The 133,434-nt window shown below is 34.8% G+C and overlaps 3 protein-coding genes across 9 annotated transcripts; 1 reads left to right on the top strand and 2 right to left on the bottom strand.

Annotated features, from left to right (window-relative positions):
- Nucleotides 1-16,990: 16,990 nt before the first annotated feature.
- On the top strand, nt 16,991-38,689 carry LOC137920591 (uncharacterized). The gene is made up of 8 exons (XM_068763886.1): nt 16,991-17,238; nt 31,383-31,515; nt 32,273-32,395; nt 34,084-34,223; nt 34,586-34,780; nt 35,625-35,662; nt 36,938-37,012; nt 37,582-38,689. Exons 1-8 carry the CDS (start codon nt 17,191-17,193, stop codon nt 38,054-38,056), a joined length of 1,227 nt encoding a protein of 408 aa, XP_068619987.1. The 5' UTR covers nt 16,991-17,190; the 3' UTR covers nt 38,057-38,689.
- Nucleotides 38,690-41,100: 2,411 nt separating this feature from the next.
- On the bottom strand, nt 41,101-44,189 carry LOC137930241 (uncharacterized). The gene is made up of 4 exons (XM_068773487.1): nt 44,043-44,189; nt 42,990-43,271; nt 42,374-42,531; nt 41,101-42,013 (listed from the first exon to the last, which is right to left on the bottom strand). Exons 1-4 carry the CDS (start codon nt 44,187-44,189, stop codon nt 41,698-41,700), a joined length of 903 nt encoding a protein of 300 aa, XP_068629588.1. The 3' UTR covers nt 41,101-41,697.
- Nucleotides 44,190-45,530: 1,341 nt separating this feature from the next.
- Nucleotides 45,531-85,689, bottom strand: Imp (IGF-II mRNA-binding protein). Of its 7 annotated transcripts, none has more exons than XM_068763999.1 (9): nt 67,473-67,581; nt 66,163-66,351; nt 52,859-53,032; nt 52,165-52,551; nt 51,557-51,800; nt 51,310-51,468; nt 50,683-50,910; nt 50,204-50,458; nt 45,531-48,995 (listed from the first exon to the last, which is right to left on the bottom strand). In XM_068763999.1, exons 2-9 carry the CDS (start codon nt 66,255-66,257, stop codon nt 48,897-48,899), a joined length of 1,641 nt encoding a protein of 546 aa, XP_068620100.1. In that variant the 5' UTR covers nt 66,258-66,351; nt 67,473-67,581; the 3' UTR covers nt 45,531-48,896. The 7 variants fall into 7 exon arrangements, 6 of the variants coding, with proteins under 6 accessions (XP_068620100.1, XP_068620109.1, XP_068620136.1 ...); XM_068764008.1 differs by lacking the exon at nt 67,473-67,581 and adding an exon at nt 66,455-66,709; XR_011107475.1 differs by lacking the exon at nt 67,473-67,581 and adding an exon at nt 49,376-49,508 and having other exon boundaries at nt 48,912-48,995; nt 66,163-66,710.
- Between the last annotated feature and the right edge of the window lie 47,745 nt (nt 85,690-133,434).

Below are 133,434 nucleotides of genomic sequence, written 5' to 3'. Positions count from 1 at the left end.
TTCAATAACTAATCTTTCTGTTTCAGCTCCATTAATGCGAACTGATGTCCTGTACTAGAAATGTACATTATGAATCAAGTGCCACAACTAACCATAGTTAAAAATCGTAGGCTTATATATCAAAATGGAATCTTACATGCAATGATATCTTAAAAGTGCAAATTATATTATTGTGAGTAATGTGCTATTGGTTGCACATTACCTTACTTAACCGTTCATTTCAAGTAAATATCTGACATTGTTAATGATAAGTTAATTTTATAATCGCATGACTTAAAGGTTTTATCTAAGTAATACTTAAATCTACATTTCTAGTAGAAGGAATGTAACCGCATCCGTTAAATGTTACGGAAACCATTGTACGTATTGATAAACACTTTCAGTTCTGAAATATAATTTTAAGTTAAGTTTTTTAATCATTAGCTATGCTTTCTTGTTTTAACTTGAAGCTAAAATTGAGTTAAGCATTACCGTTAATTTATAATTATAACATTTTTCCTTAATCATTTTCCGGGGGATTTGAAAAAAGCATTTTGTGTTTGTTTGTACATATTCCTATTTTTACATACAAATCCTTGTGTAGGAGATTGATTTAAGTTTAATTCGATCCTTGTTTAGTTTTAGCTAATTAGGTTAATTAGGTTAAGATAATATTATTTAGTACATTATAAAATAAGCTATCGTTAATATTTTTATCTATTGTTAATCATTTCCTGCTATCATTTATTACTTTTGTATTATTGTAAAAATAGTCACTGAAACATGATAAAGACAAGAAATAAAAATACAAAAAATAAAAGTAACATTGTAACTCCTAACTTTCGATCCATCTTTTTCGTGTTTAGAATCTAAAATCAAAAGTAAATTATTAAATAAATCTTTATCATTCAAGAGTTTTATTACTTTATCATAATGTGTGGAACTTGATTTATTGACTGATATACATGGTTTATCTTATATATACATACATACATATATATGTATGTATATATATGTATATATATATATATATATATATTATAAAATGAAATCGAAATACTATTATCGTAGTATTGATATTAACACTGAAACTAGTAGGAAATTGTCACTCATGTTTCACGCTTTCTTACAAAAAAACCTTACACGCTAGTTGCAATTTTTTATTAGAAAAACTGTACGTTTTTTTTTACTTTTTTATAAATAATACCGGTTGATAAAATTTGTAATAATATATTTTATTTATGTTTATTTAAGTATTAGTTTTTTTAAATGTAACCCATTTTTCCGGGCGCGGCTCACCTGATATGAATTATGATATAAAACATCGCAACTTAAAAGCGGTCAGAAAAATATTAGGCCCCTTGTACTTTATACTGGGAACGATTATGTCGTTAATACAAGAAACCAATAGATACTTTATTATTAAGAGAGACACTTAAAAAGATTCGATCATTCATCAACATGTCTTTGCAAAATAAATGTTTGTTAGCTATGATTTTATTCGTGTTAAAAATTGTAAATTTTCATTCAAACACCCACGCCTTATAGAATAACATAATTATTTTAGTTTTAAAAATATGTCTCAAAATACGACAAGTGCGTGATTCGCCCAAACAAATCTTAAATTACAACTGAAGAAGTTACGTAAGTTAGTATTAAAGTTTTAAAATAATGTTATTTTCACAATTAAATGGTATTTTATATAAAAAAATCCCTTATTTTAAATTGACAAATATTATAATTTTAGTCAAAATATAAATTCAATTTACTAATACAAACTTAGTTTTATTTTTTAAATATCAATTTGTTAAAAACTTTATAACAAGATGGCGCTGATGATACCTGAAGCTCGTTGTAACTAAGAACAACTAGGCCATAGGAATCCGCGAATGGGGCTATTTATTTCACTAAATCAGGAGGCCGCCAAGGTCTTGAAAATGACAAGCGGCTTCACAATAGGTTCCGCTGGATATAACAGCGTCTAATTTTTAATCAAAAAAGATCTAACTTAAATATGTACATTATAAAAAATAACAAGGAGAAACAAATGTTAGTGTAATTAGTAAGAATATTTTACCAAAGACATGTAAGTCTTCCACCAAACAAATACGTGCAAGCTTTTTTGTGTTCTGGTTTGCTGCCAGCTGCCATCTAGTAATCCAAATTAAAAAATGCTTTTTCTTGCTATATTATCATAATATAATTTATTATATCCGAAACATGCGCGAGCTGCACGTCCATCCCGTTAAAGCTTCTAAACTACTTATGCTATATTTATAATCGGCATATCTGATACCTCAAAACGACTGCGCAAGAAATTACAGCTGGAATCATCCATATAATACTCATCTCTCTAATTTAAGATACAAAAATAATTAGTACTATAAACTTAATCGATTCAAACCGCTAATAGTCACGGAAATATTTAAGAACTTAAGTAGATTTGCAACCATTTTTCTCTAAAACAATCAGATATCTTATATTTAGTACTATCAATAAAAATATAATTGGAACATAAAAGTGATATTGTTTGGTAAAATATAATTCATTAGCAATACTTATTTTCTAGTTCTACTCCGTCGAAATTTGCGTAGTTTTTATTTTATGTTTAACTTTATCGGTAAAAGTCTGCGTTTGGCTACCAGAGAGTAGATTATATATACAATATTTTTCAGGTTTTTATTGTATGTTTCTCTTGAGATCTATAGACGCTCATTGCAGGACATAGGCCTTCCCAACACATCGCTACGGAGAACGGTGTTGTGATGCCTGCATCCTGCGAATTATCGCGACATTGACTATGTCGTCAGATCACTTAACGAACGGCCTAACAATGCCGCGTCTATCGGAACAAGCTCGCCACTCAAACCTTCGGGGTCCCAACGACCGTCGCCTGCACGTGCGATGTTCCCAATACTTACCAATACAATATATATATAAAATATATATATTGATGTATCACTGTGATATTTATATTATAACAAGTAAATAATAGAGTGACATTCGTTAATCGTGGATTCGATACCAGGCGCTTTTGAAATATATCGCATCACCGCTGTTCAAAAGTTATAATGGAAAACATCGTAAGAGAACAAATATCAACAACTAAACTACCTACCTATAAATAAACTATAATGATGTAATACGATATGTCATTGTTATTGAGAAATCGAATCCTGACAACGGTATATATGCCTTTTTTACTATAAATAATAGTTACATTTTTGTGTGCAACTCTGTACGGTTATGCAATTTACACCCGTGTAATATCTCTAAATTATCAGGTTATAAATTTAAAAAGTTTTTTGAATAAAAAAACTTGTAAGAAAGTTTTACTTCAATTCAAAGATTTTAATTGGTAATAAAGCTTGTACGTATTGCTTTACACTATTTCTCTAAGAAACTTGTATCTTAACGTCACAAAGCTAATAATTATATTAAAAAAAACATTTTTGTTTGATGGTTATGAAATGAAACACCCGTGAAGTGAGATACTAAAATATTCTTTCCAAATCTAAAATAATGGAGTAGATAATCTCTAGTATTGAAAATACCGTCAGCAAATATAGAAACACAGTGAAACGCCGGCTGTCCAGAACGGGCCTGATGTACTCGTGAGCGAAGTACAAAGTATAGAACTGTGAAGGTATGCTCAAGAGCCTGTTTATCAAACTTAGGGCTGGAAAATCCGATGCAGGCATCATATGGAGGAAGAGTGAAATGAGCACCAGTCCCCCTGTAACGAAAACCTTGGGACGGTAGTCTGAAGTCTTCATCGTTACTAAATCAGCAAAGGAGTAACTGGAATAGAACAGGCTCCAGAAACGCCATCCCCAGCAAAACATGAGCAGTCCGGCGAGCACTTCTTCGGGTGACATAACATCTTGGTCGGTTTAAAAGAATTATCAATTTTTCGTTTTTCATTTAATTCATAAACATTCTTCTATTTGCATACTAATTTTGACACTTGACAACAATAAATTTGGCATTTGCGTTTGACATATAAGTCCTATATCGAGACAGAACGTTGACACTCTCATTAAAAATATTACAAATGCTAAACATTATAATACTAATCTAAATATTTTTTATAATAATTTTCTTTTGAGTTTATCATACAAAATAAATATTACATAATTATTTAGATAATAAACAAGTTAAGTACTTGAGACACAAAGCTGGTTCAATTTGCGGGGAACAATCTTGTATAATGCACATTTTGTGCATTAATAATATAGGATTGCCACTGCTTACAAACAAGATTCCAGAGGATGAGCAGGAGAGTCCACTACGTACTATAAAACCATACAGCGGTCTTCCCCCATATTATAGGGTATTTTCCCCATAGATATTTTTGAGGTAGGTCTATACCTGCGGCTGAAACGACAACGATTACGACAGCTTTAGATACGAGATAAGTAGGCAGTAAACTTCTGTTTCAGAAATATTTTTTCTTTGTTTTTTATCTGATTCTATTTCTACCATGAAAAGGAATATTTTTGAATACAAAATTCATTCATATTTATACAGTTTTTCGCGTTTTCATAAGATGGCTTTAATATGTACAAATTGAAAATGCTAGATTACATACTCCTTCATTCTAGAAAAAATTGCATCAGTTATGTCTTATTGAAATCGAACTTAAAAACTTACAATACCTTTGTAACGCCTTAAAGTACGGAAAGTGAAAACTACGAAGCGAAGACGTTTATATACTGCCTGTACAGAAACAAATATATAATGACTATTCCTGAATTGATGTCATATGATTAATTAAGGTCCCAAAGTGGAAACCACCTGAATCCAATCAGTCCTGTTGGAAATATATAAAAGAAGCCTTTAGGCAAGAGATATCCAGAGGACATCGTATGGTAACACCATAAAGGTGATATTCACCGACGTAATAAGACATATTTTGTACATTCCCAGTCAATTTTATAAACATCACGCTTCAGCATACTTATGTATGCAGTACTTGCACCGTAAGCACGCTTTTCACCTACTCTGCGATATACCTTAATATCGCGGTAAAAAATTAAACCAAGTTATGCATTATACTTTTCTCTAGACTACATAAAAATAATTCCTTTATGTGCCACTGCGTTCGGTATTGCAGTACATTCTCACGTGTATGTATATGAACACAGCATAGACAAATAGGAGGGATAGACTTGTATGCTCTATGGCAAGTGGGCGCCCACAAGATGGCGACTCAGCGAGTTTGAGACAATTGTAAAATTTATTAGCGATAAGGTAATAAAAGTTATGTTCCTCCAAGAAGTGTTTAATTAACCTTTCACATATAATGTATCTGCATTATCGTTCAATAAATTAAAAAATATACATAAGTTTTAGTTTAGGCAACCGTGTGAAAACCGAAATAATAGTACAAGGATGTTGTAGGCTCTTTAAAGATGAAAGAGTGTTAGGTAACCTCGTAGCTTTATGTTGAAGGTTACCATTATAAAAGAGTGAAAAGAGATAATGGGCTCTTCTAGGAATACTGTAATGACGTTTACAAGACGACGCTGTATATGATTCTATATGAGTAATAACGTAAATAAATTGATTAATATACATTTACTCTAGCTATGAGTTAATACTCAAAGCAGAATCTGATATAGAGTTTATATATTACCTGGTTAAAGTTAGCGTACGCATAATGCGAATGTTCTGCGGATACCGAAGGCAAAATATAATAATATGTGTTATTAGAAAAAGTACAAATAATTATTCCACCATGAAACAAATCTCGCAGCGATTGCTTATGTATAAATGCAATGTAATTTATTTAAAAAAGTAAACAAGTTTCTCCTCTACGATATTAGATTGCTGCATCCCACTCATTAAATAATTATCCCCGATCCTTTGAACTTTTTGTGGAATTATTCCGAAAGCAACAATAGATTTTTCATATCGCCTTTTGTAAACACTGAGCAAAATTACAGCAATGCTACTTACTTCATATAAATCCAACAGGAGTTACTAATAATAATAATACATCGAAAGCAAAGTTCTGAGCCAATTTAAAAGACTGCCGGACCTCGTATAGATTAGCATTCACCTCATTGTTCGACAAAGATTTTTTATTGGTTTCAAACAGAAAGCTATGCTTGGGATTTCTCTACAAGTTCGAACAAGATCCAGCAAATTGTCAACTTACATAGCCGACAAGACCGCCGAGCTCAGCGTAAGACATTCGGCCGCTTAAAAATGGTCTAATTGGAAATGTATATGAAAGTTCCCTATCTATGTTAAACACCCCACAGCTGAAATGATAATGATGATCTTGCAGCGGTAACTGCGGCACTGTTTGCACGCGAGTTTCGGCTAGTGCGACGTGAGGTCATATTTGTCCACAGAAACTGTCGGCTTAAATTAATTGTCAATCAATAACGCATTGAAATATCAATGATTTAATACATAAAAATAAATAAATGGAATAGTCGTCCCTTTCGGGTTCAAAGTAATTACTAAGATATTGCTGCCGCAGTGAGGGAGAGAACGCTTATTTTCTCTACGCACACGATGAAAGGTATGCGTAGGTTGATATGACCGCATGCAGCAGTAACATTTATTGAATTTAATGAAATATCAATAAAGAAAATGTCAATAAAATATATAAAGTATGGTTTGTTATATGAGTAAAGTCTTAAAAATCATATTCAGTATGTCATATTCTATTTAAAACAATGGTTTAAGAATTAATAAACAAAGTAATAATAATAATTATAATATATAATTCAGCAGTGCTTACCCAGCAATGGAGGATTGGGACTTGCGGTCGTAGGACGCAGATTTGGTGGCCGGGATAAAATCACGCGCAATATGATTCACAATTTGTGCATTAATTATATATAATTGCCACTGCTCACAATTTTCCATAGGATGGGCAGCAGCATCCTCTGTATACCATAGTACAACAATGCGATCGTCAATCGACCGGCCAGACGTAGCGATTACGGTCTATCCTCACATATATTTTTTTTGGGAAGGACTATGCCTTGCAGTGGGCGTCTTTGTGCTAAAACATCGACGAAGATAATGATAGTATTGCAAGAAAATCAATATTCGAAATTCAAATTACAATAATTTTTTTTAAAATATTTTCTATCTGTCCATGCACACCGTGTACTCCTACAAATAGGGGCCTGTCGCATTCCAGTAGAAAAAATAAACGAATATAACATATTTCAGAGCTATCACTTTATGCATAGTGATTTTAATAGATATAATAGGCTTAAAGCTTTTTGCTGAGTAACGCGCTATGCAAACATCTCTTTAAACCTTTACTAATCACCCTATATATCAATATGAGCGAATTTTCAAGTCAACCGCTAATTTAAACGTAAAAACTCTTAACGCGAGAAAAAATAATATTTTCAGTTACAATGTAATAAATTATACATTGTAACCGAAATGCAGCAAAGTTGACCTAACATTGTGTGGAGAGTGGTGGGACCACATCACTTTGTACTCGTAAATTGTTTTACTTCAAATATCACAATAGCTTTAGAAGCCCGTGCAGTGCAATGCTTATATTAATTTTTATTACGTGCATTTACTTTTCATTAAAATAAATTGAATTACATGTGTTCACAAAAAAAACATCGTTTAATCTTTATAATTTGAATAAGTGTTTAATGAAACAAATTTAGAAAATAAATTATGTTAATTCATAACTATTATCGCATTGTGATTTTTATTAATTCTCATTATTTCAACCACTTTATTTAAAACCTCCGTATATTTCCAAGAGAACCGGTAAGAAGCAACCCGCATCCAGCTTCTCCCATCCTATTTCATTATTCAAATTCCTAGCGTGCAAATAAAATATAAAGTAAATATTAAAACTAATCGTTCGTGTATCAGTTTTGTTAATTAAATATACTAGTATTTTTAATACTTTTAAGTGAGTTATAATACAAGAAAATTAAAAATTTCACCGGGCGATCTTATCGCACGGTGCAATTTCTTACATAAAACCTTAGTATAGCAATAGAAAAAGGATGAGTAGCGGGTAGTCGACGTGTACATACAAACAGACATATTTATTTTTATAAATACTTTTATTTATGAGTACAATTAATATGTACATTATAATGCGTAGTTACAAATACAACAATATACATAATATTCATTGTTTACGTAAATTTAAGAATTAACACAGTTAATCCAGCTCGTGCGATGCACGTAAAATGAATTCCATATGTCACTTCACTACAGAGCACTGAAAGAAAACAGGATTAAATTTGCTGTAAATATTCTATTCCGAGGCGAAAGCTTTTAAACAGTTAGCCCAAGGCGCCAATTAGCTAGGTACTAGCTACGGAAAATTGCGTTGCACAAATCTTGTATTTCTAGGTCATTCATGCCCGTTGTAGCTAATTAACGTCCAACTTCTGTTTTCATCTTATTATGTGCATAATCCTCATTTCTTTAGTCATGCGGCATCCGGTCGATGAGTAGAAGTTATAAAGTTTTTAACTAATAAAATATCAAGTTTTCTTACTTAATTACGCGAAAGTTATGGTGAGTGAAAATTTTATATGAGAACATTCTACGTTTCCTTTATTCTACGTTTTTATAACGTAATTAAAACCTAAACAGGGAAACTCCTCATCAGTTTTTTTTTTGGTAATTTATCATATTTCATAAAGTAAGTTACTCATAACAATCATCATTGTATTTGCTGGAGTTACTATCTGGAGGGAGTTTGAGAAGTTTCCTCAGAAGATAAGGAATAAATAGATCTGTTGTCGAACGAAAGTAATCGATATAGACCAGCGTATTGGCAAGTGGAAGTACTAGTGGGCAGGTCACGAAGCACGCAGAGCTGCTGGAATAGAGACCACGACCAAGCGCTGTCCACCCACAAGATTAATAGACGTTCTTGTGAGAGTTACGAGATGGTGCTGATAGACGCCTATTGGGTATCTATGAAAGCCTATGATCGGCTGAAGTCATACGGCTGAAATCACGCTTGCACACATTGGTCGTAAACCTTCGTCTTAAGTCACTGAGGGACATTGTACGAGTTCATGTTGGATTAGCACCGAGTAACTTAATAATATGCGCAAAAAATAAAATTTTAAAAATAAAATTTCGTTTCCAAAAATTAATATGCAATCAAAATTTAATCAAAATAGAAATAGCATTATTTTTAAATCCATTGCATGTCGTAGAAGGTAAAAAAATAATTTATAACATAAATATAGAATAAATTAACAAAAATAATTAGCGGAAGTGACTAGATAAAGGAATGATTGGAATCTAATTTTGTTTCATTTATACATATCTTAGCTTTAATTTATTCTCATGTAATAAATAAATCACTATTACGCAAGGTGAACATTAGCATAATAAATGATACTCGCAATTACTTTAAATTAATTATTAATAACAGAAATTACAAAGTTGACTACAAACAACTGTTTAAGTGAAGTTAGTTAGGCACCTGATATTACATTATTACACCTCACATCAATTTGTGTTAGTTGTGCAGTTGTGTAAGTTATATCCTTAACTAGCTGTTCCCAGCTCGTTTAGTGCAGCCTCAGGAGTTATTTGATCTATTCTTGTTCATTTTAAACATGCCAATTAACACTCTAGTCACGTTTTATATCTATAAGCACTATACTTCAAAAAACCATTTTTAGTATTTATTGTACATCAAAACTTTATCTATATATAAAAAAAAAACTAAAAAGGAAATGCAACAAAATTACATTGTTATTATCAAGAAAAAGAAACAATCTTTTTACATGTACAAGAGGCGGTCTTATCGCTTGAGGCGATCTCTTCCAGACAACCTCTGAATGGAGACGAAGGACATGAAGGAAAGGGCAGTGTAGGGTGTGCATAATAAAAAGAAAAAAAATGAAAACATTGAAATATACCACAAACATAAACAAACATTTATATAAATATACTTAGTCTGGCCATAAATACTGTTACTATTCAAAAAAAGAAAATATTACGTTTGAATTTGGAATCTGTCATTTTTATATGATTGCTTGATGTGTTTTCTTATTTTCGCGCCATTATATTGTTAAATATTTTGTTATATTAAAATGGAGTGGGGTGATAAAGAGAACCGAATCGCTGTGATTGCCTTACATAAAGTAGGTATGGAGAAAAGTGCAATTTTTAAAACCCTCCACCCGCTTGGTATTAGTCAAATGTTTGTTTACCGGGCTATTGATAGGTACAATGATACCTCCTCTGTTTGTGACAGAAAAAGATCTGGCCGTCCACGTACCGTTCGTGTGAAAAAGGTGATTAAAGCAGTTAGGGAAAGAATTCGAAGAAATCCTGTCCGTAAGATTTTATCTCGGGAGATGAAGATAGCTCCTAGAACCATGTCGCGTATATTAAAAGATGACTTAGGACTTGCAGCCTATAAGAGACGTACTGGTCACTTCTTAACTGATAATTTAAAGAAGAATAGGGTGGTAAAATCCAAACAACTACTTAAGCGGTACGCAAAGGGAGGTCACAAAAAAATTTTGTTTACGGATGAGTAAATTTTTACAATTGAGCAGTATTTTAATAAACAAAATGACCGTATTTATGCTGGAAGCTCTAAAGAAGCTTCGCAATTAGTAAACAGAGTACAACGTGGGCATTATCCCACTTCAGTTATGGTTTGGTGGGGTGTTAGCTATGAAGGGGTGACTGAGCCATATTTTTGTGAAAAAGGTATTAAAACGTCGGCACAAGTTTATCAAAATACCATTCTTGAGACGGTAGTTAAGCCTTTAACTAACACCATGTTCAATAACAAAGAATGGTGCTTTCAACAAGACTCGGCACCGGGTCATAGAGCTCGATCCACCCAATCTTGGTTGAAAACTAACGTTCCGGACTTTATCAGCACTGAAAACTGGCCGTTGTCAAGTCCTGACCTAAATCCATTGGATTATGATTTATGGTCAGTTTTAGAGAGTAAGGCTTGCTCTAAACGCCATGATAATTTGGAGTCCCTAAAACGATCCATTCGGTTGGCAGTGAAGAATTTTCCTCTAGAAAGAGTTCGTGCTGCTATTGATAACTGGCCTCAACGTTTAAAAGACTGTATTGCAGCCAATGGAGACCACTTCGAATAAACATTGTATATTTTTAATAGTTATATATTGATGTATTAAACTAACTCACTATGAAAGGAATAAATGTTACGTATAAAAAAAAAATCGTGCTTTTCTTTATAACAATATTTATGGCAAGACTAAGTAAATACGTATATTCATACATATATTTTACATGAAAAATACATATACAACATAAATACGAATAAAGAACAAATGCTACACAATATCCTATTTTGGAGGCCGCGGAAGTGCTCTTTTACCATATTTTTAAACGCTTATAGCGATTTCTGGTAATTCATTCCATAATCTGTGAGCGATGTAAGAAATTTATTATGTGAGTCACGTAAATAAAGAAATCTAGATTTATAGTAATATTACTCCCTCTCAGTTCTCTTTTATTCCTTCGAGTAGTTTTTTGATACGCATGCCCCTTCAACCGCTCTAGCGAGTAGAATTTCGAAAAGTTCTTTCTTAGCTGATTGGGCGAAAGAAATATTTTTCTTACACATAGATTGCCACATTTATTTAACTTGGTGTAATTTAGATAATTTTTGTGGATATGAGCACCAATACAAACAACAGGTTTTATATGGTTCAATATCTAAAATATACTACAATTTTTTTTGTGTTATAATAAATATACTGATCATGAAATAAGGTGGCAAGTAATAAAGGTAATATAACTTTGTTCGAAAGGTAATTCCTGTTCCTTTTGATGTGCGGTATCCGATCAGCGTTCCGGATTGCAATTCAGGACAAGTTTCCAACAAAATTACGGCGCCGTATGATAAGTCGAAGTAACTAAAAATCTAGTTATAGCCAACAAAGCCACTGATCATTCCCTAAGAATAATCGCCGCCCCCGCATTTTATTTTCCTATCAAGACAGATGCTGTCTTCGCCTACACTCAAGTGCATTTCTCACTATTTTTCATTTTTTTTTGTTATTTTATTTGAAAAATTTGTATAATAAAAAGTTACAAATACAATTTTCTTAATATTATAAATATAGTCGACACTTTAGCCCATAGACGCCCATCATCCATATACCATAATCGCCGCGGTTGGCAGGCGGGTTGGCGATCGTAATGTGGTACTATGGCACGCAGAGGACACTTTTGCCCTTCCTCTGGAAATTTGTTTATGAGCAAAGACAATCCCTTATAATGAATACACAATATGTGAATTATATATAACACTGTATTTCAGGATTCGTACCCGCGACCTATAATCGCCAATCTGTCTTTTACCGCTGGACTACCACTGCTTATTAAATATTGTACACTCCACGTAATCACAATAATTCATCGGTAACACAATATTGATAAATGAAAGCAATATTAATAAATAAACTAATAATCCATTGTGAAGAAAATATTCCTTAACCATTTAAATATGTACGAAAGAATAGATTTATATTTGAAATACAATTTAATTTGAATATCAATTTAAATTTATCTTGAAATATTTGGTACATGTACTCCAGCTGTTTATAATATTCAACTAAATGCTAACGAAATGAGTACTATAACTTTTTCATGAATTTACATATGCCAAATTTTCATACTTCTTTTCATTAGAAATACTTTTCGGTGAATCATTAAAACGTTTCCATTTTATTCATTCCTGGAAGAAATATATTTAGCTTAGAAAAAACACACTTTCACTTACATTTGTCGAGGCAAAAGAGTGGGTAGGTGCGCGCCGCCCACCATTTAATAATAGACACATCGAATATATCAATAATTAAATCTGTATAATCAAACTTGTTATGTGTATATAGAAACCTACGGAGCATCATGATTTGGAGCAGCAATCGTCTCGACTTTTATGTCAATAATTTGTACTTCCAAAAATATTACACAACAAAAGAAAAAAATATATACAAGTTGATTGGTTACAAATGTAAAAGCTTGAAACGGGTGAATGTATAATTAGTTTGCTATCAATTAATGTATGGTACACTCTATCCAAAAATCAATGCTTACTGAAATAATAAGTGATGCTTACTTAATTCGAACTACTTCATATTAAAATTAATTATTTTTTTGCCATCTCTCCCTGCAGACTTTGTACTGCTAGATGTTAATTGCTGTCGTATTCTAATAAAAAAGTTAATTAATGTAACATATTTGATGATCTTCAGGTTGATTACATGGGTGTGATAGCTATGGCCCCTTTCAAGCGTTTACATCTATAACCAAACGCCGTGTAAATATATATAATATATAAGATTCTCGTGTGGTGACTACAAGCACAAAATCGTAGCAGACCGGTGTTCGTAGCATTGCAGTCTCTCGCCTACGTCTTGTAGTGGCCGTAAATCTGTTGATATGGTAATAATGGGGAAAGACCTGAAGAACCTCTTCGTAATATCATATGTCAGTTGCTCACCTGACCAAATCGTCGATATCTGATCATCACGGGTTTTTCCTAGGTAATTATGTTCATTATAAATTTCGTTTGAAATAAAATGTTGAGGCCACATTTAACCACAACAATTCTAGCCGGCTTAGCACCTTCAGTGCCGCCAATTACGAAACGATTAAGTTAAGGAAACTCATGCTCTCGACACGTCCTCGACCTCCCGAAGCATGCGAGAACTACAGCTCAGCATCGAATCAAACGGCATCGCGAGACATATCAAATACAGTTTTCACCGACAATGACGGTGTGCTATATACTTACAATACCGCCACAAACCTTACAGGTGTGTAGTAATTTCAGTTGTATAAATAATTCTTACAATGTTATAATATTAACCGGGTGTCCTAAAAAAGTTACTACTCACTCGAAACGGAATTCTAAATTTAATTTAATACTCTTTGTTGTGCATAATAATGCAAGAAAACATATACATCTTTGCATAATAGTAAAAAAGTACACAGTACAGTTACAAGTCAATGCGTACAGAATCAATCCATAAAGTGTACATATAAACAACCTAAGAGTTAGGCGGTCTCAAATGTAACGCTCCGATCAACAGCTTTCGAAAGAAACCTGTCAAGCTAAACTACTATATTCGTCACACTCGTAGAAGCTAAGAAGCTAAAAAATAGCTGTGTCCCATAATTATGTTCGCATTACAAACAAGATAATATAGGGAAGGCAATACTAAAGTCCGCTATTATTTCTTGAAGTAACTGCTTGCAACCAACACTTCAGGAGTTAAATAAATACAACTCCATGACTTGGTTCCATCAGGACGAGGCCACTTGTCACACATCTGACGCCGAGGAGCGATGACATTGAGTAGCCACCGCTGAGTTCAGATTTGTCGCTTTGTGATTTTTTAAAAGGACATCTCAGGATCAGAGTATTCTATAAAACTTTGAAAATATTTGTTGAATAAAAGCAAAACACTCTAAAAAAAAAGGACGACAGTTCGAAGACTTTAAATTTGAAAGCATATTTTTTAAATCTTTCAGTCGTATGTAATAATGTACTCAAAGATCAGGAGGAAACTTGATAGTGTAATTTATAAAAACATAACTATATTACTCATTATTATTATTCTAAAAATCTTCAAACATGTATTCGTCAAAACACTACATATTTTTTTGGCTATGCACATATCATACAATGCCTCCTTGTGCAGGATTTCGCATTTCAAATCATTCATCGGAGAGCAATGCAGACTATTATCTGTACGAACTGGTGAACGCAATATTTACTCGTTTAATCATTTCAGTTTAAATAAAATCAAAAAGGCGAGACATTTGAACGGACCTGTAATATTTCTAATAACGAAGAGCAATCTAGATATAGATCCTCAAAAGAATTTAATTAACTTATAATTGACTACGTATTCCTTATGCTGTACTCCATGGAAAAACAACTTTATAGACAATAATAAGAAAAATAAATAGGATTTTTTTTCTACAAATATTACTGCTAGCAAAGGGAATTAATTATTCTGCTAGTAATGTTAATATTGGAGTTTAAGTTGTTAGTACTTATAAGAAAATCTTCAAAGCCGGCGAAATTGCGATGAAGTTGCATAAAGTTATGTACACGGAACTACCAATCGACTCTCAATCGTAATTTATTAAAAATCAGGTTTCATTATAACTGTCGATTACATTGTAGTAAGTGATTAGTTGTACGTCCATCACCGCACATTGCGGGAATCATTAAAGTTATCAAAGGACCGCCCACACTTTTTTTTTTAATACCTCTCCTAATAGAATAAAATATAACGAAAATAACATGTGAATAAAAAGTATCCCAGGTTTTCTTCGCAATTAATTCGATTCTTTTTAATCAAACGTCCCAACGTTCTCTCATCGATCACATTGTATTTAAACTAGGTGCGTAATTTTTACTAAACTGTGTGCGTGCACTTAAAATATGTCTATAATATAATCTTACCTGTAAAGTTTATCTGCTTACTAATTTTTTTTCTTTTTTTTTCTTTTTGTACGTTTTGGAACCTATATATTTGACAATATATTTAGAGTGCAATATTTTTCAAAACGTAGCATAATTCCTATACAAATACGTTGTCCAATCAGCAAAATATACATAACCTTCAGGATTTTTTGAAAGGTAATTTTGACCCAATGAAAAATAAAGAAAATAAATAAAACTCACTCTCTACCTCTTGTTTTTTTTTCTTTACCTGAATGTATATTACTTGTATATAGACAGACAAATTTCTAAAACACTTTTCAATTAAAAATAATAGCACTACAACTTTTAATCCGACCTGTTGCATTCAGGGTATGGAAACGATATTATACATTCATGTACACCATGAAATATTTCAAAGAAGTTATCTTAACATATAAAGGTATATTTCAATAATTGTTTAGGAACCCTACATAGCCATATTTTATTTATTTATTTTAGACAGGCTTTCCAACAGCATAACATAATATAAGTTTACATTAGTTCCGTACAACATAGTACAAAATTAAACATGTTTGCCTTTTACAGGCGTGCACGGCCCTAGCCATAATTATACTAGCCCATATCTAAACGTTAATATATGAATATAAATATTACATATGATTTATTCTATAGGGTATCTAATTGTTTGTATGTCTATCATAGTAAACTTTTTGTTTAATATGAGCATAACTTTGCAAAAGATAGGTGCACAGCGTTGTGCTTTTAGTTTGTTCCTCATTTGTGGAGCTTGCTTCGTAGAGCCGAGAATTTGCTGGGCTAATGAAACATACCATAACCCATCTTACTCGTTACTTGTATGTAAGAACAAAAACACCGAACGCTAGCGCGGTGATATTGTATTTCAAACCCGTAAGTAACACCAAGTTGTAAAAGACAAGTGTCACAAGGTATACCATTGCTTGTCTCGTCTGAAAAATTGACGAAAAATGTGAACTTTTAGTATTTCATCTTCGATTCAACACCACATTTGGATTTATTCTTTACCATGATGCGAAATAAAAATAAATAGTATTCGAAAGACGTTAAATCTTTCAATTCGCACTGAAGCTGTGGCGGAAATTGTTGCTTCTACATCCGGTCGCGCGGTAAATCCCCTGCGCATGACGATGCATCCCAACGTTACCGAATCTTGTTGCGGGTGCACGTTACACAGCACTTCCAAAAGATTTAATGGTGGACACTTGAACAATCGTTCCACTCTGAGATCGAATCCGCGACTCCCAACTGTAGACATCGCACTTTAACTACTTTGCAAAACGCGCAATTATATTCGCTTGCAATTAATAAAATAACTTATCTTTAAACTGATGTCATGATACTTATGTGCGTATTAATACTATTATCGATAATTATCGATTCGATATCTTGATAAAAAAAAAGATTAAATAAATCGCTCAGCGTAAATGTATAAAAAATAATTTGTGTTTATACATATATACGCGTAGAGCGTAGCATCGAGAAGCTATAGTTAACAAGTATATAGGTTGGATCTGAAGGCAGAGAGGCGACGCGCTTCCCCGTGACTTCGTAGTCTGACTCCGTGGTTCAGACCAGTAAGAGCTGTCGTCGGGTGTGCAAGCCGCGTGTCGTACCTTCTAATAGATAATAATTATCGAGGCAGATTATTATTGAAATATTTAATTTAGTTCAGTTATTCATAATTTCAAGTAGTGTTTTTCGTGAAAAAAAAGTTTTGTTAACGATAAAGAATGGGGAACTTCACGATGCTGTCGTTTCTGACGATCGTCATCACCCTGGTGAGTACCGTTTAGTTTTTTAAAAGTAACGACTGGCGAATTTTGAATTGTTACACCGTTGGCGAGAGTTAATAATATGCCATGCTCGACATTTCACAATATTTATTTACAATCTTGAAGATTAACGAAGTTTATTTCCCAATTCACTTTAACTGTTAGGAAATTTTGTTTCAAATGTATACTATGGTTGCGAAAACATTCAAAGCTTTTGGCGAACAGAGTTTTAACTTATTTGTTAATTTATTATAATATATTACATCTGTTAATAATAAAACCTTCCATATTGTTCTTTTTTACTAATTTATGCAACTATGGTAAAATTATGTTGATATTGCACATACGCAGTCTCAACCGAGGATATTTCAGGGATGCTGCTTTCAGCAATGATAACGATAGGGTCAAGCAATTTTTAAAAACAGTTCTTAAAGGTTCAAACTTACTAAGTGTTCCATCTGTGGTTAAAGATCCTAATACAACAATCCCAGCTCATATTTCTCAATAAAATTAAAAATATATATATTTCTTTTTGTGATGAAAAACTCTAAAAATAAATTTTAAGGCCTTCAGTATTGATTGACCACGTAAACCTATGTAATACCATTAAACACAGCTCTGTTTCTTTCAAAGTTATACCTGTTACTCATTTAGCAACTTTCTACAATTTGTTTGTCGCTCAATAATTAAAGATTGTTCATATCCATCACAAACTGCGCCTTTCAAATCGGAATCGAACCGGAGTCTAGCGGGTAGCGAACTTATTCGGTAGAGCCTTGAATCTAATTTTCTTTCTCGCAAATTTTTTATCCTGCAAGCTCCAATGCGCCTTCAAAATTTAATATTCATGTCCAAAACAGGTTCAGTAAAGCTTATTTAACTTGTATTATTATAGTGTTTATTTATACGTAAGTGTCAAAATTGATGCAGTTTTATATACCTGTAGAATTTTTCAAACAGTTTCAGAAATTAAATTATAATATTTAAAGGAATTTTTACTTTTTTTTTAAATTATATTTATATTGGGGTACCCGTGTTTAAACACTTTTACAATTATTTTCAACATAATCACTTGACTCCCTCAAACTCAGTGCTGTTTGGTGATTTACTATAATTTAAATTATTGAAGCAAAGATATATAAAATTCTATCAAAAAATTTCTGTCCGTCCCTTTTTTTTTGTTTTAATATACTTTTATATCTACAGTATATGAGCCCTTCTTCTCTCTGATAAAAATTCATTGAAGGTTAAAATATTCCTCTTTCAATATATATATATAAATAAAATGACTAAAACACTTTTAAATGGACAATCGCAGACCCCGTTACGACTGCGACATTAATTCCGATCTATTTGTCAGTTATTAAAAATACATCTTAGTTTAATTACAACTATTGCGCAATCGGCTTCATTTGCAAGCAGCAAAATTTGCAGAACCAAACTAAATTAGATGGTTCCAAAGCAAAAAAAGGATTGGATAGTAATAAATTTTTTATCTTCAAGTTACTTTTAAAGTAACTACAGTTGCTTCGAAATAGCACCTATTACTCGTGTGTCACGCGTAATAACAAAAGAAGTATTAATTTACTGAATAGCATGTCAATCCATAATATGTCTAAGGGTTCTGATAAAAGTATATATCCATTAGAAATCTATTCTAGATAGGACTAAAATATAATGCATTGTTGACGAGTATTTTACGTTAATGTATTTCTTAATACAATTAATTAACTAGACAACTTAGGCGCAAATTCATTGTAATTGTTTCGGGTATCTCTTACAGTTTACACAACTTTTAAAAAACAAAATCCTGCCCTACGCCGCTTTTTTACGCGATCATTACGAGTTGTAACATCTCATATTACGCAATGTACCATATTATATTATACTATATTATATACCACATATTTACCAAACTCTTGGGCTACGTAAGAGATTGTTAGACAGGAAACAAGGATCCCAGAAAGTGCGTCACGTTTTGGGCAATCACTAAATACAGATTTAGCGTTCCAATTTACTATCGTGAGAGCCGAGTCTCCGTTCAAATTTGACAGTTTCTATTAACGGATTATAATTTTATATGCTATATTTATTTAGCTCAATAATTACACCAATTAACACACAATACTGATTATAGGTAGCAACCAATGCAGTATTGTAGGACATTTTATTACAATTTATAATGTACATTTGATTAACATTTTACTACATTCGTTTTTATATAACTAACATACAAACGGCCTCTGTAAACGTCAATGAACGAGAATACAAATCAACTCTGTTGGATATATCGTTGAGCATAATTAATAATAATCGGCGTCGTGGTACCGTCCCGAACCCTCTTTTTTTGGTGAATCCTGCATGGGACACCCTCCGCTGCAAGGGCAACGAAAGGCATCTACCGTATTCCTACCGGCTAAAACCCCACGGTCTTCTTCAACGCCTTTTGTTAAAACTACGGGAACCCTTTCGTATACTACCGTAGTTTCAACGGTGGTGGCCTAGTGCCTTAACTCCTTAGACTAGAGCTGCAGTCACCCACCCATCATAAATACGCGAGATTAAGTTCGCGTGCCAACGCGGTCATACTTGCGGTGGATCACCCTGTATCAGTCGTCATGGTCCGTGGCCATGTTATGGGGAATGGAGAAGAGCGCGGTCCGACGTCCAGGTCTCCGACTGCGGATGGGGAGTTCAAATGTTCTTTCTCGCTCTCACCGTCCCAAAAACCTTAAACTTAAACAAAGTTGACAAAGTCACATAATGATACTCGTAACGCCATATCATATTATTATCTATTTTATAACAAAGTATTAACCAGAATCTTATACACATTTGCACATCATCGCGTCATCTTGTGTTAAACCAAAAAATAATACAGATTCTGTCTTTCATTACTTAGTTTCTTTTCGTTGCTAGACTTCGTACACCAATGAATTACTGAACACCTAATAATGAAACGTATCGAAACGTAAATATTGAGCAGTAGTGATTGTAAAGTATTATTTTCTGATTTCGTTTTCTTTTGTATTGAACAATTGTTTTTGATTTTTACATTTAATCATTTCATACTTAAATATTTAATAGAATTTTTCCGTGTAATTTTTCTACCTATTGCATTTTGTATTTGCTTAGACTTAAGATAAACATTATATTGTACTGAATTTAAAATGTGAACTTGCAATTATTTCTTGTGTATTTTTTTGACCAATAAAAACATGAAGGTATTTTTTTCTTCAGCGTGTAATATTAAAGAATAAATAATAATTTTAAAAGCCTTATAAACTAATTGCAATAATTTTATATTGATTGATACTTTGTATCGACGGATGTTTTTTTCGCTTGCAAAAGAGTCCCGAGTTATTTGAACATTAGTCAATTAGGCGACTTGTTTAACAAACAAGTTAATTGAGAATGCTAATTACAGATAGAGAAATTAGTTTGTCTTCAATAATATAGGTATCAGTAGCAGCGTTGCTCCTTTTTTAGTTTACTTTTATGTTGTTTACCGTTGTACCTTCTTTCGCCTGCGACGTATTTCATAAGAGAAATATTAAGAATTTTATCATTAACACTCACGCAAGCGTACGTAGACACTTGCATGCACGTATACTTAAGTTCTCGGTTTCTATCCATTTTAATGACAATTTTATTTGTCATCGTTATCATTACTTCAGTCGTAAGACGTCGAATGCAGGAACGGGCCTTTCTCGTAAATTTCCAATAAGACAGGAAGCGTTTTTCAGCGTTTTCCATAGACCTTGAGAAAGTCTATTTTCCTTATGGGTCGGACATCCTAAGCTTCGTTTGCTGGTCTGTGGTCTCAACTCTAGAATCAGAAGATCGTAAAGGCCATCAATTCTGCGTGTTATAAGGCCCGCCAATTACCGCTTCACCTTGCCAATCCGCTGGGCTATATCAGTTACATTATGAATATATTTTCTAGGACTAAGTATAGTTTATTTCTTCGAGTGCCGAAATCCGACGGAGTGCAATATTTCAACCTCGGGCAAATCTTTGACGCATTCCCTATTAATTGTCTCTACGATTAATATGATAAAACGCATCCACCACCAACGGTACTAAATCCGTTTTTACGGTACGATACGAGCGTTGAGAAATCGATTTAAAAGAACTAAAGGTTCGAGACCTTTACTTAGTAACGAAGTTATAATATGAATATGAGATTGTGTGGTTTATACATCATTCGATTTGAATAGTAAATAAAATTACATCTATATACGTGATCATTTTAGCCGTAGCTGACCCTTAGACATAGCCTCTCGGAAGAGCTACGTGGCCTGACCTACGACGTCACTGCAAAATGCAAATTTACATGATCCTTATTTTTGTTGTTAAAATTATGGAATTCTCCGAAGTAGATTTATTTACAATGTCCCCGCGATTAGAAGCTTTGTCGTTGATTTCATTAATATTCATCCATTTCTTCGCAGCCGATGCACATTATGAACACTGGCGAATGACGTTTGATCAAAAATATTAAATATTTAATATCGATTATACACGGTGACTGCAAATACATAGTAAAGCTGTTATTTACATCTTAGGCTTTAACAACTACTTCCAATCACTTAGTATAAAGTGATCACTCTAACACTCTATTGGTAATAAAGTTTTAGAGTGATCGGACCAATAAAAGTTAGTAAGCACTAATTATTTTGTATAGTAATCTGACCATCGAATTTTTTTTTCCTTGCTACAATATTACATTATCCGTTGTTTCTAAAACCAGGGATACCGCACTTTAATTTAACAGCAAGTGAGGTATATGTTGATGCCTTTGCGTTTTTTAAATTATTTTCAAATGATCATGTATCCGTTATTACTTTCTAAACATGGCACGTCCACCAAAGAAACCATTTCCACGCAAAATATAAACGTAAGTTATTACAACAAGAAAAGCGAGTGGCAAACAAGAAACGGGTATTGTCGTAAAGCGACAACACAAGCCGAGGTCCTCTCGTAGGGGCTCCTGCACCTAGTCACTCTATGCAGCGTCCGCTGAAGCTATCTTCAAATTCGGCGGCTCTCCGATCCGGCGGAATACAAGTATATAGCGCCCCAAGCTGCAGCTACCCTTGGAGCTTTTAGACATCGCTACCTTGAAAGAGATCTTAGGCTAGCGCCATCTGCACCCTGCTGCCTCAAACACAATCGTTTTCAATTGAATACTGTCACAAACAAGTAACATCGTAAAACCTGATATTAAACTATTATCTGTAACACCAGTAGATTAACCCAAAGCCGAGTTACGTGCTGTAATACTTTTGTATGAAAATAACTTGAGTATTTTATTAAATTACGAACTGCAACGGCGATGAGGAGAAAGCAAAAGCTTTTTCAAACAATGGAACGAAAGTATTTATACAGAACAATTTACTACATTCACAGTTCACAGTCAAAGTTAAAGCTAAATTTGCAATTATTTCGCATGGAACATTTATTTTCCGACTCTTTGTAGTTCTAGTAACGGATTACAATACCATTCCCGACGGAAGTGTCGACCAAGAGATATTCAACTACATACACGACACAACATATTTCTAAAGTACTGTCTAATATTGAAAGCACTTGCACTTGCACAAATCCTCTAGTTTTATTTAACGGCTTTTTATAAACTTTTCGTAAGAGAAGTAGTAAATATTTTTACACACTATTACAAGCAGCATGTACATCCGTATTGCTGGTTAAATAATGTTAATTTATGTAGGAAATAATTCGACATGCTATTCCCAGAAGAACTCAACCACTGCGAATCCACTTTGAAATGTTAGTTTTAAAGTAAAATGAAAGTAAATACACCTTTAATGTTTATATACTTTCAGTCCGTCTCTAGTCTTATACTCGTTATTAATATTCCCAAACAAGCTAATATTTGCTTGATTTTTCATTTACCTGTCCAGTTTCAAGTTAGTCCATTTTCAAAGATTTTTCATTTCTTTTTACTTAAACTTGAAATAGTACAACCTTATACTGAAAAAGTTACAGTACTTGCCATTAATAAGCGATTATTATAAATTCGTTCAGTACAAAATTAGGTCTTCATCGTAATTTGTGTCTTCATAGTTGTATGAAAGGAAATCGTAGTCTGCAGCATTGGGCTCTCGCCGTACAAATAGTAATTTGGTTTTCATTAAAGCTATACTAATCTCTAAATAAAAAATAAGGGGAGCAACGAAATCTATAATAATTTTATTAATAGGTTGGTAGCCTTTAGCACGATCATTCAAATTTTTGAGTAAGCTATCGCCGTATGGAATACCGATCTGCTGAAAAGAGCCGCAGATATTTGCACTTTTGAAACGTTTAATGTATGTATACATTATAACATCAATCCTTTAAACAAGTTAACGAATTGTATCTGCTCCAATAAGTGAGGTATAAACGACGCATGCTTTGAAAACATCTACATTTCATAGAGCCCTGAGTCTGAACCCTAAGGCCCACTAAGGCCCAGCCATGAGTTTGCCTAAGTCCTACAAAGACCCAGAGCTTGGCGATATCTCAATCCGATAAAATAGGATCGAAGCTCTGCCACATAAAATATAATATCCATAATAAACATAAAGATATTATAATATATATGCAGTATCCCATAAATGTGTGCCTCCTCCAAAAAAATTGCTTTAGTCTTAAAATAATAGATAATTTCCAAAAAACCCACTAATTTCTTTTCAATCAACTCATCGCGAGCGCTATAAAATTTAAATTGCATTTACAATCGGTATACTTAACACTTGTGATCAGAACTTCTTTTGTTAAAAAGCGATCTCGATAAAATCCCACACTTCGTCTTTCATTTTAATCCAGTTATTTCATTATCGTTACCATATATACCTAAATTATTTCCTTTTGTCTAGAAATTAGAGTAAGAATATACAAGGTTTTTCATTATTTATGAAATAGCCATTTCATTCGATATAACTAAGAAAATTTGATAAACACGGGAAAATAGAAATATTAATAATATCAATAGGCATTATAATTGAAGATTCCATTGGTAACAAAACCCTGAGAGTATAATTAAGTAATATTTTTTTTTAATATTGTCAATAACATTTTAAATTATCGTAATTTCAATTAAAGTAATAATAACCTAGGGCAAAATCTTTTTAGTGTAATTTAGAACCCTCAGTCGTGCAGTGTGGAACTAAAAAGGTTTCAGTTAGTTCCAGCAGGCCAACACTACATGATATACTTGTTGCATCACATCTTGGAAAACTAGAAAATGGTGAAAACCAGGGTCACGGCCAGCTAAACCTGAGCCGCCTCGTTTTTCTTCTATATGTCATAACTAGAAGAATCTGGCATTATTATTATATAACAATAAAGCAATAGATGTATCCGACGGTATTGGAACCATTATATGCTCCGAGTGCGCCGGCAGCGAAGGAGCTGCTAATCCGCAGTCAGTTACATGCAGGCCAGTGGGGTTTTGCACAGAAGTTTGCGAAGACCCCAACTTGCCGATTCGGCGCGGCTGTCGATCTGGTAGTTTATATCGACTTGCAGAGTTGTACGCCAAAAAACTCAAGTTGGGCTACTTCTGCGCTGTATACCAAGCATAGCTGCTGGCTTTAGCGGAAGCATCAGGGTACGCGACCAAAAAGTCGGAGAAAACCTCCGCCATAATGAGCGACTCGCGGTCCGCACTCGGAACTGTCGCAAGACATGATACTCTTCATCCTTTAGCGCTTAGAGTGATAGATAAAATAATGAAAGCGAGAGAGAACAGGATATATATATATATATATATATATATATATATATATATATATATATATATCTATATATATATATCCTCCATACATACACATATATATATATATGTGTATGTATGTATATGTATATACATATGTGTATATGTGTGTGCGTGTGTGCGTGCGCGTGTGCGTGTATGCATGTGCGTGTGCGTGCGTGCGTGTGTGTGTGTGTGTGTGTGAGCGCGCGCGTGAGCGTGCGCGTGCGTGCGTGCGTGTGTGCGCTTCTGTGATCTGGGGGTGGATCAGACCGTGGTCACCGGCTGACCTGTATTCAAAAAACTCTGGAATGATTTCAAAATCGAAACAGAGAGAAAGATAGACGTCGGCAATATCGCCTCTCTAATGAGCGACGACGAACGTCGCCCCGCATTTCTCAGATGTTGCAGTCAGAAAATCAATGAGGTATTAAATATAAATAAATAAGGTCGGGTAAATGTAAAAAAAAGGAAAAATAAAGTGAATAAACAAAAAGGACCATAGAAGACAAGGAAATTGTGTAGAAGAAAGAGAGGTGAGGTATTGATTGAGGAAAAGTATGAAAAAAGTTCGATAGAAATAGTGATGGAAGACAAATTAAAAAGAGAAAGAAAATGATAGAAGAGGATAATTAGCCATAATAAATAACTGGAAATATTATTAAATTATGACGTCTCGAATAAAGGGGGCCATTAGAAAAAAAATTATGCAAAGAATTTAATTGCGTTTATTTATTAAAGGTTAACTTTTTCGTCATCGTTTGCAACTTTTGACAACACTAAGTAGCTGTGGTTAATATTACCAGAAGAAGAATATACTAATGTTAAATGTTCGTGTATTCTTTCGCTTGATGTGAGGCCCATTTTCCATCCAACGATACGAGCCAGTATCTTCTAATTATTATTTCGATTAAGTAACACAGGGCAGCAATCACCACGTGTTGGCCCATATAGTGTATATTTTAATATAAACGATATCCACTATTCTGTTTGTTTTATGTAAATGAATTATTTTCTCACGTACACCAAAGGTAGCCGCTAAAAACACTTTAGTCATTGAATATAAACTGCACGTAAGGTAATGGCTGGTTTTATTTTTTCTATTACCGACTTACGTCTCTGGCTGACCGTGGGACATGTTTTGTAAAGTCCAACCGGAACTACTATACCGCGCTTAGAATTAATAAAATTAATTAAAAAAAAACAAGTTAGCTATACGTAACGCGTAATGCAGCTGATCCGTACTATAGTTAAAATTTCCATTTAGGATTTGTTATTACTAAAACAGTATACCAAGCAGACGTTTACGATGGCTTTAAAGGTGGAAAAGATTAATTTTTTTTCGTTTTTCCATAGTTAAATCAAAGCTATTTTTACAAAATTGATTTACGCAAATAACAAATGATTAAATAATATTGTAACAAAATTAAGATAGCTTTAAATTGTTTTAAAATTTATTTGAGGAATGCCAGATATTCGCGTTCGAAGTTGACAGTAAACGGCTATTTTATATATACGTAATAGTTATAATTCCATGAGCAAATATTCAGGCTTATTCAAGGTATTTTTGTACACCGAATATCGAATAATTTCAGTAACAAAACGATTACAATCACGAGTTCAATACAAAACTCAACGCTCAATAAGATCATAAAGATTTGGCTTAATTTACTTTAATTATGAATCTATTGAAAATGGTTTCTCTAATTTGATGGAATATTATTAATTCTTTATATCATATGATTATGCGATGGTTGAAAGTATTTATGTAATTGATACGTGGACAGCTAAACTGCTAACTTACGGAACAAAAAGCCACATTTATTTAGTTTATATCATATTAACGGTTCAGCATTAAAAAAAAATGTATCTTAACTATCGTAATACTATCGGCCATTCCGTTTCGTCTGTCCGCCGTCAATGCCCGCGGCGGCAGAGCTTCTGTTCTTTTTTCCTTGGCCTCCGCTACGCTGTAAGTCGGAGTACAGTACAACGGAGCGGCTGCTGTCTGACCTTGGAGCTTGATGGCTTTACATTCCGGTGAAATAAATAATGTAAATGACTAATCCATTATCTGGAGGGAGCCTTTTAGTTTAAATACTGCAAATAACCCTTAAACAAATTAACGAAACCGAAAAGGAAAAGAGCTTAGCAAAAAGTAAAACAGTGTTCTAATTAATTATCACCGTCATTTCCGCTGTAGAACGATCTACTGAATACAGGCCTCGCCGATACATTACTAAGGCAACAGGTTCTCTACTATCACAAATAAAAGAGTTCATCATTAACATTTTAACCGTAAAACGTCCCTCCATAGATTTTCAATAAGATCTGTTGAAAGCGACGTATCTCGTTTTGCAACGACCTTAAAAATATCAACAAGTTGTGAGGAGACATCCTACGCTGCGCTTACCGATCCGTGGTCTCCAGAACCCTAAGTTCTATTGCCCAGTTCAAGTGTTTTGGGCGAGAAATGTGTCATTCCAAGTTACAAAGTGAAAAATCAAAAGTTATGCAAAACAGAATTTTTATACTACACAATGGTATTTACAAAATGGTGTATAATGCACTGCACTGGGCAGGCATTATTAGTTATCATTAGTTGAACGGCCATAATTCGATGCATTTCATTGATTTCCAATATAAAGTAATAGAGTTTTCGTAGACGAGTCTTTGAAATATTTTTGATAAGACGTCCTTTTGATATCTTTTTATTACATCACACGACGTCTAGAACGGTTTTTAATTTTCGTTACGTTTAAAGATCCTATTGAAATAATAATATTACATTTAAAAATCAATTACAGATTTCACGTACTTAAACGGAGTGAAAAGAACCACTTCTATGGCAACTTCCTCAGAAATTTTACAAATATTTTACATTTTAATGGTTATAAATAGTTAAAATCTTTAAAGAAGTGAATGTAAAGCTCATTTGCTGTCATTAATGTGCGGTATCAAATGAGCCTGACCTCATTCACAAATCAATAGTTTCAAAAATAATAAATAATGTGATTATAATATAGCAAGAAAAGACCTTTTCAAAATTCGGAATACTACATATTAAAAGTATTAATCCTTTACTATCTGTTTCTGCAAACTTTATAATGAGAGAAGTTATTGAGCTTAAGCATTGTAATACAAAAAATAAATGTTATTTATTTCAGAGTTATCACTTTATACAGTTGGTTGGTAATAAGCAAAAAAATTAAAGTTTTTTGCTTGTAAAATATGCTTATTGTTTCCAGAAACGCAGAAACTTCTAAGTCCTAGTGACCTTGGAAAACTTTGTGAATTTCAGTACAAAATCCCGTTAAACTTTATATTTTATTCGTCATCGTATAAAATCAAACGAGGCACTCTGCAAGGCATGAGACTCTCCAGACAATGACTAGTTTTGAACTTCCGGCATCTAGAAAATTCTCGCAACCTCCAGTATGTCGTCGGTCCTCCTAGAGCGGCTTTATCCACGCAACGTACCTGGGTCGTGTTTTTTCAATTCGTTCACGAAATCTTCGATATTAAAGAGTCATCACTAGATTTTTAAGAACAACATCAATATTTGAACCCTATACGGTGTGTGAACTAGTCTATTCAAGAAATAGTATATCTGCTATTTCATTAAAGTTTTTCTTATTGAGACTGGACCAAGGAATATACTCAGAAAGAGAGCGAGAGAAATTGAATCTTAAAAGTTATTCCTTACAGATCTAATTCTATTGTCATACATATAATTTTTATATATCTCGTTTATATTCCTGTAGTTTTATTTATATAAAAGAAACCTGTGAAGCACACAACGTTTTGTTGTCACTACCAATCAGTTTATTGGTTGGTCCTATATAAAATGTAAAGTATCTTCGTCTCAAAGAGCTACAATGGCAACAAAAGGAAACCCTGCCCGTATGCATACGCCCTGTACGTTGGACGTAAACAAGGTTTTAAAAATAAAACGTTGGTCATTTAAAAACAATATGATGGTTACAACCTAGAATAACAGCAAAATTAACAACTTTAAATGACTTAAAGGCTTCCGCAACCCCTTTGTGAGTGAAATTTCCAAAATTCAATCTTAGCTTACCTCTTGTCGGCATAAGAAATATTTCTACAAAATTTCTAGCGTTTAAACTCCGTGGCTTTAGATATAGTCGTATAGTGATGAGTCAGTACATCGGTCGAAATTAAACAAAAAAGTTTTTTTTTACTTATTGGTGTTATTTAGGAATGACATTTTTATCCCAATTCGGAAAATTCCTTGGATATTTGCCTAAGTACAAATAAAAATAACCCAACTATAAAAAAGAGAATCTATGATCTTTCCTTATAGGTTAAACTGTACATCTTTTAAAGAAATAAATGAAAATATTGTATTAGCCATTGTTGTAACGTTAAACGAAACGACGCCAGTTATCAACAATTAATCGATAATTTTATCAACGAACACTTGTTAGCAGCACGCGTCGTAATCACGAAAAGATAATTTTTATTCCTTCGTTTGTAAGATTCGTAAGAACTACCTCGAAGAACGGTACAAGAAATGATAATTTTCCTTGCGTTACTATATACACTTCTAGTTATATGTATATAAATATATTTATCAGCACCCACAGCTGGACATAATCCTCTCCCATAAATTTCTGATAATACTGAAAAGAAACGAACTGACGACCACATCAAGGCCATCTGTCTACCCTGTGAGTGGACGTCTTACTGTGCGCTTATCTGTCCACATTCATATGGTACATACTTATGTATATAAAATTACATAATTGCGAAAATTTCTAACTCTCCCTCTCTCTCTCTCTCAAAAACGAAATTTAACTTAATAACGAAGTCGACTAATCGTTTTCTTATCTCATTTACACATGGAAATCTTGTATCATTTTTCTGATAATTTTTCCACTTTCTCTAAAAAGGGGGGGGGGCACCTACGACCTAAGTGTACATGCGGATCTTTGAACTATTATCTGTGGTCTTCAATAAATGTATCCGATTTCCCTAATCATTTTCGTAATATCATGTTAAAAATTATGATGATTTTATAACTGCGATCAGTTTCAACTAACCAGCATCCGAAATATTTACTGAGAAATGCTTTTACCAATTTTTCACCAAGTTTTATAGAATTATCAAAAGTAGGAAAAGAAAGGTATTTAATTTTAATATTTATGTATATACAACTATGTGATGTCTATGAAGTTACGCTGCTAGCCACTTTAGACTTTGTGCGGTTTAATCGAAATCGAGCTAAGGAAAATAAGAGTCCGTGAGCTAAAAACTTTTCTCCGGCAGATTGTATTCCAGTTGCATTGATGACGTACGCACAAAGAGGAACTATACCCATGTATAGTATTGTGACTGAAGTGTAGTGTATGTTGTGTGGTGGTAGAGTTACCGAAGCCAGGACAACTTCGTGGCCGAGAGCGACATGATACTCTTCGTTGAGGGACTCGATGTGAGATAAATATCATAGAGTAGAAACGGAGACAGGAATTTATTAGAATTCCGCTATAAGAGCGGCGAGAAGCGACGAATCCTCCGCAATTATCAAAAAGCGCTTCGATGGACCGGAGGCTGTGCGGAGCTTTGCATCTAAAATAGATGCCCTATCGATGTATATTTTTGCGGGGTACTGCACAAGGACTTTAAACTTCTCAGCGGGAGAGGGAGACTCGGATTTTGGCTTAGAGATTTTAGGGTTTTCTGAAGGAGCCACGACGTACATCGTTTTAGAGGAAGTAGGCTTGCCTCTCGGATAGAAGATGTTTAGTGTTTAAACGTCAGCAACTTGATGTTATTTAACATTGTGGCATTATGAATACCTTCGCTACCTGCAAAGCTTACCGGGTTTTCTGATTATTGATGCGTAACAATAACGTGTCGTCTCTTATTTTGATAATCAACTCCGCATATTATTACTGTTTAGCTATGTTCAATTAGGCATTATGCAAATGTAGCGAAGTAAATTATTCCAATATGTTTCCTTGTTGCTTATGCGATGGCTTACCTTATTTCCGCTAATTAATTATTTATTTTAACAAACTACATTATTTTAAAACTTTCTTTCGTATATGTGTACTTAAAATAAACATTACGTAATAATTTGTTTTTAAATAATCATATTCAGACATTTCTTATCTTTACTGGGCAGCAATGCAGATAAAAGCTAAAAATTCCTCGTGCTTAGTTGAACAAGCGATATTAAAAACTAAAAATTACAATGCGTTTATATACTCCAGAGAGGCATTCAAAGTAACATCATCGTCATCATCATCATTTCATCAAAAGGACGCCCACTGCTAGACGTAGACCTCTTCTAGGAATTTCCAATAGGTCTAGTACACAGTCTAGCACACTACAACCAAAATTAAGGTATTTATTTGTTTTGTAGATCATGTCCTCAATCTGGATAATAATGTCCGCCATCATGCTGTCGAACAGGGGCGACTGCCAAAAAATCAGTAACGCACAGTCATGGGGATCTAATTATATGTGGACGTCGGTCTACAAACAATACTTCTTGGGTAAATATAAATTTATAATTATTTCAATTGTATTAACATAATCTTCTCACATTAAGTATCTACATTGTGTATTATTTGCATTGTGATGCACTTTAACACACCGTGGTCAACGCTACCCTGACGATGGTATGTAAAAAATAGCGTTCAGCACTATAAATTTTTTAAATAATTATAAAGACGCCGACTGCAAAGATTGGCCTCCCCTAAAGACATTTATGAGGGATATACCATAACCGCCACGCTGAGGCGATTGCAATGTAGTGTTATAGCATACAGAGGTCGCTGCTGACTATCCTTAGGAAACTTGTTTTTGAGCAGTGTTCTGTATAATTATTGCACAATGAGTGAGTTGTATAAGATATCCCGGGAAAATCACCCGTAACCTTCGATTATAAATCAGTCCACTACCGCTGGGCCACCACTGCTTAGATTAAATATATTTTAGAATATTATATTAATAAATTTCAAAAAATTAGTCACGATTGCATATCGAAAAGAAATCATTGTGATATCGGTTCAAGTTTAAAATTATTTTAATCATATTTGAACATTACTTGTACTTATTCATCCTTTACATCGATCATAAACCACAATCTTTAAGATATGGCTTCTTAGCGAATAAAAGCAATTGTCTAATTTCCTGTTTAGCATGAAAATGTTGTACAGGCTATGACAGATGGGCTAAGTTTTGTTCATGGTTTAAAAATAACAATCATGTCACAAGTAAACGAAATTTATTAATAAAAATTTGTTACAGATGGTCACTGCGGCTACCAGGTAGAATCGAACCTGACTCGCACTCGCACCATTTATGCAATGACTACCGCTACTTTGTGCTTCTCCATTACAAGCATCTTCACTTCTGTGTTCCTATTTTTAAGTATAAAGTCAAAAATTTCATACATGTATTAAAATGGTATTCACATTTTTCAATGCCTTTAAAAACCGGTATTTTCTTAAAAAAATATCTCCTACACTTTTCAATGCTTGGTGACACCTGCTGTTATTCGGTACGTGGTCTAGTTGCCAAAGTGATCCAGGTGGAACTCAAAGGGTTCACGAAGGGCTGGCCAGGATTTTACTTATGCCTGCCAAAAACTAAGGGTTCATAATTCATAAGCGGGGAATTACAAATTTTTAAACCAAAATGTTGGCTCGTTTCCATTTATTGTAATTAAAATAATATTTTAAGAAGCACGGCGACTATTTCTGATAAAAACTTGCATATTCCATATATAGCATGAATTACATTATGCATGAATTTCACCAGAATTAACAAAATTTTTAAAATGGTCTGTGAGAAAAAATTGTGGAAACCTAGGTTAGAGGTAATTCTGCTTAAAAGATAAACTATTTTTGTCATTTGTTTGTATCAATGTAAAGGAATACAAATTTTTACTTTATATGTAATCTTTTGTTAGAACAGGGCTAAAATGTTAAAGTATATTGTATGGTAAGGTGAAAAGAAAACAGCGAAATCGGCAACAGAAGAAAAATATATTTCTATATAAAGGGTAGTAGGTAGAAGGCCTGGCCTGATTTAACACCGCAGGTCGGTACTCCCTTGATGGTGGTGGTAAGCAGCCGCACGATCTCCTGGGACTGATCAGGCGGCAGCAGGTCGAAACGATAAGTGCCGGTAGTAGACAGGTTGTGTTCGTGCAGGTGCGAGGTACGAATAGGCCCAACCTCAATCACCGAAGGTTATTTTAATTATTAAACTAGCACCTGTGAATAAATGTAACAGTTATAATTTATGTGCAATTTGCTCCGCTGACAGTAAACCCCGAGACGGCTTGCGATGAAGGTAAGAAGCCGAAAACAATTGTTGTGATTGTTCACTGTCAGAACAGAGTTACAAAATTTAAAACATTGTAAAAAAAGAACAAACAACAACAATCAAATTGAAAAATAATAAGGAATCCATAATGATGGAACTATGAACACAGACAAAATGTTAAGCTCTAATTTATAGCTTGACGCTACTTAATATTAAAGTTTTTATATTATTTTCACCACTCCTTTGGGGTGCGAGGCGATATAAAGATTGTTTCGTGGATTCAAAAATGCTCCGAGAATGAAGTTAAAGAACCGAAACGAGAATTTGTAACGTAAATTCGAATTGGCCCGGCGTGTCAGACGTCACGTAGCTGGTGAACGCAACCGACACGAAGAGTGTGCGTCGGTAGGTGAGACGTCACCTAGCTAGTGAACGCGACCGAGGCCAGAGTCCTTCTCCCTGCCCATGGATCTAAAATCCAGTGGCTGGCGCGCGGGCGCATTGGAATATTAGCTACAAAAACAAAGGTCCGCTGAGCCGATGGCACGCTTACACGATCCCACGCCACTTGAGATGAACCGTGCCCCTCCAAGTGTTCAACATTTTTTTGCTGTATTTCAATTTATGTTTGTGTTTTTTTTTTAATTTTCGTTACGACTTATGGGACGCTAACATGCAACGTTACAATAGAAACAAGACCAAAACATCTCTCAGTGTTATAGAAATTAGAAATGAAATATCAAGTCAACATAGAATATTAATTATTAATTTGAAATTTTTTTTCACAGCTGTCTTTTATAAAAATCTGCTAAAATATGTAGAACTATCGACAACGCTCCATTTCGGCGTCCTCTCGCTTGGATTCCTGTTGGACTTGGTTTTTGCTTTGCACCTCTTCTACGATTTCTTCGAGATGACTAAATCGGTTGTACGTTTTTGTTTATACTTTTCAATAACATTAAGTGCCAGAAAAGGCTGGAACTTATTTAATGATTTGATACTTGGACAAGTCTTCAAAAATAGCCGTGGGGATGGTTATGAAATATAAAATTTTACCTAACTCTTCGTTGGCGCAAGTATAAAGTTTTCTTGAGTTGAATGCTTAACTTAACTTAACTTACCTTTATATCTATGTAAATAATAAAAATAAACTATTACTTATAATACTTAGCAGTAAAATTTAAACAGCACATAAAATGAGGATTTACTTCATTATTTCTTAGTTTAAAGTTTCCCGACGGAACTTAGTAAAGGAATTATTTACACAATTTTTTTTTTAATTGCTTTCAGAATAACAACAGCGCAGGCTTCCCCGGGAATTACGGACAGGATATTTTGCGCATTGGCATTTTTTTGTTCTCGATGATGGTACTAAAAGGCATAGCTGCACCTCTTATAAACCTATTGGTAGGAGGATTGTTGTTGCAGAACTTAACTCTTTTCGTCCTCAAGTATGGTGATAAGAAAGAGTTTAAGCTTACTGAAGTGAGTATTGTACCTTATTTGTACTACGTTCGTTAATTATTCAACACTTCTTCTAACTAGGAAACCAGCGAATTATTCACATCATAAGCTTTGCGAATTTTTTAAACTGATTGCTCTTTTTTTAAGTGTTGTTGAATATGCAAAATAGCCTTGCGATTAATAATTTAAGAATATTAATAAGCTTGAGCTCCAAATTTTTAGAAAATTATATTATTTTACATTGTTTTTCCACTGCCCAACATCAAATTGAAAATCCGACGAAAGTTATTGAATAGATGACTTGGGATATACCACGAACCATTACTTTTTGATTGCAATCAAAAAATTACTTTAAGCGAAGTTATTTAACAATCAATAAATATACATCACGTATCATCGATGTAGATCAGCTGTATCTATTTTTCACTTAACGAGGATTGAGGGTTAAACTTAAAATTATAACCATTAAATTCCGACAAAAAACTAAATGCAAATTATTTCCGAGTAAGAAATTCATGCCATATAGCAAAAAAAATCGCGCCAGTTTTATATTGTGAGTTATATGATTTGTTTACAAAACTAAGTATATATAAAAAATCACATGTTATGAGTGTCTCTAAAGAATTATAGGAACTGACTTTAAATTGATGTGAACACTCGCAACAAATATCTTCATATGTACATTTTTGTGACCGTTCATTATTCTATTTTCAAAGAACTTTTATTCATTTTTTATTGTTTTAGACCACAATTTTAATTGATCAAATAGTTTCTCACATTTCATAAATTTTTTGTTTGTTCTGTTTTTGTGTTTTATTTCCTCTAATTTTTTATTCACATGGAACATATTTTTGATTTTTTCCAGCATTCAATCCACAGTAAAGGGATTTTGAGCGCGTATGAGTAAGTTTTACAAACGCTATCAGCGTGGTTTTTTAGTCACAATTAATATTAATTTATCCGCTTTAGGTTTTTAACATCATTTCAGAGCAACATCAATTCATTATTGTTTTAGTTAAAAGAAATATATATATATATAAGCTTACGATGGGAGTCATAAGAAGGCTCAGGTCACCCAGAGTGCAATAGGGAGGGCTATGTTCGAAATTTCGCTGCGATGCGTTGCAGCCGAATGGTTCTCGAGTGGCAACCACGACTCAGTAGACGCGCCGTGGGTAGGTCTCTACTACCTACCACTAAGTAGACCGACTATATAGTTAAGGTCGCAGGAAATCGCTGGATATCAACGTGGCGATCATTAGGGGAAGTCTATGCGTCTATCGGCTGAAAAGAAGAAAATGAATGAAACCGCTTTAGGATACCGCAGTAAGATGGTGCTTTATCGGCAAAGAGCGTTATCGCCGCCATCATCGTTGACGGCGTACTGATATAACAGTGCGGCCGATACTCTTCGTCTCGCCACGCATATACCTAAAGAGAGAGAGAGAGATGCAGCAGTTTCGGCAGCACAATAAGATATTCAAATAGATTATTGTAATCAATAGGTTTTTATTTTTCGTTACTACTTATTACTTATTTTGTATGGCATCCCCACATGACGACTAACGCCGGTTCAGGACCAGTATCTCAGGTCCTGAAAACACTAAGGCTTAACAATAACAACAAAGCATTTTAAATTGATACATCTAACAGTAATCTTTATTTTCATACTGGATACATTTGGATACTGTGTATTCGGCAAATGAAATACAGGGCTTTAAAAACAACAAGCGCAGAAATTGGTTACAGCTGGCCACTTTCAGATATAACAGTGTTGACAGTTGTACCATAAATACGCCGTAATATGAGCTCAAACAAAATACTTAGTATTGACATTTGTAAAGAATATGTAATCTGTAGTTGACTATTAATTTAATAAAAAAACTAAAACAAATTACTTGATTATTTTCGAGATGGTAAGTGTACCCATTCATGAAAAAGATAAGTTTCAATTGGTTGGCTAACTCTCGCTAAGACCTGCTCGCCGTCGCTGCTGGAGAATGATTCGGCCCCAACGTATGTCGATCATCGCAAGCGATGTTTCACGCTCACGACCACTGTACTGCACAATATATAGTAAAAGTGATTAAACGGATGACGTTTTAAGTTCGCCTTTTAAATTCACAAGGAGCCCCGTTGATGATAGTTTATTTTTTATTATAAACTTACGTTTTTCAGATCCACTTGCCAGATCAACCCGACAACCAACAACCCGAATCCGACAGAGTTTTCGATGTTGAAGGATACTACCGGGTGAGACATGATTCTGTTTATGATCCTTTTAAAAACAGTCACAAATAATATTAAGACCCTACCTCCTACAGAAGAACCGGCAAAGTTGCACTAACAGAAAAATTGTGTTGTTGAAATAGAAAAATGTTTTAACATATGCGATTAAATTATATTATTTATTAATGAGACAACATTTTTCAAAATAATATAAGTACAATAAAAGTTAGTAAAAATATACGGGGGGGAAAAAATTACACTATGTAACGATATCTGCGTCGGTCTTAGGCGGTGTATATTGCTTCGGCTGCTGTAGTATCGACCGTGGTACGGACCTGATCAGACCAGCGCATGGGGCTGCGGCGTAGTGGGCGCTGTCTGTCTGCCTTTGAAGTTCTTCCAATTTGTCACCGCTTTACCTGGCTATGTGACTGAAAAATTCAAAAACTAAAGCTAGGGGAGATTATAAGTGAAATTAATTCAAATACCAGTATGTAAAACAGTAAAATTGTATCATATGTACTTAGATTTGAATGGTTATTCAACTAAACAGATGTTCATTAAATATTAAGTAAAATTTGTCTCTGTTATAGATGCCCGCAAATACCGCTGGACCCCTCATACCCACCACTATCATCGGACCCATCGTACCCACCACTACCATCGGACCCATCGTACCCACGACTGCCATCAGACCCATCGTACCCACCACCGCCATCAGACCCATCGTACCCACCACCGCCATCAGACCCATCGTCCCCACCACTGCCATCGAACCCATCGTACCCACCACTGCCATCGGACCCATCGTACGAACCAGAACTTTCGGACCCGTGGTATCTACGAGACCCATGGGAACTAATGTACCCACAAGGTCGATCAGACCTACCGGACCCAGTACCACCAGAACCTCACGCCCTGCACGGCCCAGCACTCCTATTGTCACCCGCGCCGAAATCTCGTTTATCTCCAGCGCCCGACACGAACGCTCCTCGGCTATTGCTTCCGGATCTAGAGTGCCGACCGAAACTGCGCTATAAATCTATCTTAAAACCACCCAGGACGTAACGTAACGGTACTAGTTTTCAACTCGTTGGAACATTTGGAATTTGGAAATGGATTTCTTCAAATGTCTTACATTCTGCACTATAGAATTTAGAAATGACTTAAGTTTATTTTCTTCCTAAAATGATATATTTAAATTTAATGTAATAGTTATTTATTTTACAAATATTTATCAAATATTACCACCCTAAAGAGATTGTAATTTCTTAGAAACTCTATTTTCAAATAATGTATTGAAAACGTTAATCTTCTAAATTATAACAAATTAATTATATAACATGTTATACGAATATTATATATTATCTCGATTATGAAATTATGCCTTTTAGTAGTTCGTAGCAAAAGAAAAATATTTATACCTGTATTTCGTCTAACCATATTCGATTTGACGTAGTTAATATTAGGATATTTAACCCGATTACGTTTTTACAATTGTTTGTCATAATCAAACAGCCATGTTTTAAAAAAAGGGTAACAAAATTATTAAATTCATGCGACAAAGTTTCTTTTAAATCTGTAAGACTATATGCACTAACGAATTTAAAATGGACTTAAATTAATTTAATTTCCAAAAATGGTACATTATCTATATTCAATACAGTAGACATTTATCTTATAATAGTTTATCATATTTTTCCATAAGGGACTATTGAAAAAATTAATCTTTTTAATTATACTAAATTAGGAATATTATATTAAAGTTGCGATATAGAAACAATATATAATAAGAATATTCTATATTATATCAATTATAAAATTATATCTTACTATACAACTTCGTAGTTTGTAGCAAAATAAAACTAACTAAGCACGGTTTTATTTAAATCTTTAAGACTATCTGCACTAAAGAATTTAGAATTGCTTTAAATTCATTAACTTTTCTAAGACGAAAATAGTATATAATATAAATATTCTTATATATTATTTCGAATATAAATTATTACGTAATCTAAGTACTTAGTTCATAGCAAAATAAACTTATTTGAAACTCTATTTCGACTATCCATATTAGACTACTTGTAGTAAATATTAAATCTTTAATCCTGTTACATTTTTCATTTATTCGCCAAACCCGTACAGCCCCATTACTTTCTAAAAAAGAATACTAAAACACGACACTACTTTAAGTTTACAAGAATAAAAATATTTGACACATAATAAATTATTTTATATGAAAAAAGTTGGTTTGGATAGTTTTAATGCAATCAAATTCCTAACAAAGAAGATAATTATTTCATAAGCTCATGAGTCCTATGGCTACCAAAAAGGTATTATTTCTTTACAGATAAATTCATAAAAATCAACTAGTTAAGAGTTCTTTTGGTAACAGCGCCATCTATTGAGACAGTCGTGCTCCAGTATGGCTTTCCAGTATACCAAATAGTTCATTAAAGTTAAACAGAAACGTGTTTTTACAACGGCTTTATTATTATCTAGAGACGCTACCACCATCTACAATATTTTCCACATAAAACTGTGTAGTATCCATATTAAAAAAAGAACGCAGATGCGTTGGTAGCTCTATACTAATTTGTTTTTAAGTGCAAACTAAACTCACATTACATGAACGGTTCACACGTTAATTATATTTTAACCAAAAATAAATTTGTAATGTATGAATTCCTACTAATTTAATATCGTTAAAACTGAAAGGTGAAAATAAATATTTTATGTCATTGTATTTAATTTAATTTAATCGCAAATTTTAATTTAATATTGACTTGCGCACATAAAACGCTCGAGGTAGTTTTAAATGAATAAACAACAATAAATTCCTATGTTTATTAGAAATAAATTATTACATTATACAACAAAAAATATAGATTATGTTAGAAATTGGTCATCAATATCATATCAAACAGTTTTCTATAAATCCTTCTTGTAGCTGGTGGAATAAAATATATTTAAACAATTTTTGGCGAAGCTGCAGCAGTAGCAGGAAACTTGCAATCGTGACCGGTCACAGATTTCAATCTTCTTTGAAAACGGGCTTTCACTGAACCAATGGTAGTTTTTCCACAAGGGCTCTTTTTTTCCTGAAATTAATTTAAATGTACCATTATATAAGCTGTTAAACTACGTTTCATCATATACATACATACATATATATATATATATATATATATGTATGTGTATATATATGTATATATATATATATGTATATATATATATATACATATATATACACATATACTCGTATATATATATATATGTATATATATATATATACGAGTATATGTATATATACTTCAACTCCATTTGCAAATGATCTCTTATTCAATGTCTAATTATTTAATCACACTTCTTGTCTTAAATAGATTCTATCACAGATATATATTGGCAAATTTAGTGCTGTATCATAATTATTTCAACAGATATAAGCCTCCGCCATAGATTTTCAATAGTAACGGTTTAAAGCGGAACGGATCAAGCGTCTTCCAAAAAGTTAACATGATCGTCTGTCCACCTTGTTGGTGGACGTTCTCCACTGCACTTGTTCGTTCGTGGAGTGCGTTCGAGATTCTGGAGAGGAGCTCCTGAATCTTTAGGGCACTCGGCGGCCATCTGTTCTGCACGCTATGTGGCCCGCCCACTGAGTTATGTCGGTTATTTTGATTCCGACTACGGATCTCCTTATTTTGGTCCTAAAAACTTTACCTTTTTTTCAACCAATTGAGGACTGTTACACTCGACCACCACCTTCGAACTTTTTTGCTTAACAATGACTCCTTTTTTGTTATTGGATTCGTCACTATCCACAGATGAGTCTGATACCTTGAAAATTTGTAATAAATTTATTATTGCCACCGATATCAATGGATGAACTCCGCACGTCTTGATTTCGCTGCTAATCAGGTTTCCAAAAAGTGTATGACTTTAAGAATATTTTTTCAAAACAGTATTAATGTCGAAAATAAAAGACAACAACGCCTCTCTAAAAAGCATTGCAGAGGTACCGACGAGTCGCTAATATGAAAACAACACGCAGTCTACCACCTGCTTCGCGTGGCCCGCATTGCCTTTTATAGGTGTAATTATAAAAGAAATTATTAGTGATATTCAAGATGTCAAAAAAATCTTCTGATCAAGTTGTAAACTCGCAGGAACTATAATTCGAAAACATTTTTTTAAAGAACTCTGAACTCTGAACCCACGCAAGTGGAGTTTTCGTTATATTCGTTCATAGCTGAACTGTACTCGCTAAAACGAAAGGAACTTTACTGTCAAATTTCATGTTTCCAAGTGTTATAATTCAATAGGTAACGTGATAAGTTAGTAAATAGGTTCATTTTAAAAGGGTTAAAGTATAGCTCATCTGCTACCAATTAAGGCATACTAGGTATCGAAAAATCAATGCATTTATAAATAATAAATTTTGTAATGATAATACACTAAGAAAAACGCTTAAACTCTTGCTTACATATTAAAATTAATTATTCTATGCTAAGTGTCCGTCCCTGCAGACTGTACTGCCATACGTTAACAGCTTGTTGCATTTCAATAAAGAAAAAAATTATGTAACATATTTCAGAGTGATCACTTTATACTGAGTGATTGGAGATATATGTAAAAAGCATCAAAGCTTTTCGTTGACAAGTAAACTAGCTATACATACATACACCCTTTTAAATCTTTTACACCTATTAACTTCTATGTATATAGATAATGCATAACGGAATCAATGAAAATAATTTTCTTGCCGGTATGATAGAGTAATGTTTAATAGTGTTGGGGGGCACGTCCAAGGCCTGTGGTGCTTTCAGAATTGTATCGACGCATAGGCGATTATCCTCGTTGGCATTGAAGATAAAGAAAGAAGAAGTGGCCGGCGGTAAGCAGCGAAGCAACGCACGTCCAGCCACTAACAAGGCGCAGAACAGCGCAGACAGGACTGCGATCACGGGAGCAAGGCGTAATCTTTCCACTGGAAGGCCGCACTGTGCCTTACGCTCGTCGAACCTGCAACATTAAAATTCTATAAACAGAGGCCCTTCATAAAATCATCATCATCATTTCACCCATCCGCTGCTGAATGTAGTCTGCCCATAGATATCCAACAAGACCGATTTGAAGCGCCCTGCTTCCAGCGTCATCTGTTCATAAAACACGTCACAAGAATCATCACTTACTTAAAGCCGCAAACCCTCACCGTGTAAGACTTTCCGCAGCCCTTAATTCACTGAACACGTTAGGTCATAAAAGCTAGATCCCCGCGATTAGAGACCTCTGAGGGAAACATATGTCTAGCAGTAGACGTCGTGAGGAGGAAATTATGATAATTATGATTATAGAAAAAACGGAATTAATAAGTAAAGTTACCAGTCGGCAACACCGCAGTTGTTGATGCCGTCGCAGACGACGCCGCTGGTGAAACAGTAGTCTTTACCGTCGATGGTGCAAATAGTCTCGTTCCTACGGCTACAACCGCCCCGCGGTGCGCTGCGAGCTACCGTTACTGTCACTTGGTAGAAATTTGCCTGATCATTGATGAAAACTTAACTTAGCGTTACACCGATAAGGAAAAAGCAATCAATACCCTGGTATACAAAAATCGGCATTAGCTGGCGATCTATCACATATTTTTTTATGAAATATACATAAAAATGTTGATGAAGTCATTAGTGTTATTTATTCGGAAAATCTGATAATATCTGATACATCGATACGTTAGTGTTATTTACTTCATAAACATATCAGCCGATAGGCGCCAACTGCAAGACAGGTCTTCCCCAAAATTCGCCATGACCTGTTTTGCGCTGCCCCACCTAGCGGAATTCTCGCGACCTTAACTACATCATTAATCCTTAAAGTGGGAGGCTCGCCCACGACAACTTTAAGTGATCCATTCGTCCCAACGGCCATCGGGGTATTGTATATATTTGGTAAATAGTATTGATATATATATAGCTAGTAAAGTAATGATGTAGATATTAACGTTCATATCAGTGTTAACGCTGCTGTTGCTAATGAAGCGAAATCGTATCCTCTCCCGCAGCGTCAGGATATAATACTGTGAGGACACGTCTCGATTGCCGACAAGGTCACACAGCCGTAAGCATTTGTTTCGTTTAAGAACAGTGAAGGCATCGCGGTTCACTGCACAATTTTTCACTATGCTGTTCGGATACCGAATCACCACAAGTAAGTTCAGTTCGAATGACTCCGTTGCCATCTCCACTTCACACCCGTAGTCAAAATCGTTCATAGTACGAAAGACCTGTAATATTAAAATTAGTCCTAGTTATGATATACAATCCTTTAATATATTTATTTTCAAACATACATCATGTAAAAAAGAGGCGAATACAGAGCTCATTTACTGTCTTTTATAGTACACTCTATCCAAAAGGGAAATAGTGTACTAGAAAGAATTGAAATGAAATATATTATCTCTAAAACCACTAATATAGTAAAAAAAAGCGTTAAAAAGGTTCATATTACTACAATATACCCTAAAATGAATTCTTGTTTACTCTCTGTACATGCAGACTGTATTGTCATATGTTTTATATTTATATTATCAGATGGCAAGGCCTGAATGAATTCCGAGCAAAAATTAATTAATGTAACATTTCAGAGCGATAACTTTATACATAGGAAACAGGACTTTAAAAGTTTTTTGCTGATATTTGTTCACCCACATTATAGCTATTACTTCTATAACCAATTATCATCTTCATTATTATACAAGCCGATTGAGGCACATTGCCAGGCAAAAGCCTCTCCCAATAGTTGCCTCGATCCAGTGACTTCCCGCGACCTCAACTAAGTCATCACAAGTTCACCTAGTGGGGGGCCTACCAACGTCTCATTGTTTGCGGCTCGAGAACCTTTCGGCCAATTACCAATCACACTGTATAGGTAGATAGACTACTTCCTAAAAGTACTCTATTCGTATAGACAGTACTATTCTTCCACGACTAGCAACTACAATATCCACATCTACCCACGGAACGATTCGAATATTTTAACATATTTAAGCTAATACCAAAGTTGTGGTGTCCGACATGCCCATGCCAAAAGACAAATCGAAACGGAGGTGTCTTGAGGCCGCACAGTCGCTGCTAATGTCTCGAGGACGGTATAATAGCAGAAGACCATCGCCAGTCACGGAACTCCAATATAAACAAAACATGATACAACTTCGAAACATGACGCAAACGACACAAAACTATACAACCGCGCTATTTGACGTATTTGTTATTACGCTTAATCGGCTATTACAAATTTTTCGAGCAACATTTAAATGAAGAAAGCACCTTATTATGTAAAATATGAGGAAACAAACGTCACAAATTGGAGATTTACATGTGAAAAATTGTAATAGTTACTACTATCAGTTTAGTTAATGTATTGAACAGTCAGACTAGTACAAGTAAAAGAAAAGTGGGATCGATAGATTATAGTACGAATGTGTTCATCATCCCGTATCTATATGAAACATTAAATGCCAAATATCTTTTGTAGAGGTAAGGTTATAATAGCAAAAAAAATGTTGCGACTTGATATTTATGAAGTTTGATATTGAAAAAATTCAAACATATCTTATTAAAAAGATTACTATGTAAAACAATACCTGTACCTGTACGTCAGCTTACCATGTACTAAATGGTACAGCACCCTGCGTCGATTACCTCGCCGCGGAAGGGATGTAAATGCCTCCGTCGGCCTATCCTGTCCGCGGAAATCTATAAATTTTTTTATCACTTTCCTTATGAAAAATATGTAATGAGATACCGGTTCGGGTTTTGCTTTGGAGAAACCCCAACATTTCACGAGCGGAAGTCTTACACACGCACATGAAATTATTTTTTATCATGCCTCATCATTCCTACATGAAATCTTAGTTTGCATGATTACATAAGACTTACTACGTAGGAGACAAGTGGGGACCACTCCAGATGGGCTAAGCCCACAATCCCACAGCAAGATTATAAATTTTATAAAAATATTAACTCCTTCAATGTTTGACTTACTTTTTATTGCCATTTCAGTGTTTCAACTTATTATTTTTCTAGTGTAATAATTGAAAATTAAAGCTTGCTCCCGAGTTAAAGGGTTAGGCGACGGTTTAGAGTTTTACGGTGGTAATCATAATCAGATTATTTTGAATTTTATTTATTTTACCAAAATCTAAACACAAATACAATAATTTCTTACGTAACAAATTTACAAAGAAAATGCCAATTACACATTTGTTTATGGTAACCTTAAACTAACAAAGATTAACAAATTCGCTATAATTCTAGACCGCGAATAATTTTAAACCAAACGGTAGACAACTGTAGACCGTGATCGGCTTCGGTCCCTCCAAGCAAAATCAAAAACCAAAGTGCAAAAATGAAAATAATGAAACCTCGGAGCTATTAGTTTGCAGAGATGAATGGTGTCTTGGCTGTAGTGAGTAAAGTAGAACAGTGTTAATGGTCAGAGTACAAAGTGTACTAAGGGAAGGAACTCAAATAAGGAAACGATATATTTTAATCATTTTTATTACGTTAAGAAACCTAAATTTGACAGTATTCCGTTTAATATGAATTAAAGTAGCAATCTTATACTATATTCATTTTTGTAATATTTTAAATTCAGTTCCCAAAAACATGCCCAAAGATAATTATCATATTCATTTAGTAATATTGAGGTAGTTATTAGTTTCAGAACTTATACCAATTAAAAATGGTTCTAGAGTAACAGTAAATTCAAAGAATTGTTGATTTATATAAAAAATTACAGAGTGAACAGTTACAGAAAAATAAAACAAATTGTATATTGGACCTTAACACGTTTACGGGAGAAGCAACAATAACAGCCCCTCCGATAGAAAAATACGAGCGCGCGAGACGCCCCCGACAACACGACGGGTCTCCGATTCCCCTCCAACGATCGGACTGCGGAAGATGCCAAGTAGGACACCACTTGCTCACATTAAATCAAATCTCAATCAAAAACAAACTTTCTCGCATTATGAGAAACCCATTATTTCAAACAATCAATCGTACAACACGGCACGAAATCAAATTTAATTCCAGACGATCAAATTGTAATTCAAATACACACTTGTGAAATCAATACAACGTAAATAAAAGAACCGTTAAAGGAGAATGACAAAAGTAATAAAGAATGTCTGCACGTAGAAGCGGGGATGCGGGGGCGCGAAAGCGGGCGGCGGTGTAGTTCAGTCTCGGGCCGCCACGCCCGCGCCCCCCGACTTAACGCTACTTCACAACGACACAATCAATAATAACTAAAACTATTTCAGCATTCTAACACGAATCAAATCATAGTAGGTACATTGACACTCGCTCTCACTTACAACTGGAAGGAATCAACGACACTCCTATATGTACACTCCTTCTCTCGCAGAAACGCCGCGCACACGCTCCTCGAGGCAACGCTGGCGAGCCTCTCCGCCTACTCTATGATGCCAGGAAACGCTTCCTCCGGCATTGCTTACTCCGCACCGACACAGCAATGCACGTTGGACATTGGTATTTTAAGCCGCCAAAGCAGTTGAGCTTCTTTTGCGCGGTAATGAACAAGGACATTTGATACTTAAAAAGCCAAGATTACAAATCAGTGTCATGAAGGGGATAATTCCTCTCGTCACTGATATAATTAATTTAATTAAGCATGGAATGTTACAAAATATTTGGAATCTAGAAACCATAAAACTACAATTAAACTTGACAAGTCCAGTCACTAACGGCTCATCACAGACCACCAAAAATCAAGTGAAATGTGATGAGGCGAATTGTGACATCAGATAGTTGGACACGAAAAGAAGCTATTGCCAATTAGAAAATATAGGGCTCGTGCTTGATTCGAACACGTTATAGGGCGTTGAAATTTGAAAAAGTGTAGTAAATGCGCCAAACATTGAGACATGAATAAATGGAAGTGATAAATAGCTAATGTGAAACAATAGCTACAAAAATGTAGTGTCAATGGAAAGTTTTAAAAAGACAAATCCAATGACGGTAATGACGAGTTTATCGGTTACTGTTACGGGCCAGAGGCCGGAAGGGTTAGCACAAAACAAATGAGAATTATGTTAATGTCACAAACTTGCAACAACAGATTAAGCAAATGACACGTTTGATGTCTTAACAACGTTAAACCAAAGTGCAGGAGGATTAAGTCGCTGTACCGAGAGATATTTACAATACATTTAATAATATGTGGAAGTAGTCTAGTGCAAATGATTAATTCGACGTGGGCTTATAAATGACGGCGGCGTCAAATGTATCAATTTAAACTACCTATAGTTTCCGTTCAGATTAAATTAATAACAGATCGAGGGGAATCTTCGATGTTAAATGGTAATGAACAATGACAGGGCACTATTTAGAAGCAATGAAATGACAATTATTTTAATGCATCTCATGGGATGTATTAATAGTATCCAATATTATCTTTGAAAATGTTGAATTACAAAGAAGATTTCCTTATCAATCACCCGTACTAACCTGACACTCTTAGTCTTTTAGTTGTCCTAAATGCGAACACTAACATAAAAAATTAGCTGCATAAATATTAAGAAAGGAAGGAAAAGACTATACTAGAATATCGCGCGGATGTTTTCTATGAAACAGAATACATATAATTAAAAAAAAAACATTTACGAATTAGTAAGTACGGGTGAAAGAATGATTCACAGAAATTGGCAGAAACATTAGATACCAATGCCTAGTAATGTTTACTTATATTTTAAACACTTCTAGTAGAAAGAAGTATACACTTAAAATTTAAGAATCCACCATTTGTAAAACATTCACGGCGATTAATGCCAAACTTCCATATATCACATTATAAATATAAATATCTAAGGTATTCTCAATTTCGACAAGATTCACTTAATCTTAATCCATCTTAGTTAAATATCTCACTTGGCACAATCGTAACACAAAACGTACACTCGAACGTTGATAATTTTGCGACGCGACAACAGTCTGTCGTGTCAACACGAGAGGACGTTATCAAAATAACGAAAAATTACAAAGAAAAAATCAAACATCGTCTTCTTCGCTTACAAGTTATACTCGTACCTTTTTTAGACCACGAGGATCTTGCCGTCCGATCACGAACCAAAATCATTAAGTGCACCTCACGGGTGGAATGCGAGCCGAGGCGACAAAGCGCAACACAAGTGTCGCCCCAAACTTAAATGAAGTCTAGCAATGGTTTGGGCAGCGGATCCGTTACAAGAGAAATTCCCGGCCGAACCAAACCATTTCCAGTGTCTAAAACAATGCATAACAAAAAACGTGCATCAATTGTTAACAGAGTATGTGGCACTACACCCATCGCTGTCGACACGCGTGAATCCGGTAGGGGAATAGGGGAGTACGTAAAAAAAATATTGACTATCGTTAACCATACACCTCCGCGATGTGAGCCGAGTGAAGTGGCATAAAAACGACATAACAACAAATATACTTTTTACGGCAAAATCGCTATACCGGCACTATCGTTAAATAAAAATAGTGTATATGAATAATATATAGCAAGTATACATATAATCATTAAATTGTCAACATACTATAATAGGTAATCCGGCATAAAATATGGTAATACATCAAATATTTATCAATATTAAATTACAATTCGCTACATTTATATAATTTAGGTAAATAGGTAAACAACAACATGTATGGGCGTCGCTGAGTTGTGAGTGCGATGCGATGCGGTGCTGCCGCCGGGGTGTGTAGCGGGGGACACGTGGATTGGCGGTGTTGGCGGTGTTGGTGGTAGTGATGGTTAGTGGTAGTATTGGTGATGATGGCGGCGGTGGTGGTGGTTGTGGCGGTAGTGGAGGCAGTGGCGGCGGCGGGATGACGGCGGCCTACTGCTGGGGCGGCGGCGGCGGCGGCTGCGCGGTGCGGCGGTGGCGGCCCGGAGCCGTCGCCTGCGCTACCATGTCGCGAATGCGCCGCTGCGCAGACTGCAACAAAGTATACACACCTACACTAATCCGTATCAGAACAGGTGTTCTTCCCAATTAACGGAACAAGCCTGGAAGCAAGTACAAACAATAAAAATAAACATTTTTTCTAAACAAAACAAAACCTTTTTCCCTTATTTATTGAACAGTCGCTTTGCTTACACAAATTCACCATTAATACACTCACTCATTTTTTTCACATAATCTTTCAAACCTTGTCCATTCACATGCATCAATGACCAACCAAACTTTTTCATAACTCACTGTTCGATCACATGTAGTTACAATAAATTAAAAATAGTTACAAAAACATTTTACATCATTTAAACGTAGATAATGCATTCGCCTCATGATGAAATTAAAAAATGGGAGTAACTCACCTACTATTGGGAAGCGTGAAATGCAATAACCAAGCCGTGATGGCAGTTTCTCACAAGGTATTTTTTTCAATCAGAAATTCTGGGGAATCCAGAGGCAGGGAACACACCATCCTCACCCCGCTTCGGGCGATTGCTACAAAATGTAAAAAATTATTATGCCACACTGAGACGCCATCCGAAGTAAAGTCGCCAATCAGTTCGCTCAGCGCCAGCAGTAACTAAGAGGTACTTATCTTATTTGTAGAGGCGAGACCAACACTTCACAGCATACTAAACGTCACCTTTGCATTGTAACTACATGTGTACAAACACCATTATTATTCCTTCTCATCACACACAAGCACTCAACTTACACATTCAAATAAACAACTTTATTTTCATATAAATTATATAAAATTACAATTAATTCATTGTTTCGCTAGGCAAATGGCAATGCAAAACCTAAAAGAGAACCATTGAACTAAAACGAAAATTAAATTATGTAATCTAGATATCATGACCGATTTGGAAATCTAACGAAACGCGATATAAGCCTGCACTGATCAACTGAAGGTATAATACAGCAATTGGCTGCACTAATAACTTCAATTGTTCCTTTACAAGGGGTCGCACCTACCGAAAAACCTTTCCAATTGAAAAAATATCTTATTTTTTATTCTTATTTTTACCAGTTGATCGCAGCATAGCTCCAACTACATACCGTGCTGTCCACTGAGGGTGAACCCACATGGACAATTGCTCTTCATGATGCTTACAAAATGTTTGCACAAACAAACACGCATATATATACACGTACGTACATACGCAAACATACTACACAACACCCACCTGCACGCTATAGAAGGGCCCGACAATGTGCACGGTGGTCTCGTGATCAGGCTGGGCCCCGGCCGGCGGCGGCTGCTCGGGCAGCTTGATCAATGAACCAGTAACGCGTTGCAGCTCGCGGACGTTCTGTCCGCCCTTGCCTATGATGCGGCCCACTTGCGATGAAGCCACCACTATCTCCACAGTCAGTCGCACATCATCCGAGCCAGACATGAATCCCTCTTCGCGCATCTTTTCAAAGATTAGATACTGCGCCTGAAAAAAACATGCTTTTTATTAACAAAAAATGATCATTCTTTTGAAATTGGTGATATTATCAATTAGTGTATCAAATAAATAGTAAGCACATTTTAATAATACAAAACCATAAGCCTAATGAAGTCAATAAGAAGCCTTGTCTTGAGCAATTTATTATGTCACAAAACTGGTCAAAATTTTTGTCAAGATAAAACCAAATTATCAAAGTAATTATGAAGTACCTTCCACTGAGCCTCTGGGCTGCCGACGATAGTCACTTTTCGCTCTTGCTGTGCCCCGGCAGCCGCTTCACCCTGCTTCTCTTGTTCAAGTGGAGCAATCTTCACAGATGCATTACTAAAGCGAATTATGTTGCGGATATGCGACCCCTTAGTGCCAATGATGGCGCCAACAGCGTTATTCGGGATGTACAGATACGTCGTCTCCTGCGAACCGACACCCGTTTCAGTCTAAAACGCACAAAATTTTTTTTGCAATCAAAATATGTTATTAAGTAGATAAATAAAAAGCAATTTTAAGGGAAATAGAGCTAAAATCATAGCACCAACTATGAAGGTTTATTAACTTTCTACTGAACTCTTATTACTAGAATAGCGATTCTTATACACCCCAAATCTTTTTACATAATTTTGAAATAAAGCGTTCACTATTAAGAATACAAGTTACACGATTTTTTTTGTTTTAATGTGAAGCTTCCCCCCCCCCCTCCCCCTTTTAAATTTTCTTTTTGCCCCCAAATTTACCATGTCACACCTGCTATTATGCACATTTCAAAAACATCCACCATGTAAAAAAAGTTGGGTGTGCATATATATCTCGTAATGTCATGCCACGTTGGTTGCACCAACCTGCGAGTCGCCTGCGCCTTGCTGCGCGCCGCCGCGGCCGGCCAGCGGCGTGTAGATCGGCGGCGGGTAGGGCGGAGGCGCACTGCAGAACCCACGCCCCGTCGACATCATCGCCATCGGGTGCAGTCCCGGGAACATAATGCTCTGCGGCGCCAACACCTACAACCCACAAACAAACACACCCAGTTACAAATTAAATATAAATATACTTGTGCTATTTATATATACAAATCAAAGTGTAACGCACCTGAAGATCATTCTCATAGCTCTGACGAAGCTTAGCTGATATTTGTGACTCGGCTTTGGCCATATTTTCTATGGTTCCCTTTACGGTGATAATCCGTTCTAAGTTAAAGCTATTGATGTCGTTGATGGACGAAACTGTTATCTTAGTATCGGTCTCCTGCATGATTCTCTTAATAGTGTTTCCACCTTTGCCTATTATACGCCCAATCAAATTATTATGGGCCAGGATTTTCAGGCAAATTTCACTGAAACGTAATTATTTTTATAACATAAGTATCAAACAATGGGAATAAATTAATCACAATTTTTTAACACATAGTATGCGGACGATTTGTACAGCCGGTCTATATAAGTAACGAATTTCGCATAATTCCACATTCATGTAAAATGCGATATGAAAAATTCAATTGATTTATGAATATTTTTTGTTGTATTATCTAGAAATATTTCTCTATGGACACGGAAGTGCGCAAGTACGTAGAATATACTTACCGCCGCATTCTATGGCTACTCTATGAAAAACATATTTGATCCATCCTGTAGTAAAGTACTGGTCGAGTTACGGCTTAATATACGATTTGACTATATTAAAATAAATTGCATACATACCCCTTATTGGTGTTGTTAGCTTCCTGCTGCATGACCTCAAGTATGCGTTTGCAAGCATTGGTGCAATTCTCAGGGTTGCCATAGATGGTGATGGCTTTCTCCAGAGAGCCGACATTGTCCTTACGGTGTACATCGACACGAGCGCGGGATTGTTGCGTGATAAGGCGAATAGTGCTCCCTTGGCGGCCGATGATGGCTCCCACCATGTCGCTCTGCACCAGGAGACGTAACGGGAAATCCGTGGGTCGGGCGCCGCCGCCAGCCGCACCACCGCCCCCACGCCCGCCGCCGGGTCGCCCGCGTCGCCCGCCGCGAGCACTTTGCTCTGCACCTTCCACCTTTATACGGTTTCCTTCCAGTTCGTAACCGTTAAGACCATTGATGACCCTGAAATGTCACAATATAAGTACAATACTGTACCAAGCAAAAAATTTTGGACATACTTAAACCACATTTCCCATGCCATTTCGTACTTAACCCACAAAAAATCAAACATATATTTATTATGAAGCACCCAAATATATTGTGATTCTTATATAAAAATATGCAAAAATTAGCAAAAATGATCATGCATGAGTGAAGAAGAAAGCCAGCCAAAACAAACAGAAAAACACAGAGGTTTGAAAACCAAAGGTTAACAAAAACCAAACCATAATCCATAGCACACTGAACAGTGGTTGCGCTCGGTACTCACTGCTGGGCCTGTTCCGGTGTTTCGAACGTGATGTACACCGCTTGGGTGTTGGCATCTCGGGAATGCGCTTTGTCGCAATTCTGCACGTTGCCGCCATACTGCGCTAGCAGAGGTTCAATGGTGTCGAAGCGTGCGTGCAGCGGTAGTCCACTGATGAGGACTTTTGATGATCGGCTGCGACAAGCGATGATGTATGAGAATCATCAAATCACAAAAACAATGTAATTATCGCCATGTTCGATTAGTTCCTGCATCTGAATACTAGATACCGCTACCGGTAGATTGAAACACAGTATCGACATGCTATGTTCAAACAATGACACCTCGTCTGATTTTTACATTTAATAGTCGGACCCTTCCGCTCCCTAAATTCAGTACCCATGAAGCTGTAAAAGCCTTAGGGCTAACAGCATTAACATCTTCAGAAACAATAGATATTTAATAGTTTATATTAAACGGTTAACTTAACCTCCGGCGTTTTATTTCGACACATACGATAAAATGGTTTTTTCGAGTCCGATTTAACTTTAACAGCACAGTTCATAGTGACTAAAGTGACAATATAGTAAAATAAGAACACTTAATAAAATCAAGTGTAAAACAATCAGAATTACCACCTGTTACCCCCGATGCAACCCAAAAATTGCCGGAATTAGCAACTACAAACTTTTTCTGGCAAATATACTGACTGTCGTCATTTCATGAAATATTCAATTCTATCATGAATACGAATGTAACCATTGATGATGTACTAAAAATTACAATATTTAAAAGTCAAGTGTGGCTGATGAAGCTGACCAATTATTGCGTGATATATCAATCCCCGCGATAATTACAACTTGGCAAGGCAATCATTAAACAACCGGTACAACATCAAGAGATACAAATAGTATTTTTTTAAGATTATTTTTCATTAGTACTATATTACTGCTTATAGTGCATTATATACTAAACAATTCATAGACACTACAGTGTTCAAATTCACTTCAGAACATGAGTTTTTCTGTTTTGTAAGTCAAATTTCGGCAACAGCACATAGCTATAAGTAAAGATGACTTTCAACCTTTAAAATATTTTTTGAGAAACCGCTTGAAAACGTTTAGAGATGACAGATATAACACACGATAGACACAGTACAATAGTAATATTTTAAGATAGATCTCCCTTTTCTTAGTTAAATTTATAAGTAGTCATCTCAATATCTTATTATACATTTAACGAGTTTTTATTTGATTCGCATGTGTGGAACTTCGTAAACCCATTTGCATGGTTGATATAAAGAAGGAATTTTACCATCTGCTTGTCACCGCAGATCAGTATTCCTAGCCGGTGGTACCTTTTACTACTTTTATTAAAATAAAAATAATCGTTGACGTTTAGCGGAAATGGTTTAGAAAATTCTGTAGTGTGAACAATATCGGCATGGAAGCGGCACATAGATGTACGACAAACGCTCGCCACACGCCACAAAATGGCGGAGCGCAGGCCGGAGGTGACATCATCGTGTTCGTCACTGGCCGCCCCCACCCCCGCGGCCCCTTCCCGTCGCCGCGCGCCATTCACAACTCCGTTGCACTGAGCCTCCCGACCCGCGTGACCCCTCACAGTGCATTTACCTACTTAACAATATCTATCTGCGAAGCGTTTACATACGGATACACGGTTGCCCCCTTTATATACACACGGTACATTATTACAAAAATCAGATGTAGTTTGAATATATTGTTTTATTTTATAATCAAATTTTAAAAGTTAATTACTAATGATAACAATCATATATCATAAATAATTTCGTATTGTGGCAGTAAAACCAGAGGTGCCCATCAAAACTGCAAATGTAATCGATTGAAGATAAAAAATCTACAAAAAAAATAATCGCGCCATAATTGAAATCCTAAAATTTATAAAACACCTTTCACAAATTGTACTGTAATCAATACAAATTAAAATTTATAACCAAATGCTTTGCTAAGCAACTCGAGAATGGCTTGGAACAGAGTTCTCAATTCTACATTTTATTAATTTTCTTGGTAAGAAATGTCTTCATTTTTGAGAGTTATTACTTACTTAGAAAGAAATACACTTATCACTGAATTGTTCCATTTATTTATCTTTCTTATAGAACTACGAGGCCAATTAATTTCAAGTATCCCACTACTCAAAGGCAGTGTTAAGCGAAAATTACTTTCATCATACTTATTACTATACCTCGCTTGTTCAGTCATGATTTTCATAATCCATATTTTTTTTGTATATAGGGTCCTTGACACAGGAACAATGTAAGTGGCGTTTTTGACATAGTCAGATTAAATAGCGTTCATTCATTTTCTGTAATGAAATTGCCTTTTGTCAAATTAAAAAATTGTTTTTATTTTCATTTATTATATACCTTAAGCGACTTTAAACCTAGTCGTGCTTGAAAAATGCGGCTTTAATCCTTTTAAATAACATTTATTTTTGTTATTAATGAACAATGATAATTTTAATCCCAAAACGTTGAGAAATTGAAAATAAAAATTGCCAAAGGACAAAATAATCAAAAGTTGTATATCATAGTTTGTTTTTATAACCGATATTGCGGGTAATTTAAAATTATACTTTTTTTAAAACATACTCATTGAACTTGTTAGTAAAAAAACATAAGAACACTGACTCTTCCAGTGTTACTCAAGCAGTTAACTACAAAAAAACTAAAGAAACCTAACAATAAATCTGAAATAGCAAATTAGATGTTCCGAGCGTAAAGATCGCAATGTTCATCAAACTTAGCTCGTCATCGGCGACACACGCCAGGCTAACTAAATACTGTTCCGTGATGTCGAGTAGAATTCTTATGAGTGATATATTGCGTTATCGAATAACAAAAGTAATCGGTGAGCGGATAATGGCGCTAATCAAAAGTAAATTAATTTAAAAAAAATATCGACAGAGGAAGGTAGTTACACAAATTAAATAAAATAACGTGAAGTGAGGAACACCTATCGTGATTATTTAAGAATGCCGGAGCTATTTGCATAAAAAACAAAGTTTAAAGTAGCTTGCTTATATTAGCTGCAATTTCTTTCACTTTTTACCGTTAATCATTTTCAGAACTAGTTGGAGCAAATATGAATAATTTCGATACCAGCCCCTTCGATCTTTAAAAAATATGGCGGCAACATACTGTGTTGCCAGAATTAAGAGCCAAAATGGGTTACAAGCAAATTTTTTTCCTTTATCAGCCGCTGAATATTAAAAAGTAATGGGTCTCCTCCCCCAATTATAAAAAATGATTAAATGTGAACATAACATATATTCAGCAAAGTGATAAGTAGTTTGGTTGCACATCGTCTCCATTTCTGTGCATATAATATGGCAGCGTCGCAATTGCTGCTTGAAGGCGAGAAGTTTTATCAGCGATATGGACGCGGTGACTCACGGGCTCATAGCCGCGCCACTGCCGGCGCCGCCATTTTGCCTTACACACCACGTGTTGGTGTGCAACAGAATTTATTGTTCAATTGCAGTATAACACAATAACCCCGCCCTTTGAGTTGAGTTTACAATAGATTGCGTGTAAACATTTAAATGACGATTAGGGTAATATTATTCGCCAACGACTTTGCTTTGAGGAATGTAGTGACCGGTTTGGTGATGAAAGTATGCACACATACCTGCGGTGTTTGCCCATTCGGTCCATCGTTTGTATTAGATACAGCCTTAACTCCCTTAAAGGAGTTCCATATCTAGCCTTCACACCAGCCATAGCTCAATTAAATTGACTAACTACTTTAAAATAGTAACTTATATTGAAAGTCGTATTCCGAGGCAAAGAACGAGCTGGCGCACGTGTATGTGCCGCCAGCGCGAGCGTCGTCGTATAACTGAGCCGCGAGCGGGGAAAGACGCGCACGCCGCGCCCGCGCCGCCCTCCCCCGCGCGTACAGATAAAAACTAACAATCTATTCACCCCGCTCAACTCTCGCTGCTAATTACACTTTGCGGCATTTCCCAAGGACTTGAGTAGCCTGCTTTACATTAAATAGCAGTCGTTCGCTTCCTCATATAGCTAATTCATAAACAGCTTGATATAAAAACTAAATAAATTATGTACAATGTACGTACATGCACATTCGTATTTTTGTTTTTAAAGAATGTTAGTACCTAAGCAACAGTTGTAAACGTATTTAAATTAGATTTTTTTGATTATGGTTATGTTGGAAAAGTATCCAGACAAAACGAAATAGGTTGTGGTTCCGTTATGACAGAAATATAGCTTTTACGCAATTGCACATAAAACATAATTAATAAAAAATCAACAATGTTACGACTTAGGAAATTGAATTTTGATCGTTATTAAGAAAGCTACGGTAACTTTAAATTCGGTCTAAAACTAGCCACCGCTTGGGTTTATTTTATGACAAAAAAAATTAAGACTAGGTTTGATTTGACCATATTACTAATTCCGCATAAAATATTTGAACAATTTGTAGACCAGTACCATTATTACTTACCGGTATATTTAGTATCGACTTTTTACTCACTGTTTTGCGAACGCATTTTTATACGCTAAAAATAATTATAATTAAGATTAACTGATCCAAAGAACGTAAAATAATTAATAATAATCTTTTGCCGCCCTTTACACCGCTTGTGAGCGTTATTGGAAATCATACGTTAAATAGTTAAAACAGAACATGTCTGCTTTTGAACATAGTTAAAATTTATTCTTGTACCCACACTCATGAAACATATTGTATCCCCGTGGCGGGGAGCTCGCGGCGAAACATATCATTAGGAATTAATAAACGAATAACGAACCATACCTAATATCATAATTGTAAAAAGTGCAAACCACTTAAGTTAGATAATTATCCGCTAACTTAATCGGTTTAATTTATTAGTTGTTCGTTATTCCTTTCCGCACACAGAGCTTTCCCCTTAAAAAAATTAGAAATTGTGTCACAGAATTTTTTTCGTATTTTTTCAAAATTTATTTTGTAGCATCTATTTTCCGTCTATTAGCTAATAAATAGAGCTTTTATTGTAAAAATTAAAGGACACCCACTCGCCAGCTAGGAAGACAATTCATGATACATTAAATCACAAATAAAAATATATTCGCCATAAAGCAAGCGTACAAATTGCCGCGCATATGTATATGCATTTCCGAGGGACATCACCTGCTCAGCCACATGCCACCCTTGTACGCTTCACTGTACTGAGCTCTTTTAACTTACAAGTTATAAAGCGGCAACAAAACCAAACCAATAAACATCTGCATCGTATGCCCAAAGCATATTGAGACTAAATGAAAATCTAGTATTTAGTTGATTTAAGTAAATGTGTGAATTCGGTTTTATTAAATTAAACATCTTCTTTAAAAAAAATGCTTAAAGTAGAACTAACTTATGTCTCCAAAATGTGCCCGAAAAAATGAAATCATTTCATTAAAAAAAGTAACTTTACATACTTCAGTTTCGATAATTTAAAATTATATGCACGACATAAAATGAGAATACAATAAATATGCTTAAAATTCTTACAATTCTATTAATATAACACTTGTAGTAACGATTATAAGTCACTACTGTGATGTGAAGAAGGATTTAGACTGTGCTGGACAGAAGAACGAAACTATTGTACTTAATAAACTAATCTATTTATCTTCGTTTAGTTTAAAACGTTAAGCATGACGTAAGAATGAAATAAATATTTTAATTCTTAAAATTGATAGTATGTTACACTTGTAATTGAATATACTATGATATCAAAAATAAAATACGACATAGGGACTTATTAGACTACTTGATAAGTCCACGGAAACCATTCCCAGGACTAAACTTCATAAATGGCTGCCCTACTCCAGAGCAATCGCCTACAATTAATCCTGTGGTGGCGGTGGCACGCGTTCGCGAGATCCACCTGCCGACAGGTGTAGGTAAGCCCGCTCCAATCAACTTCACTTCTATAGTGCTTTCTTGGTTTTCTTTGCAACAAATAAACGGGATAAAAGCTTAGCCAATAACAGCGAGGCCAATTTACTAAATTATACGTGAAAGCTTTTCATTAACAGTTGAATGAATTGCTCTCCTGTCTTTTTTTTTTCACTAATCAACCAAAATTTTAAGTATCTTCTCGTAGTATTTGTGTTTGTGCAGTAAAATGAAAAATTACTTGAAAGATTGGATGAGATATTAAAGTCGATTATTAATGAAGAAATTTCATAAATTGTCAGTTAGGGATGTTTGAAGTTGAGAACAAAAAAAGTGTAATGAAACGTAGTCTATGTAAATAAGGTTGAGCGAACTTATGACAAGTTACAACACACAACGCCGCCGGTTTCATTTCTAGCCATTCTATTGCAACGTATAAATAGCACGGCTACAATATAAGCTGGCTATTATTAACCAACCCCTACGTGCGAGAGTGCAGCGCTCGGGTAATACACATGAACGCGCCACTAGCGAACGGCACGCTGCGCAACGCGCATCCGCCGCCGCCTCGTAAACAACTCGTCCAATCTATAGCGTGACTCACGAGCAGTCTTTTATCCTCTTAGATCAAGTAAAAACAGGTTAAGATCCCACTACTACGGTATTTACATCAAATATGTACCGGCGTACGCTCATTCGAAAACGCAATATTATTAAACTCCCACTCTAGGGGTGTACCCGCAAAGCTTATTTATTGAAATAATGTTTAAGATTTTTTTAAACATATGTAAAAATAGTTAACACAAAGATGTCATACAAATTATTAGTTTTTCACTAATCTCGTCTAGATATCTCATCCGGCAAAATCTTATTCTTTATATATCATAACATACATACACAACTACATGAATTGTTAACAGTTATATTGTGACTTATTCTTATTTTTACACCCTGATTAACAATAAAGTAAGCTTAAAATTTGTATCATATGTGTGATAAAGTGGCTACCACCGCAAGTAGTGTAAACTATAAAGCTAGCCCAAACGTTTGAAGTGTGCGTATATGCACCAATGAACCGATTTCGTTAAACACATTCACTGAACTCTGCAATTTGCACTTACCGCCCGTACTATACCAAAATTTTGGTTAAAACTGATGAGCTGCACATAGCCGTTTTTCAGTTTTAGCACATTACGTTTAAAACTTAGTGTCAAAACTGGTCTTTCGTAAATGATAAAGGCGACTAGGTGGACCGACGACATAATTAAGGCCGCAAGAAGTTGGATGCAGGCAACGCAAGACCGGGTATCGGAGCTACCTTCGGGAAGGCCTATGCAGTGGGCGTCTATCGGCTGATATAATGATGAATTACTTGAAAACATCTACCTAATAAAATTCAAAATAGTATCAGGCCGTGTTATTTTACGTCATAATGCTATTTTCACCATTATATTTTTCATTATTCATTATTTATTAGTACAAGATATTCTCAGCTGCTAGATACTTTGTAATTATACATGGTACAATTAAACATAGTAGGCAAAACTTCTTACAGGCGGCTTTATACTTCCTAAATTTATCCACAAGCAGTAACAAAGATTAGAGTCTCAGCGTTGCATGTTTGAGCCTGCCCACTAAGCTGACGGGGAAAAACACAATCTAACACGCGGTACAGCAGTTGCGGTCTGTAGACTACTAAAAGTTTTCTGGAAGCTCTATTGAATTGACGAAGGAATGATACTTCAAGTTAAGGCACCGGTGAATTGTGCCTATAGCGATTCATAAAAGATTAGCACACAATTAAATTTCTGCTTAATGAATTTAGTACCGTGTAGTTAATATTTGCACCTTTCCCCTATAGAGGAGCTTTATAAATGGGTCACCCCATTTATAAAGCTCTCGAACCCCGTTAAGTGCTTAACGTTAAAAGCTTTACACTGCATTCTAAGTGTATTACTCAAATACCATGTATTTTCACTCTTCTTAGTGCAGTATGTGACTTTTAAGAGCACACTGAGCTACCCCATTTTGTAACCCTGGACACAACAAGCCCCGCCTAACTGAGCAAGGTCACTCCTCCATCACATCACATAAGCAGCTAACCACTTCATATTCTTCATAGCTATCGGTTTGTTCAAAATTTATAAAAAATTAGGTTAAACGTTTCAAAACGTCAAGTCTAGTTAAACACATTTGGATAATCATTAAGAAGGCTTTCCGGAGCGGGGGACTTGACATTTGATCCTAACAAAATAACCTTAACAAAAAGAACAGTGGATTAGGTCAGCTCAGTATACCAGGTGTTACACGACAGCTTACGATCAGCGCCTCATATACTAAAGTTCTGGTTAGGCATTGGAGATGATTATTCGTATAGCGGTCGAAACAAGCACCGTGCTGATCCACATTAATAGCGTATGCGTATTAGTATTAGCCTTCTGATAAATCAAGTTTTCGATGGCTAATTTTTAAATGAACTTACTCAAATTTGTTACCAAACAACAGTTTTCGTTGTGAAAAATGAGAAACGACTTATTGCTTCTTTATGCCCTGTCTGATTTGTGGAACCTTTAGCTACTTCATACAAACTTCTCTGTCTGAAAAACGCAGACTAGTAAAAGCATTCGAGACCCTGTCAGAAGTGTAAAAGTCGGAGGCACTTACATTAGCAAAGATTACCGGATAGTTGTGCTGTAGCACATATGCTTACTATTTCTCTCTCTTAAAATAGCCGAACCATCCATGGCAAGCGATAAACTCTACTAGCTTCATCGGTACAAGTCGATAGTGATTTTAAAGCGTTTGATAAATCTAGTCTTATTTGCAACAGGCTGTCGTCTATCAACTGGGATCGATTTTTGATTTTGGTCTTCGATCAGAGTTGCTTCCTTTATACTTTCCAATACAATATCATACATGTGTTCGTAATGCAGCAAATTCAGCTGTTACAAGATCAAGTATTAAAATTTGAAAACTACTTACGTAAGATTTATAAAAAAACAAAGCGGTCGTCACCACACTGATGGCGTAATATATATTGAATGAATTAAATAACAATCGATATTAGTGTTATGTGTAATAAAAAAACAATCGCCCTCAGAAACAGACTACCTTGCATGATTGTTTCCGAAACGATTCTAATTGTATTTGATGGTACGTTCCATAAATTTATAATAAATTTAGAGACTATCTATGTTGTTCCTCTTTAGATTTTATCCCTAATACACAAACAGTCATTAAGGTCATGTTATTAATAAAACAACCCATAATTGTTGACATTTTAAAAGTATTAATGTATGTCTAATTTTTTTTAAAACAAATTGCTAATTCGTTTACTATTATTTTACCTCAATAAATTCCAACTAGATTTAACAATTATTGTGCTAAATATCAAAGTTAAAACCATAATTTCAACATAGATTACAATACATCATCATGTGAATAGTGTAATATTGTGAGTTTCAAGACGACCATTCTCTGGATTTTTACTTCTTTACCATGAAAAGGTACACCATTTTTGATCACTACAATAAGCGAATAAAATAAACTAATATATTCTTGTGCCTGCTTTTTGATTTGATGGCGTGCGAATGAATTCAAGTTTTCCTCTGATATCACTAACGTTTGTATAAAATTTTGAACGGCTAGAACTCAATTGACAGAGATGTGACATGAGATTATGTCACATTTATTATTATTTTATAGAACCGTAATAGTTTGTTTTATTCTTAAATTATAATAAATATAGCCCGGGCTATGTACGCCGACAAAGTCAAATATTTAATTTTGTACTATACTATACGAAACCATTTACACGTTTTGCTGTTGGCGTGCCTATTCAGAACATATAATCAAATAAAAAATAGAAGCAGCGTAATTCAAAATTTAGGCGATATGACCACCGGAATGGGGACCCCGGCTGGTTATTGATGAAGCCCAGTGGCACACTTCGTTTAAATGAGCAATGATTTCATCACACCCTGCGCTCCCTTTCCATATTACATACTACGAACGATTCGTATTTAATTACTACTTGTTTATGCCAGCTTTCACCCATTTCGTGTTTCGAATTGCATAAAAAGTTTAACAGTTAATAGAAAACTTTTGAAACGCTTTTCATAACAGCATAGTCTAATTTAATATTTTGAAGAGCTTAAAAAAAGAGGTATTGTTTTCTCGCCAGACCGCACTTTTTAAAGTGTAAGGGGCAATCGAGTATAATTGACTTCAATAAAATGTATGCAAAGATGTTTTTCATTTTGTAATGGCTTAAGAAAATATAATATAAAATTTTGCAATAATCTCAAAAATGTGGCTCCAGTCTCTCTCGCTAAGTTAGAGTTACTGGTCATCTTCGTACACCTCACCATGTGACAAAAAAGGCAAAATCACAGGAATATTGATGTGTGTATCCCATTTTTGGCTAATCATCACTACATTAATAAGGTAAGTTGAGCATTTTATTGACTATCGTTTGAATAAATAGTAACATGGCATGTATATTCCAGTCCTGTATTCTCAAATTAATTCAAGAATAAATTGGATAAAATTATTTTATTGCATTGTAATGGCTAAAATATTTCTGCAAACGCAACCTGCATCTAATCATCGAGTTAAGGAACCAATTAAGGAAGAATTTTTTTTTTAATTTTTTCCAAACTAACTTTATTTGATCATTAAAATAAAGTAAAAAAATATTCATTTACTTGTGGAGATAAACTTAATAATGTCAGTAGTAGTCAAATGACGACCGTGGCTATTAAAGGTAACACTAAAACAAAATAATGTTATTGACATTGTGAAAAGAAGTTTATTTGTTTTACTATTATTACAAATAATCTTTTATGTATATATATTCGTTACTATTGAACGTCCCAGTCCAATATTTTTAAACATCCCCATAAATTTGTTATACTGCAATAAAATAAAAGCATGATCCACATAAACTTCCTTGTTTTCCAATTAGTACCATCTTCTCACATTTTCAAGTGGCATTATTCCTAAATTATTGGTTAACTTTTTCACACATTTATTGTCGTTCGATGTTATTGCCAGAATTTTGTTTTTTTTTTTGTCAAATCGGTATTCATACGATCATCGCTTTTCTTTTTTCATTACAGTATCGTTTTTTATAAAGCATTTATTCATTCCATTTATTCTTACAGTTCCAGTGTCTTTTATACCAGTTTGGTTGTGGAAAAAATATCAAACAGTAGTGAATGTTCTTTAGGATGTTGTTAAAGATGTAAGTGAGACGCCAAAGATAAAACGACAGAAGATCCTAAACAGTCAAAAAAAATCCTTTACTTTCATACAAATTCAAATGAAAACAATATCCAGAGAGTGAAGAGCACAACATTTACTGCTTGAATCCAAATCTGATGGGTTTTCCTTTTATGAAATGCTTGAGAAAATGGTGCCCATAGTAACGCACCATTTGTTCGTCAATAGCAAGTTCCCTGGAGAAAATCCCAAATTTCTTTTAATTTAAATTTATTTTATCCAGTAGAGGACGAATTTTAAAATTTTTGTCTCGTATCTCATGGATGATAAAGGAGAATTATCGTTAAATGTAAATTTCGTTTTATCGCCATTAAACTGTTTCTCGTAATACAATTTCTTACACATTGAACATCGTCTTCACACCAATATAATTTTTCTTGTGGCAATGAATTAGATATCCTGATAGCAATAACATGCCAATTATTTTTTTTAAACAGTTTGGAATAAAATTCAATTAATGACGATTATTTTGAGAGCCATATAACTTAGAGTTACAATAAATTCCAAAATATTTATATTTACGACTTCAAAAACTTGAACAGGCGATTTATCTTTTAAATTTTCTTGCATACTTTTAAAGATGTCATCGAAATGATTTGATGGAAAAGACTTGTGGAAAATCGACTTTTTTCCCATCCGATTGCAGATTTTTGGTCCTTTTTCGTTCAGATTTGGGTAAATGAAATTCAAACTCGCCGCGAACATCTTTCGTCGTTGTGTCTTCTAAAATATCTTCGTTAATGTCATCAGAAAGTCTAGCGACATTATCTGGCAGTTCGACTATATCCATCGGTCCCTCTACCAAGTTGGACCAAAATTCTTCATCCTCTATTTCTTTCAAACTCAAAAACCTTTTAATAAAAATTTAGTTATATATCCTCCCTCCCCAGGTCGTCAATTGACTATCACTGTTTTTTTCTTTTTAAATCTAACACCACTAATGTACATAGTGCATCAAATATTATGCATTAGGTAAAAGAAAGAGTATTATAATATGTTATAGACAAAAATTTAGAAAACAGTTATATTAACTGAACAGGAAAGATATCTAAACTGAACCAATACTAAAAAAACTAAAATTCATGACATGCATTTAGTTATCTTGGTACATCACCTTGCATACAAGCTCGACTCTTATAAAACATTTTTTGTGTATGCAACACATTCCAATGCAATGATTGTGTTAGGAAATTTCATTACTAAAATTATATTGCAATAAATAATAAATATAAACCGTAGTCGTCATTTGACAACCATGGTTGCTAATGGGTAAGAGGGCAATAATCCGCGCGAAGTGAGCAGTTTTTCGATTTTTTTGAATGAGTCGCATATTTTTTTCTCGTGTTCTATATTATTCATGACCGATTAAAGCTTATTTCAAGCCCGGCAATCGGAAATTTTTACAGAACTTTCGAATGTTGAATCGTTAAATTTCATCTATGCGAAATTTTCAAAGTTTCAAATAAGGCTTAATTTTCAAAAAGTTAACAATGAAATTTCGACTTATGTGAAGATAGCCTGTAGCGGTCATTATGTGAAACTAACAAACAGGCACTGGATTAATTTAAACGTGTTGTGTATAAGTAATTTGTACATATAATTTAATTCATAACGCATGGCAAGTATGTCGAGTAGCCCGTAGCCCACGGCTTTAAAATCATCATGACCTTTTTAAATAAAAGGAAAAGAAATTATTTTCAACAGTTTAAAATACTAGCTTGAAACTTCAGGTACACCGGTGCTTCATGCACGTACACGCCGGCGGCGTGGTTTATACGCCTAATAATAAATTTATTTCCTTTCTATTATGAACCCTTTAATATGAAATGAAGAAATCATAAAAAAACTGTAGAAGAATATTGACTATTATAGTTACTAAAACATAGAATACGATTTCTATATATTTGCGAAAATTCTAAAATAATTCACTGGGGGCAGGTATGGAAGTCTTTTTATTATAAAGACCTGACTATAAGGTGTTAAAAATAATAATTCATACCCAAAATTTGAATGATATTTTAACATGAGCCGCTGAGGAATCGAATCGAGCTTTAGGCATCAAACTACATCATTTTAACTTTTAAATTTCAAAATCTAAAAACAAACCTTTGATCCTGGTGGTCCTCTTGTTCAAACATTTGATCATGATCCTCTTGAGAGAGGCTAAGATCGCCAAACTGCTGTTCCAAAGAGTTGGACATTTTCACTGATTTGAAACGTTTATAAAAATTAAAAACACACTGACACCACTTAAAAGTTTACTCGTTTTATAGTATTTCAACGTATAACTAATAACTGCGAAGGTAAGATATTAATTTATTCGTTAAAGCGATACGATGACAACACCGATAGCGTCTGCGATGACGGCAGTGATGGCACAAATGAGAGCACTACGTACGGTACAATGTCCGCTGCGCACACGTGCTCGCTACAGACGCGGTGTTTATTTTCGTGTTACATAATAGGATTGGGGGCGAAAGAGGTACCGGCTGCGAATAGCTACGATGGACCGGCGGACAAGGGTAGCTGCGCAGTGCGGAGTAGGGATGGGACACGAGCGCGAAGGCACGTGTGCGCCGCGCGTACGGTTCGCAAGCTATCGAGATCTCTACGCGACTGACTGACGTGAGGTGCGTGGCTGAGCCGCGCGGGTACAACGCCGGCCTGACTCGTTTCTCTGTGCATCCATTTCATGTAGATTTTGTTTGAGAATGCGCGCGCTGGGCGTGGCTGCGCTGAGGCCCGCGGGGAGAGCACGCCGCACCTTAGTGACGCTTATTTATCGATTTTAAAGTTTTATCAAAGGGCTATTTGATGAAATTACGGTTACTATTTTGTCATTAAATAATTTATTATTTTTGGTAGTCGCGCAAAAATACAACATTTCTAAATTGAGTTGTAGACAGATAAATTGTCAGGTAATTATTATAAGTAGTTTCTTAATTAAGTTATAAATTTTAATTCTGATTTTAACAATGCTTTGTGATTATGAATATTTAACGTTATATACAAAAAAAAAGTTGAAATCAAGGGAGCAACAAAACTTCGTGAAGTATATTCGTTAACATAGTCGTGCGGCGGCGCCCCGCGCCCGTGCCTTTTCCACAGCGCTTGTCCGGGGCCCGCGGAGGGCGGTCGCCCGACACCGCCTACTTCGTCCGGTACAGGCGTCGCCCGCCTCGTGTCCCTCTTCACCTTAAAGCACTAGCGGCCGTTCGCACGCCCTTCGAAATCTCGCGAAGATATGTTTGAGAAGCAGGCAACGGCCGCCCAGCACCTCAGCCACCGTCACCGCTGCCACCATCACAGTTCACCTATCAAGTTATGACTACGGGCCACGTACACGACGGAGTAAATAAAGGGCCTCCTGGAAGCCTATCCCAACCCAACCAACATCTATAATTAGGGAAATATACCAAAACACTTATGCGCGACGAGATGGGAATGAAGCTCGCGAGTCAACTAGCGATCGCGATAACAATGTCGCACAACAAGCGCCGCGTACGTTCCGTTCGAGCGCAGAGAGTGAGGCCCGGCGAGTGAGTGAGGGCAGCGTGCGGCAGCGGTCGCGGCGTCACCAGTGATTCATCGCGGCCGCGGTGTCGGCGCCTCCGATCGCGGGGCGCCTCGTCGCTCGGTTCTCACTCACTAACATTCCATGCGTCTCTACTTTACTTCTAGTTTTTAATATATACATTATATTAAGACCTGATTTCCGTATACAGGAGTTTACAACTTGATATAAATGCTCTAACTGTCCAATTAAACTTTGAACCAAATAATTGAAAATAATTTTAAAAATGTGAACATAGCGCGCGTCCATCGAAAAACAAGGTCAACAAAAAAAGTTTCCGAATGTTTCCCTATTTCGACCGAAAAATATTTAATATAAAGAAAAGAACTATTAAAAAAGAATATTTCTGTTATTTATATAAAACTACAAGAGTATTTTTAGCCTGGCTCTGGGCTCGTGACCTTACAATTTTTCAGTAGTAGAGCCTTGAATTCGCAACGGTGATTGTAAAAGTATACATCGCCGAATATAGAGTTTAATATTTTATAATTTTTTAATTGCTTGTTATACTTGTTACTTGTTATACTTGTTATAACATTTATAATAATTTTCCATGATAAAAATCAAAGGAGTCACGAATATACGCAGGCTTAATAAAATAAACCTTCATTGCATTTTGTTTGTCAATTTTCGCAAATCTAAGCATATTATATCATTTTCTTCTATTACTCGCAGAAAATGTTTTTCAAAATACGTAATTGATATAAAAATAATTGTGCCATAATGAATGGCTTCGAACCATATTAATTGCTATATCGATTATTAGAATGTTATCAGACGTAGGATATGTTTTGAATACTTGGTGGTAGTTGTATCGTTTAACTTGATGCTATAAAATAATAAGGCGTGTTATATAAATTATCCACGAAATGTACAACCTACGTGAGTACAATGCTTTGAATGACATCACGTGTATCCCTCCAAAGGTCGTCCTCTTTACGCTCAGTGAAAGTAGTTTAACATTGTTGGCAAAAATCCTATATTGCCGGTCTTGTGCGGCGCGGCAATGCAACAGGTGGTGCAATTCATGGTGCACTGGCGTGTGCATGAATGTTCGTTAAACATTAATGTGTCTTCTAGTCTAACGGGTTCAAATCGTACAGATTGATCCGCTGAGCAAAGTGATAGATTGCGATATCAAGCAGCACGCGCAGGTCGGTGCGATATGCAAAGCAATGCAATGCGATGCGATGCAATGCGATGCGATACAGTACGGTAAGGTACGACGCGGGTCGGTGCGGTGCGGAGAGGCGCGGCGCGATCGTTACGAACGTTAGATGACATCCGCTCGCGGGCAACCCCTCCAAAATATGAATTAATTGGCGATCAGGTTTGAAGCGGGATAAAAACTTTTTATAATGATATTATTATTCGGCAGAGGGGCTAAATGAGCCATTATTGTCGAGCCAAAGACTTATCCAAACAGCGCGCAAGCGACTGAAGGAATTCCCGGGCTCTTTGTAAAGACGACTTGGCAGTATTTAGAGGTCACCCTCTCAGGCGCGTTTTGTGTGCCCCTCTCTTAGTATGAACCGTTAGAACATGAAGCAAAGCTTCTCAACACAATAATACTAGACTTTGCAATCATCTATACACAAATTAATGCAATTGATGTTCGTTAAGGATAAATGGAATAGTTGAGCGGTATTATTTTATTAAGCACGAGACCGGTCATTATTGCGATTTTTGGAAGAGGCGGCTTATAGCGCGCATTAAAATTCAAAGGCTGAAATGACGATGATGAATCATATTTCAAGCAGCGGTCGCGGCCCAGCGACAGGGACTCTATTCCCATTTGGACTCGTTTTTGAGCAGGGAACACCACTCTGGTTAAATTATGACACCCCCATAGCAAATAAACAAATAAGGAAACTAGCATATTTAAAGATCAAAACTCCAACATCTATGTCATCTACTAATTCTTACTAAGCATTATATATTATCTAAACTCAGCACCCCTTGGTCAGAGAAAAGGCTTACGTCCAAGTAGTTAAACAGCATATACAATATCCCTCCCTTATCCACGCCACAAAACAATTCAAAGTAAAATCAAATTATTTATGGTATATATTACATACTAATTCATAAAATTCGCATTAAAACAGTACTCAGAATAAGAAGAAACGGGGAATATGTTATTCAGAATTGATACTAAACAGAGTAACATGCGAATCATGTCGTCGCACCTGGAATGTTTTGATGTGATCTTTGGTGTTGTCAACATTTAATACCAGCGAAGGCACGCCATCGAATCCAGAATCCACGAACTAAAGGCTTATGCAGATGTGCTATTAAAAAAGAAAATGAGATTTAGTTATGAGGATTGTTGAGTGATTGTATGAATGTTGGAAGTGTTGTGTTGTCTAATAGTTGAGTGGAAGCGGATAGTAAAGGTGACGCGCGACGACATTATAGTGGGGCGCGGTAGCAGCGTCGCGACGCCCACAGCGCACCGGCTCTTGTTATCAGAGCTTATCAACGCGCCACCCCCGGCCAATCGCGCGGCGGCCACACCCTCTCTGCAACTGCACATGCACCCTGCCACCGCTCGGTGCCCACCCCTACACTGACAAAACTCTTACTAATAGTTTTATATTTCGGTGGGAATCGTGCTCTTGTTGCTTTTCCCTTGTTATCAAATATATATGAAGGAGCCAATTTAAAAAAAATCGCTTTCACGTAAGTTAATTGTATGATATCGACGGAAAAGTGTATTCAAAATAGTTTTTATAATCAAAATTCGATACCAGGAGCTCTAACGCACAATGCAGCTCGAGATAGAAAAGCGCACTACTAATTTTCACTATCAGCTAATCGTAATCAAAATCGGCATTATCTTTTAAGAACATTCCTAAGTTTTTTTAACCATTCCCATTTGCTTCTTAAGTTTTGGTAGATCTTTGGTAGGGAGATCTTATGTAAAATTAATATGATATATTAAGCCATACAAAAATATAACACCAAAAAATCGATCGAAATAAAAAAGTATTTAAGGTATAACCTAATCATTGAAAGGAAAATTACAAATCCTGCTGAAATGTGTTTAAACTAACTTTCGAACTACTTCAGAGGCAAGTCGGTTTTATAGGTTTCGTGCGAGAATGCAGCTACCAAGATAACCCTCATTTCATGCACAAAAGACCAGTCGTTTTAAAATAGTTTCATATGCGGGATGGCAGACTAATCTTCGATTAAATCGACGTCGACGTCAAACCTTTACAATCATAGAGACGTAACAAGAATGCTTTGTACAGTTATTTATTTCGGTTAATACTAAATATAAATTTTACATACTCCAATATATGATCTGTATCAATAAGCTACATCTCAAAATTCTAACAAACCAACACTACATATATTTTAAATAAGTCGAGCCAGTGGCCTGCACGACTAGTTCAATCATTGTCAAGATGTGACATCGCAGGGGTGTTTTGCAACGACACTCTCATGGAATATAACGTAATAAGAATTAGATTAGCACAATGGCGAATGATCCCATCTAATTCAGTGGGGGCTATGGACGGTTTTAAAGTAAGTAAACAGGTACAGATCGGATCTTGCAACAATCAATTCTAAGGCCCTTAAATCAAAAGCGGAAGCGGCAGCTGTCCTGTTTTCAAATTATGCATATTTTACCCTCATAAGACGATGCGTAATTTGTGATGCGTAAGTTGAACACAATGAGAAGATTTTTAAGAACGATTACCTGCAATAATAAGCAATGATTGAACATTCAAAGCTGCGCCGCTGGTAATAATTCACGTAACGTTATACGTTTGTCATGCGCATCTATTACATAATCGTATTGTAGAGTCTGCAAATCATCGATAAGCAATGAAAAGCAGCGCTTAACATGCCTCGGTAATGGTAATGCATCATGTAAAATTCTGTCCCCCCCCATTAAATAACGCCTATTGTTCTTTCCTACGGAATTGCAAAACCCGTTCGCGACTACTCCCCCCCCCTCACCTATGTCCCGGGACTAGGAACATGACTAGGTTTTTGAATATAGCTCAAGACTTACATAAGCGGCCCCCACCCGCGGTGGCGGCTCAGCGAAGTCGGGGGTCGAAACCGGTTGGGCACACTAGGGCCAACCCTCTCGCGAGCAGGGACCTGCCCAGCGGACCGCAGAGGAGCACCCGTCACAAATACCACTACATGTATGGTTTATTGCATAAATCGTTTGGCCCCGATACCAATACCAATTGAAAATACCTCAACTTAATAGCGTGAGAACCCTAATTCAATGTTAAATCCTTCAAAAATAGCAAGCATTATGTCTTACCAAATTGCAAGCCGTTTCCAATCTGTCCTTTTGAAAATCTTTAGAGAAAGCCCACCCTAAAGGTCCAGCCATGAACTGAAACGATGATATTAGTCAAACCACTATTGCAGATTTATCCACAAAGGAAAATTTTAATCCCAGAGTGTGTAAAATTTTATCAACATTAACATAACTATTGACACTAACCGCGTATAAATGAAATCATGTGAGATTCAAATAACAAAGATATTTTACAGCTATTATGTCTGTCTGTTGGGATTATCGCAGTTTCTTGATAATCAGAAGATAATACTCTTGGTTATCACACAAAATTAAAAACACAATAACTATGTTTTCCGATTAATTCACTCCACGCGATTATTTAAAAAGGATCTCGAGAGGAGTTGGGGCGGAACAGTGGTGCGCGGCGGCGGCGGGAGGGGGGGGGGTGAGAGACCTTTCTTAACGTCAACACACAAGGGTTGGACCCTACATCGAGAAGCTTTCATAAACATACAACGCTCACAAACTAGTGCCTTAGATACGTAGCGGGGCGGTTTAGCGCAAAAACTAATGCGTCCAACCACTTGTCCTTTTTTATATGGAACAAAAGTTATGTTTTAAAAACGATAATATATGTTAGTTAGCACAAAAACGTAAAATCTCTAAGGTTAGCTATATATAAATGTTGTTACAAAGTAATGTAGATTCATAACAATATGGTCATTTGTCTCGTGTTGCTCGGAATAATAATTTCGAGAAGAATTATAAGAAAACGACAATTGATTGCGTGTCACAGCGAGGCCACTTAAGTACGTTAAAGTGGCCAATCAAACGAGTGCCAGCGCGTCGCCCTAACTTTCAGATCATTTCAAGCGCCACATGCGGGAACAATGTCGCTCCGTCGCTTATGGCGGCAGTACATTTCCCCGAGGTCAAATTATCATCACTCGTATGATAAATAAACAAAACTATAACATTACTACAAAGTGAGCGGTGCTACTCATTAGCGCCTATTGGCTAAAAATATAACTCTTTTTATCTTTCAACATTAATACAAATAAAATCACTACAAAAGTATAAAAAGCATACAATTTTTTTTTATTTGAAGCACAATATTGTCGAAATTAAATATAAAATTAATCTTACGAAAACAGTATTATACAACAATGATTAAAATGTGCTTATTTCCATTCATTATTAATATCATTTATTTTATACAATACACAAACTTTTATTACAGTTATCTAAAAATAAAATTACGTTGCCTCGTAATCGATTACACGATATGACTCCGTTAAATTTTTACTTTGTATTTTTGACATGAAATGTACACTGTTAGGCAAATATTAACAAAAAAAAATAATTTTTTTAAAACGTCTGAATGCGCCTGGTCTCCTGGCTCCGATAAACTCAGCAAAGCTGATTACGACCGCACGGCGGTCCAAAATTCTTCCGATATATATATTTAACGATATTTATGCAACTTGTGATGATTATTGATGCTTAAACTGTCAATTAGCCAATACGTTTTACGATTTTACAATTACGTCACAACGTACGTCTAACAGCCATCAGGTTTAATGTTTTCATTACAAAAAAATTACACCGCCAGTTCTCCTTTATGCAGATCATATAAATATTGTGACAGTTCTTCACTACAAGCAATAATTTTAATTCCAATTCTTCTCTTAGCTTTAACTTATTTCGGAGAATATCCCAGTAAGCGACAATGCTCGGTGGACATAAGATCCCTTTTTTGTTTTAGAATACGCAGGATTCTTAGCCATAAAATCCTCCATCTCGCAAGAAATATATATATATACATAAATAAACTGTAAAGGATAATTCACAATACTAAAACTTGAGTACTTGCAACGGTGCAATGAACGTATGATAATGCGCCGATGTAACGTTCAGCTACCCGCGCCGGAAGCATACTAAATGCTTGCTAGCATTGCTCGTAAGGGCTGGAAGGCCCTAAGGCCTTGCAGACGTTATCTATCTGTACACCCGCTGGTGTAGATGCACAGTTGCCGCATATGCTAACGTCTTCAGTCTATAGCAAACATCATTAATTAATCTGTCAAAAAGCACGTAACTATATTTCACAAAACACGACCCTGCGTTACCATCATACCGCCCTATCCGCCCTCAAAATATTATGACAAAAAGGGCAAATGGATACAAGCAGTTTTAGCACAAAGAGGACGTTGTTACACTAATACTGTTTGCGTCACTATACTGAGTAATTTGTATAGAAAATGTTTAATTTGCATTAGATTATGTCAAATATCATTACTATTAACGCATTAACCTTATAGTCCTCAGCTTTTTTTCCGTTAGAATCTTTTTAAAGATTTTCTACTGAACATATTTTGATATATAGTCACGTTTTGCGTTTTTCTATGACAACAAGGGTAGATAAATGTATGTAGAGCCCTGTGAGGGCCATGTTGCATAGCATAACAATATTGCATGGAGTAGCGCTTCTACATTCAAAATTGTTTCGACCCCAGTACGATACATAGAAATCATTCTATTTAAAGTTCTATTCAGGACTCTTAACATAAGATTAAGCACTTAGACGCACAAAAAGAAAGTCAAAGCAGTGAAGGCACTACGGCCAAAACTTAAGATCTGCTTTAATTAGCCTGTCCAAGTGAATTGGAACAATGTATAAAGCGTGCCCAACTGCGCATGGCGCGCACGGCCGTGGCACCCGCTCCGGAGGAAATGAGCGTCTAGACCACTCGCGCTTCGTGTTTGCACATTCATAAAACTAGCGACATGCCACGACATGCTCGTACAGTGTGAGTGGCATCGTTGAAAAAGTAACTTAATTTTGAAATATTTTTAGTCTAGATGCTAAAATTATTTCTTGATTATTCCGCTTGAAAATAAAGATTTGAACGCTTGGTAGCACTAAAAAAGGCTTTTCCTTGGCTTTCTTAGGTATTAAGCGGTAATCCAAGCAGAACGCTCAAAAACTGAGTGCTACAAAATTGGAGTATACAGAACTAAGATGATTGATGATCAATCTTTGCTCCTGTAATTTCGATCATGAGCTTCCTAACTATTTAATGAACGTTTAAAATATATTCACACATTGAAATGTAGCGATGTCTAAGCTACCTTGAATTTGCTGGTAGGTGTACCGCTCTTATCAGACACTATCACAGGTCGTAGTACAATTTGGATGTTAGTTTCATTAATCGTTGTTGTATGACATCTCTCACGCGGATATTATCACCGAGATTAGTACGAGTAGGCGAGAGATGGTGTTTCTTGACTAAAAGCTAAAAGAAGTCTAGAACGAGAAGTAAATCAATCATTATCATCATATCAGCCGATAGACTCCTGAAAGGTATAGGGGCCACTGCGCAAAGTTCGCTACGATGACCAATCTTAATTATATCGTCCACCTAGGGGGCGGCGGCCTTGCCTCGTCGTGTCTACCGGCTCCTGAACCTTCGGTTCCCAACGGCCGTCAAGATCAATATTTTCATACTGTAAGACCATTTTTAGCTTTATTTTAAAACTAGCCAGTTTTTTTTCGGTGTCACTTACGTACAATAGGGTTGTAAATCTCAGCCATGGTCCTGCGGTTGATCGGCAGGCTTATAAAAACCCGTCATACAGTTACGGTCCTGATTTTTTAATATTTCCTCTGATCGTCGCGTTATAAAATCTGCTCGTCCCTTCATTTTCTGTTCTCGTTAATGTCTACATATATCTACGTAAATCTTATCTAAAAAATTCTTAACCTTTAAGGCATATACAAACATTTGAGAACTATTTCTCATGGGAATAAATGCGATAACGAACATGTTACTGTTGTAATAATATGAATCTGTATATCGTGTGATACAGGATCAACCACGCACATTTCTTCGAAATCGGTGTAGAAAAAAATCCGATGCAACAATCAGCATTGCTTGCGTCGAGTAAGTTTACATATAATGTCAGCACTATTAATGCAGTTCTTATAACGATAACGCCCATGTGCAGCCGAAGCGTAATAACAACTTGCCGAGCACAAACTTGCTCTAGAATAATACTTCTATTACATTCGAGAATACTGCCTGGCATCACAACTACCTAATTGGGATATAATAATTAGTTGTCACAACAACAACGTAATAAGCATCTCAAATTTGATAGAATTAACACTGTATAACACAAAACACTATTTTTTTCACTATTTTTTATTTATTTTCAAACTTCAAAATATAGACTTAACACGTAATGACATTCATTAACCGGGTTCATTAAATTCAAAAAATTCCTTGAGACTATTCCAATGCTCCCAGGACATATAATTATTTCCATAGAGTTCTATATGAACTGTAGTTCTCTTCAACAATTAATAAAAAAATTTAAGAAGAATGTAATCCCAATCAGTCACTTACCATTATTTCAGCAGTCGGATGTCCATTGCATGGGCATGCGGGCATAGGACTCCCCCGTATACAAATCTGAGTTAGGTTGATTAGTATTAGATTCAAAATTTTAAGACGATTAGCAACGTAATACTCTTTAACGTCAATTTATAAAACTTTTAATTCCGGATTACTCAATTATTATTATTCAATATGCATTATCTTTTACGTTTTAAATGAAACTATTTAATTCAACTAAAATCTAGTTATTGGAAAAGTTTTGACCAGATTGGCGAAAGTTCAGTAATATTTAAAATAAAAAACTGAGCTATTACGTAGACTGGAGAAAGAGACAAATAAACCATTCATGTATGCATAATGTTTAAGCGTTATCTGGTTTTCAATTATTTTCTTTGTTAAGTCCAAGGTCAGAGAAAAAGGTAGAGGTGAAAAAATATCCTGCGAGGAAAGACTAAGGTCTTTTTGAATGCTGCGATGAATTACAATTATGGCGGTTACTTCACAGGGCACCTTCAACTGACTAGAAAGGAATTGAATTCAATATTAATTAAAATACAGCAAACCATCCGTCTGGGACCATAAATAAATAATTATATTAAAAGGGACAGGCCTATACAGGCGAGGATGGAAAACATCTTCGAGATTGTCAGGGCGGAGTTTTGCAGCACGTGGCGGCAACTTTACGCCGAGTACAAGGGGCGCAAGAAGTAAAGGGGGCTAAGGGAAAAAGGGAGGATGGGGGGGGGGCTTAGTGAGACACCGGTGAAAGTGCGCGTGCGCAGCGCGTGCTCCGCGCTCGACCGACCGGCTCTCGTCACTAGTCCCAGCTGCATTTTCGTAATCGCAAAACCATTTATATCTTTTGTAAAGCATCCCCAGAATTAAATGTATCACCACAAAAAACCCTGTCATCTAGATTTATATAAAACAGTAGGTCTTGTACACAGCATGAAAGATTTAAAGTTGCAAAGAAAATTAGTTTATAATGAATAATCCACATTTAGAGACGCGGTTACGCGGTACTTACATGCGGGCTCGAAAAGTTAGGAGGAAATTGATAAGAAATCAATTTTACAGACAAAGACTTTGGAAGTCCATTAACTAGCTTGGACTGCTTTAGTCTTAACTTTACCAATTAGCACCATCGATTCTTAAGTAAAACAACGACCAGGTTCTGAAAAAGCAACAAATCTACAAGCAATTTTTGAGTCGCTTTATAACCTTCTTAAATTAAACCCAGCATCAGTAGTAGATTCAATTTTACCTTTCTCATAACCAATACTTTCTGAAACTAAGTTTTTTGAAGTACAAAAATTAAAGAAGTAAGTTCTAATAATTATAATAATATTCTAATAGTTCTAATAATTTTCAAAATAACCCCTATGCATATCTTACTTACAATAGATTTTTTGTAACATCATTGTAGGAAACAGTGAGCCTCTTACCGGTATTTTCTACCGCCACCAGTGGTTGGTGGTGCATAGTCGATACTAAATGGACTTTTATCGCCCCAAAGATAAAAGTTTATCGTGACTTTGTTGTCGAGTCAGAAACTTAAAAATTATACAACAAAATATTCATAACGCTAAAACGAAACTGGTTGGTACCAATTAGCGAAAATAAATCAATATGTAATAATCATATGTAATGAGAGAATAATTAAATTGTTTTTAAATATTCTTAATTGCTGGACAGATAACTTATTGCTACCCGCTCATTCATATTAAACATATGTATGTACACTCTTTTCCTTTAAGGTATTAGTGAAGAGAGTTATACTATTAGTTTGTCAGCATCATTGTTATTTGTTACATTATATTTATTGCAAAATATTGCTTGTCTGTCGGCATTTATGGCGCCATGGAGTAGGGCCAGAACTTTGGAAGTGCTTTCCCACGATATTTTCGGCACAGGTTGCTACACATGTTATCGGGTTGCGACACCGCCTGGATTTTAAAATGCTTAGACTGCCACTCAATGAAGTGACAAAACACGTGATGGCCCTTAAAATGGGATTTGACTTTTCACTCTAAACGAGCCAAACTGCGGCTCGATCAGTTGCCGATCTCAGATTATCGGAAGAATTTATAGAGCCCTCGTTAATACCAATTCGGAGAATTTTGTTGTCATATAGAAACCGGAGTTATAGATGGGAACATGTGGCGATAAAAGCCCCAGCAACGCTTCTTGGGCAAAAATAGAGAATACTCTCCAAGTGGCACGTAGCGGATACATACCACATAACGGTGTGGTGGAGGAAAGATCTACGCCGGCGTGGACATCGTGCCATTTCATTATAAAGCTATTGGTTTGGAGCTAACTTTAGTCTCTAGCAGTTGTTTCGCTTGAATCTGCAAGTAAGGATGTGGTTGGCATTAAAACGGCAGGATCAAAGTAACGTGGTGTATTTTGTTGGGTATGGCAAAGGATGTATATGAAGGTTTTTATTATACATGTAATAGCTGAGCCCTCAAGGGATGAACACTAGCCCTTTTCAGAGAATCACCAACTTATCGACATCTGAGTTCACCCAAACAACTGTATAGATCATTACTGAGAAGTTTCATTATACAACGAAATGTGTAATATTTTATCTCTGGGTGCCACATTTTTGGTGGTTGATTGGGAATGTTTCACTTCCGGAACTAGAGCCTAAGACTAGAGAGTCGAGTTCCCTGCATATTTAACGGGACAAAAATTGTTGACCCTACATGGAAAGAAAAAATCGAAGATAAGGAGAAAAGTTTTTTCAGAACAAGAAATTTATTGATGGATCGTTAAAAAAAAGCATCAACAGCACTGAATAAGATCACACTTTCGTCACTGCTGGGATTTCGTCATATGTTAAACAATATATAATACCATGTTTCCTATAAATTTCTGCAAATGCTTTAACACTGATTGATTTATGGAACGAATATAATAAATTACACTTCATGTGTTTTAACATAAAATACAGTTTTATAAATGAACCAAAAAATTTACAATCATGAAATTTTAAATGAGGACATCTCTGCTTGATGCATACTGACAAAGAATTAATACAATCATAGATGACAACGCTCAACCGTCCACTGATGCACGACGCATTCAATACAGAGTCATTCCCTACGCAGTTCTTAGGATTCCAAGCGACATGCAATTTGACATTAAGCGGTTACAATTTTCAATGTAGCTCGCATTTGGAATGGCGTTAAAAACTTTGAGAGTCGCCGTGTGTTTGTGGCATAAATCTTAAGAATCAATGTTTTTCACAAAGCCAATTATACGTCCTGTGTTCCATGTTGGGTATCCCATCTGCAATATTTTTAACACGAAGCATAAACATTATTTAAAAAAAAAATATGTTTTTTTGATTTCTTTACGACCGAATTGCTTATTCATACGGATAGTACGGCGTTGGGTTGGCTTTAATAAAAACAAAGTTTTAGCAACAAGAGGCTTTTATTATCAAGAATATCAAAGATTTGTGCTGTCTTATGTGTAAGGTAGTTTTTTTGGACAAAAGTAATACGTAAACTTTTAAACTGATTAAATCGTATAACGGTTTTTATAACTGCGAATTTAAATAATCGTGTATTGTGAGGCGAAATTATTCCAGTCTCAAAGATACAGAGCCCCATCTACCACATTTGAACGACACCCAACGACATCAATTAGGTTGTTCTAAAACATTCAGCCACTCACGTGTGTATACTGACGTCGCTATCGTGGACAGTTCACGTGTTTGCTGAATTTTTTCATAAATTTCAAGGCAATAATTAATGAGTAACGCAATGCACTTGAAGAGGTGTGTAGAAGGAGTATGAGGAAATTTTGTAAGGGTTAAAGTATTAAAGAAACAAACATGAACGTATAGATTCATATTTGTAATAACAATTGGAACATTCCATAAAATCTGTCATAACACAAAACCTTAAAGTCATGATTGAATACCCACATTTGTTTATATTTCTCCGACTTTAGGTATTTTCTAACCCAGGTTCAGTCATTTATAATTATGTTCGGAAAGTCCCCATGCGCATAAACAAAGGTGCGCACTCAATACAAGCAAAAAAACCGCTTAAAGAACACAAGTACAAAAGATAGTAAGTTAATTACTGTTAATTGATAAGCTAATTGCGACAAACTTTAGAATGGTGTAAGGGGGCTGCGATTATTATTTTAACTAAAATTTAGGGCGAAATGCTGATAATAACGTGGGCGCTTGCTTTTTGTATGCACACACTCGTCGCCCTTCACTTGAAATCAAGCTACACTTCAAAATTTGACAAAATTGGACACGTGTGTAGAGGTTAGCGTAGAGTTAGTATTTAAGGCCATTTTTAATGCAACCCGCATAAAAGTATGTAGTGCTGTGTCTTTTATACCTATTAATGGTACTCGAGTGTTAATGATGAAATTTGCAACTTCGCTGCCATCAGCGCCATCAAGCAGTCGCGGTTGCAAATGATTACACTACAGGAATAAAACAAATCCGCAAAATGCTAATTGTAACCTCTCGCTAGGCTAGTGTGCAGTAGTAATATAAACAGCATCGTCACTTGAATATTAAAGAATCAGTTTACTAAAATGTGTAAAATGAAATAGTGCCTAATACCTATTGCCTAAGGAAAAATCTCTCGCCACTTCTCGCCTCCGGCTTTGCCTGTTCTAATCAATCATTATCTACGCAGCAACGGATTGATGTGCACATATTGTACAAATAAATATCATCTCAGGCTAATTTTAATTAATAAATATAGTTTTTCATTTCTGCCATTAAGGGATATATTGGACCTCTTTGGAATATGCTGCAATGTTGTCACGTGTGCAAACATTTTGCGAAATATTGTATACATTTTCGCTATTTCAAAAAATGTAAAATACTATTTTTGCGATATGTTGGTAAACAGGCTTATAATATTAACATTTTAAAAAGTAAACCAATGCAGGCACACACACACACAAGAATGTCCAAAAGTTACTGATTTTCTAATGAAAACTTCTGCAATTTTTATATGGGAGTAAGCCAGATAGATTTTTGTTCAAGTTCGTTGTAAATATTGCTCATATTTATTTACGAATTGCACGTAATATAGTCGGATCAGTTTATATAGTGTATTCCTCCGCCAAATTTCTCTCAATTATCTATCTCGTAAAACATACCATGTACGGTAAACCCCCCAGTTGAACGGCGTGGAGTCGAATTATAAAGAGCGTTCCCACGTCCACGTCAAAGTAGTAACAGCAGCCGCAGTTGCGGGCGGGCGCGGGCCCCGCGAACAATACAAAGCCGGGCGGTAAAGGCGCGCGATGCAACAGGTCCTCCCGGCCCTCGGCGCCTGTTAGTTACTATTTTTTTATAGCATAGTCTCCTAACGAGCTGCGTCATCGTCTAATCATATGCCAAAAATATAATCGTATACTTTTAATAAGATGTTCCTTTTCTACTACAAATTGAAGGGAATTTAATATGTTGTACGAAATATTTGATATTGTTGGATGCAGGCCACACGCACACACTACTTCGAACCGATTCTTTCAAAAATCTACGCAGGTGGACTATGTCCACTCCTGTAGTGGACGTCTTACGCGTCTTTTTGGCTTAAATGCTGAATGATGGTGAAGAAATACTTAAAGTGCGAAAAATAATTCCATCAGTCTACCATTAAGATGCGAACTACATTAAGTGATACAATATAACAAGCGACCAAGACACATCCAACAATACAGTTTTACCATTTAATGGCGGCAATAGAGAGATTGGCTTATATAATAATCACTGATTGTCAATTTAGCTCTTTATCTATGTAAGGAAAACATTTGGTATGAGTAGATGCACACAAAAACTTAGTTTATGGATTTTGATCTTTTTATTAACCACTGCGAATTTTATTTTAATTATAATTAAAGACAATCAATTAATGAAAGGCAGTTGGAGTAATTTTTGATAATCATCACTTTGTAGCTCTTCTGTTTTATTACATTACTATAGCGCGCAAGCTGACTTCATGCAAAAGGCTTTTGAATAGCACCATTTTAGGTTAAGACTAACTTAATCTTTTAAACTGGACTTTGTTTCATCAGAATTTTTATATTAGTTTTCTCTTTAACCTTAAGGAAAGGTTTTATCGTTTATTTTAATCTAGAATCTATGTTAATTCCTAAAGAAAAATCAAAAGCTTTGGTAAAGACGCTTAATAAGTATGTAAATCAAAATTCTTTCAAAGAAAGGTTTTCGGTAATGGTATTACATATATATTCTGTGATGAAAAAGGATATTTTATAGTGATCGCAAAAACACAACGATGTCTTTACAACACATCGCTAAATGTATTCGTGTGATATTTCCAGACTGGTAAACAGATGGTTGGAGCTAGTTGAATTGAACAGCTAAATTCCTATATCATAACAACATAACCACTAAACATTTTAGTGCCCGTATAAAAATTATTCAAAGTTTTTCTGATTTTTAGGGTGACTGATTGTAGGAATAAAAGCTTAAAATGGATGAATGTATATAGCTTATTGCGTTTATTATATTTAATGTAACATATTTCAAAGCAATCACATTGAACTAATTTTTCGTTACATTGATTTAATTTTCCACTGAAATACGAGTAATTATTTAAAAGTATATTACATATGAAAATTATTTCTAATCGAATAATTTATTATTTTTGAGAGCGCGGATTTTTAAGTAGGATGTGCCCACATATATTAATTGACAACAAATGACCTGTGTATTTAACACTTCAAAAGTTTTACATCTATAACGAAACTGCCTATACATCACACCCTAGAATGCTTCTGTTCCTGTTTATACCCTACAAAACAGACTTATCTTTACTTAAGCATTTTGAGATAAAATTCTACTTATTACTAACTAATAAAACAACTGAAAATATTTAAAAGAACATAAAAACATCCAATGAAATGGAATCAGAAATGTATTTTTGAAATCCAGATAACGCGATGTAATAACATTAAGTTATTTATTACTCCTAAATCTAAATATTTGGCTAGAAATGGTCATGACGATGAAGTTACGGATAAAAGACGGGATGCATGTGTATTATCGTAAACAAGATTTTAATTTAAATGATTAAATCTATATACCTACGTTTTTGCCGTTTCATCAATAGGATTTGATGAATTGGATGGAGCAAAATCGCTTTATCTCGTTCCGTTGACCAGCTTTCACCGTTAAGCTTCCGGGTTACTAGCGCCGTTTTCTATATTAGATTTATCAGTACTGCATTTATTGCAAAAATTATTACATTTTTTACACAGATGTTCTTAAATATTACTTACAGGGTCTCGGCTCGGGCCGTTGCTCTGTTTTGACTTAATTGGGAAGCTGCCAAAACGTTCTTCAGCTCCGGGTTACTGTTCATAGATTAACTGGACGGCAAGGGCCCCCGAGGCTACGGCATGCCTTTAGCACTCATACCCGGAGGTGGCCCCGAAAGGGTCTTACTATTATAACTGGTAGTTATCTTAATTTCGGGAGTACTTCTACAGGCAACATAAAAACGGCGGTGGAAACTCCTGCAATTCTTAAGTCATTAATCAAGAATGCAGTTTGAGTGGCACGTAGCTAATCTAGAGTGGCCATATGATATGACCCGCCTCGATGATGGTTATTAATTTGATTGAAAGTTAAGTTCTTGAATCATCCGTGAAATTGAATGTCTCCAGTCGCTATAGGAAGGCAATACTTGAGTTTTACCTACAATTAGTGGTTTGGTATAGCCGACGAGCAGAAATGAAAACACTGGCATGTGATGTCGTTTTAAAAACTGCGGCAAGTTTGTAGGCCTGAGTATATATATATTATATATATCATATATAAAAACAGATTTTTTATATATGATCATAACGTTTCGCTACTACAATAAATTAATAAAACGTAAGCGTTCTCTATCAACCTATTTCACTGTACTCAGCAGCAGTACTTATGACACAAGCCGGTTAGTTGAATTCTAACATATTTTGCCCTATTTTGCGCAAGATTACTGGAACTACATTTCTACAGCCACAAATAAGAAGATTGAGAATGTCTTAGTACATTACGATATGATCGGAGTTTGTATTGTCCGTTGTTGTTGATTTTTGTTAATTATATTATAAATTATCTTGCCTGTGCGCGCTCGTTATAACATTCACAAAGGTGTACATTTTCACAGGCAAACATTATTTCGCTTGCGGTGTCTTGCAATATTCTTCTTCATTATAAGCGCTAAGGTCGGAGAAGCTGAGAATATTCCTTGGCGGATGGCGTCGGTGACGGACGTTAACTAATGGACGAGGCAATCTGTATTCTATAGTTGTTCACAGATACACACGGTTTTTTGTAGGTCTATAAATTATTTAATAATTTGTCAATAATCCTCTTAACCTTTTATAGCATTTTTCACGATAAAAACCTAATAAATAATTTCGTCGAATTTTTTTTGGTCAATTTAATATAGAACGGCTGGCTACAAAACATACATTTAAGGATTTTTATTTCAGCCATGTAATTGCCTTATGTAAATACTCATCTAGATAAAATATAATGTTTATACAGAAATTAGAAACAATTTTTTTTACATTTTCATATCAGCAACTACAACTATTTAATAATGTTTTTTCATAATTACATAATATACAAGATTCGCGAGTTTTATGCTGTTGTAGGTTTTCGTTAATTTTTTTTAAATAATCGCATTAAAAATGAATTCAGCGTGATTCTAATATTTACAGGTTATAGATCCGATAAGTGCAGGTGTTTATATAAGGCGGTGAAAAAAGGTTTTAAACCGGTCGCTAGGAATGTTTATCGCAGTCGCTGGCTTCGAGTAAACAAAGTGGGTAACCACCGCAGCGTTGCATGAGAGAAACGAACGTAACGCGCCCTGTTCCACTGTTTACAACTTATAGCATTTACAAACTCCCACGCACGGATAGAAATTTCTCAGATAAGCAAGTTGCGGTCCAAGAGCCCGCGCGCCGTCACAACTCGAGCGCAGTGCCGGGCCTCGTTCCTGCGTTACATGTGTGCGGCGCTACATTCGTAACCCGTTACGCGGGTGCAAGTATGTGTACGCAAGTCAACGCTCCAACGGTACTTGCGCCGAGTTGTAGGTTTGCGAATAAACAAAAGCTTCGGTTCAATTCCCAGCGATGTCCGCAGAAAGGAACTCTGCAACTGTAAAAAATATCGACAGCGTCGGCCGGTTTCGTGAACATACCTCTCGCCGTAGATTGGGGACTCCTGGCCCGAGGTCCCCGGAGACTCGTCCACGTCCATGGCAACATGCATATTCTCAGCGAAATACAGCTTGGAAACGTGACCTCGGCACCGAGGTGAAATCGCTACAAGAGATCAAGTCGCGCTTCGAGAGCGAACGATGCACACGCCGGCCCGGTGTCGGCAGTACTGTGAGCAGGATTCGCGAGCGACGCCCGTAGTCGGATGCCGAGCTGGCCCCCGCGCCCCGACGCCCGCGCGTCGCCAGGCAACGGCCGCACGTGGCCACCGGGCCCCCCGCCCTCGCGCAACCCATGGGACAACCATTGCTCCTTGTTCATATCTCTTAAAATACCATCGTAACGTCGCCTTTCTGACTACAACAACATATCATGTCATAGCTCTACGTAATTCGTTGTCACGTAGGTTTACCTCGAAAATGTTTGCGGCTCAAAATTATTTCATCTTGATTATTATTTTCCGAGTAAAAAACAATAATTCTTACACATTAATTCAATATTTTTCAAACAGATTAATGTACAGAGTCCATGTAAAGTATGTACAAGCAAAAATTGAGTTTTAATCTGTTGTAAAGCATTGTAATAGTGCCTCACGTTAATGTAATATACCGATTTCTTCATATGACAAATCTAAAAAATCAGTATTTTCAGATGTAAAGTAATTATTTACTGCTATTAGTTTGTTAATAGTATTTTATTCTAAGAATATTATTTTAAAAGAAAACTCATTGCAGAAACTTAATCTCGTCCTGTAATTTCATAACTGCACACTCGGCTTACTGACCTCAGTTAGTTAATCGTAGACGACTAAATTTAGAACTTACTGTTTGTAATTTTTACCCACAATTGTTAAACCAAATATTTAGTCATCGATTGAAATAGTACGAAATAACAGTTATTGTAAAGAGGGAGGGAATCGGAAACTTGCGGCGCTTAGGAAGTTTGTTGCGTGTCTTTAAAAGCATATGTTCATCATCATTTCAGCCGGAGAGTGTCTCTGTCGACTGCCGGACATTAGGCATTCTCTATAGAAAAGTGCAATGCAACATGATCCGATGGACGCGACCAGCCTTTTTCGACGTCCTTAAAACGGTCCTCAGGGCCCCAGCGTCCATCTGCCCTGCCAGCTTTTTGGCCTATCCACTGTCCTTGCTCCAATCGACTGTGCTATGTCGTGTATTCCCGTTCGTTTACATTTCTCCTCGTTTCTGATCCCTGATTGCGTAGATAAGTCCCGAGTATTGTCTTTTCTATGGTTCGTTGGGGTCTGTGTCGCTGAGCCTAGTCAATAATTGCACATAACTTTAGTTATTTTGTATAATCATTGATAAAATATCAATGATTATACAAAAATACAGATTATATAAATAAGGAGAGGATTTGTAAAAAAGTACCTTTTCCCGAGAAGACGACGAATATAAGATCTTGCGCGCACACAATAAATTGGTTCAGGCATCTTTTACGTAAAATAAATTTATGAATAACACTTCAAATAACAATATACTACAGTTATTGAGTGAGGGAGCACATTACGGTGTGATAACAGGATTAACCGACCGAAGGTTCGACCGAGATGCTCTCCGACTGTACAATCTTTTTGGAAAGAGACTTACCCGCCAAGTGTCCGAAGAATGTGTTGTTCAAGGGAGAAGCCGATCAAAATAGTGTTATCTTCCTAATTTTTACGCTATGTGTGGCGAAAATATTGTACTTTTATATATAATCATTAGTTACGATTCAGAAATTTATGGACATAATTTCGACCGCACACAAATTATAATGTATCGTTCTAATAATTTATTAAAAGTACCCAATCTAACCAACAATTAACAGAATAACATAAAGATAAACAGATAAATATGCATTTCTGAATCAGTTTCATAAAATTGATTCTGAAACGAATATTTATCTGATATTCAAGAAAAATGATTCGGGAGTTATTAATATGAGCGGTATATTCAGATACTACATGATAAATCGTTATATAGCAACTGAATACTGCATAACAGTGCGCACAGGCCAACAAATATTTTTATTTTAACAAATCCGTGCAAATTGGATTACTTTTAATTTTTCTAACATATTAGAGTGAATTATTCTACTTTCGCTGTATTGCTACATTCAGAAAAACAGGGAGGGATGTATCGCTCTTTTGTAATACAAAGCTTTAAAGCTTTTACACCATTGCCAATGGACCAGTGTAATGTGACCTCTCTGAAAAATGTTACGTAAATTTGTCTTTTTTATTATTTCTAATATAAGAAGAGCTAATAACTTCTGACAGTACAAAATTTAAAGTGACTCATAAATGAACAATAATTAATTTTATGATGTGTTCATCTCAGTTTTAAAAACCCTCGTTCTTTTTATATATTTAATATTTCTAAAACCATCGATTTTGGTTTAGGCTCAATTTATATTTACCATACAATAATTGACTACTTATAAGCTAATAAGCTGTTACATTAACCCTCTTAAGGTTTATACCTATAAAGAAACGGCCCGTGTATTATTGCTTTGTATATCATAATGCGCTGTCGTAAATCAATATTAGTTATTTACAGTTTGTAAGTGGATGTAACAAGAATAATTTACACATTTTTATTATATATATATATATATATATATATATATATGACATTTTACTATCGACGCTCTAATCGTAGTGAGCGCGCGCAATCGGCGCGTTTGCGTGCGAGCGATTCGAGAGCGGCGGGTGGCGAGGTGTCCCGACCGCATGCCAGGGCCTCCCGGTTTTTTTACCTGCGACCGTTCGCAGTTCAGGTAGCTGGCAACGGCCGCGCACAGCCTCTTATACGCTTTCATATACACATACGTTATGAATCATAATAACAAAACTATACTGTAAACCAAGACTATAGCAACAATATTTGTAACTTGCCAACTTATTTATTTTATTCATTGGGTAATTAAAAATCGTTGCAGCACTATGATATGTTTACGACATCTTCATTCGGATGGTTAAAATAGTCGATCTTTTTGACCTGGTCTAACTATGTTGCCCAAGTAGCATTTGCAGATTCCGATAATGCGAGGGCGGGCACAAGGCGCAGAGGGCGCCTAGCCTAAAACTGCCTGGAATATTTAGGTTTCGCGTGAAGCTCGAAAGCTCCTTCCCAGCTCTTAAATCGCTTAGTTGGGACGCTTCATAGAGTGCGTAGGCTCAAGGAGCCCGTAAACTTATTTTAGGATCGTTAGACGTTTAAGGTTCAACAACGCAGGTACTCCGCTTACAAGTTAGGTACAGACGAATGAAGAGGCAAGTCGTCTCGGAAGGCATTGCATGGAGGCCAACCGGTCGTATTGACCAGTAACAAAGTCTGGGATAGCAAAGTAATGTGATAGTTAAACCAAATCTATCATATCTGGGGGAACGCAGGAGAGAAAAGTCGGAATGAAATGCAAGATTGTGAATAGTAACAAATATTGTAAAGAAAGAAAAATTATAAAGAAAAAATTTAAGTCTAAATCATATAATTTTAGTGTAGGGTGTGAGCAAGGTGTCCAAAGCGGGGGCCATTACAAAAAAACTGGTCGTATTGGAAGTCTGTGGAGGTAGTCTGTGTCCAGCAGTGGACGTCTTTTGACTTAAATTAATAAATGATTATGATTATCTAAATCACAAACAATTTTCACGTTGTATTTTAACAAGTAAACATTTTTAAGAGCTCTAGCTTATTAATATAAAAACGTTTATAAGAGCAAAAAATATTTCTCTAAGTCTAGCTTTAAGATGTGAACTACACTTAACACTCGATCCAATCAAAAGAAAAGCTATTTAAATTTCATAATACATTAAAGAGTTCTTTAGAGCTTGTAAACAAACACCTATAGGAATGTTGATAAAAGTATTTTTCTAGATAATTTACTCGAACAGTTATTTATAATAGATTATTTCTTTCTACTTGATATATACTTTTGATATTCTTTTAAGACATTATTTAATTATAAAAGAAATTTAGTAGCATTATACAACAACCGTCGCGTACTATTTTATGCGAGGGAATTATTTGAAAATATTTTCACCGCATATCAGAATTTTTATCTTTTAGTTTGTTCAATAACATCTTATAAACAAAAGGTTATCTTTACCGACAGTTAAAACAAACTCGCTGGTCACATCCGTTGTGCAGCGACACGTGACATACTAATAAGCTATTAATGGTTACCACGTAAAGCTGTAATGTATATTAAAAATAAATTTTATTAAATTCAAATTCATAATATCTTTTACTTGCATATTTCTATGGTTAAATTTAACATTGTAAGTAGTAAGCTACCACTGGCTCGGAATGCTGATATGCTGAGAAGAGCCGGCCAGACGCTCGATAGTTGCTCTTTTCCAATGAAATTTCCCAAAGTTTGAATATTCATTATATATTAATATTCAGCGACTAAGTCTCACACATTTCGAATGTATATTTATTATACCGCTAAGCATTCACCCCGCTAAGCCCAACAAATTCTGCATTGTCTCCGTCAACATCCCATTGCTGTTAAGACTTCAAAATATTCGAGCTCTATGCAGTCGAGTGGCACTTCTACAAACTTTGAGAACTGCTTTCTCCGTAGTCAGGGAGAACGACGACGCGGTTCTCAGAAAGAGGTTGCTACGCAACCTTCAACCTCCACCTTGTGGGCGGTGGTCCTTGTTTTTATATCCCCCGTTAGGAGAAATGTATTTGAAATAAACGAATTTGATATTTATTCTGGGGTCACAGAATTTAATTTCGTTTGCCACTCCGCACAACATTGTAATAGCAAAGTATTTTTCACTTTTACTTTTCGCTAATGTTTTTAATTCTTTGTTTTCTGTTGTGCTCGATACTTTGTACTTTCAACAGCCATTAAGTTGATATTAAACAACTACATTTGTTAGTATAAGATTTGCTTTGCTTTAAAAAACTTAATATAAGCTTTGTAATATTTCATTGCAATATCTGGCACTAAAACGAGGTCTCCTCAGTTCAGGTCTTATTGGAAAGCTCGAACAGTCGCTCGATGAGCCATGCATGGTGTGGACAATTACTCGAGATTTGGAGATCGGTAGAGGAACGAAAATAACCGACACAGCCCAGCAGATTGACAAATTGAAGCGGCAGTAGACAGGACCTATAGCTACTGGCGCACTGATAGCTACTGGAGCCTTAAGGTTTTCGAGTTGTGACCACGAACTGGCAAGCGCAGTGTTGAGCGCCCTCACCCACAAGGCGGGCCAGTCGCCCCTTCGTTAAAGTTTCCGGAAGATTGCAAGATGCAGGCCACTTGTCTTTCTGGATAGCTCTCAAAGACATCCATTAAGACAGGTAAGAAAGAGATCCAAAAATTATCAAGTAAAGAAAAATAACTTCGTTTGAGACACTTCGTAGTCAGCGATGTTTGCCGAGCTTATGCTGCACTACATTTTTGCTAAAATTCCCAAGACGCGGCTTAATAATCTGGTTTATTTCAATTTTCATTTACAAAAATGAAATGTAAAACAAATGATCGTAAAGGCGCTAATACTAACTGAATAATCTTCGATTAAACCCGTTAAAGGATTCACATTACATATGCATAGAACATTTAATATTATAACACGTAGGACCTGCCGACAAAACTAGCTTAAGGTAACTTAAATTCATTAAAGTGCTAATTAAAGTTCCTTAAATATTTAATGTAACAATAAAAAGTATAGTTTCCACATATCATTTCAAAACACTACCAACAGGTAAAAACAACAACTAGAAACAGCACAGAACTTTAGGTTAATGTGCGAACACTGTGCGTAATAAGCTTTGCGCTTCAAAGAAAAGTTTCGAGTGGCTGACACGCCACCCCTTCTGATGCTACCTCTGCCTGAACGTATTTCCAATTTCAGACGACTTAAGCCGATTATCTTTTATATTACCCTCTCTATACAAAAGCAACAGTTAATATTTATCTTTAGAGGCTATATTGTGAGTACAGAATAATATCTGATAGTTTTTAATCTAATTATTTTTGGGGCTTACGTTCTCGAGGTGACTCATCACCTACCACCCAAATGAATATTAACCATTACTACTAATTGCGAAATGATAAAAAAAGCATTGTATATACATAATACTTCGTACAGTTGCTAATACTACCTCGACAAATTCATAAGGGCAGGGAACGACAGTGAATGGGAAGTTTCTCACAACGAAGTGTAGCTGCTTTCTTTTAATTAAATCAAAGAGATCGCGCTCCAAAGCCGAATGGATGCTGGTAGTACACAAAGTTTATTAAAAGAAATGTTCTACTGTAGAGGGAAAATTGTTTGCATTGTTTTGTGAAGCAATTGCGTCAGATGGGTGAAAAATTTGGTATTGTAAGCTTAGGGTTGAAAATGTACCACCGAGGCGGTCTCATTATTTTCACTTCGATCAATATCCATGTTTTTTAAGGGTTTCCTATTATTTTAAAATAAGTACGTAAGCAAACCCACAATGAATTATTAAAAAATTTTAAAGGCTTAAATAACCCAGAACAATGCAATTTTTTCAAACGGCAAATCACAAGAAATGCTACACCGTAGTCTGTAAAAACAAACATTCTCAAGTCGTTAATTCAAAGGACTAAATTGGAAGAGCCTATGTGTCTGACGTTTGTTTGCTAGACAGAAGGCGTGTTGCGGCGGTAAAGGCAAATAATTAATCTTCGCGTTCGGTGCAAAACAGGAGACTTACAGCTACCTGTAGTAATTACTCATCCTCACCAGCCGCCGAGTCAATACGATTAAATCACATTTGGGAGTTAGCGGCGTATACAATTCCACCACGTCGCTGTTCAGCAACTTGATCTCGTTCTCTTCCTATTTCTATTTGAATTATTGTTCCTTTATTTATTGTCTGACCTTTTAAGTTTTTTTTTCGATTTAAATATTTTAAAGTTAGTTGCTGCTTTATAATATTCAAGTTTCTTATAAAAGATTAAATGTCTAACAAAACATGGGACACAAGTTATAGTCAAGGTTGCGGAATATCTTTGGATAATGGCAGCGCAACACCCGTCTGAGTAGCAATTGTGGGAGTTCTATGCTTTGCAGCAGACGTCTTTATATGCTGGTGATATATTGCTATATTCACATCAGTAATTGGCCATGATAAAATATCATACAGTCTTTTCCATGGTAAGAGCTAACAGATGCACAAATGTTTATTACCCATCACCGGGCTGTAGAACTTGAACGTTTAAAACATTTAATCTAATCTATTTGGATATACAAAAAGTGACTAATCAAGTAACAAGAATATATTAAAATCAATAACACCCGAGCAAAAGGAAGACTAGGGAGTAGCGCTTCATGAATAATATAACCGCGTTAACGAAAACTAAATAAAACGTAAAAGATGACTATTTTTAATAGGCAACACTCGAAATTTCTTGGTGAAAAAGTGACAGAATTCTGCCCGTGGATTAGCCTATTATTATAGTATTTTTTATTTATTAATAGTATTTTTTTAATTAGAGACATTTTTAGGAAGATTTTATAGTTTTGTACAGTGGTAATATTAGACAGTTCACAATGTTAGCGTAACAAATAACAAATATTCACGATTTTCGAGAGTTATTAACCACGGTATATTTAGGGCTATTTATTAACCACTATATTACAATATCAATACTTTTTAGTGAGTGGGTGGTTATAAACAGAAAAATATTAAAAGTTTAATAGTTACCAGTTGAAGATGTGTTAAGTCTTTGTTAACGAGTGCCATCACATTCGCCGCGCCGGTTACAGTTGCTACCAAATAGTATTTGTTAGCGTATTCATTACTTTCATCACATATTTTATCTGTACTCCTGGTAAATCAGGGCATTGCTCCATACACAAACATGCATAATAAACCGTATTTAGTTTGCAAAACTTAACTGACATATGTTATGCATAAAAAGTTGAAACTTTCTTAATTATCCCAAGTACAGAGCATTTATTTAATGTCATTAATGTCAGCATTTATTTAATGTGTATTTTATAGCTTACATTCAATTACTTCTTTGGTTAAGATATTTATAATATCAAATATATGGTAATTCAGAGATATAATTATTGTCTACAAATCGTGTTGACGTGGTAACGGTAAAAAAACGTGGTGACGGATGATCGTTGTGCACATATAGGCATTTGAAGATTCTGCTGTTTATAAAAATAAATCTTAATCTTTTCTTAATATAAAAATATAAGTCTGTACAGAGAACATAGCCTTTATTGCTAATTAATTTGTAAATGTTTGTCTTAAGTACGTTTATGTTTCCTGTATAAATCTGAGTATCAGTTATGTTAAGAACAGTGAGACAAATTTATTTATTTGCGACATTCAGCTGAAGACAATTATATATGTACAAAATAGTGTATATTCGGCTATAAATTGAACGTAAAGTTAATTTATAGATGTTGCCTAAAAAAATCACAGTCAATCAACTCTTAGCGTAAAATGTACAGCATTTCGCAAGAAACATGTGATCAGGTGGGCCTGCGTTGCCCGCGAGTTTGAATGCCTCTTGTGAAATATGTTTTCTCGCGACACAGCGGGCGAAACGTGGACCCCGCGCGCGCCGATCGATCGCACGTGGCCGCTCCCACGCACTTCAGCCCCCACGGATCCAGGGCACGGGCAGAGGCTTTAGCGCCCATTAGCATGGGGTGTGAGACGCAATTGAAAACGAGGCTCAGTGCTGAAGTCACTCACAATGTTCATTTATTATCTCATTTAGTTTTTGTACGTAATAAGATAAGATAACATACGATTGCAATATGTACATAGACCGTATTTGAGTATGGCTTATCGATCAAACGTATCTATGTAGTTGTTTAGTTCTTAAATATTTTGTTGGGACAGACTTTTTTCTACCTAGATTAATTTGATGAATGAAATTATAATTCTTTTTAAAGTCTGGTGTTGCCAATCACGCAATATTTGGTGATGATTAAAAATATATGACGCTGTGAAATTGTTCTATCATGAGTCGCGACGTTATTAAATTGATCAAGTTATTTTAAAAAATTTCGTTGTTTGTAAATAATTGATAAACTTTACATATAATTTACAAAATGCATCGGAGATGAAATCTTTTAAAAGTATAATCGTGTATATATGTATATATCGTTAACAACATGTAGTAAAAATTGTAAGTTTTACTTGCCAGATTTTCTCGATAAAATCAACATTCCTAATCTGGGAGTAGGTATACTACTAATAAAATTATATATGTATATTTATACGTAAAGTACATATCAATGTCTAGCTTAAAAAAACCTATTCGAATGGACAATTGTTTGTTTCATTGTTTTAAAGAATAATTCATAATCTTAAAAAGGTACATATGCCGTTGGGGCTCACAATACCGAACTAAAATCTTAATACCGGTATTTGATATTTGAAATTTTAAATACCAGTATACCGGTATTTCGAATACCGGCATTAATATTAAAATATTATTAATGCCATAAAATTTACTAATTAAATTTATACTTACTTCAGTTGCTATATTGACTTGTTAACAAATAATATGTGAAACCCAATATTAAATTCTACGATACATTTTTCATATAAAAAGCTCGTATGGTAATATATTATTAAAGATGCCAAAAATATAATTAAATTGAAAGTATTTACGAAATAATTTTATTAACGTGCGTTTTGTTTATTTGTTTTTGTAAGCTCCTTAAAAAACAAAAACAATCGTCCAATTTTTGTTTGTAAACAGTACGGCTGATTTGCGAAATGAAGCAATCTAATCTAAACAATTTAATATTTTGTGTTACGCACTTTATTTATAAAACGTGACCTATTCCTTGGGCAATAGACGAAAAACATAAACAATCAGTATTGCCGACATCGCCGCTTCTCAATGGTGCCAAACTCTGCTCCGGTTGTGTAATAAATGTTCCTGATATAGATTTTAATACAATGAAATTGTATGTCTTAAAAATTCTTGTAATTAATTAATATTATTTCAAATTGGATTTATATCGTGCATTAATTCAATTTTCAACTAATGAAATACCGGTGAAAAATCGTCGGGATTCCGGTATTCGGGATCCCGGAATCCCGGTATTGTAAGCTCTATATGGCGCAAATATCACATGAAGATACACTATTACGCAGGCCCTAAACCACAAAGTTAGTCCAAGTACAAGACTAGAATACATTGTTTAGGCACCAAAAGCTTTATTCAGGTGCACCACGCGCTACGCAACACATTCCTTCCTCCCCTGCCCCTCTCCGCCACGACGCGATCAATCAACGGGGCATTAACTAGTGGCGAGACGCCCTGGGCGGACTTTACTACATCCTATCATTGATAGTGCCGGTACAATTTACCTACGCCGTTGCGTAGCTTCTCGTATCGCTGCAATGCATTTCCCACCTATCGCACCCTGCGCACTCCATCCCTCACACCTGTGTACAAAGGGTGTGCCCCCCGCTCGCACCGGTATTATTGTATTGGAATCAAAAGTGAATCGCACATATTTTCCTATTCGTTAAAAGAATCAACTTTAAAAAATTAAAACAAGCACCGTAAGGAAAATGCTTCTACTAATTCTCATTAATCGAGCGTAGTAAAACTAATTGGTTTTCGAAAAGTCTAACCAAGGAGTATACAGAGTGAAGACGTTTTTAGAAATTACGTTAGGGACAAAGATAAATAAGGTGCGCAATTACATTAATTAAATGCCCTTCAATACTGTTTAACTCCCATCCAGATTCCAGAAACAAGCAAATGTGCATCGTAAGCTTTAATATAATATCTTCATGTTTGTGATGCAGGGACCGAGCTGTCAAACGTTGTCACGATTCTGACCGTTGAAGCATTACGACTTGGTGTTTCTATACAATACATGGTAGTTGGTTTTAGGTCTATCTGTTGGTCAATTGCTATCAATGTGTGATACACTTTGTGCAAAAAGCAATGGTTTCTGAAATAATAAATAATGTAATTATAATACAGTAAGAAAATGCGTTTTCAAAATTCGTGGGTCTCTGAACATTTTGTACTATCAGAAATCATAGGCATTCCAATAGAAAGAAAAAAAAATTCATTAACAATTTATATGTTCGGACATATGAAGTATAAAGAGATTTAAAACTTTGCGCTGACAATTGAGCTTTACATTCACCCTTTTTGCTCCGTCTAACACCTATAACCAACTAGCATGTACATGGTATATTTCAGCTCTTAAGCCGACCAATAAACATATCACAATTTTAAATTTTGCGGTAACTAATTAAAAAAATTCATACGTTCGCGCGTTATAGCTGCTGCGTTTTACACCTCGAAAGCCGAATAGCATTAACAAATGTTTTAACTACAGATCCCGTAAAACCTCGACATATTGAAATCGGCAGTTCCTGCATATTGGGTGTAAGCTTTCGAAACCATTTCTCTAGCACTAGCTACAAAGTATTTTTTTACAAGCAGAAGCGGCATTTTACTTATTTTATGGTACCTATTGCATATAAAATTTGTTTTTTGGTATCGAAGAGATGAGATGATAAAAGCTACTCTTTAAAATTCATGATGCTGTTGTGAAAAGGACATTAAGAATTAAAGAGGTTTCTTTGAGGTTTGAGGCAAAAAGTTTTTTTTTATAATTAAATAGTTGCTGTAAGAATTCTACGTTTGTACTGTTCGGTAAATTAATGTCTCGTGTCATTGAGTATTTCCGGTAAATCGAAAAAGAAATTTGAGTGATTTTAAAATTTTATAACAAAAATGGTCAATAAAGCGGAATTAGGGACGACGTTCATTATAATCTTCTGCTAACAGCTACCGATTAGGCCGCAAGCAAGAAAAAAAATCGCCAAATTTTTACAACCGAAAAGGTGTGCTTTTTAATCAAGATAACGTCAACCTGTGTGGCCGGTCTTCCCTTTAGCCATACAGAAAATTTTGAGAGCTGAGACGAAAAACGTTAATTTTATATTTAGTTGCAATTTTATCGTATAATATTATTATAATTATAATGTCCCAATTTTTTTAAATATAACTTAGCTTTTCTTACACAATGATATTTGAGTATTATAAATGAAAATAATTAAAGCACGAACAAAATATGTCTTTAATTTGTATTCCAGATATGAAAAACTAAAGTATTTTTTGCATGTGCGTAAATTATTTGTACACCATTTTTCTTCATAAATAAAAAATAAATTTGCTTTATAATTGCCTTTGATGGGACTTGCAAGTCACCTTTTCTCGATAATTGGATTTTATAAAAAAAAAACTGGCAGACGGCTCTACGTCGCGGAGAATAAATACTAAAGTGAAGAGTTCTCTCCAGTCTAGTGGTTATTGGAAATGAAATCACTTCGGATTATAATATTCTGTATTCTAACGAATAAGCAACTAACAAGCTAAGTTTATAATAACGGCAAGTGCACTCAACTTAGTTAAGTATTTATTCGCTAGAAAATACCATACTGCTAATTTATTGTATAGAAAATAAGAGCGGAGAAGCAGTGACGCGCTACTATATTAAATATTTGTTTAGTTTAATTAAAAAAGTTAATAACTAGCATATCATTTGTAAAATATTTCCAAAATGTTTATAATATAAACTAATCTTGTAAAACAATGGAAATAAACAATCACAATGTTCCTAAAATTCTTGCACTGTTTTCGGGACCAGACAGAATATATATATATACTTATATGCTAGTATATTATAATTATATGTAATGTCGCTACTAATAAGTGATTAGAAGACTTAACATGTCAAAAGCAATCTGTGAGCAAAGTCATCGACGTCTGCAGTCATCCTCGCTCTGGAATTGTCTGTCCGTAAATATCAAATCAAAAGGTCGTAAGTACTTTATCGCATTTCGTTAGATGACAAGCATTAAGAATTCTATTAAAACTATATAGCAGAAACACCTTCTGCTATATAGAATTTCAAAAGAATTAAATAAATTAGATAAAAATATTCAAAAGGTTAGTGGCTAAAGGATTTCGAGCAGTTTTGTCAAGGGGCCGATCTCACGCTTGTCCGCGCGTACACACACGACACCGTAAGCTCGCCCCAGTCTCATTGCACTTGCAGAGTGTTTAATGTATGCACACATCGCCACCAAATTTTATTCTGTTATTTTTAGTCGATAAGACCAAATGTGTTTTTATTCTTTATAATTTGATTTTTCTTTTTTTATTTTAAATTTAAATTGATTCCTATTATTACGAAAACGCATTCGAAAAATAAATTAATTTTCTGGTCTAACAAAAAAGCTTTTAAGGCATCAACACGTACTCATGAATTTCAAATAAAATAATTGAAGCAGTTATTTCCTTTAGCATTTAAAACCAATTACACCCTGTTATTTATTTTATTTTTAAGACATTTTGTCAAAAATAGAAAACGTTCATTCTTTTATGTATAAAGCAATACGTGTTTATGAGGATAATCCAAGTTTCAGATACAGAATGATGGATAGAAATTTTTCAAGAGGTCTTTAACTCATCGCGATGTCTCTCTGAAACCATAAGACACTTGATATTTAGTACGATACTTTTCGCCTAATAGAGGACAGCTTGCGGGAGGCTTATGCCCTGCAGTGGGTGTCCATCGGCTGAAAAGAAAGAAAGAAGAAAAAGATCAGCTAAGAATTTTTAGGAATTTCCATCCCGAAAGAGCTTTCATAAACAATGCATATTAACTAGTTTCACCAACCTTTATTTCTGCACCGCCCAAACGGTTAACTAGCAGAAAATGCCTTCGGCATTAAGTTTGCAATTATACGAAAATTAATAAAAAGTTTTTAAATAAATAAATAATGAAACCTAACTAAACTAAATAAAACTAAGTATCAAATAGACCTCTGATATTTTTTCCCAAACTTCTAGCTTGACAAATTATGCATCGTTGATCCTGCAAAAAAAAATAACAATAGTTACGTAATAGCCTAACCTACCAAAGAACGTTCAATATTTCACCTGAGCATCTTTCTCTTAATTTTTGTAAGCAATTCTTCCGAAGGAAACTCGGTAGAGATTACCTTGTTTCAGTATCATTATAAATCCAGTGTGTAACGGTATTTGAGACACCACCGTGGAATTTCAATATTTCACGTGACATGCCGTCACACATGCCGTCAACCTTTTTGAATTTTGACCAAAATATCAGGTATCCCCACAAATATCACCCACCTAAATATCAACCAAAATAATTTAAATTTAATCTGCTAAGAATGCTCAAGTTTCTTGAATATACTGGTGCTCTCTAACAGAAAATCGGGTGCCGCACAACTTCGATGCTAGTTTTGGTTGTCGCTGATGAACGTTTCCTCACGAAGATTTCCCCTCACTATATAAGCACGAAGCCGCTTGAACTAATTAATCTCGATTTGAAAAAACAACAAGAGCTGGAGCCTCATCGTCAAAAGCTATCCAATGTCTATCATGGCTCAATGATCTCTGAGACCGCAAATGTAAATAGTAAATTGTATCGCGGTATCGCTGCTATGTTTTATAGGTAGAGCTATTGAAATCGACTATCGCTGAGAACGCTTTCGAACCAATTGTTTGGTAATTTTAGTTGAAGCCAAGTACTATTAAAATAATTTTTTGTCAAATTCTTAATGTACTCATGAAAAAATCTAATATAATTCACAGAGGAATATAAATAAACAGTCCCAAATTAACTATGATTAATTTACTAAAAATATTTGATCGTAATTTTTTTTAAAATAACATATGGAGGTATTTACGAAGTAAAGGATATATGTAGTATTCGATTCTATGTAACGGCGGAAACTATGGAGTCTCCTGTGCAATATTGTCTTTCCAGGGAATAACTAACGAACATCAAGTCGTTATATTGTATTGCACGTCGCGCAATCTCGTGGAAAGCAAGCCTTAGAGTAGTAATAACCGTCAGATTGGTGCAGCTGCGTACATCAAAGTAACGCAACGTTGTTGTGTGCACCGTTACACGAGTATAATCTCCTTGCCTTTCAAATTAGTATTTTCCCATACTTCCATGAGATTACATTTTTTTCTACGCCGAGACGCTCTTTCGTTCCGCTCTATATTCTGATTATCTTTAACATATTTGTTATCTTATCCATACAATTGTCCACATAGGATCGTTCACAGTTACCTTGCCATGAGAAGAATGCCAGAAGAGTTCAATTTCGTATAAACTAGAATAAGAGTACTAAGCAGCTATCTATTTTCATCGGCATCTTTGAACTTAAAGCTCCAAAAGACTAATCTGAGATGATCCCACAACAAAACCAGACGGCCTTTTCTAATCACTTTTTCAATTTTCTTAATAAAGCTATTCATTGCCATATATATTATCGCGTAAAAATCCTGAATAGCGTTATAAGATTTTTTTAAATATTCCTTCAGTAAACTTAATTACATGATTTTAGGTTACATGAAATACTGAGACATTACATACACAGTAGTGTATAGTAATAACGTACAAAGCTGCCTACAAAAGAGTTAATTGTGTAGTGTTGTTGCGTTTGTTCCGCTTGATTTCGGGAGCTCGTTTTAAAATCGACTTAAATACTCCTTGAGACCTAAGTTATAACACAATGCCTTTATTATGCGAGAAGTAAAACAAAATTTAAAGAAAACCGAGCCTAATGATAAAGTTTTTTTTTTACATAATGTGCATGTTGTTGTCGATTGCATTGGCAGAATTTAATCAATCAAACTATTGATGGAACTCTGTTTTGGGTCAATGGTCAAAAACTGTGGCTTACTGTCCTAAATTGGTGATCAGCCAGTGTACATGTACATCCTTCCATGATAAATCAGAAATCGAGTGACAAATCAAGTAATAGTTAATAACCCCAGAAAATCAATAAAATTTACGAATTTTTCAAACTTTTATATAAAAAAGAAAATAATTTCATCCATTGTGTTATTTCTAATAAGACTTCTGGATGGATTAAAAAAAACTAACCGCAAGTGGTCTGATTAAAAAATAAACTGGCACTTTGTAAACCCATTCTTAAAATTATCAAAAATATTTTTTTTTTATTAATGTTCTAGGGTTCAACTCCACACTACTTTCTCAATCGTCACATTAGGGCTTTATGGGATTGAGATCTATATGACCTGATTGGAATTATGTGTAAAAGCTTAGAAAGATAAATATATAAGGCTAAATAGTAAATTAGCTGTAAATAATTTTTGTACACACATTTTCAAAAAAGTTTAAAAAAAAATAATGTTATGATAAAGTAAGAAAAGGTTCTCACAATTCGGATTAGTACATTTTCGGATTAGGATTTGGTACTACACACAAAGTTATTGGCTGTTGTGTTCAAAGAAAAAAAAATGTAACATAAGAGTGATCCACTTTTGAAATACGTGTGATAGTTTTAAAGCTCTTTGCTGACAAATGAGTATACAATCACCCCCTTTTAAAGCTTTTAGGCCTACATCCAATCACCCTGAAAGATACAGAGGCATTATGTGAAATATAACATCACTCAAGGAAAAGTCTGAAAGGAATCCTAAATACAATAGCAATTATCAACTCTACAGCTATACACTGCTTGGAAGATTTTGGCTTGTGCTCTCTATTAGGATGCTCCGGTGAAAATTTGTGAAGGCCAGTTAGGGTCTACTTCATTAGCGCTCCACTTTATGGGACCCATGGACAATCAACTTAATTTATTATAACAGTTTTATACTAAAGGAAAGAGATTATACGAGAATAATTGCAAAGAGCGATTTGACACATCTACAAAACTGGCATTAGATCGAAAACTATAAAATAGTTACCTCCGACAACAGGCTATCAGTGCTGTGTGCGCAACTTATATTGACAATACATAGAATTCGTTAATTTATCTTTGGCTGCGTGTATCCAGATCGCGTCCGTTTATTTTCCTTATGTCATTGTCCCATATCTTATTCAGTCTACAACTATTTTTGCTGTCCCGTGGATACTACTTCGTAAATATCTTTGTACATTTTCCCATCTCCTCATTATTGCTACGTAATGAAGTGTAAGTAAATTTGGTAACAATAATAAGAAAAGAAATGATAACAATGAGTAGATAAGAGAATTGTGTATTATTATCTGATCAATTTAACGCCCGCGTTCGGTACAGTTCAGCATTTAATATGTCGCGTAACAATAAGCGTAGTGGGGAGGCGGTGTTTAGGGTGGCGGCAAGTGAGAAGGGGACAGCGGGCTGCAAAGCAGCGGCGGGCGGACGAGACAATGCTCAGCATGCTCCATTCACGACTGATATTAAATTTTGAAATTAGATATTAGATGCAGCAGACCACTGCAAAGGATTTCAAATAGATAAATCAACCACATCAATCAGCTTGTGATAGACGCAGTATTTTTAAATTTGACTGTAGAAAATGTTAATTGCATTTTCAATTTAATAAAGACTGCCATAGACTGTGTAATAGATATCACTATTGAGCAGAGGTATTTTATGTTTTTTTAGCCGGGAATTCGATAATAATTTATGTCAACATTATAATTATAACAGAAAGGAACATCAAACGTCCACGTCTTTTTATTCATCGAAAGCCCGTTGCATTAGATTTTCGATCTCGTTACGTGGATTCTAATGTCGCACCGGGTACCACCGGGCAGGACAATGGCGAACAAACGGTCTCACGCGGCAGATGCGCGAGTTATTATTAGGACCGACATCGCCGCCGTGCGTCAACGAAACCTACCGCCAGTTTGCTTCCTCCCCTCTCAACCAGGGTGACCAACTGCTAAAAATCAAAATAATAATTCCTTGTGTGATTAGAGAAACGCATTCGATAAGTACGTTACAATTATGCGCTCCTCAATAACCTGGAATTACCAGAGACGAAGAAACTTTTGAAATTTGTCATAACAAAATACTTGCTATGTTATTGTAGATATCAAACGTATACGCATAAGCGTATAAATACTCCATAAATCAATGAATAATCACGTCAGTAAATAGCTTTTGTAATATACTATGTAATTAGTCATTTTCTTCGCCAACAAAGGAAAAAGAAATACGTGCACGGGTGGATTGTATGCCGCCAAAATTTACCCAAAAACAATGGCTGCAATAATTTGTCGACCGAATTCAAGCAACAGGTAAGATGGAGCGTTCGAATGAAAACTATACGCATGTATTGTAATTCTCTTTCACTACCTAAAATGTCTGCATAAAATAACCAAAACTATTAGGGTAACATTACCATTGTCGAAAAAACATGTTTGTTTATGTTCTGCGTAATAAACAATTACATTGTCCAGAATAATTAATCCTTTACATGTCTAAGAAAAATAAAATAAAAGTAGAAAAATTAGTTTGCGCATGAACGTGTCATTTTTAGGATTCTTACTTTGATTTACACTCGTTTGTAGAAATTTCTGAAAAATCTTCAGTCACAAAATATTGTCGTCACATACAATTACAGATATAACGAATTTTAACCGTTTGTGATATTTTATGTGCATAATATTAAATAGCATTTTTCATATTTTTACTTTAATTTTGCTTTCATCGGGTAATAACCTGAACACCTTTTAAAAAATGGAAAATTCATACAATTCAGATGTGAATTAAAAATAAAAAACTGTAGAATTGATTTTGGATTTTGGCAAATATGAGTATTGTAACTTGAATTTTTTTATTTAAATTGTTTTGATGTCATGAGTAACCAATTTTGCAGGTACACCATCGCCGACCGCGTCTCGCAAGAATATTTTAATTACTTTTTAACAGTCTTGTTGATGTTATATAAAAAATAGTTTTGTGAGCATAAAAATATTATTTCGCGCCCTTGGGCCGCCAAAAATACAATTTGAAATAAGTTTGTGGTGTATGGTGACCCTATTCGTTCCCGTTCGCCCTTTCGTTGTGGAGTTACTTGTCAAAGTTTTCAAAGCAGGCCGCACGAGGGCGCCGTAGATCGCGGTTCTGATACCACCAAGATGACTTACCGATTCCAGCTGCCCGCTTGATAAATAAGTATCGGCTTTTTGTCGGTAGGCGGTTGCAATCCCTAATACAAGGGTTCAAATAAAAAGTGTTACAGAAAGGACTTTGAACATTAATCTTTTTACATTGCGCAAATCAAATGTCAAGACAGCCGTTCACACGACACTAACCGTATAACATTACCTGCTCGAATCATTTGTTTATATATAAGCCACTACATCCCGCAGATAAAATTACTATTAAAATACATAAGCGGAATTTTCTGCACGTTTGTTTAAAACGCAAAAATCTACGTGAACGTTGAAGCCGTTGTAGGTTTCTACGAGAAAGAGTTGTAATGACCACGATGTACGCTTGAAACTAAGTTCAAAAAAAGAAGATCAAAACAGTGTTTGTTTAACAGATGTTTCATTCAAACCACAATTTCACCCGAAGAAAGTAATAATCTTAATGCAATGTTGTTCAAATATTTACAATAAATTTTGCTTATACTTTTTACTACATAATTCTGTTATGTGTAGCACCATAATAGTATGGTATAATGGTGCTACACATAACAAAATATATAATACATAGGTATACTGAGGTCAATTTTTATCCAAAAAATGTGTTTCATTTTTGAAATTTAACGTTTTGTAAAAAGGGCAACCAAAAATGGAAAGACTGACATGAAAGTAAATACTACTAGCCTTTATAAATAACAAAATCAAAAATTCTTCCCCGAGTAAATATTTTCATTCATATTTTTCAATAAATTTTGCAACGCATTAGCTTTGTGTTCAGAAAACTAAAAGATATTTTAAAAGTCTTTTTAATAAACGAAAGAATGGCCATCTATTGCGTTGGAAGTTAGCGCTTATGAAAATCAATGTTTAGACGAAGTCTAAAAGTACGAGTTAATGTAAAAGGTAGCCGATGCATCTTTTAACTTAAAATATATATAACCAGTGACTAGGCAATTCATCCAATATACTTCGCAAAAGCTGAATAGACAAGTAAAATTAAATAGCCCCATAAAAAATAACTTTTGTTCCCTTCATTTCATGAACGAATTTCCGATTGAAAGCCCAAATAGAATATTTTAACATACTTTTTCCCTTTCCAAACAACTCGCACGTCAATAACACCGTATTGAACGAGGGTGAATCAAAGCTGGCAAACAGTGTACCTGTTATGTACAAATCTGTAAATACCTACACGTTAGACGATTCACATTTAAAAAAGAACAGCCCAAAATTACATCCAGGAAAACCCTCCTAAAAAAGAACGCCTGCGGGCGAGGGGGACAATTAACCACAAAGGACATGGCCAGTTTCTGCGTTGCAATAGTTGTTTTGTAAAAGATTCTTTGTAATATGTAAAAATATAATTACTAATTCAAAATATTACCGAACACTTACACTTCATATTCCTGAAGAAGTCGAGAAACTCTCTCAATCAAATCAAAAAAAATAAAGTTTAATGTATGGACGCGCATATACAGCTTATTGGCCTGCATACACATTTATTAGCAGTGAAGAAAATATTGGAAAAAAATATTAAGTATTCGCAAAATAATCGATATGTAATATTTATTAGTCATACTGATCACCATTAAGGTGTAAGTAAATTTTACTAAATTTAATATATACGCTGCTTAAAGTCAACACACATCTTCATTGCAAAAACTTCAGAAAAGAACATAATACTTGACATAATAACCAGTTTTTGCATAATAGCCTGTCCGACCACTCCCAATTCTTAGCATAGCAATTCATCTAAATGAAATACCCACTGCGGAGATTGCCTCGTGGTTTCAGGATCATGACAATCAATCGAAGTTTTGTAAACTGAGACAGTGTTCAATACAGAATTTGCAGCACCACCGACAAAATTCAATATTTCAAGGCATCAATAAATCCGAAAAAAAAAATTGTGTAACAAAAATTATTACATATTAATTCTTAATTTGCGACTATTTTTGTACATACACACGTATGAGAATTACGTATATGTTCGTTATATACATATACTTATATATATATATATATATATATATAAAATTATTGTTGAAAATCGCGAACTATAATAAATTATAGCCAAAGCTCTATCGCAAACAACGGCATGAGATCGTAAATATCTTCACTGTATTGCGGACATTCCCACTTTATCTCAATGCTTTATTTAAAATTCTTTTAATTCTTGTGTGACAATTACGAGAAAATAAATGAGAAAAAAAAGTAATAAGTAAACCTCAAAAAAAGTAAACCTCAATGCATCAGGCAATGAGATATTTTATTTTGACTAAGATTTTTGGTAAGATTTTTATCTTATATCGTGTTGCCGGTGATATTGCACGGATTCGGAACGTAAGTGACGTTGGACCTTATAAAAAGCTTTAAGTCAACTAGAGTGCATTGGAGAGGAGAGCTATGCCCGGAGATTCATTGCGAGAACGAACCAGAAACGAAAAAATCCGCAGAAGAAACAAGGCCAGCGACGTAGTTCGAAGAATTGCTCATATGGTGGCACTGGTCGGGGGGCACATCTCTCATGCAACCATTGGCCTTTGCGAGCAGAAAGTATCTCGAGTAGATGGACGGATGGTAGACGCGGCATGGACTAGCCTCCCACTAGGGGGACCGATAATATAATTCAGGTCGTGGGTGGATGCGGGCGGAACATAACCAGTCGTCGTGGCAGTCTTTGCGCAGATGTGGCATGATATAAAACATTCTGTATTACAAAATTAAAAAAGCTGTTCTCTATTATGATTGTGCCTAACAACACATTCCACCGGCAGGTGAACGAAACGTATCATATCTAAACAAATACAATCGTGCGTGTGGTGAGGGTTGGATTATATTAAGACCCGCGATCCTAAAATGGCGGACGGATTGCGTCATTTTCAGATTAATCTCTCTTTAAAATCCATAAAAGAACGCATTGAACAGTTCACGCGTTCTTGCTCCTCTCCAATTGAGGTAGCAATGCGACTACTTTTAAGAAAAAGTACAAAATTATGTTACTAAGAATTCTATCTCTTCCCATAACATAAGCGCCAAACTCAATATCACGCCACACTATTTTTACAATCGCTTTTATTCATCGGTTGTCAAATTTTATTGTGTTATTAAGCTTTTATTGTTTAATAAGTGTGTATTAAAAACACTAAATCTAATCGTATCAAACAACGGTGTACGTGGATAAGATCATATAAATATCTTAAGGCTACCTGCCAAAGAATCTGGTACTATAGAGATTTATTAAGTGCTTTCAACACTCAGTCGCATCTCTTAAACTACGATCTCAATAAATGTCTTACACGTGTGGCGGTACATCTACACTAAGACAGAAAAAAAGGGATAAAAGGCGTAATGAAAGATTGGTATCTCCGATCTGTAATGAGTATCAAAGCAAGTTTATGACTTCGAAACGGGCAAAGACATCAACATGTCGATAGGTAGTCAAAACAGATCTGTTTTCACACCTTGTGACAGCTTTTCTGCAAACTGTAACAAGGTCACAAAACCTAAAGATCAAATTCAAGTTCAAGGTTTGCGTGCTGTGCATTCGATTGTTTGAATTAGTTGTTCAGCAAAATATATAAACCCAAGAAATAATTTGCCGCAAGGGAACTGGCGACTAAATTTGGAATCGTGGTTGAAAAGAGCAAACGCCTTTGGAAATAATTTTTACTTTTAATTAAGAACCATCTACCTATTACACGACGTGAACAATTTCACTAAATTACTAACTAAACTAAAAACAATTTCTTCTAAATCCTGATTACACGTTGCACAATCTGCTTCAGAATATGGATTTTCCTGAGGAATTTTTAATAAGTAAAACTCTTGCGTAAGATTGTCGGAATTTAATTTCGATTTCTGGGATGGAGGGAGACGTATAGCGGGGGACATACATCAGTTATCGCTCGGACGATGTACTCTCAACGCTATCCAAAGTACATATTACTGCTACCACTACGCATACAACTATACAAACGTATGAGATTAGTCTGTATCTCCCATGCATTCAATTGCATATTTCTTTTCTCGTTTTGTGCAACTGGCTTATAAAGGCAATTTCAAATTAAATTATTGACATTCAAATTTGGGATAATACTAATTTTTAAACAAAGTTTTTCAAAATGTATTGGTATCGTTAATTTTCTATATAGAGTAAACTGGTTTAGGAGTAAGTGTATTTCATTTATAGATACTAGTTAGTCATTGTATTTTTCTTAAGAAAATTGTCTCGTACTTCTTTTCAAATTGTTTGCCCTTTATTATGATTTTGTTTGGTTTTCTGGGGCATTAAGTTCCTGAAAACATTGTATAATCGGAAAAACTTCTCAAAGAAAGGTAGACAAACACTGGGAGGACTAGACCAACTAACTTTACAGACCTACTTCCAAAGTGCTAATAATGTTTACATTTCATTTCCAGAGCCGACGACGCTGAAATTAAATCTTTTAGTTTGAATTCTGCCTACTTTTTAATTTTCCTCTGTTTTGTAAATAAAATTGCCCTATATTCTACTGAAATTTATTTATATCAAAAAGGGAAGCATTGCGACGAACATTACCATATAAGACGAAAATCATCAATTCGTTTTACGCTAGTCATTTAAAATTAGCAAATAAATGTAAACCTATTATATATGGAAGAGATTTCCACCTATGCACAGACTTCACAATATCTCAATAAGACGTAGAGACTTGGCATTTAATTTATATTTCTTTCGCCACAGAGGTCTGATTTTAGGAAATTATATTCGCAAGGTTAGATGCGTCAGGGCGTTAATTAAATAAAATAATCGATATTTCAAACTGTGAGTAGTGTATTTTAATCCACGCCAAGTGTGTGAGATGATCAGTGAAGGTAGTACTATGTGAGATAAGATGAGAATACTTTCTAAAAAATGTAACTCTATCACACCACTGAAAAACTTACACCGAAGTGACTTCAGATGCGTTTGTATCTTGATAAGCATCAAAAAATGCAAAATATAGATTTACTTTTAAACTTCGATGATATTGTAATAGACTGGAATGAAACTTTCAGGCCCTAGAAAGCGAGATAGTCGTTTAATAATCTAGCTATAAATATATAAATATAGCTTAATAAAAAGTTTATTGAAAAGTTAAAGTTATGGTCCTGTTGAATTGTAATTCTTCGTTTTTATTATGAACGAAGTTACGAATGTCTGATGGATGATGGATGTGTTAACATCAATCAGACATTCGTAAATTCGTGTGGTGCGAGAAACTGTTCCTAAGCAGGAGGTCGTTAATACAATTTTGTTTTCCTGGGTGCAGAAAGATAGTAATGCACCCAGAAGGACATTATTGCGGAAAGTAGGAATGTAGTAGTCACAGTGGGATGTTATTTAGACGTAACACAATTTCACTCCGAAATGACCGCTTATAAAATTACTTGTCACAGTCTTAAATAACGCAACTACTTGCTACGAGCTCTCTATGTCCGATTTCGAGCCCTTCATCACAATAAATTCTTAAAATGTACCAGTGCTGTTTAAATATTTTTTTTCTGCTGCTAACATTATTTTCTCTAAAGTCTCTTTTAAACATGGAGACATTGGTTTAAAAGAAAGAAACGAAGCTCAATCTATACCGAGTTATAGATTTTGTGAAAACTCATCGATCAATGGACTTTTTCATTGTTTACTGGCAACAACCTAGTCGAAGTGAACAGGATATAAACTAGACTCTCCAGCCACAGCGCGCAAGCCTGGCTGCGGCTAATGACATTTACATATAATTTCCGAGAGCGGCAGCCACTTAGTTACTTCTAAACTCGATATACTAGAGTCGCGTAATAATTTCCTATTGAATTTTTTCGGAACTTAAGATTTCCTCTTTTAAGGCTTGCATGTAAGAATTCACATTAACAAATAAATTACATAAACGAATAAATAAATGATAGTTGTGTGGCAAAACAAAAAAAAAAATGATTCAGTTTTTGTTATTTATTTAATACATTTAGAAGTATAATTTACTTCGATATTTAAGGAAAAGGACGCTTATAATTAGTAGGGAATCTTCACAAGATTCGGATTTTAAGGGGCATCGTATTTCTTTTTAGCTACCATGACTCTATAACTAGAAAATAAAACAAAACAAAAGTAAAAATTTTGCCGCTTATATAATTAAATATAATCTACAAAAATAATAATCATGATTACGATAACCCAAAAAAATTTAAATCCATAAGAACTATCACTTTAATTACATCCACAAATTCTTACGCTTAGAGCATAAACAAATATACTTACAAAACTCATGTTCTCTTTATGCGGAAGTTTTCTTACTAATTGTGAATTGTTATTTCTGCTGATGATATTAAATATATAAACTCATAAACCAAGTAATTTCTTATCATGGGCAGAAAAGTCTTATTATTTTTACAGTGTAAAAAATGAATCTGTACACCCTATGTTTTATGGAAATGAAGAATATTTCACACAAATTAACTTTTAAATTATAGAAATGATCTAATCGTATCGCTTTTTATTATACCGGCGATTATATTGACGAAATTAAGCTTTATCAGACTCGTTCGTATGATCAGAGTCGATTGCGAAGCTAATAAGCACAAAGGACAAATTAATTGAGGCGGGATCCTTTTTTATATCGTCTGCAATAAACATTTATTAACAGCTACTTCAAAAAATCATAAGTTTTGCTCCGCTTTCTAATGTGCTCCTCCATTTAGTGCCAAAAGTATGAACAATTTATCTTTATTTATATTTAACACGTTGTATGCTTTACAACCCATCGGGGAGCATTATTCCATTCAGGCCAAGTGAAAATTAGGTAATAAATTACTTTTATCACCTGGTATTGACATGCTAAATTCGATATAAAAATATTGAACAAATATATTGTTATTTCTACACAAATCAAAAATTAATAGTTTAGCGTCAAATTTAGGCAATATAGCAAAAGACGTAAAATATAAGGGTTTAATTAGATTCGAAAATCACACCCTTCAGAGTTTGGTAACGCGGCTCACTTGTAAGTGCGCCTTGTTTGAAGTTGCAATATCCAAAAACATTTTTCCATGAAATTACACGTAATTCACGAGTGCTGTCATGGCTTAAATGGTTCAGTGAGAGATGATTCACAGGTGAGTTCGTGTGGCTATACGTTTTCGATCCGAATCTTTCGATTTTTCGCATAGCATTCAACGTGTTAAAACATGTCAGTGTTATTTATTTAGGTAATCATTTTTCTGCGTATGTATTCTTAAAGCCATAAAGGGCTTTGAACTATTAAAAGAGAAGGTGTTTTTTTTTAATCTAGAAAAATCGAGAAGTTAATTGCGAAAAACTACGAAACATCTGCTCGTCAAGTGTCCGTCAGTACCATAAGAAGGTCTATGGTCAATGTATCTTACCCGTGATGACTTATGGCACATAAACGTAGTCCTAATGGAGAAGCGTATGTTCCCGATTTGTCTACTGAATCGAAGCAGCAATGAGTCGATCAGTAAGCGAGCGAAAGTTATAAACGTATTCCGCGTGCAGCGAGAAGAAAAAATGACCACTGGGGCCTTTGGGCGTCTGGAGTGGAGAACCCTGGACTGTCAAGCACAGCGTAGGACATCGATAAATTCTGACCGACGACCTTTATTAAGTTCTTCGGAAGAACGTTGGATGTTGGCCATTCCTAATCCTACGTTACGGCTTAAATAATAATGATAGTTATATCGTCATTATTTAAAACTAATATTTTTAGTTAATAATCATTAGGTATTCATGTATAAAGAAATTACAAAAGACAACCGCAAGGACATTGGGTCAAGCGGACTAGCGTTTCTTTAATTACGCAGAGCGGAAACTAAACCGGCGAGTTAATTGAAAAACGCTCTCTGACGCTCGCCTCATAGCTTATTACTACGGGCGCCTCTTCGTTAACTTTCTTTAAACACGACTCGATGGAAAAGCGTTCCCCATTGCGAAGCATAACAACGAACACGAGAGGTTAGAATTTCCTCATCTTCAGCACACTGCTTCCTCAAAATATAAAGCCCTGCTAAATATTAGTCCTGAGGAGTGCATAATGATAAGAGAGCGCTTGAAGGCTTAACGGCGGCTTACAAATAGACAAAAAACATGTCTTCAATTTGCGTTACGATAAACAAAAATGATCAAACATCACACACTACTCCTAGTCATAGGTCTCACTTAGATATCCAATAGGACTGGATAAATGAATTTTATTATTATTATTATTATGTCATTGACACTGCCAAACTAATAGCACCATCCGCTGGTAGTTAGGATGCGGTAGCATCGTTCAAGCAATTTTCAGACTTCGACTTATTGTGTATGTTATGGGAAAGGAAGACGACTGTAAAGAGACTTATCCAGGGTAGAGTGAATAACAAAGATCCATAGAATTTTACTCAAGGACTTTACGATGGAGCCATCAACACAATACCCACAAATCTATAAGAAATGGCGTTAGGTGGCCATGAAGGCAACAAGCAATATCTATGCCATTTCTGCCGAGACCAGAAGGAAAACATAAGTGTAGTTACTAAATAATAAAATACTTTGTCATTTTTCAAGTAAAACTTTGGCAATAACGAACATAATAAAAATAAACCTGTTAGATGCAAATGGCATTCATTGCTTCAGTGAAAATATTTCACCATTTCCAAAAATTGCATTGTTATACGAATTAAAAGCCAGGACTATCGATACCTACATACTAAATAAGGATCCGATTTGCAAATTCATAAATAACAAAAATATATAAACTTAATACGACAAATAAATAAACAAATAAATAGCATTTTAAAATTGGCCATAAAAAGTTTCAATACATGTTGAGTGCTTCACAACCTTTGCGTAATCAATCACGTTATCATACGCGTGTTCGTTGTTTATTGTCGCAAATGACTCTCCTTCAACAACTTACATAATAAAATTGATAAAAGTTACTACGACTTACCTGATGAATTTAATTAAATAAAAATCGAGAAATAAATCAGTAAATAAAATCCGACAACTACTACAACTTACCTCCACGCGCCTCCCGAAGAGTCGTTGTTACCCTCCTTAAGTTGTGTGGCGCTGGCACTTTGCAGGTTAGGTGGATTTACTCTGAAAACAAATATATACACTATATATATATGCTTTATGAAATCAAAATCTGGTTTACCAACTAAATTTCTATGCTACAAATCGAACATTCTGACGTATAGAACATTATCTTTATCAGCTCTCTGGACAGACGAGTATAATAAAATATGAGCCCTTTTCATGGCCCTACCTCCCCTCCCGTCGCACCGTGTCTGGGAAAATTCCGCTCTGAGAGTAGCTACATAAAATTTGTATAACGCATGTTGTGTCTAAAGCCAGGTCGGCCTAGATCGGTAAGGTTCTAGATTGTTCTATACGATGCATAATGGCGGCGTCGATTACCATTGTGGTCATATGATTACAATGGCACATCAAACGTGGCGGATAAACAAAACCGATGACCGCGGGCTCCGTTCTTGGAACTCTAACAAAACTTTCTAGGCGCATCGAAAATTCCTAGAAAAATTTGATTAAACATTTTGACTTTAATTAGTGTAATGACAAACTGTTTGTCTGACTAGTTCCAGTTAATGTTTTCACGGTTATACCAGGTGTATTTTATATTTTATTTTACATCGTGGCGTATGTCTCAAATTGGGCATTATTTTCTTATCTACCCTATAAAATGTGCTTCTTAATTGTAATAAACGTCAGTACTTTTCATATAAGTGTTGCAAGATTCAATTACATTGACCCAGCATCTCAATTCTAGAACCTTAAAGGTTTGTTTAAAATAACTCCGTACATTTAAAATTAAAAAAAAATAACTTACGCTTTCTTACTGGCAACAGATGGTTCGATGATTAGCGGGAGACCACAATAGGAGTAACCTTGGACAAAACAATATTTATTTAGTTATAAGAATGCTTTATGACTTAATACAATAGGACTAAGGATATGATCAAACTTCATGAATAGACAAATTTAAAAAAAATTATGGGGTACCACGCAAGCCCTTTATATTAATTATTAAGGGTCAATATTGAACAACTCATCAAAGAGATTAATATGTTTAATCTAAGAACATAATACAAAAAATATTTATATTTGTTAAAGCAACTCACGCACATTCAAAATTTAATTATATTTCTGTTAGGCGAAGATGAATATATATAATATTTATTTTTTTAAGATAATCTAACAATCTCAATATAGTCACTGCGGCTAATTTAACAAGATTACGTTGTGGTGATTTTATTATTACGTGTTTGCATTTGTTGGTGAAAAAAAAATTAAGACGTTTATAATATTTTAATCAAGAGGAAGGATAAAAAATTGCATTTCTATGACAAAATTCAAAAGATTCACGCCAACGGCTACAATGGCTGCTCCCGTATAAAATGTCTTAGATTGCATATTGATAATTTGTTAAACTTCTCATAGAGGTAATACATGCAAAATTCATCACCACATAAATTAGAATATAAAACTTTAGAACTACAATTATAAGCAAAATCAATTAGAAATGTTAATATATCAATATATTATTACTGCTATTATTAATAACCGCCATCTGGCGGATAAATAAGGAATCAAAGTTGAAAATTTTTCTGACATTAAATTAATGATCATACGTATAATAAAACGCTACGTACACATGCAATTTTTATCACCTTATGAACTCTGATCTTTATAATTTTGATAAATAAGAATTTCGTACCATGTAGTTTATCGATGGCGCGGTCAGCGGCTGACTGGTCGGGGAAGTCGACGAAGGCGTAGCCCCCACGCTTCACAGATATGTCGGCAACAGTGAGGTTGTGCTCCGCGAATAATTGCCGAACGGCTGCCTCATCAGCTTCTATGGGCAGGTTGCCTATGTACAGCTTGTTCATCTTGGGATCCGGTGCTGGATTTATTGGGTGAACAGTTTTAGTACGGAAGACGGTGCTGAAGACTTGACCGGCTCGGCTGTCTTTTGTCTGTGGACGCAACTTGACGGTAACTCGAATTTAGAATTAAACGGTGCTCATTTTCTCAGTGGCTATGACTGACTGTGTAGTCGGTATTAAAAATTACTCGAAGGAGGTTTAAATGTTAATTATATTAATTAAAAAAATTATTTAATGTTATTATGATTGATTTATTACTACAATATTTTAACATAATATATTTTTATGTTTTTACTATAATTACCTATTAAATTATTCGGTTTATTATTTTTTTATTTAATGTTTAGTAATATGTTTTCTAGTCATTCCTTATACAAGGCACCAAGTGTTAATGTACAGGCATTTATATTTTTAAACGAAATAAATATTTAAAAAAATTTATCGATTTTAGGATGGACATCGCAAAATCGATATTGCATTTTAAAATCCAAAAAATATTATTATGGGCGAGGGGCATTTTTCCTTCATTTTATTATTCCTTGTTGCGCTGTTTCATGGTAAATACGTATAAAAAGATTTTTTTCTATAATGTTTAAATAAAATGTTTATCATTTTAAACATTGTACTCGGAGAACATGATATTGAATCTACAGTTTACCATAATTAAGTTTTATTTATTTATTCATATCAATTCGTTTTCTTGTTCGAAAAAGTATGTCATTTTCTAAATTTTATCAGATTTTATCAGAACAATGTATTCAGGTTCTACATTTGTTCCAATGATAATCTTATATATATTTAAACAAATAATAAGATTTGTAAGTTACATAAGTCAAAAAATGCGAATTACACATTTTAATATGACTTTTAGTATATATTAATAATATATACTAAATGTAAGTTATAAAACTAAATGTAAGCTAATAGTATTATTAATAATTTTGACAAACTGTCCAGAGATAATAATCAATAAATGAAATCAAACAAAATGATAACAAAAAATTAAGTGTCTATGAAACTATTTTGTATGTACAATAATGGATGTAATTGTGAAAACGTAGATAGAATAATAAAAAAAAAATAATCTTGATGTTTTATATAAGTTATGTTGAAAATAGATGTAAAAACTTTATAGATTGTAACATTTTGTCATAATGCTTAAGAGTTTTTGATAAAGCAATAGGTATATAATGTGAGCTTACTCTGCTGTAATCTCTGCGTGGTCCCTTAATTGAGTTCAATCTGTTGTTTTCCTTTTATTGATTGGCAGACGCGTCTGTCTCAAGGTTAAACTCGCGAACAAAATTGCTACGCATAAGTTTTTGCGTATCACAATATCCTTGTGAGTACGACGTATTTGTCAGCACGTAAACATTCTGTGCGCCTTATCACATTTGTATTTTATTAACGAATACGGACCCGTGGAACTGTGTAAGCCGTTAAAGTTTGCAGAACGGATATTAATTACATATATTAGAAAATAAAACTTTTTTTAATTCTTTTATGTCTTGGATATTTCGAACATTTGGTATTTTTTTTTTCGAATTATTATTAATTTTATATAGATACAATACCGAGCATTTAAATTAAAGTTATTTAACATTAGTGACTGAGGCTAATACAGGTTAATTTAGAGGAAAATCTAAGTACATTTATGTTTAATATACTCTAAATATACAACTGAGTTGTATAAAGTTAATAGACTTATTGTGCAAGAATTTCTTCTCGGAATAATTGTAAGACGGTCGTGCGTCGGAAGCAAAATATTTAAACTGGAAATAGTGCACCCGTTAGCTGTTCCTACGACTAACTTACATGCACCGTTGTTTGCCATATAATTATTGGAGAGCTATTGGAAATTTATGTTGGTTGAAGTTAATTCTGGGGATAATTGAAAGTTATTTTTTCCATAGAATGCGTATTATATAATAAAAATGACTCTAACAATTTGATATTCCTTCGTTCATATTGACAAAATGTAGAAACCAAAATGTTTAAGATTATATTGAATTATACAAGGTGATTGGTGTGGTGGTGTAGAAGTTCAGGAAAAATCTTTATTTCTTTTACACCAAATTTCACATTGTATAAAGTGATCATTTTGAAAAACGTTATATTTTTATTTTATATTATACTTTGAATAACTTAACATTTTCTGGTAGTACAAAGACTGCATAAGCCAAAAGTAAATCGTATTAATTTTAATATCAAGTAATTCGAATTTTCGATATGCTTTTTTGTACTATATTATCATTACATTCTTTATTATGTTTGAAACTATTTATTTTTGGATGTAACGTATTATAAATTAATTGACAACAAATGACACAAGCACAAACAAATTATTAGTAAAAATTAATATTTTCTTAAAAGGTGTGTTAAGTGTGTGTTGTCATTTAAAATTGACAGCTCTTGACTGTGTCCGATTATGATTCTCAAAATATTGTTCTGTCCTTTGTTTTTAAACTGACTGTTTATCTTCCAAATTACACAAAAGTCATGACAACAACTTGGCCAATGCCACACACGAAGCGTTTGCTAGTTAAGTTATTTCAGTCTTGCATACATTCAGACAATATGTCCATAATATAATATAAGTGTAGAGGTTATTTACGTGCTGAAACGTTTTGAATAGCTGTCGTGTTTCAGGATGTATCGAGGCTAACCCGAGACCGTTGCTGCGGCGAGCTAAACATTTTGAAATGCTGATTTCGACCTCACGTTGACGTTGAATAAATGCGTATCATTTAAGATTACCATTGTCGGGTCAACGGCATAATACGGAGTCAACGTTTGACGTATTATGCAAAATTATCCTTAGCAAACACATCTGTGCACAATAAACTTCCGCGATGCATCTTTTAGTTACACGAAGGTATATGTATCGTTTATAGATGTCAATTTCTTATTACTCTACGGTTATGTTCATTTTATAGAATTACATTATGTCATGTTTGCTCGTTTTAGATTTATTATGTTATTCTAAAGTTAAAACTCAAAAATATCACCATCATCGTATTTCGGACATAGAACGAAGCGGCCTGCATCGGGTCTTATTAGACTTAACAAGCTCATCTGTTCATCTTGTGGATGAACGTGCCATGCTGTGCTTCTCGATCTGTACATCCACTCCACAAGCATAAGGCCCAGCGGCCATCTGCTTTTGCTCATCTGCCTTTGGGCTGTGTCGGCCTATATGGGGCGAAAAATATATCATTATATTATTATAAATGATACATTGCTGTTAGTTGGGAGCAAATATTTTCTGCTTTCAAAGAGGAATTTTACCCTAGCTCAAGATAGTCTTTGAGTATTATTAAGGGTTACTAATCACAAAATCCTCTTTGGTGGTTATCTTCTGAGCTGATATCAAGGATCCCGGTAACTACAAAGGGATCTTTTTTTGCCTTTGCTATTTTGGTCACCCCATTCTAGGGTATACGTTGTTCAAGTTACTTCTCTTGTATCACGACAGTTCAATATGACTTCAATCTATTTTCCGTCTCAGATTCATTGAAGCTTGAAGTTAAGCGCTCCATGACTCCAACCTAACCTAATTCGCTTATATAATCATAACGGAAATAAGCCTTTTCTGTATACATTAAAATTATAGTGATTGAAGTGGATATCAAAAATATCTTCTCCAAATATCTTTATCACATAAAATACCATATTTTTAAATGGAAATAAATTTTAATATCGCGTACGATAAGACGTTTTAAAATTCAGAGAAATATTTTAGCTTAAATTGATTTGTTTTATAACTTTACAAGTAATAATTTAAATTTTTTACAAATGTCTATCATCTCGTCTGTATAAGTTATAAACGTTCATTGATCCAGAAAAAAATCTAGAACGACAGTTATACTGCATATGTAATAGTTATTTTTACAATACACAGTTATTATATAAATAATTCGTGAAATTTAGACGTAAGCAAAACTCAATTCGGTCATTGCAAATTTAATAAAAATATCGTTTTAATTATAACCTAATATCGGTATTGAAGGGAAATTTAAATTTTGTGTTACAAAGGCATTAAATAATCCCTAATAGTAGTTTGTTCTGGTTGTTTTTACTTTAGTATTTATGTATTATATTAATATATACTTATATAAGTTTCGAAATATGTAAGATATATTTATTTAAGATTTAATAATAATTAGTGTATGCGATGAATATTGTACAATAACACTAACAATGACTAGTAAACCCTTATAAACTAACTGCTATTGTCATGCAAGTATAATTATTGTTTGCTTATATAAGTAATATTAAAAAATACTGTTGTAGTAATACTGTATTACTTACGAAAAAAATACTAGAGCCATCTATGGTCTACATTTACGCTATGTCACGTGTGAATAACATGCAAAAAAATTTTGTAGTTTTAATAGAAAAAAAACAGATGGCACTCTTATCAGTTATAAACAGGATCACTCTTAAAATTTAATTATTATCAATCTATAGTCGCTAACAATAAAAAGAGGTCATGACATGCTCTTTAATTCGATCAGCGGTGGAATTGGAACGCTTAATGAGCAGGAGTGACTGACACGCGTAATGCGGCCTAACCTAATATTTCTTATAAGCACCATTCGGTTTAATTATCTATTTTTTTAAGTCTATGTAGTGTCACTACTATATTTAATTTCCGAATTTTGATGAATACTTTTTTTTAACTACTATTACGTTAAAATTACTAAACAATGAATTAGTAAATACGCTGTTAGGTAACCTTTATCATATTCCACAAAAATAATTCATATATCCTCTTACAGGAGCTTCTCGTGGACTATTCACCTGAGTGTCTGCTTTACACTTTAGGGCTGTGCTCTCACGAGGGGTCAATGGTCAGTGACAACAGTTGGCATTTTAAGCAAGAAGCTGAACGGGAAGCAGGGAGGGAATAATAAGATTAATTAAATAAATAAAGTTAATAAATAGGTTTTAGGTCCACATAGGATCATTTGAAGTGAGTGTGTCATGAGAAAAATGCCAACTTGATAGCAACGAGGATCCGATTAAGTTTTCCTATAATGACTCCGTACAACTTACAGCTACTAGGGTTCTAAACGCGCTCTGGCGTTTGAAGAGCCTATAAGAAACTCTGACGGATGATTGTTCGGTCACCAATTATTACAATCTTCTTAATACAATAGTTCCGTAGTATTCCCATAAAAATCCTGCACACAGTAATCTATAATTTATTATGGGGACCAGAATGTAGTGTTGTTTCTGTCGACATATTTTATGAAAAAACCGATCGATTGTTACTGGTCCGGCATTGGAAATTTGTATACTAGATGGCTAAAGGTTGTTGATAACGAAGGTGAATACATTATTGATTGGAAATAAAAAGTTGTTAAAAATGTAGTCGTGTGCATTTAACATAAGAAAGCGTCATTATTTTCCGGTTCCCTTAATATTAAAAACTTTTTGTTTAATGAACTTAAATTATAATATAAATTTCGGAGTTTTTATTTTATTGCCCCGAAAAGAGATACTAATTTTATGAAGACCAATGAAAGGTAATATGCTTATCTTTTATTCTAGCGTTAACTTTATGAACATTGCCATTTTCCTTACATTTATTATTATTCTTATTTATTCATTTAGACCAGCATGTCATAAACAGACAGACAGATTGATGTCAAAAACTTAAAAGGGTGAATCTTGAAAGCTGTCAATTAATTTATGAAAAACTTTATTCAAAAATCACTGGTTTTGAAAAATAATAAACAACGAAATGATGACTTAGTACGATAAGGCATTTTCAAAATTCGGATTAATGCTTTATAAAATTAATTTTTGTTTGCTGTCTATCCCTACGGACTGTACTGCTTGAAGTCATTGGCCTGACGTATTCAAATAGAAAAAATATTAATATAACAAGTTAATTCATATAGCATTTACACCTATAACCATTATGTACATTTTCAGAAGTGTTATATAAGAAATGAGAATCTGAATACAGATCTGAAGCTACCAACGATAGCTCAGTTCATTTAACGGGCATCGTTCCTTTGCCGCTATCCATCGGAAGTGCCGCTACCTACAAAACCATAACTCCGGGGATATGCAAAATTCTAATGCCGAGCACGCTCTCTGTTATCTGGACGTCGTGTCGACTATTGGACAGATAGCTTACGAAGTAACTCACAGATATTCAAAAACAAGCTGTCCTGGCCGAAAACGTATAGGGAGACACTACCCCCGATCTAACGCTTACACTTTCCAAAGTGGTAGTAATGTCAAGTAATAATAACCCTCTAAGCTGGCCCCCTCGGCACCCTTGAGCATGCTAAACGTTTTTTGATTGACAGCTCAAGCCGAGGTCTGCTCTCGAGGGAACTATGGAGTGAACGCGAAAGCGTTGTAAGACCTTGGTGGCGTTCCAATCCGGTAATATTGCAAATAATGTAATGGACTGAGCTGAGGTTCTTCAAGAAGTCCTTGAGCTAAATTACGAAAACGACGTTTAGATAACCAATAGAAAAAGCTCCTAAAGTTCACGGAAACTGAAAATATCCACAAGGCATCAGTGCAGATCCCGATTACAAAACATGTCTTATTAGAAAGACATTGGAATGCAGTGCAATAAACTGGTTTCTTACTTATAAGGTCAGCTCAACCTAGATAGAAAGAGTTAAATGGAAATCATTGCAAAGATTGTAAACTTTCTTGCCATATGTTTTACTTTTGGCATGACCTCTCTTGTTAACAGGCGTCAAGAGGAGGACATAATTATTACAAAAAAGCATTCTTCCTTAGATTCGTCGCTTAAAACGAAAACCAATTCGAGAAGTTTATACAAAATATATATGATACAACTTAAAACAAAAATACGCAGACTTTATTGAAAAGTATAGAAGACAATATTTTTAAACACAATCCAGGTGCCTATAAAATTAAATAGAATTCAAATTATTTTTCTAAGATTATATATTTCTTAAGATTTTCTAAGAAAGAAAAATGAAACGTTTATGTTAATATGTTGTGGTTTTTATATATAAAGCTGTGTATACAAACATAGGGATGGATTCTAGACTCAACACCTATTTAATGTAAAAAATGAAAACATTTTGGCTGTACTCTGTATATTCTACCTTATGTAGAAATAAATACACAAAAGTTAAGATATTTTTTTTTTAAATATGAATATTTATATAGAGGCTAACTTCATAAATTTACACTTATGAAAAAAATTACAAAGGAAATTTAAAATAATAATATTATAAAGTTATTTACTTAAGTTCAACCAAAATACACGTTTTGTCTGGGTACGTTCATTTTGATTTCATAATTATTAGTAACTTTACGTAAGAACATTTAAATAAGTATTGTTATAATTCCAAGGTGCTGAAAATGTGTCTTAAAAACAACAAATATCATTGGTAAAAACAATAATCGAGCAGAGGTGGTTCAGCGGTAGAGGACTGAGACCTGCCATCGTAGGTCGCGGGTTTAATTCACGCGTTACAATCTTATATAATTCACACTATTTGCATTAAATATATAGGATTGCCACTGCTGATAAGTTTCCAGGATATAGTGGATCACGTCCACTATCCCCTGGAAACCTATTATGATATATTCCCACAAATATACCTTCGGGGTAATTGGCAGTGGGCGTATATAGGCTGAAACGAAGAAACATAATAAAGTCTGTTCACTGGATTTTATAGATTCTAATGACATATTAAAGTGCAAGGTTTTTTATTTATTATATTTATTTAGTCCTTTCGCTATTTAGATAAGGAAACGACAAGAATGTGTGTTTTTTGACCTACAAAAGCTTCTGTTATGATAAGGTAGTGATAAGGAATGCCGGGTCAGACAAGTTCATGATTTCTACGCACCCGTCTTTTGTTGTGCTCAATAACGTTCCCCGAAATGATAACGGTCTATAAGTAGATGCTTGCTGTTTATCTCAAGGTTTTGTTTACGAATAACATGGTCCAGAAATAAATCGCACGTAAATATTTACGTGCAATAAATATTATGCTGGACCGTTATCTTTTAAAATATTTATGTTATGTCTCTTCCTTTTATTCTTTTTTTTAATGTGATAGCCTGCGTCGAAATGACTTTGTGGAAACAAATAGGTCCGCCACCTATAAACTGTTATTTGGTTCGCATCAATTTTTTTATTTCATTATGTACCATTATCGATATACTTTAACTTCAATTGTATCCGTAGTATCAACCTGAAATGAAAGTTTTTTTATTTGTTTGCCAAAGTCCACAATCAATAAAACAATTATAGGATGCAATTATTTACATATTATCGAATAATAACTTAATATTTACAAAGCCCAAAGTTACTGACATGGCTCTGTGGGTTGGAAAGTTTAAGCGGCAGTGGAAAGTTCATATAGTGCGCGGAGCAGATGGCTGCTGGAATTTAAGGTTCTGTAGTGGAAATCACAAGATAGACAGACAACTTTGTTAACGTCGGCGAAAGGCGCTTGATACAAGTTGCTTCCTACTGGTTCTATAGGAAATATTTGAAGCGGCCTATATCTATGTCGACTGACCAGCAACTGCTAAAGTTGCTGGTCAATGGTCTCCAATTCAGAACATTAAAGCCCGAGAGACTAACCAGCGCTATATGGACAGCCTACTGCTAATTGTTCGAACCACTGGGCTGCGTCGAAAAAGCTTAATATACAGGCCCTATTGGTATGAGAAGCAATTTTGACGCCGTTACATTTTCTGGCCGTTACATTTATATAATTTGAAAATTTCGGCGTAAAGTTCAAATGTTTGTTGCAAAATTTTCGAGCAATTTTTCGCAGAAATAACGATGTAAATACGTGATTTTGTGAGCATTTGTTAATATTTATCTCTCTTCGTAACATGTTATTTACACAATAATAGGTGAAGATTTTCTAGTTAAAAGGTAATTTAATCTTTAAAACAATACTTGAATATTCTTTAAAATTATGTTTTTTTTATAACGTTTATTAACGTATTTTGTTTGTTTCATGCTTAACACGTTCTCTGTCGGTAGTATAAATAACAAAAATTACAAAAAATCTTTTTGACGGAAATAAAAGTGTTAAGTCAAAATATGTATTTTGATATGAGAAATGTTTTGATCAGCAACTGGGTTCCGTAGATATTTTAAAAAAACCTCGTGAGGTCACATGTGACCAACGCGGCGGTGTGATAAAAGTAAATATTCGGTACGAAGGCACCGGATAGGTCACGCCCCCGGTCACCCGCATACCTCAGACAGTCTCAAATGGAAGGATAAGCGCGACGTATTGGTGCTTTTGACGAAACACTCAAATGGTAAACGAACGGTTTTAAAAAAGGTAAAACTGTTACAAAACCAAAAATCATTTTTGCTTATAACGAATCGAAAAGTTCGGTGGATATAAGTGATCAAATGACTTCATATTCATCACCACTAAGAAAAACTGTTAAATGGTATAAAAAGCTGAGTATTGAGCTTATTTTGAACACGGCGCTTGTAAATGCGTGGATAATGTATAAGGAGATCAAAAATACTAATCCAAGTATAGTGCAATTCAGGCGACAGTTAGTGGAGTACCTTGTGGATTCGGAAGCCGATCAAGAGAATTTGAAACAGCAGGAGAGACCTAAAAGGCTGAAACATGAATTGCTCAAAAAAGAAGGTCCTGTTGCTAAATTGAGACGTTTCTGTGTCGGTTGCTATAAAGAAAATGTGAATACTTATGGATCAAAAGTAGCTCGAAACAAAACTAAAAAAGTCGTTACATACTATAAAAATTGTCCAGGTGAAACATATTATTGCCTGCTATGCTTCAATAAATCTCACCGTTATTTTTAGAAGTTTATTAACCATTTAGTAGCTAATTCGCTGCTTTTTGTAATTGGTAATTACTTATTTTGAATAACACAATTAGAAATGGATGCTTTTTTTATTTTTTTTTGCAATTTCATCCATATATTCATCAAATTTACTATCAACCAGAAACCATACTGAAGGATTGGTCTACAGCGGCGCTCCGGTCACCTCCTATAGAGCAATGTTCGGTAAAACTAGCCTACGGCTCACAAATTACTTTCAAATTTAGGCCTGCCTTGAGGTCACTAATGGCCTACGCGGCGTCTCGATCTAGTACAGGTGAGGTCACCGATGACCTACGCGGCAGAGAACGTGTTAAATTAGATTTTTCAGAATATTCCTTTTTATTTTACGTTTCAGGTAAATTAGGTGACATTATTAGTAATAACGCCACCTAGACGCCAATTCTGAAACAGATGATGTTTTTTGTGGCGGATTGTTACTGTTGTTACCTTATTGATATTTATAGACTCCGCGGGTTTGTAATGGTAGAGCACAGATGGCGCTTCGTTTAAACTTCGTTTTATGTATTTTTTAAGTGCCATATTTATTTTAAAAGTGGCTTTAAATCTAACAATTATGTGAAATAAATAAGTGATTAATTTAAACTCTAACAACATTTTATTATGAAAATGTCAAACGTTTGTTTATATGTTGCCAGACATACCTTAATAATAAAAAGTATTAAAAAAGATCAAGTCATCTTCTCCACGCCAACGCCCACAGGTATAGGCCTCCCTAGTGATCGCTTCAATGACCATACTTGCACTACTCACACCCAGTGACTTTTTGCTACCTTGACTATGTTGTCGATCTAACCAAGCCGCATCTATCGGCCCAAAAATTCAAGTATCGCTAACAAATCTAAGTAGGATCACTCTTTGTATCTCCTACATCTTTTTGTTGTTATGTTATATATTTCTGGTGGTTAAATTTTAATTTGAAGTATTCTTTATTTTTTATGAATGAAATAAAAGAGACAATTTGTTTCACAAACATTTATTTGACACTTAAAATCCATAATTGGCATAGAGATAGTTTCATTTAAAGACGTTCCGGCTACTTTCAAAAACTCTATCGTATATATAGTATCACAACATCAACTTAGATTTAATAGTAAACGGCCATCCTATTGTGACGCGGTATTCGTTCGACTTGGAAGAATTATTTATGTACTTTCGAATTACAAGCGAAAGGTTTTTTTTTAATAGTACAACGCATCCGGATGGCCGTACCCTGTGAAATATTTATAAAGTGATTACATCGAAAATTACATTGATATACGATTCGTAGTCGCTCTGTACTCGAACTAAGCGCCTAAATTCGGTTTAAATCGCTTACAATCTGAATGGCATTCCTGTAATTTTTCCTACACGTTCAGAGCGACTCCGTTACACTTAGTTAATTGTATACATTTAATATTGTTAATATATTTAAGTAAAGCTGTAGAATAGTAATGCATAAAATTTTTATAAGAATAAATTTGACCGAAATATTTAATGGACTTGCAGTCTTAAACAAATTGAGGGCAAGTACGGCTGATAACAGCCGGTACAAAGTATACTTTAGCTATAGTATAAATTAGTATAAGAAACTGTACAGGATGGAAAATACGGAAAGAGGACCTGGTCACGGTCGGCGGAGCAAAACAAAATCCTCATCAAATGAGAAATGGAAGCGGTAGACTTAGCCGCTACAGAGTTGTCCCGCCGGTCGCAACCCCACATCACATATATTATTACAAACTTATCAAATACATTCCAAGATAATACAAATAGAAACCGTTCATCATGGTCTATCAGACTTCACATTCTTATGCACCATAACTTCAATTTCAGTCCCAGAATAAACATCACATCGAAAATCTTTACGTTAATACCAAAATTTACTTATCTATACTGTGTGCCTTTTATTTTAATTTTAATTTGATTTTACTCTTTTTTAACAGTAAGATATATTTTTTTTAAATTCTTTATCATTTTAAAATTTATTTATTATTTCAAAATTTTAGTGTCTTAGCATTTTAGAAACAAGAATATGCGTACTCGCGCAAGTCTAAATTAATTAAATATAAGGTAAATCTTTAACACAGATAATACATATTATTTTGTATTAGTTGTGGTTTATCATATATAGCAGAAGAAGTAGCAAGCGTTTAGAGATTCATAATTTAAAACTGACATTATTTTGAGCACATCTATAAACATCCATTATTTATTTTCAAAATGAGGGCCATATCTTTCGCCGCGTAAACTACTTGCATGTACGTATGCAGCTAAAACACCAATTAACAGCAAAGAACTACATACACTTGCATATATAACTGACGTCATTTGATTACATTTCTTATACATTTTATAAATATTATACAAGTCAATATGTATATATAATATTTTCAGCATTATATGCGGTGGACGCAACGTAACCCTTCTCTTACAATCTTTCCCAACTTCACTTAATAGTATTTATACATATTACACTTCGATGATTTTGTATTCTCCGAATAGAGTTAATTACAAGAAATACCTTATCTCTCTAGTTACTCATAAAAACGTAACTCGATGTTGAAGGTAAAATGTTATTTTACGTATGTGAAGGAACAAAAAATAGGGGAGGTTTTATAGCGTAAAACGAAAAAAAATCATGATTTTTTAGGTACAAAGAGTTAGTGTTCTAAAATTATTTTTATATTATCTTAATATAAAAAGTTAATAGAACAATAGAATTAGGTTAAAAAAAATAAAATTGCGATTAATTCTATACATGATTTGAAATTAAACAATTGCATACTCATGTTTGGTCAAAAAATATACTAAACGTACTGTGGAGTTGGTATAACCAAACAAGATTTAAAAAAAAACACTTTTTGTTATTAATGTAAAAAAAAAACTAGAAACTGATGAAAAAATGTTACTTCGTTACCCGTCTGTAAATCGGATTTGTTTTTGCACTTGCTTATAAAAACGTGGTTGAATTAGCAAGCATTAACTCTACCCCGCAAATACTGTATACATATAGATAGTTCACAATAAAGATGACGTCACATTTAATAAGATAATACATTATAAATGTGTTCATTAAAACTATGCCATATACTAAAGTTCGTAACGTGTATGTTGACTGAACGCGCAAAGTTCTTAATACTACTAAGAGAAAGCATTTGCATTAATATAATAATTAAATAGAAGTTACTGGATTATTCCATCGTTTTAGTTATCGGAATACGCAAGTACATTTGTACGTAGTTTTACCAAGAATTTTTAATTTAACGCTTATGACAAGTTTTTGTTCAATTATAACGGCGATTAAATCTATTACTGTTGCTGTTATTATAACTTGTTCCGGGCTGCTCATCAAGATTCACGTTAGAGAAGTAAGTATCGTACGCTCTGCTTGGCCCAGGCTGTGGAGATCTTGGCGTAATGGAAGCACGCTTCGATAATACGGTGAGGTATATGTCGTACTGTACATTAAAATCCGTCCACAAGTGCATAAAGTGATCCCGGCATATTATCCTATAACGTTAAGAAACAATGCAAGTTAGTATTGTTAATATAGATAAATACAAAATCTGTCCTGATTACAAATAATAAACTTACTTCGCCGAATGAATCATGCGCATGCCGTGTTCGCGGTTACCTAGTTCGATGTAACACATTCCCGCTTCCAATAACGCAAATGGTACCAGGTACTGGTCTACCTTTAAGGATTTCGTCAAGCTGAAAAGTAAAGTTAGAAGTGAGCCCGTCAATAAACATTTTTTTAATAACTATTATATTGATTGATTGTCTGTATTAATATGTTACATACGTTATAAATTATATACGAATTCTACGATGCACATTTCTGGTTAGACACTACACGGCAAATAACATAAGGAAAGATCAACAGTGATGATATATTTATAATAATCTATTTGTATTGAGAAAGACTTAGGAGTCGACAAATAAGTTATGCTAATGTACATAGATTTATAACGATATAACAATGACAAGATAGAAGAAACCACCGAAGTATGTAACGTACGTGGATACTTTTGCCAATGCGTTAATTGCCTCTTGTGGACGGTTCAGTGCTGCCAAAGTACATCCTTTTAGATACGAGTACAAAGCTTTGATGTCTGCCTGTAGATAACATGACCAAGTCTTCCTGCTGTCATATTTTTCGTCGTCCAATTTTTCTAGTATCTATAAAAAAAAGGAAAACATGTATATCAATAATGACAACAGCTCTAATCATTACTGGACACAGGACTTCTCCATAGATAATATTTATATTAATAATAATTTCCAATAAGATCGGTTGGAAGCGGCATAAAAAATAAGTTTAACAATAAATATTAAAGAAAGTTTAACGTTTTTCCACGACCTTAACAAGATTGTCTGTCCACACATAGAAATAAAATTATGCTTACACGAAGGTATCCCTCATAGACTTCCTTTTCGCCAGATATAGCAGCGAGTATATTCCAAAGACATATTAACTCGATGCATGGCGAAGCGATTTGGCAGCTTTCCGCTTCATACAGTATGCATGTTTTGAACAGCCAGTGTTCTACGCGCAGGCAACTTCCCGAGAGTGCCATGCCGAATAAGGGCGCAGACCTAAAAAAATGTATTTATAAAATATTCCTTCTATTAATAATAATAATAAATGTAATAAGAATAAATATCTATCAATTATCAGAGCAATTTGGCAAAAAGACCGATCTTTTTATTTAATCATTAATTTATGTTTCACAACTGCAATCTATTATCAATCTTTCTATAATTCATCCAGTGGATTATATTGCATGAACATCATGAAATTTTACGATTGGGACAATCGTTTTGTTTATTGTTTGGGTGAGTGTGTTGGGACATCGTTCTGTTCGTTTTTAGTTTTTTACCACATTACCAACATTTATGGGCGATGTTAAAATAAAATGTAGCAATATAATGACATAAGAGACGTGTCCTGATAATATACTTACGAATTTGCCCATACAAGTTCACAATAGCAAATTTGTGGGAGTTGCTTTAACAGGTGCGGGATGGGCTTGCCGCGGTTGTATGTGGTGGCAGCGATGGCACTATACATCCTGACCCGCACGAACTGAGACTGATTCATGCATGTCATAAGGCCTTTGCACTGTAACTGTTGAAAGATGTTTCGTCAAGATCAAAAACAATTTATACCTTTTAACTAAAAAAAAAAATTACTTATCATTTGAATCAAGAGAACCTATCGGAGGTGTATCAGAATTTTTCATTAATTACCACCAATTACTTGAACCACATCTATAAACATTGTTTTTAAAACAAGACCGAATATGTGTTGTCTAAAATTTTTAACCAAATTTTAATTTTCTATTGTAACATTTTCTAGGCGATTCGTTTCAATACAATAAAATATGTTATTTTAAATGACTCTCTGTGATCCTGAAAGTCTAATTTAGTCTACGTAAATGTAAGCCTAGGCCACTATTGGTAGTTAGTGTAGCTGTAATACACAATACGGTTGATTGTCCAGTATTAATGATAATATAATCTTTGTTGTGCCAAGGACAATGATTGTGGGAGGCGTGTCTACTTACACTCTGTGCTACAACTACATGCCGTCACTTGGCGAGTAGGAGGTATGTGGAAGGGGAGACGGTTTCGACAACGAGAAGTTCTTCCCGGACGCCTTGACGGCCTACCGCGTACTGCGTACAATGGACACTAGACACATGTTTGGTCCAAGTGTTTACGAGGAACGGGAGATTCTTAGAGTACCTGTATAGGTTTAAGCGAAAAGAGAGTCTTTCATGCGTCTGTGACCTGGCGGTGGACTAGATCGTGGTTCACTTGCTGTCCCGTGTATGGAGAGTTGAGAACAGACCGCTGAACGGAACTTGGTAGAAATATCACAAGCGGCGGTATCGCATTCCTTATAGAATAAGACGAGAGCCGTCGTGTTTTCTTGTATTTTTAAACCAAGGTTATAAACGATGTGATAAAGCACAACAAAACAGGTAGAGTAAGGAGAATAATTCGAATTGTGTTATAGATAATAAAATAAACCTAACAAAATTAAAGGATTATAATAGTTATTTTAATTATTGAAGAAAATATAAGACCAAAATAATAATAATAAAAAAACAAAATAAGAAGATTTTAAAGGTGTAAAAGGTAAAATTGCGAAAATTTTGGTGAAGAATGGAAGACGAAGCGTGATTGAAATGTAAATAATGTCGTGACAGAAAAAAATAATATGCAGGTTCTAAGAAAGAAATTAGTAATAAAAAACAAATAAAAAAGAATTGATGTACTAGTCGCTGTCATAGGCTTAGATAGGGGAACGAGAGACGCCGAAAAAGCACCAAAATATGTAATGCAAATGTATTTGTTACCGCAGATCTTACTGTACCGTTAAATGCATTATTTCAAGATTAAGCTACGTAGTTCCATATTTGATGACAATATTATTTGTAATCTTTTTGTACGTTTGTTTGTTTTACAAATAAAATAAACTAAATACTTTTTATAAATGATCTCATTCTTCGATTTATTTCTTGTTTTAATTACCTGAGCTGAAAGATGTTTTTGTTGTAGCGCAAAGTTTGATAATTGTTCTTGATCTTCGCACACACGTCGGTATTGAGCTGTTAAGCTCCACTCAGGTTTCTCAATCTGAACATTCCCGAGAATCTATAAAAACATTATACAATCGTTTATACTGACGGAATGGTTGTTGTCTAGGAAACAAGCTGTGCTTCAAGTGTATGTTTCGTTATGAAGTAAGTTTTATTGTATTTTTAACTTTTTTAATTTTTTTTATTACATTATGGCTTACGAATTATAATGGTGATTCCCGGTTTCATTACCGTGATTTGAACACCATCATCATAGTCTTAACCGTTATAGACTCAGGGATTTTCAAACAGTCTAATAAGGAGTGGTCTGCATCCAATCTTGTTAAGGTCATCGGAGAACACTGAATGCATCCTCTGTCTACCTTGTGAATGGAGATCCTATGCTTGTCGATCCGTGGTCTCCACGTCAGACAATCAAAGTCCCAGCGGCCATCTATATACTATATGGTCACCGTCACTTCAATTTGATAAACAGTTGGGCTATATTGGTTACTGTCGTTCGTCTACAGACCTCCTCATTATTGATTTGATCTCATAGAGAAATCCCGAGTACATCACTCGCCATGGGTCGTCGAGCATCCGTGTGCATGCCAATGGTATCGAGGCTCGAGCCCTTATTTGAATTAAGTAATATCATTACAGCTGATAAAACATGAAGGAAAATACGTGGGGAAACGTGTGATGTGTGTCTCACTCAAAAGATTGGTGACATTTTTAACGCCAGAAAAGGCTTCTGTCCCAGAAATTGAAAGATTATCTAACTAATACAGCAGTAATTGCAGTTGTGTTTTGCTTGGAACGGTGTATAAAAACAATTCAAATTAAATACAATAAAACTGTTCATATTATTGTCATTGGAAATTATTAAATGTGACGATATGATTATAACAAGTGTAAGCAAAATTGTTTAAATAACATTTGTCAAAAAGACTTCTTAATAAACAGCTCAATGTCAAAGGAGTGTCCTCCATAGATTTACAATAGTATCCGTTGGAAGCGGCCTGCATATTGCATCTTCCGGTGACCTTATCAAGGTCGTCTGCTCAGCTTGTTTAAGCCCCTGCGACACTCTGTTCTGCGCGTCGTGTGACTTGCCCAATGCTAATTAAACTTGCTAATCCGCCGGACTAGCAAGTTCAATAGAAAAATCAGTACGTGTTATAGCTAGGTATCTTTTTACAACGATGCCAGTGTAAATATAATATCCATAAAAATACACAATAATTGGTATAATATATAAAATTTCTATGATGGAGAGTTAAAATATGAAATATATAAACCTACCCTGTTACCGTCTGTGCTCATTCTGTCCATATGACTGTACAGCGTTTCTTGCAATGAATTCATTAAGTATACGAAGTCCGATAAGCAAATACTCACAGAGTCGCAATAATCATCACGTGGTTCTTCCGAACACCACATCTTATATCTATATACGTTGAAACAATCCCTGTCGAACATATAATTACTATTAATCATTGGACACCAACATAGCGTAGATGAACAAATTATTTATATATATGTATATTGATAATCTAATTTTTTGTTATTTATTCAAAATAATTTACATTTGTTAA

This window comes from Battus philenor, unplaced genomic scaffold, assembly GCF_028537555.1.
Source record: "Battus philenor isolate CCGP_79_NKW_IND1 unplaced genomic scaffold, ilBatPhil1.0.hap1 SCAF_1, whole genome shotgun sequence".
NCBI lineage: Eukaryota > Metazoa > Arthropoda > Insecta > Lepidoptera > Papilionidae > Battus > Battus philenor.
This window is presented reverse-complemented; position numbering and strand designations above follow the sequence as displayed.

Bases quoted from the DNA above. Each gene is read 5' to 3' on its own strand.
- LOC137930241 (XM_068773487.1), bottom strand. From the start codon at position 44,189: ATGTTTTGTTTATATTGGAGTTCCGTGACTGGCGATGGTCTTCTGCTA. The intron at 42,532-42,989 runs GTTAATATCTAC...ATCAATGATCAG, and splicing joins GCGTTAACACTGATATGAAC to GCAAATTTCTACCAAGTGAC. The intron at 42,014-42,373 runs GTAACTTTACTT...TTAATGTTGCAG, and splicing joins AACTGCGGTGTTGCCGACTG to GTTCGACGAGCGTAAGGCAC.
- Imp (XM_068763999.1), bottom strand. From the start codon at position 66,257: ATGTCCAACTCTTTGGAACAGCAGTTTGGCGATCTTAGCCTCTCTCAA. The intron at 50,459-50,682 runs GTACTTCATAAT...TGTTTTTTTCAG, and splicing joins GCCCAGAGGCTCAGTGGAAG to GCGCAGTATCTAATCTTTGA. The intron at 48,996-50,203 runs GTGGGTGTTGTG...ACTTTGTTGCAG, and splicing joins GGCCCTTCTATAGCGTGCAG to TCTGCGCAGCGGCGCATTCG.
- LOC137920591 (XM_068763886.1), top strand. From the start codon at position 17,191: ATGGGGAACTTCACGATGCTGTCGTTTCTGACGATCGTCATCACCCTG. The intron at 31,516-32,272 runs GTAAATATAAAT...AATTTGTTACAG, and splicing joins CTACAAACAATACTTCTTGG to ATGGTCACTGCGGCTACCAG. The intron at 34,224-34,585 runs GTACGTTTTTGT...AATTGCTTTCAG, and splicing joins TCGAGATGACTAAATCGGTT to AATAACAACAGCGCAGGCTT.